The 135,164-nt window shown below is 38.4% G+C and overlaps 5 protein-coding genes across 8 annotated transcripts; 4 read left to right on the top strand and 1 right to left on the bottom strand.

Moving 5' to 3' along the window:
• The first annotated feature begins 1,221 nt into the window (after positions 1 to 1,221).
• On the top strand, positions 1,222 to 32,650 carry LOC145782139 (uncharacterized). Of its 3 annotated transcripts, XM_082593906.1 has the most exons (12): positions 1,222 to 1,431; positions 20,853 to 20,990; positions 21,566 to 21,757; positions 22,116 to 22,325; positions 23,031 to 23,157; positions 26,302 to 28,468; positions 28,805 to 29,401; positions 30,031 to 30,155; positions 30,451 to 30,590; positions 30,700 to 30,869; positions 31,344 to 31,487; positions 31,658 to 32,650. In XM_082593906.1, exons 1-11 carry the CDS (start codon positions 1,310 to 1,312, stop codon positions 31,481 to 31,483), a joined length of 4,128 nt encoding a protein of 1,375 aa, XP_082450032.1. In that variant the 5' UTR covers positions 1,222 to 1,309; the 3' UTR covers positions 31,484 to 31,487; positions 31,658 to 32,650. The 3 variants fall into 3 exon arrangements, with proteins under 3 accessions (XP_082450032.1, XP_082450024.1, XP_082450038.1); XM_082593898.1 differs by having other exon boundaries at positions 26,302 to 29,401; XM_082593912.1 differs by lacking the exon at positions 28,805 to 29,401.
• A 10,076-nt stretch (positions 32,651 to 42,726) lies between these two features.
• LOC145782160 (protein Hook homolog 3-like) lies at positions 42,727 to 64,969 on the top strand. The gene is made up of 22 exons (XM_082593926.1): positions 42,727 to 42,858; positions 43,222 to 43,307; positions 44,017 to 44,089; positions 47,295 to 47,345; positions 50,540 to 50,672; positions 51,013 to 51,077; positions 51,914 to 52,069; positions 52,656 to 52,819; positions 53,011 to 53,121; positions 53,817 to 53,934; positions 54,226 to 54,339; positions 54,904 to 55,014; positions 55,275 to 55,429; positions 55,632 to 55,772; positions 56,087 to 56,174; positions 58,269 to 58,303; positions 58,661 to 58,743; positions 58,964 to 59,042; positions 59,437 to 59,566; positions 60,109 to 60,180; positions 60,468 to 60,592; positions 63,391 to 64,969. Exons 1-22 carry the CDS (start codon positions 42,820 to 42,822, stop codon positions 63,452 to 63,454), a joined length of 2,193 nt encoding a protein of 730 aa, XP_082450052.1. The 5' UTR covers positions 42,727 to 42,819; the 3' UTR covers positions 63,455 to 64,969.
• Positions 64,970 to 72,586: 7,617 nt separating this feature from the next.
• LOC145779686 (uncharacterized) lies at positions 72,587 to 79,474 on the top strand. The gene is made up of 7 exons (XM_082591326.1): positions 72,587 to 72,660; positions 73,414 to 73,624; positions 76,433 to 76,649; positions 76,885 to 76,991; positions 77,421 to 77,465; positions 77,741 to 77,886; positions 78,289 to 79,474. The coding sequence occupies exons 2-7, from the start codon at positions 73,492 to 73,494 to the stop codon at positions 78,640 to 78,642; spliced, it is 1,002 nt and encodes a 333-aa protein (XP_082447452.1). The 5' UTR covers positions 72,587 to 72,660; positions 73,414 to 73,491; the 3' UTR covers positions 78,643 to 79,474.
• Positions 79,475 to 90,173: 10,699 nt separating this feature from the next.
• LOC145782205 (uncharacterized) lies at positions 90,174 to 114,026 on the top strand. 2 transcript variants are annotated; one of them, XM_082593979.1, is made up of 29 exons: positions 90,174 to 90,257; positions 93,812 to 94,005; positions 95,681 to 95,948; positions 96,540 to 96,687; positions 96,968 to 97,029; positions 97,402 to 97,626; positions 98,059 to 98,237; positions 98,481 to 98,706; positions 99,257 to 99,550; positions 102,151 to 102,242; positions 102,705 to 103,331; positions 103,928 to 103,964; positions 104,112 to 104,201; positions 104,435 to 104,511; positions 105,275 to 105,374; positions 105,877 to 105,958; positions 106,134 to 106,211; positions 106,905 to 106,996; positions 107,660 to 107,768; positions 108,825 to 108,937; positions 109,251 to 109,417; positions 109,589 to 109,689; positions 111,225 to 111,336; positions 111,598 to 111,667; positions 111,753 to 111,932; positions 112,348 to 112,472; positions 112,973 to 113,062; positions 113,199 to 113,265; positions 113,745 to 114,026. In XM_082593979.1, exons 2-29 carry the CDS (start codon positions 93,835 to 93,837, stop codon positions 113,783 to 113,785), a joined length of 4,023 nt encoding a protein of 1,340 aa, XP_082450105.1. In that variant the 5' UTR covers positions 90,174 to 90,257; positions 93,812 to 93,834; the 3' UTR covers positions 113,786 to 114,026. The 2 variants fall into 2 exon arrangements, with proteins under 2 accessions (XP_082450105.1, XP_082450113.1); XM_082593987.1 differs by lacking the exon at positions 90,174 to 90,257 and adding an exon at positions 93,639 to 93,671.
• Positions 114,027 to 114,257: 231 nt separating this feature from the next.
• LOC145781648 (protein JTB-like) lies at positions 114,258 to 119,690 on the bottom strand. The gene is made up of 3 exons (XM_082593325.1): positions 119,556 to 119,690; positions 118,865 to 118,991; positions 114,258 to 114,650 (listed from the first exon to the last, which is right to left on the bottom strand). The coding sequence occupies exons 1-3, from the start codon at positions 119,641 to 119,643 to the stop codon at positions 114,491 to 114,493; spliced, it is 375 nt and encodes a 124-aa protein (XP_082449451.1). The 5' UTR covers positions 119,644 to 119,690; the 3' UTR covers positions 114,258 to 114,490.
• Between the last annotated feature and the right edge of the window lie 15,474 nt (positions 119,691 to 135,164).

Consider the following 135,164-nt stretch of genomic DNA (forward strand, 5'->3'; position numbering starts at 1 on the left):
AGGCCTTCCTACTATGAGAGAGAGAGAGAGATATTGTTTATTTGCCTTTCTAATACGACTTGATATAAAGAAACACAATTACATACAAATCAAAATATGGCAATAGAAAGGTCTGGCAGCACTGAACAACCTTGCGGTTAACCAGTCAAGGTGCTGCCTGTCATCAGTCATCTTACATTGCAGCATCAGACATTATAACTGTATCAATAAAATATAATGATGGATGGAACAGTAGCTTCGAAATCGAATTGTATATATAAGGTTTTGTAGAATATTGAATCAAGACCAGCTGGGAAAACATGAGCATATAATGAATCATATCGTTTAAGAACACAAATACGAGGTTACATGAGATAAAATAATTTAACTGAACGATTTTAACGATTTAATAAGAACTTAACAAGGTAATTTTATAAAGTTTTTTAAACAAAGCTAGGTGTTTGCTTTTAATACATTCATCCAATTCACTCCACAATTTAGTACCCCGATGTGTCAGAAGATTGTGTGCCACGGATTTGTTTATTTGTGGAAGAAAATACTTCATTTTATTTAGTTGTCGAGTGTTGTGCGAGTGAATATTATCAAGTTTTATAAAACGATCTTGCAATACAGGCGGTAGATTATTATTGGAAACTTTATGCATAAATTTTGCAATTTCGAGTTTGTAAATATCTTCACGTTGTAAAATATTCAATATGTGCTGTGTGCTGTGATAAGGTGGGAACACCGCATAAGGATATTGAAATTTTTTTTTATGAAAGGCTATACAAGACTAAGCAAACCTTCATTAAACACATAAAATCATGTAACCATGAAAAGAATTGATGTGAAACTTCAGTTCAATTTTAACTAAAATTTGTGGCTCTAGTTTGTACAGAAATCTAGATTTTAATGGATGAATTTAGTCAAATACAAACTGTGAGCCTTTGTCGAGTAATTAATGCACAAAAAGCGATCAAAACAAGGTATATGCATATTTGGATCTTTATTTGATCTTATCGGTGGCATGACAAAACAAGAAATGACAATAAAACAAATAGGCTAATAACTATAAACATTTTTGGCAACACTTCAAAGTTTTTTCGATCATGTTTTTTGTCTACAACGACCTTAACATCCCAGTTTAGAGAACAGATGGTTCATTGGTTTAAGGATTCATGGGTTTCACTTTAAAACAACAATTCCAAATCAATTTGTGTTGTTTATTATTTCAGCTGAGAATATATTAGTTTTTTGAGAAGTCATTACCACACCATATCATGAAATAGCTGAATTTAATAAATACAGTAGTATAACTTGTGAGTTTACGATGGATAACCTAGAGAATATTCTCGACACTGGAGGTCGATATCTTTCTCCGGCCGATCGTCAATTTGTGACAACATTATTATCAGAATTAGAGCAGTTTCAGTATCAAGCTTCAAAAGACAGGTAACTTAAAAATAGAAAAATGTTTTCAAAAATATTAATCTTAAAATATTGGCTAGACTTGATGATTTTATTTTATTGTTAAATTTATTTATTTTATTTTTTATCCATGATAAACATGATATTATCTGAGTTAGGCTAGTCAAAGTTATGTTGTTGTTTTTTGTTGATTCAGAGCACAATAATTTCCTTTTTATAAGTATAAGGTTATATACGGTACTTTACATGTTTAATTGGGTTTTAGTGAACTAAGCATTATAGAGTTTGAATTAGGATTTTAATGACAGCCAGCGCTATGATTTAATTGGACTTTTAAAAGCTAAATCTAAATATACTTTTTTGACTGCCAATCCCCTGCATGGATTTTTGCTAAAAATGTTTTTATATTTCAAATTCTGTTTGTAAAACATAGAAGTAAAATTTGAAAATTCAAAATCAAGTTGTCTGCACTACTTGTAATCTCTATTAGGTTACCAACTGACTATTTTAGATGTGTTTGTGTTCAATATCTCAATTACTTCACTCTGTTGAAAAAACATTGTTTATCTGTGGTGCAGTGCATTATTTGTTGTACAAATCAACAAACCATTGTGGTGCTGATTTGGCATTATCATAATCTTGGTTATAGTGCATGGCGATGTCAGGGTTTTAGATGTTTTACTTGCATTATTATGCGATTTCAACTCTTTTGAAAATTTGATTTGCATGTTTAAGAGTTTGGTTTACACATAAGGTTGTACCTCATAAAGATACCAATCTAAAAACTAACCCAAAGCAAATAAAAGACAAGATTGCAGTCAGATAGTAAGATTGTGTACCAAAGTACCACATTGGCGCAGCCCAAGCCGGCACTCAAATAGTTTAATTGTTAGTTGAAAGTGTTTTATGTGTCATTCCATTGTTTCCAAGTGGCTAATATTTCCTTGTGTAGCGGGAAAGTATGCCACATCCTAAATACAAGTCTGCATTGTACAGTACAAAGTTGTTTGGCTTACATTATTGACTTGGATTTCTTTCATTGTTATTGTCACCTTAGATTGTTTATTTGTATTCTTCGTGAAGTATGGCATTGTTGTACTTGAGGATGTGAGTTTGATCTGTGGCATTTGATGACATTAAAGAACAAACAGCAATTGAAGTTTTTAGGGTCGCAGCCTCTTATTGTATTTTTTTGTTTGTTTGTTGACATTTTAACAGTACATTGGTTGATTCTGTTTTCTAGAGCAGCATTGTTAGTGTATAATGGTTTTGATTCGATCGAAGTGTTTGTGTATTTTTGTAGTTAAAAATCACTTTGCTATTGGCTTGGAAATTGCTTGGCAGTTTTGCAATCACTTTGTAGAAGCATAGAAGTGTAATATCCTGGTGTGAACGCTGGTTGCAGGCATTGCACAATTAGCAAGATTAATCTTTTTGGTTGTTGGTTGATTAATCATGTTTAACTACGCCGCCAAGGGTTTTCACAAGCAAATCTTGACGTTGGTGATAGCGTTCCACAGCACAGTTGTCCTTGCTCTGCCTACTTGAGTCTTCATATGTTGTCAATTTATTTTTTCAAGCTAATGGTTGATGAAAGATGACGCAATTGTGTCTGGTCGTTTTCATTCTTGCCTGCATGCTGTATTCCTGCGGGTGCCCAACAAACGACAGTGGGTCTAACAGCATTGCTTTGTGCAGTAATTACCAATTCGCTTTTGCCCGAGGGAATGCACACTTTATTATCACCAGCAATTTCCCTTCGTAGCGTGATTTGACATTTATCAATTTTGACAGTGCATAATTGTGACGATATTACATGAACAATTAGAACATGGATGTGCCACCTACGTTCTACGCTCCTACGGTCTAACATATTAATACGAATATGTATCGCTTTATTGCTTTTTCAAGGACAATGGGGTTTTATCTCCTTGTGAAATTGGTAGTTTAGTCGTTTTGTCTTCTACTTGGGCTATTCCAGCTCGCAAAATCCGCTCCTTTAGCGTTGAATCAATGCTTAAAAAACTTAAAAAGAACAGATTTCGTTCAACACAATATTAATTATATATAATACCTTAAAAATGGACACCAATACCACAGCTGGCCGTCCTTTTTTCATTGATTCAATCCCAGCAGACATTTAGTCAATGCAAAAAAGACACAATTAGGATCAGGCATACCTGTTTATTTTAAAGAAAAATCACCATGAGCATTCAATGACTTGTTGAATTGGTTTTTCACATGAATATGATTGAAAATTGAGATTAGTTTGAGCTACTGCAAATTCATGTCGACATTTTCTAGGTTTAAGTGTCGCGGTAAACATATCCGCGTCTGAATCGGCTTAAATGCTTATTTTAAGACGTAACACAGGATGTATATAGCAGTGCGTATTATAACTGACAGGTTATGAACCACCAGCGATCTAAAAGCATATTTTAGATACGATAACACTGTTCTGAAAGCGATATGCCAATGCAGGAAAGTTTGTCTTTCGATGTATATACATGGTGTTGTCTATCACCGTGAACAAATACATAGAGTAATTGACTATAGTTTTAATAGACTTCTGCAAAGTTTTATCCACGACCACGAGTAGGCTACTTACTGACATCGTTAATTTTTGGCTTGTTACCAAACGAAATTAATCCAAGAATTTTCTATATATTTGTTTCAAATAGTTTCCGCTTATTTAACGCATAAGACAAAAAACTTTTTTAAGTTTCAGTAGATGGATGCCAATTTTCTTTTTTTGTAACCTATTGTGAATTCTTGATAAACGTCCCTTGAAGATCATCGAATGAAATGACGCTTGTTGTAGATGCGTATGTTGATGACTAACAGGCTAAGTTCAAACGCCACCGGTCGGCTTTGTCATCTTTTATTCAGCTGCTAAAATCGATTGCGCGCATTAGGTCACCATCAGTAACGCTTCTTCTTACGATTATACTATCCTGCCGGTGTGGGGTATTTCAATATTCACTTTTTGTTTTACATTCTTGGTTAGTTCGTCATTTTTCCGAAGGAAAAAGCTGCGGATTACCTAATACCGCAAGAAATGTAACTGTCCGAAAGACGAATCTGGCACCTTTCAAGCCATGCAAAAACGTGTTACGCAACTAATCTCTTTGAACGCGGAGGGATTCCATACCGTTAGGCGATTTGAATTTCACTCATTTTTTTGTTTGTAAAACAATTATTAACGCGCGGATCTCGATCCTGTAACGAAAGGAGGTCGAGGGCTCGGATTGTTTGATTCTGATTTGACCTGAAAAATAACTTCAACCCGATAAGGCGTCTTCTCCAACAATGAGCTACATTGTTGGTTGTGGATTGCTTGTGGGAAAAAAGGTGGTTTGTTTATTGTCAAACGATCCAAGTGCAATAGTCTGAGCCCAACCTTCATATCAGTCATTTTTCACATAGACTCAACGTCTTCGTGAGTTATATCAATGTTAAAATCACAAGTTTACTTGCTAGGAGCCCTTTTTGCACCTATCTCACAGTCACGTTTCAGTTCTATTATTCTTAGCAAACAATCGGCTGTGAAACCACATCAGCGCGCACAGTGTTCATTCTAATGAATCAGCAATATCGCACTTTACATTCACCTCACGATTGTGCGGTTGTCGTTTTTCTGTATTTTTGAAATTAGTTAAATCTTATCGTATCACAAGTTTCAAACACGTAATGCTGCCAACGGGATATCTCTTTTAATGTCACATTCCATCATTACTTCCGCCATTGTTGTGACGGTATTCGCAGGTCGGTTGTTCGACTTCGACCACAGTGTATTTGTATTGAGGGCGGTGGCATCGTTGCAGGACAAAGAAACCATTCTCCTGTGATTTTCCACGAACACCCGTCGTTCATGATTCAAAAAGTCAAACTATCCACAACGCTAGAACCCCACGGTGCTTCAGTGTAATCCCAGACATGACGAAGAACTAACGATAAAAAGTACTTTTGTTTGTTGGGATGTTTTAAGGCATTTTTCAGGCAAGGTTTGACTGTGTGCTTTTAAACGTTCTTCATATCGATTAATGTTATTAAACTTTCACTCATAAACAAACAGCGAGATTATGCTGATGAGACGCAGCACAAAACAAAGTCTATAAAAAATTATAGGTTTGTGGGAGAAACACATTTAACAAGATTGCAAGAACCTTTGTGGTTGCCAACTCATTTAGCCATTGTTAATTGCATCTTTAAGCTTCTTTTTCAACTTTTAAATTTACTCGAAAGGTAGATTCTTCCAATTAGCAAACCCGTCCTTTTTGCGTTGATTCAATGCCTGTCGTCATGGAAAGCAAGCATTTTGTTAGCTGTTTCAAGTCTTGTCGCGGTCGGGTGAACAGAAGAAACAAACGTCTAAGAAAAATGTGTACAACTTTCCCTTTTACTCGTATATTGAACGTCAATCAATATCACATACAAGTAAGCATCTATGACTTGTTGTCCAAGGCATCCCACACTACGATATTTCTGAAACGCTGCTGCCAAACTAATCTGATTGAAACATTCAGGCGATCAATATCTTTTTTCAATATAGAAGTACCAGGATTCCAGCTGCATGAGACCTCTGTTTAATGCATATCAGCAGTTACCGAATTTAATGTTACGAAATACTTTCACTTTCACTGACCATCAACCCCAGCCAACAAGTTAGTTCTTGTACATTATTTCAACGTCTGCAGACTTTGAGTTGATATAAAAAACGGATTTTGATAGCTGTAGCCCGATCCACTCCAACAATCGTGTTATATCTAACCGAGTGGATGTGATCTTGTGTGGTTCGGCAACATGCTTGTTATTTATCACTTTTTCTTTATCTGATATCCCGTTTCATTTAATTGTTTCACTGGTTGGCTGCTTTAAGGCTGTCTGGAATTTGCTTTATTTGACAATAATTCAACCAGAAAATTAGCTTTTGTGCACAGCATCATGCTTTCCTTGACACTTTTATGCTTTCTTTTTCCTTAACAGCATTATGCTTTCCTTAACACGTGCGAAAAAATGTTCAGCATTATACTGCACAGTTTTCCACAGTGAATTATTGTGCATGTTGGTAGCCTACAACCGTTTCAATGCAAAACACGACCCAAGTGGTGATGTAGTATAGTCAATTCGTTCCGAGTTAAATTTGCAGTTTCGTTCAAGTTTGCTAGTAGTGTAGGTCGTGTATCTAGGGACATTTCTTTCCATCTTATGAAAGAATAGTAAATTTCCGATATAATTCCTTCACATTCCTCCCAAATAAGAACCAGGGTGTGACAAGCCTAATTATCTACAGCCGCTATAGAAAGGTTCTTAAAATCTAAAGTAGCCTACTGATTTCGGAATGGCCCGTTTCGGTGAGTCCGATTCGGTGAGTCTGATCCCTTAACGGGGGATTTTTTCAATTTTTTTTTTAATTATCGGGTACCGTAGCCTAATTATCATTGCCGTTTTAGGGTTAGGGGTTTGGGGTTAGTGTTAGGGGTTAGAGGTTAGAAACTCACTGAATCAGACTCACCGAATCGGACTCACCGAATCGGACTCACCGAATAGTAGCAGACCCACTGATTTAGACTACAGGGAAAATTCTGAAATATTTCGATTTCATTGAGGTAAATAAAATTTCCCGTCAAACTTTCACTATGGATTTTTTCCTTCGATTAAAATCTCCATACTTTTGTGGCCGGATGCCTTGTACAAACAGTTTGTCATTTTATTTGCTGAAATTTTGTTTGTATCCCAGCCAGCAAATGACCCTTTTTCCACATTGATTTAGCATCGGCAGAGGTTGAATCATTGCAAAAAGGGCTGTTTTGCCAACCGATATTTCATAGGTGATTGCCTTCTCTGTTCTTTAATATGCTAAATTTCCGGTACTCTCAAAACACTTGATATCACCACAAGATTAAACAACCCAGGCAGCAAATCAATCGTTTTTACATCGACTCAATGTCTGCAGGCTTTGACTAAAACGACTGATTTGTTGTCTGGAAAAAGACTTAGCTTGATCATGGTAGGCTACTCTATTAACACCAAGAGGGTTGCATCTCGTTTGTACAACGTTATAAGCACTTTTAACGAGTCTTCGCTGTTTACACCAACACACCGTCATTGCTTGACAAAGTGCATTCGTTTTAAACTTTGTCGAAAAATTAAGTTTGTATCTCTAAATCAACTAATTTATCAAGGGATAAAAATGCAATCACTTTTTACATACCGTATTCCGTTTGTTTCATTGGATATTCAAAGTTAAGTTTAAATGCGTTTGGATAAGTTGCACCAATCATCTAGCTATTCCAGTTGTTCCTTGTTTAATTAGTCAGACTTGAAGCATAGTCTATGCTGGAGGCTTCCTGCTTTTTGAGTTTACATGTTCCAAAGTGCATAAACATTTAACGTGCTACGATGTTGAATTATTGCGTTAATTTCCAGGCTGTTTTCAAATAGAAGTTCTGTGGTTTTGGTTGTTCGTTTAGTGCAGCGGTTTAGAAAAAACACGTGCCTGGTGCTTTTGAAAACAAATTGATAGAAATTTGGTTTGTTGTGGTTGGAGATTGCTGAAAGGCCAAGTGAAATTTCCGTCTTTTAAAAAAAAACATTTGAAGCTGATCGATAACAAGAGCTGTCTGGATACAAGTTGCCGTCCACAAAAATTTGCTAACATTTCAAACATACCAATCGATACTATTGTTAATCAAAGGGTGTTTGTTTAGTACTATTTTGTATGTAAACTCATTCAAGTTTATGTTACAAAGGTTCACTGCAGCGCTTCTCAGCAATGAGTTTGACCCAAATGGCTTACCCAAACGTGCATCACGAGAACTTTACGAAAGGGTCTACACCTAAACGGTTATATCGATGACAGCAGATACATCTGAAGTGGCGATACTTGGCTACTTGCTCTTGTGGCACATACTTTCAAAAGTTCATCGGCAATCGCATTGTTTCAAAAGGGTCTGCTACTATTCGGCTAGTCCGATTCGGCGAGTGCCCTATTCCGCGCGACCCCTTTTCGGCGAGTTCCCTATTGGGCGATTTTTTGATTTTTTTTTTTTAAATTATCGGGTACCGTAGCCTAATTATCATTGCCGCTTTTACATCGTTTTAACGTCGCTAAACATTGAAATAAGACACTCACCCTTACCTCTAACCCCAACCCCTAAAACGGCAATGATAATTAGGCTACGGTACCCGATAATTTAAAAAAAAAAATCAAAAAATCACCGAATAGGTAACTCGACGAAAAGGGCTCTCGCCGAATAGGGCACTCGCCGAATCGGACTAGCCGAATTGGACTCGCCGAAACGGGCCATTCCAGTTTCAAAGCGTCGAATTGTCTCAGGCATATCATGTTGTTCATTCGTTATTTTGTCAATTTCAGTTTTTACTTTAGTAGTATTTCATTAATTCATCAAATTATCAGGTTGCTTTGTGGAATTACCTATTCTATGTTTTGATGTAAAACCCCGATTTTAAAAACTTATCCGAAAGGAATGGTGTTGTTGAATAAACTAAATGTCCACTATTTTGTATTGTTTCAATGTGCCTATACTCAAGTGTATGTTTGTGACCGAAACTCTTGCAAATATGTGTTTTAAACAATTTTAGGTCATGTTAGAAAAAGTTTTGGTACCTTGGCACTTCAGTGTAGTCAGGGAAAATAGCAAAGCTCCAGTGTTGCAAAAGATAAAGTTTCGTGCCTCGGCCACGAGTCTCAAAGCTGGGTCTACTTTTTATTTTGCCCATCATATAAAGACTAAGCAATCGAAATAACACGTAAGGACTAATAAGTCAAAGCTTTTGTCTGCATGAAAACAGTGAAATTTTCTTACGAAAATAGAAATAATATCTTCGCTGACACTCATGTGGCTTGCAGCAATATGGCTGATGGTACTGAGTAAAATTATTGATTTCATGTGTGTCGCAAGCGCGTGTTGTTGCGTTGGTAATTGGATGGAGTTTTTATTCACTTGTGACAATTTGCATTAAATGGGACCTCTGTAAAAGAAAACGGAACTTTCTGATCATTTCTTATTGCCCGCATTCACAACATGCACGTGTAAAGGTGAGGCACTTATTTCTCATAGATTAAACGTTTGACGATGTTGAAGTAAAAAACGCTGCGGTATTTGTCCAATGTTATCCAACTTACATCTTGCTATTTGATTAAAGAAAACCAAATACTGATTGAGTCAAACTTTCAAAAATCAACATCAAATGGAATTAATCAGTATTGGTCTGGTGGTTGCTGGGTTACGCGTTGGCTTTGGCTTTTTAAAGGTCGTGTATACAGAATGTCAGCTTATTGTAAAAAGTTTTATTACGCTGTCTTTCATATTCAGTTTATTTGCATCAGTAAAAATCTTGCAGCGACTTTATGCACACGTGAGCGGTTTAACGTCTATTTTTGTGAATAGAAGCACTTTATTACAAAGAAGCATTTACTTATTTACTGATGTAGTAAATCACACGGAAATAAAATGATCTTTTTTAACAGTCAAAATATAGGACAATGCCTTTAAGTTCTAAAGATATTCCAAAACGTCACATTAAATCAACCGTAAACCTGTTTTAGCTTGTAACCTCCTTAGAACAGGTTTGATTTTTTTCAGTCAACATTGATTTCTTTGGCATCATGGTTTAATGGCGTCGTTAATCTCAAAAAAATGGTAAAAACTGTCGGCGAAGACACGACAAAGCTGTACAAACATTTACTAAAACAGATAAATTGTTTTTATTATTTGCATTTGTCCAGGTTTCGAAGCAGTGTGAAAGCGACAGTGTGTCCCAAGAATTTTCTTACTATTTTTCCGTACTGGTAGAACCATGGCGAAGGGCCATAAGAACGTATATTGATGTTGAATTGTTATATAAGTCTTAAGCAATTAAATTTGCCTACAGAGTGAACTTCACAGAAAACGTCAAAAAATGAACTCAGTTTTATCGCTGCCAATACACAAACGTCATGTGAAGAATATTTATTTAGCTGTATCGTTATTAATTGGATAACACTTTTGTCTTAATCAAATTCAATATTAGTATTTATCTTGAAGTGCGTCCAAGCTACTTTAGCATTTTTTAGAATAAGACATAAATGTATATAATACTGCGAAAGTGTTTCAGCAATTTAAGTCGCTTCCCAATTAGTGATAGTTACATGTTTGCACCAAACGATGGAAAAATGACAGCATTTGCTGGTTGGGTTGATTCTTGTATCTCAAACCTTTAGGGCTAGGCCATGTACTGCCGTGTGCTTACTGCTTATGCTCTTTTGGTCACCAAACTTCTCTGAATGAAGAGCATTGTATGATTTAAACTTTAATTCAATTTTTTTGATGTAATGAATTTGTGATTCATTGGTGTCCATGATGCTATGCATGTTATCTCGTATGCAGGTGTTGAAGCAACGTAAAAAGTACGAGATTTGTTATCTGAGATAAATGGTACAACTTCGAGATTTAAACATTTTGCGGAAATAGAATGCTCTATTCACACCTTTTCTTTCATTAACCCTATCTGGCCCAGATTGTTCGTTTTTGCATCAGTTAATGTCAGATGGCTTGATAACTACGCATGAAGACATGAGTGCCTATCCAAGTTGAAAGTTATTTTGGTATTTGTGACATCGCTCACGTTTAAAGCATTGTTTTTGATATTGTAAGCCGCTGAAAATTTCTTATTCATCAAACCCAGTTGAGAGTTTTTAGTCAATTTACAACGATCCTTACAACAGGGATGTCCAACTTTTTATTATAGTGGGCCGCATTGTCACTTGAAGTAATTCAATGGGCCACTGAACCTATTAAATTTCAATAAAAATGGATACACAAAAAACAATTAAAAATCACTAATTCCATCTGTGAAAATAAGAACAAATAACACATATATACATAGAAAGAAACCGAACTTTACTTTTATAAAATATTTTCACTTCTATATAATACTCATACTTCTATAATGATGTGTAATATAAGATGAAGTAAAGTATTTTTAAATGTTAGTATTTTTCAATTTTTAGCAGTTTTGCTAAAAAATACTACTTGGAGTGAAAATGACTAGCGGGCCGCAGGTTGGACAATGGACATCTCTGCTTTACAGCATAAAAATGTTTTGCCGTCTTGCCACGACTGTCTGCTTAGTTTTTCTGCAAAAATGAGTTATTTCAATATGAGTAAATAGTTCGTATATGGCACCATGCAGGATAAATAGCATTAAGTCTCCAATCACTGTTTTCGCGATATGTTTGTCAACAACACAATCTTAGCATGAGGTGGTGGTTATCTTTTGTTGTAAGAGTTAAAAAGTTATAGTTTTGCTGTTTGAGATTTAAATTTGTCTTTGCAGAGACTGGCACCCGTATGCAATTTCTCGTTACAGAGTGCAACACAGGCGACGGTACCTCCATACTGGCGGAATACTGTGCAGATTTGTCATTCGCCTTCATAAAGCTCACATAGAAGTAGCGTTTTATGGCTTCAAAAGCATAGTGACAAATCGGCCCTTGGGCCATTTGCTTGTACAAATGAGAAAAACAGTAGAGGGCACAGGTTTCAGTGAAAACGAATTAGATAAATAACGTCTATTTTCATGGAAGTCAACTTGCTTGCGGCTATTGTGACGCCGGTCCATCCTGTCATGATCCACGTTCACTCATCGACGGAAAATACTCGAGTTAGAATTCCTCGTTTTAACGCTTGTGTGAACGAAGTAGAATAAATGTAATCCCTCTTATACGTTTAGTTGTGTAATTTCTTTGCAGGGCGAAGTTGAGTTTCGGTTGTGCGAATGACGATTCATGTCAAGCATGCTGATGACGCAACTTTTGTCACGTTTTTGTAATGACGTCTGGTCCTAACAAATAAACAATAAACGAAAGTCTCTTGCTATAAACTGTTGCGTAAATGTCTAGGCTTCGTTAAACAGATGATAGGAAATTTGCAGTTTATCGGCTGAGTACAAATACAAACTGAAGTTCTTGTAAACTTATTGTTTTGTGTCACTTCTCCACAAACTTTCATTCTTACGTTGCTGCAACAATCGGACAAAGTTAAAGAAAGATAGTTTGGTTGTCTGGATTGGTCTTGTCCTGTAATCTGATCTACCACTTGACCGCCAGCTTCTTAGTGGTAATGCGATAACGTCGCATCTTATGTTTCGCTGCACAGTGCACATCTGTAATTGTAGTTACGTTTCCGCATCACGTACAAGGGGAGCAACGCAGATTTTGACACTATTAACCTTTTCCGCATTAACATTATCCATCATTCTCAACTGTACTTGAATCTTCTTACTGTATGACGTTCAAGTGATCCTTCAATAAGCATAAGTTACTGCCAATCGTACAAAAGTAGCTGCAAGGAAAATCGTTAGACTGTATTTTGTTTTCGCGGATCATGGCAGATATACCTTTCAACACCACCATGTGTGGCCTACTGGCCTTTTGACAGAAATCCTTAATCCGCTAAATTCTTTCAGATAGGTTCGGTTTTCATTATGTAATGCAATTGAGGATATGGTACAAAAATAACTATTTGAAACATTATAACATTTTTCACAGATACTACTCAACAATTCAACAGGGCTGTCTGACTACATCAATTTACTTTTGCGTTAGCACTTACAACTGCTTTGCTCTTTGCTCAATTGCCTATTCTGCTTTCAAAAGAATGGGATACTTAGCCTACATGCGATCACCATGTTAAATGATGACGGCAAATGGGCCCCATAGAATATAGGAACTATTTATCATAACATAAACGAAAATAGTCATCGACACTGTATGAAATAAGACTTTCTATACTTCATCTTAAAACAAGCCATTGAAAAAAAGTTAAATTTTGGTTAAAATTTAGTCAGTTTTATGCTCAGTTTCTTTAAACGGGACAACATTGCCTGAAATTTGTGAATTAAAATCTGACCACAATATGGCCTTCATGTTTTATTGGGTTTGTTAGAGAAACCCAATAAATCACGAAGATCATGTTGTGGTCAGACTGCAACTCACAAACTTTGGACAAAGTTGTCCTCCCGGGCAAAGGTATGCCATTTTACGGTTCTTACACTACTGATCACTTCCTCTGGACTTTATTCGACCAGGAAATTGTTGAGCACCTTATTTTGGTGAATTTTGGGCAGTGTTAAAAGGTTCAACCCCCAAGTCCCCCAACGTACCTTGTTTATCAAACGAGGTCACACGTTTGCAAGCAAAGGGGCCAAACCGCATTTTTGCAGCCTTCGTGATACTAAATGCGATCAAATATTTGATTTTGGATTTTCATTTCTAAGAATGAGTTAACATTTGTGAAGGTCACAAGCTGTAAGCGCGTGTATCAGCCGCAGAATGACTTTCGCTTGCTATCGTCCTTTTAAATAACCACCACTTATGCTTGCTTAAGAGTACAGAATTAATGGTTTTACGACTTACGAACTTAAGTGCCAATTTTGATAAACTTTTCTCAAATATTCTTGATCATAGAAAAAGTTAAAATATATGTTTGTTTAAAGGTGGTATCACGGTCGTTTTTCTGCGAAACTTGTTTGACTGCTTATTCGTGCTTTTTCTTATTTTTAAAAACAAAACTAATGATCAGTTACGTATCTTTGACGAGTTAAAGTAAGTATTGCTCATTGCTTCCTTGTCGTATCCGGGCTTATTCGAGCTGGGTAAAGATTTGATTTTAGTGGACAAGAATGCAAGGAAATCGATCTTTGTGTTTACCTTCAAAGGCAAGTTTTCAAGCGTCTTGCCAAGACATAACTGCGTGCTCTTGATGAGTGTGAAACAACTCGCATCTTTTCGTGTGTCGTACAGGCTTTTAACCACGCAACCGCGTTGCTCAATGTTAATAGTCAGTAGCGTTGACAGGGGGTAGTTTGGATGCAGGCCTGGATGATTTTAGGGGACCGTAATTTTTCCAAGGGGCCCAGAAACTTGAAGACACCACCACGTAGCGGATTCTTTAGATGCAGTACGTTTTTCTGTGAACTGATTTGATTTAGAGTCCGAGCATCTCATTGGTACCGGGCCCAAATTATCCTCTCAACCGTCCTGTTAATAAATATTAATACTGTATATTCATTTAGAATTTATTTTCTTTGTTGATAAAAGGAGCATATTTTCAGTTTTCAATTAGAAGGCTCAGCATTTTTTGATAGCCTTACGAGAGGACGTCTTTCTAATTTGTTGGATCCACGTCTAGACTTTATTTTCCAATACCGATAAATCTTTTTCGTTGCCTGCTGCACTGCTTTACACGAAATGCAGTGTTATTCTGAGCGTCAACGTTTAGTAGACGTAAAAGTTCCTTTTAGTTACGCTGTTTACCTGTGAGCTGTGAATGCCACGTATCATGTAAAGTTTCTGTTTTGACAGCCATTAAACTGCTTTGCAGAATGCTGTGAAACGAATGCATAAGATCATAAGATGCCGTGCTGGGTGTTTTAGGATTAGGTCAAGTCATTGAGGTGGTCGTTTGTTTGCTAACGCTGTTGGACCATGGTAAAAAGTTCGCAGTATTGTGCACCAAGAAGTTTACGACCACAATCGATTTTTGTTCAACGTTCATCGCAGTATTATGAACAAATCCTACAAATGACGAGGCTAATAAGAAAACAAATTTTATTTTTTATTGCGTGTTGACCCATGCCACATCAACGTGTAAAAGTCTCTTTGCTGAACGAATCTCATTGGATAGCCTAAGGCTTTACAAGCGAATTACAAGCTGACCATTTGCTTGGTTCATGTTATTACCTTGTTATGTGGGCATAGAGCTTGCAATTTTAATACTTTACATTTTATTTACATTCAAGCAAATGCGCATCTCTTTTTTCGTCAATTTGATGTTTATGGACGATGGAATGATCAGCTATATTCAAGAATATTGGCTGAAAGTCAAACGTTAATATTAATGTATTTTAAGCTTTAATTGGTACTCCGCGAGGCTTATCAGTGTAATCTTGAATTTATTTGTAAAATCGTTTTGATAAAAGTCTGACCAGGAATTTGCCATCACCCATGGAATTTCCAAGTTTGCTGCCAGTAAAACACAACGATTTATTTTCACTCGCTTGTCTCACTTTGATGCCGATAACTCAATACCATCAATTACTAGCATTCTAACTTTTTTGTTTGTTGAAAGCATCAATTTGCACCCTTTCTTTGGTGACTAATCTCACCTTTCAAATAAATCCAACGTTTGCAGATATTAAATTAATGTTTTAAGAGTACTGGTTATGTCAACGGCTTGTACAGTACTTGTGGAAGGTAAATGACATTGCTTCGTTTAATACACAGCTTTCAAACCTTCTTTCACAAACAGATAATACCATACACAGTATTGTAAAAAGATTTCTCTTCCAAACTTATAAACTTTCTGATGTCAAACAGTGCACTGCTTCCCCATCATCATAATTTAATTGACATTCAATTGCCCTTTCTACTGCCATCTGAGTTTGGGATCAGAATTTTCGTCACCGCCTCACCGTCACCCTGTGTCTTGAAATTTCAAAATTAAACCCAAATGCCACAGACATGAATATTTAGCCCTAAACCCAGAACTGTGCGGAGTTGGATGAAAAACTCGCCGAATCGGACTCGGCCGAATCAGACTCGGCCGAATCAGACTCGCCGAAACGGGCCATTCTGCCATTATTCATATCATTTTCTACACACTTTAAAACGGGAAAAAACTCAAAAGTTTCAGTTGACCGACGTGCGCTCGGACAGTTATCCTAAACGTTTTGTTGCCGGACCGCTTGGTTCAGTACTTGATTGGTTGGTTTTGAATCTTTATCCTCGGACTGACAAAGCCTTGATTGGTTATTCCTGGCAAGGATGGATCCAAGGGGGGGTGCGCAGTGCGCACCCCCCAAAAAATTTCAAACTGCTATTATTTTAATAAACTAACGGTATAAGATCTACTAGTATTACTTTATATTTTGATTGGCAGAGCGAGGTTTTCCTATTGTTGAAGTGTTTTTGCCGTTTCTCAAGCGCACACCCCGAGAGTCGGGCGCGTAGACCACTGAGCTATTGGGGCGGACAAAATACCTTTCCTGCTCTAGTTTACGTATCAGTTCTTACGCTTGATCAGCCAAGCATAAAGTACCTGTACAATTGTGATTGATTGATATAACAGGTTCCAACCACCCCAGCAACATTTGTATTTCGTAGATGACTCAACCTTGCAATCTATGACCCCAAATTAATGTCTTTGTCGCTTTTACATTAATAAATAGCTAAATTTTTGAGAGTACAAACACCAAGCGCAGTTGAAAATGAAAATTTGCTGTAATTTTCATTGCACTCAAAACCTTGTCTGGTTTTGAATTTGTGGTCGGCTTCCTAATTCTTGCTAACATCTACAACGATTTTCAGTCTCGGTAGATTTGGCACAAATTGAGTTTGCAACGATTTCGGCGTCTGCTGCTTGCTCATAGAAGAAATGTTGACTTAGTGCTGTCGCACATCCATCAGGGTTGCATATGCGTAATATGGTTCAGATGTTAGATAACTATCTCATTGCAAAGTACTTTTTACGTAACGTATCGTGTTTTGACTTTAAAGTATACACAAACTGCGTGAAAGAGTAAAATTCCTGCCAGAACAGCAATCAACTGGTTTTTACCTGAATTTGCAATATCTGGTGGCTGGTGCGATGTGTTGTAGATAGAAGCTGTACAGTGTATGGCTATGCGGTGTTTAGTTGCTTACTTTTTCATTATAAATTATTAACGAGTTTGCATATTCACTTAAAAGGCCGAAATCTTTTGCATTGTTGGACCGCTATTGAATGTTGTTTTCATGTACATTGTTTCGATAGGCCTGAACTGAACATTTTGAAGACTATGGGATACGACACCTTCAGCATATTCGCCATCGCTTATGCTTGTCGACTATAAAGTTGTTAGCACTTTAATATGTCTTGAATTATTCAACAATCTTTGTATCTCTCAAATTAACTTCAGTCATGCAGTGCATTCTCGAACTGTGATTGGTGGGAACGCTTCCGTATGGGGACATACTTGACTAGTTTTGTCGATTGAACTCTACACTCGACTTATGAACGTAACAATAAACGAAATTTAATTGCCAAAGTCAAATTCCATCAGGAAGATATTTGGTTATTCTTGAGAGAAAAAAATCACAATCTTGACTTGCTGCTTCGTATGAATCTCACAAGCATCACCGGGATTTATGGTTTGTTGCTTATTTCCATTATTTTTTGCAATAAATCAATATCTTTGCTCTGCATCTGCGCCGATGTTCTTTTAATTTGATTATTTTGAGGGCAGAAGAGAGATTGTGGCCTTACCGACAGCGCTGTTTGTCAGCGGACAAGTTTTATTGCCGTATTCTACTATTCTTGCTTATTTTATACCTTATTATTCAGCAATTGACGGTCCATTGTGGTTCAGCTGCACTTGGAGTATCTGCAGTTCTGCACTTGCGCAGTCAGTGGCAGACATGACCTACAAATGCATTGTATTGTTCTTTTCGCATCGTCATCGACGTGATAACGACAGATGTAGTATGTAGACGTTGAATGAATGTAAAAAAGGTCAATTTTACTTACTTGGTACGTCAAACGTGTCTACAAATGACATTTTGTTTCTGGCAAACCCATTGGGAACAAGGAAAGTGTATTTTTTTTCTTTTCCAATTTAAGTCTTGAGCGCAAAATGAAGTTTACACATGAGATTAGTAATCGTGGAAAATTGTTTTGGCATTTACGTTTTGTCTTGACTTGAAGTATATTCCTTTCCAAGGGTTGTCAACATTTCAAACGTTAATTCGACAAGTCGGTTTGTCATCTTTTATTGAGCTACCTCCAAGAATTAGTTGTATTTGTTGCGGCGTTAGCATTTAACGTATTTGGCAAGTCGGAAGTAGTCCAAACAAAACATTCCATATGACAAACCAAATTTAAAAAGATTTTTTCGTGTTTGTTCCTGCAGGTTTTGAACAACCCTCAAGACAGGAATCCAATTCGCATATTAAGCCGTTTTTTTATTGAATTATTCTCCCGAGACGACGTGTGTAGTATTGTGATGGGCCACGAGGTCGTCCATCGACCAAAAATTTATCACCTTCGTTCTCGTTGCCTTCATGTCACGACTTATTGATTGGATTCCGACACCTTTCTGTCGACGGCTTTTTGTTACCAATGTTGCTATTTCTAATTATTTCGATCACTTCAACGTCCAGCTACATCAATTGCACGAGCTGAAATGCGCTACTCGAAGTTGGCTGCATCGGCTCATCGGATGCTAACCTGAACATTCAGAATCGTTGATCTCATGGAAGCATGGTGGGATTTGTAACGCTTTCAATTGATTAAAATGTTACTGCGGGATATAGATCGGTTTGCTTCGATTTTTGCACAATGTCGTCAGCAGTGAGGTCCCTACGCAGATTTTCAAACTAGGCGCTACTTCAAATGTAAGAGCGCTTGCCATTGAACTAGTTTCCAACTGCGCCCAACGCACTGTTTGTCGCCAGGCTTTTTATCCCGTTGGTCTAAAGCACACTGAACTTGGGTTGGTGGCCGCATTCCAATCTTTGTATTTTTGTGCGTGTTTTATTTTTTCAACATCTCGCTACGTTCAAATTACGTGAAAATAACAACTTGTACCAGGAGGGTGTGTTGTCTGCAAACCACCAACAGTCCGTTACTGGAAGATCATAGTTGTTCGATTACGCCGAAACAACGATTTTTTTTCTTTTTTTATCTCATCTTCAACTACAACATCAACTTCACCCTTCAGCGTGTCTGCATCGTCGTGATAAGAGGCTGTGGATATCGGCAATGTTACAAAGCTAAATTCGGCACAATGCTCACCATACGCAATGCAAACACAATCGGCACATGCTTTTTCAATCCCAGCGCGCAAGAATGACTTACACAAGTTTCCCTACTTTGATTAGGTAATGCGATTAAGAAGTACAGTCGTGTGACGTCATCAATTGTATTAGGAACGATTGCACATGGAATTACGCTGCAGGCAAGGCATTGCTTGTTCGCTGAAAGTTTTCCTTTTTCTTTCAACCGCCAAAGGAGTAAACGCCCAGACACCAAAATTCGTTGTTTTTACATGAATTCTCATGAATCAATGTAAAAATGACAGATTTTTGTTGTCAGGGCGATTTTCAAAAAGTGCAGTGTTGAAAGCATCAAATGAACAGTGTGATGTGATGGAATCTTGTGCTTGTAATATACTTGATAAAGGTTTGGGTCTTCGGCCACTGTGTTCGATCAGTTGTAATTGTAACGTTTAATCATCTCTACGCCGGACAGCACAGCTGTTGTTGACATCATTTTTATGTTGGGCTTGCCTTGAATTAACGTAAGAGTGATCATTAGAATCATTATCTATTTCAATTTGATGATTACTCGAGAATTTATTTAACGCATGTGACATTGGTTTGGTCGTTCCAACACTAATGGCCCTTTAGCTCCTGCCACTGTAATGATGACGTTGTTGACATGCTATGGCCGTGATCCTTTGTCATGTGCCATTTTAAAGTCTCAAGAAACTTTTTAAAGTGCGCTCTTGTTGGTCGGAGAAGTTATTTGTACTGCTCTTGAAAGTTGTTATCTGTATTGTGTAATTTTTTTCGATGTCTGAGTTTCTGAAGAGCCAAAGAAACTCAATGATCAGTTATGGCAAGCAATGTTTTCAATTGAATCAGACCAACCACTTCTGAGTTAAGTCTTGCACTGTTGTTAGTTACACTTAGAACAATGCCATATCGTCTGCAGACGTTGCATCAATGCAAAAAATGACCGACTTATTAGTTGGGGTTTGATCACTTGCACAATGCAGAGACCGTTGAATTTATTGTAGGAAAATTGACTGGTCAAGTTCGGGTCATTGTAATTTTGAAATACGTGTTTATTGACTTACTCTTTCCTCTAGCTTTTCACCTGTGCTGGTTTATTTTTACGAGTGTGAACAAAAATTTTTAACGTTTGGTTATTTCTTTTGTTTATTAAAACTGTTTTTTTTTTCGTTTCCTAACAGGATATTTTCATCATTTCATCAGTTGCAACTTTTATTAACATAATTTCTATTTTATTTATCATGAAGAATAGTGCAGTTTACCCTTTGCAGTTCGTCACGTGTCCACGCATTGCGTACAAACGTGTATCGTGTTTTGTCGCTTCTGTCTCTTCTAGATTTTGCAATGCCATAGTTTCATTGTAATTTTTGTGATTGTCAGAAATGAAACCAAGTTCGATTAATATTGATCATCATAATTAGAAACAGCACTTTTAAAAATAAGTCATCATTCTTTGAAAGAATGTTTGTTTTCGAAATCTTACGCTTTATATTTCACCAGAATTTCTTCATTTTCAACAGTTTTATCAAATAAATTCAAAAAAGATTTCATTCACCTTTTCTCTCTTCAAACACAACGGTCAGACTAACACAGTTCATGGTTTCAGGGCGTTGATGTTCCACCCCTTAGGAGGGTTTCAACGTTATCTCATTCATAAAGTGACTCAAGTCTTTCCTAAACTGACAAGCTTCAGCATTGGCGATGAGAAGAGCCGGAGAACAGTCGTTTGCTTCAAAGGCAAAGCGTGAGTGAAGTTTTCCATCTTAACTGTCCCAATTAGCCTACCTTGTCATCGAAAGTTTCAAAAGCTGTAGGAATATATATTTAGTTATTTGCAATAGATTGAGTTTCGCTTTTAGCAGCATGATTGTTGTTTATTTCACAAATCATGTAGATACAAACGACCTGTCTAAACTAAATGCTAGCGAGCATCGGGCTAAAACAGGTCGTTTATATCTGCATTTGTGAAGATTTATTTATTTGTTTGCATCCGATCTGGGTGGGTGGAACTCCAGGTTAACCTCTCATCAAACACAGCGAAACATCTTGTGAGATCAAATATTGACCCGTTTCTATCACTGCTTAATTTGTATTATAAATTAATTTTTCTTTGTCTGCATATATTAAGTATCATACGGTATCTCTCTCTTTCCACTTTACTTCAAAGAAGCCTGGTCATCATTCCGAAATATCAGGATCGAACAGTTGTCTGCAGTGACTCCTCCACTTCTCTCTGCCGTATGGTATAATCAGGTTCACTGGCGTGTATATTTGTGGTATATACTTTTGCATTGTGTTGACGGTAAACAATTCTTCCAGAAAATCCCAGCAGCAGGAGCTACAAGGAGCATCTGGGAAGCCCAATCCACGTAATGAATATGTAAACGCTCCTCAACGAGGTCGAGAAGATGAGACGACTCGACGATCAACTCCGTTGTCGAGAAGTCGAGATTCATCAAGGAATAGGAAGAAACATGATCCAGAAACTCCTCCGAGCAAACCAGCTGCGCGGTGAGGACAGCACAAGCTTTTTTCTTCCCTGAAAACCTGTTAATGTTGAATGCGCGGCCAAGTGTTGAATGCACCTGCTGCAGTCCAAAGGACGTCGGCTCGACTCTGTTGAGATCACGCGGCTGTATTCTGAAGACACTTACTGACATGCTTTGAGATGGACAGGAACGTTAGCTTTCTTTCCAATCCCATCAATTTAAGTTGCCAACAACTGCCATCTTTTTGCTGTCTTTCACTGGTACAACGACCTGCTAATCTTACTTTTTTGCAATCTTCTATTAAATAAATGTACTCTCCTTTCTCTGAATCAAGTCCTTCCTTTGCAGAAAATAATTTCTACAACATAATTTATTTGCAGAAATTACGCTGAATCAAGTTCACATCTACCCAAACCCTTACGAGCAAAGAAAACAGCAACAAAGCGGGACCAGATGAAGAGATCGCGCTCCCTCCAGTCCTCTCCTGTCCGCGATCTGGATCTCACTGATGAGGATAGAGGGAGAAAAAGAAATCATCATGATAAACGGGCTCCTAGAAGTTCAAGTCTAAAACCTCCAAGCAGAAGAAGGTTAGTATCGAGATATCTCACAATGTCTGCTTCATTTTGCATTGTTTACTGATTGTACTCAACCAATTGTGATATACAAAAATGTTCTCAAAAACCTGTTATGTCTCTTTAATCATGGAAACAATGATATGTTTCAACTGAATTGAAACAGTTGATGAGTGTGCTTTCGAATCACGATATAAATTTCTTAGCAAAAAGGCGCAGATTCTATTTATTTGAAGAGAGCGATATATAGAAGTCAGGATAGAGATTAGAGATGCATGTTAATCGAATCATGTTGATGGTTTCAAAATCGAATTTACGTTATTTTTTTTATGCTCCAAAGCAGCCTACTTGTAGCTTGCTCTTCAATAGGAATATATTTCAATGATCAATGCTCATAATGCTGTGGTCTTGTGAATTGAATAACTCGGTGTACTCTTGGTAAAGTCGAGATTGCCTAGAAACAAGGGGATGCGAAACTACCCGCAAGAAATCGCATGTCTTGAATAGTTTTGTTGTCCGTAGCGCTCCTGATTTTGCTCGGTTAACCCATAAAACAATACTTAAAGTTGGCAGCAGAAGAGTTTGCGAGTTGAGTGTCTTTGAGTGGATATGACATCAATCCCACAAAAGTGGTCAGTGTTCAATGTTCATTTCTGCTACTGTGTTGTACCATGGTTGTACTAATGTACTGTTATGCTCAAGATCATGTCATTCTCACAGGGAACGAACTCAGTCTCCGAATCTTTCCGAAGATGACGTACAACCTCGACGAGGTGGAAACATACGTCCGAATGTTTCCGATGCAAGTCTTCACAAACGTGGCCAAGGGCTGAGAATGGAAGGAAGGGTAAGCCTACTGTACTTAATTTAAAATATACTGGTATCAACCTCTCACAGTGTTGTTTCATCGCAAACACCTTCATTTTCACGTTTCTTACTCTAAAGAAAATTGCGTTATGCTTTATCAAGGAAATTTCCTTTTTGCACTCGACAAAAAATCTCCTCCCTACGAAACCAGTCTGTTCTTACATCGATTCAACGTCTGCAGAATTGATGCAAAAAATACCTAATTTTGCCTATAAAGTCAACAGAGTCCGACTTAGTATGATTGCCCAGATTGCAATTTGTCAATTTCCAAAACAATAGTCGTTTTGGATCGAAACGTTGATCATTTTTCTTCGTTAATCGATAAAATGATTTTTTACTTACCATAGCTAAACGTTTCGGAAAAATCTGTATATTACACTTGCTGTGTTGAAAGCTTTGCAAGCAGTGCTGACAGCTGTGTGTTATGTAAAAATTAAAATTTGCTTGCGAATGCAAGCCATCAATGTCATTTTTAGCTGAGTGAAGGTACCGTAAAATTTTTAAGCTATTTATCAAATGTTCCGCTTTTTGTAATCTACATTCAGCTGCTACAAGTAACCAACAAACAAATTGGACCGCGTTCTGTTTGTGCAAAAGATTAGAAATTTTCAACCTCGAAATGTTTTGACACGTCTCGTCAGTTTAGTAAGCGAAAAAACTTCTTCTAAATCCTTATCTTCAGTTTTCCGAGACCATAAAACAATCAAACAAGTTTCATCGTTTAGCCTCAGGTGACATAGAATTTTAAAAACAAGAATCGGTTCGAATTATCTCCAGGATCGCTTGCGTCTGTAGCGGCTGATATGTATGGTTTGAAAATAAACTTGCAAAACTGTTATGATTAGCGATTTTATCGAAGTCCTTCACAACATTTTTTTGACTTGAGAACAGCTTCTTATGATTTAGTCTTGGTCCATCCCTAAGCTTTTCACCTGCGCCATGTCACGTACCTCTTGTCTAGGTTTACAAGTTTACATATTTTCAGTGAGATAGTTTCTCTTGTGAAATGAGAAAAGTTACATGTAGTCACTTTTCTAAAGCTCGAAACTGAGAAGTAGCTACCAGTATCAACAAATCTGTTTCATCTTGCAACTTTATTTGTTAAATAGAAAAATTATAATATCTATTTTATTCAACATGTCTTTAGTCAACATACCGCAAATGGCACACTGTCTATTCTTAGTTAATACTTATTTGTCGGTACATTTCTATCAGCTGCAATAATTACACTGGTCAGCATAATTTTTCTTGCATGGAGGTTTTCAATGAATTTAGGGTAATTTGGGGGCGCCGAATCCGAATCTGGTGTTAGATTTTGCTCATCACATCATGTTTATGAGATATGAAAACTTTTTTTTAATTCACATTTTTTACATATTTAAGTTCACATTTTTTACATATTTAAGTTGTAAAATTTATTTTGAGTTTAAGCACCCATATATGGAATAATGTTTGCAATGGGAGGCAGCTAATCCTTAAAGAATGCTTTTCCAAAACTACTTTTGTGATTGCATCCTTTTTGGTCATTACAGTATTGACTGCAGTATACAAACACTAAATAAATGAAACATATTTGAAAAAGTACAATTTGGAGAATTTACTCATTACAAAGGCACCACTGAAAAGCTGATTTTTTTTTAATTAAGTGTTTTTCTGACAGAATTGAATTTCCGGATTTAAACTAAACAAATGCAAGAAAAGTAATACTGGCACTTTAAAACGATTTGTATAGTCCTGTAAAAATCCAAAGTATATCTTGGTACAAACAAAGGCAGTCACGTATCAAAAGTTTTCTTTTAGTAGCTGATCTCTTATGAACTGCATAGGGACATCTATCATCAAATCCCAGCAGTAATCTTCCATCATGTTGCTGTTCCATCGACCTTGGTAACGTTCTTCCTTCACTTTGATCTCGCCCTGCTCCTCATTTATGTCGCCAAGGTTCTCTGGAAACTCTCTCAGGCGGCTGTGCAAAAAGTGAACTTCAATGCTCATCCTACTCCCAAGTACGCGCAGGCTAGTGAGAATCTTCTGAACCATTTCTCTGTAATTGTCAGCTTTTTTATTCCAAGGAAGTTATGAACTACATCAGCAAATGCATTCCAAGCTCGAGCCTCTGCCCTCTATGGTGGCCATGGTAGTCACTAAGTGCTAGTTCTTGAGCAACAATCTATTCTGAAGCCTATCAAATATCCCTGCTTTTTTTCTTATAGCTAAGGCCGGGAAATTTTGAGCATATGTAGCCAAAACAGTACAGAACGATCCAGTGCTTTGACAAACTGCTTCGTTAGTCCAAGTTTGATGTGCAATGGCGGGCGGTAGTGTGATCATTTTTCGATCAACCAACGTGTTGTTTATGATATTCTTATCTCCATGTTTTATCGTACTTCTAGGTGAACATTCTTTTCTACCCAATGTTCTTCGTTGGCTCAACTATCCCAGTAGCATAAAAAGCAAGGATACTTGGTGTGACCGTGATGTAATAGAAAATTCAATATTTTAAGATTCATGCTGATCAACCACTGGTGATTGCAGTATGTCAATCTTTCTAACACAACCTTGATGTTGACAAAATGTCTTTCAAGTAGACAGAGTGTCCTATAAGTATGGATCCATACAATTGTTCCTATTATGGAGCGAGGCTTCTTTTCAAGCTATCAATAAAAAGTCTCGTCACTTGAATGATATGCAAGTAAACCGTTAGAAAGAAGGGCCCCTCAACATCTGTGCAGTAAACAAGTTAGCCGTGTGAGTGGAAGTACCTTTTCAATTTGGCCTCTCTGTCCCGATAAATGAAGCGCATGTACCAATATTGAGAAGATGTTTCTCCTGTAGCCTGGAAGCCTTTGAAGCTGCTTTTGTGCGTGATTGTGTGGTGTCAAACTCGTAAGTGAATGAGCAGTTTTTACATAACTCATCAATATGGAACATGCATATTGCAAGAAAATGTGATGTGAATGTGATAGAGGAAATCTGAGCTCAGATTCGGATTCAGTACCCCAAAATTACTCTAAATTAGTTTTTAAAGTCCATGCAAGAAAATACATTTTTTGTTGTTGACCAGTGTTATATTATTTGTTGCTAACTTATAAGTTTATTGTTAAGTTGTTTTTCGTGTTGCTAGGTGATGAATGGAGACATTGAAGATCCTTATTCGTGTGGAGACACAGAAAGTGATGTTGGGAGGGTGGATGCTGATGCCATTTATAAAGAGAAGAAAAGACACCGACAGCAGACAACTCCTCATGAAAAGCGCCATACGTCTCCTCCGCATGATGATAGTTCCAGCAGCAGTGAGACTTCTTCATCTGAGGAGAGCGATTCTGATTATCAACCGAAACGGAAATCGCACGAGAAACATCGGAAGCAAGATTATGAGAGTGATTCTGATGACGAGATCAAAGTCGCGTTTCATCACAGCGATGATGACAAAGCTTCATCTGATGATGAGGAAGAGGATTACAACTCGGAAGCAACGGATGACCATCCTCCTTCATACTCTTCAGTAAAACGAACGGCCTCATTAAAAAAAGCTGAGAGGAATCTTAATCGCATCAAGCGTGCTGAGCCTCAACGTTCCAAACCTTCACCGGAACGTGAAAGCTCTAGTGGTGAAAGTAGTCAAGGAAAACATCGTTCTAAACGTTTGTCCTCCTCAACAAGACCGAGCAAGGAATACGATCCTCCAAAGCGATCAGCCACACTTCCAAAATCCATGAAGGAACCCGGCAAGAAGATGTCGACCGCAAAACGATCCCATACACTCAAAACATCCGGGAGCAACACACCAGCGCGTTCCAAGACACAAGCCACTCCGTCGGAGTACGTCGACATGAAGCCAGTCAAGACGAAAGAAAAACCACTACGAAGTGCATCGTCTTCAACTAAGGATAGAAACAAATCGAAAACTTCCCATCCTAAGCATGCAGCGAATGCAACTGAAGTTGATGGACCAAAGCGGCCTAAAGAGACCAAGGACTCGATTGATGATTTGGTTAATGGATCTAATGCAGAGATATACATCCCACTTCCCGATAAACCTGCAAAAGCTCCAAAGTCTGAAGAAAAACGCTCTAAGTCAAAACCGTCGACAAAAAAGCACTCAACACACTCCACTAAATCTGCCCCTGTATCACCGACAAAGTCAGTTTCTTCTCCGGCAGTGCGATGCGATGGAGCTGCGCAAACCGATGTCACTGGAACTTTGTCAAAAAGAAAAAAGCCTGAAAAAGACGTACCAGCCGACCAATCACAGCAGGCCAAGTCAGCTGTTGATTTTATCGCAGCAATGATGCAGTCTCTTGGGGCTCAGTCGTTGGGTGCTCAGCAACAGCAACAACAAAGTAATCCATCTTACCCCCCTTTTAACTCCAACAACATTAATGCATTCCATCAGTTCATGCAGAATAACCCCCCAAATACCCAAACTTCTTTTCCTCCTTTGCCACCTCATCTTGTTCATCAGTTATACATGTCATGGTTGGGAGCTTACTATGCTGGAGCTACTGGGACTTGGCCCCCGCCTGCCCCTCCAGCATTTATGTTACCCCCCACATCAAATCCTTCATCGGGAAGCCAGATGCCCCCATTTGATATATCTTCTTTTGTAAATCCTGCAAACCAACCGAATTACTCGAGGTTTGAAGGACAAGAGGCTCATCACCCTTCAGATAGGAAAGATGATCGAGATCAGTATTTTGATAACTATTATCCTTCGTCTACTCAACCTGGTAATTTCTCCAGTAACTATAATGATGGGGAGTCTACTAAATATCCTTATCCTTCCCATTCTGAACAAAGCCGTGATATTGGGGAGACATCGCAAAACTACAATAACTACGAAAATCCTGCGTTCGGTGATTCCCATCAGTCTAATCCTGAACCACCTCGTGGTCAGAACAATTTTTCAAACTCATGCCATGAAAACGGACATCGTAGCTCTTCCATTGTTCTCACAGACACGGACACATCATCCGTGGTGAGCAAGAAAAGCGAGGTGGCAGTGACATCCAATCCTAAAGGAGGCGTTATGGTTTACATGCGAAGCCAATCGAACAGTCGGACCAACAGCACTGGTGGGATGTACGACAGTCGTGACAGTCTTAATGTCAGTGACGCTCCTCGTTCTATTGCCAGTACTCCACTTACAAGTGATCGAGGAAGTCTTCCATCCCTTACAATCGGAGAAAACCGGAAGAAGAGTTCACGAGCAAAGAAAGGCTCTGAAAAGAACAAAGCAACATCAACTAAAGCAAAAAACGAGGGAAGCTCCAGGAAGGCGGCAAGGGCAGGTGAGCGTGTGGCGCATGATAATACCAATCCGGATTACAGCCATTCCACTAATCATCCAAATCATCGCTCTTCTGACGATGTTACATTGCATGCCGATACTGCCTTGCTGGAGCTAAGTCCGCGTGACCCTTCTACTTCCAAACCAGTTAAAGTTTCTGCAAAGCCCGAGAAATCTAACTCGGGAAGTACTGCGAGTCGTGGAAGCTCACACAGCCTTGACACAAGTACAACGTCAAGGGATGGAGTTCCAAATGTTTCACAAGAAGAAATTATTCTTTCGCTACGCCGTGCTCCGCTGGCAACGATAGAAGATGATGCAGATGAATTTTTTTCAGAATCGCAAGCATCAAGTATCTTATCTCTCAACATCACTGGAGATGGAAAAGAGCCTGCGAAATCAGTTGATGAACCCCCAAAGCCCGTTTCTACATCTGTTCTTTCAGGACATGATGGAGCAATCCCTTCCGATCCACAACTCTCTGAAGGTTCCTCAAATGGTCGTGATAATGGTTCCTCAAGTGATTCTTCTGACTCGAGTATAATGCTTGAGATGCATGCCATCACTCCTGTGGAGTCAGATGCAAGCGAGAAAGAGGAGAGTGATGTTGACAATGCTGATGAAGAGTTTCCTTCACCACCACCTGAAGATCACATAGTGGCTGATACATCTCTTTCAATAACAAACCCTAATGAGAAAGCATCCTCCTCCAAACCCGCACAACCAGACTCTCCATCACCTCATGAAATCTCCCCTCCTCCCTCCTATCCCCCTCCTTCTTATTCTCCTCCTCACTTTGAAGTTCCTCTCATTGATCACTCAGATGGTGATGAATCTCACACTTCTTCTGAAGACGAAAAAGCCAAACCTAATGAGGAAACGGATGTTGCTCACAATGGAGCTGGACCCTCTGATGGCTCTTCTATATCTGAGGGTGAATCTTTTTTCTCTTACGCTGTTCAGCACTTTTTTATGCAAAGTTGATGTTTTCATTGTTGACTCGACGCCACCTGTCAGAGCATCAACATACAAATGTGGACTTTATTTTTTTTTCTTTTCAACTGCAATCTAACGTGCAGTTTGTTTCGTCATTGTTTGCTCGTTTTTTGGTTTCCCAATGAAAAAGTGTCAAGCTTGATACACACCAAAGTAGCAGTTTCATTGTGCTGCACTGCGTTTCAAATCGAGAAAATGCAGTTAAAACTCTTGCATGGTCATTGGTCAATCATTGCTGACGCATTTACGTGGTTTTGAGTTGGCTGCTTCATTGAATTTCTAGCATTGTTTTTCAGCACTGTGACATCCTATAATGAAAATCCTTGATGCAGCATTAATTAATCATTAAAAACTAAAACTGTATTGTACTTTTTTTTTGGAACATTTCAAACATAAAAATTAAGTTTAAATTTCTCTGAATTAAAAAAAGACAAATCCAAACGCATTATTGCTTCTGCTGTAATTGCGAAACAGAAAATTCCCATTACTCAATTACTCATACTCTTCTGATTTCTATTGAGGCTACAAATCACTTTGTGATGTAACCGCTTACTTTCTATGACGCAGGGTCGAATGATGATAATCCCAGTGACAGCAGCTACGATGCTGACACCAGTAAGGATGACTCATCGCAAGGCAAGGTGCTGCGCAACAATCTCGTCCAAGAAATCGACGGTGACTTTGTAGTCCAGGTACGTCACAACAAAATGACGACGCCGTACGACTGTAGAGAGCGAACTAGATTGAAATACTGGGAATGTTTGCATAGAAGTTGGGTCTGTTGATTGAAAATCATCCGACGAGTTGAGTCTCCTAGTCTACTACTTACCGTCACCATTTTTATGATGCGACGTCTCGAATAATAATTTTTATGTAAGAAAATCAAATCAAGATATAAGATCCACCTTGTTTTAATGAAGTAATTTTTGTTATGAACTTTCATGGTGTTTGGGCTTTCACACGGCGACGTTTGTAATTATCTGACAGGCACCCCAGTTCGACTATTACAACTCCCTCCCATCAACCGACGAATGGAAAGACGAAAAATACAAGAGATTTGTTGAAATCTACAAAGTGCCGCCTAAGATGTCCGACATCGACATTACGCAATATCTCACCAAATACAGGTTGGTCCTGCTGCACCCTGAGGTTGCTGCACAATTCTTGTCAATTTGTGCTACTTTTCTACTACTTTTATAGAAACAATCGTTTAAAAATTACCGACTCACCTCTCAGGGGATTGCGCTTGTCTCGCGTGGACTCCACCCATGCCTTGAGCATTCTACCGACGCAAGAAGGCGCAGCGGAGCTACTGAAGGAAGCCTTTCCAGTGTTTAACACCCGACCCTTGAGCGAGGCCACTCAGCCAACTAAGAGCAAAGCGAAGTCGAAGCTGGAAGACGATGGTAAGGTTATATGACATCAGCATCACGTGATTTGAAATTTTGACAGCACCTAAACCGATGTTAGTTGCACTGTAGACTTGTAGTTCGAAACGAAACCTCACAATCTCACCCATTTATTTTTAAGAGAATACTTGACGAATAATTTAGATTTTGCTTGTTGTAGAAATTATGCAGAGTAAGCGCGTTTTTAGTTTAACCAAGTTGTAAGAAAGAGAAAGACGTAAACAGGTTTTTCTTGATTACAAAAAATACCAACAGTTAGACCTACTCGGCCATTCTTCAGGAAATCGCTTTTAGAATGCGGGTGATGCCGAATCTATTTAACAAAGCTAAAAAATTTACTGTTCGGTCGTTCTGGTCGATAAAACTCTCAACAAGTCGTCAATTTAGCATCACTGAGCGTTTAAATCACCATCAATATTTGAGGTATTATCCATTAAAAATGGAATATTGAGCTTGTGTGTATCCTTTCAGCTTTTGAAGCTGTCCGAGCAACCAGGCCCAAGACCGACCCCGCTGTAGCGAAACGAATGATTGCTGCCTCGTTGGGGGGAAAGAAGAAAGGCCCAACTGAAGATAAGCGCCCAAATGGGGCGGCTAGAACCAACAATTAATGAGGTAATGCAAAGATGGCGGTCGACTTTCTTTTGAACGGTTTCATTGTTTAGGGTTTTTAAAAATTTATGCGTTGTAACTAGGTGGCAAATATTTGCTTTGTTGAAGTTTAAACTGAATCTTGAATCATGTCTGATGCTTATTTCATTGCAACATTTATTCCTTTTTTTTAGCTCAAGCCTTGACATTCTTTTCGAACAAATTGTGGAAAAATGACACGAACAAAAGATAAAGTCTCTTTGTCGCTGGCCTTGCTGTGACGTCCTTTTTTCTGGCATCGAACAAAGGCATCACCAAGCTTTATTATTGCGTCATATCGCGTGAGCGGTACTTGTAATTTTCCTTGTATTAATATGACATGGTACGCTTTTGCTTTTGTGTTTAATAATTACGGTTGCTGTAGTTATGGTGCTTTTGCTTTCAGTTATTTGTACATCGTTTATTTTCGCGACAACGTTGCAAAATACTTGCTTATTTTATATTTTACCCATAACTGGTGGCTTAGAATGAAATTCTTTTGGCGCTAGCTTGATGACGTCATATAATCTGCTCGTTGCTGCAGACGACTTGTTAATTTTGTAAATTGTGTCATGCGATGATGATGATGATAATAGCCAATCCTGCTGTCTTGGCACCAGATTTCCCGAATTTCCGCGTATTTCACTCATGATTTTGAACAGCAAAGGCAACGCTTAGTTAATCCTGAACAAAAATCATCAATTATTTTGTCACTCTCAGCTTTTCAATGCGTTCTCGGCAGTCCCCAAAACTAGCTTTCTTGCATTGGCTCATTGTCTAGTTCCATGTGATGCTTTAAATCGATGAAAGGCACTAATTTTGCCAACATGATGTTGCTTTGGATTGTGCTCACTAAGCATTTACTGTATTTCGCGTAGGCATTTGATTTTCTACAGTATTTTGAAATGGCAAAAGTTTCGCGTTAGTACTTAAATGTTAAAAATTATGTAATGTAATTTTTTTTCAATCCACTTAAAACCAAGTTTTCACTTTCACTTTGTACATAAGGTGCTGCACAGCATTACGTCACGCTGATTTGCGATGTGACGTCACATTGATCTGATAGATGACGTCATGACAGATGAGATGACGTACTAGATCGAAAGTCGACTCGCTGTGGTCTTATAAATAAACCAAATTACATTTGCCTTTCGTGTGTTTCTTTGGCTCAAAATGCTTCGTAGGTACAAACTTGACTGGAAAATTTGGTACCCCATGCTTTTTTGTAGGAAAGCGTTGGGACAGAGCTTCCCAATCTTTTTTGATGCGTTTCTCCTTTCGTTGATTTTGGAACTTTTATCCTTCTTCCATTATGTTGGGAAGAATGGCTGAAGTAGTGAAGCGTTGTTTTTAGGATTGTAGGCCGAACATCCGTCCTAATCCCTCGCTGTAGTTGCGTCGTTACATTTTTTAGTTCAGTTTGTTTTTATTTCTAATCATCTGAGAGAAAGAGAGAGAGAAAACTTTTATTGAAAACTAATGTCTGTTGTGAGAATAGTGTGGTACAACTCACAGTTGGGCTGCACCGGGGAGTAGTAAAGAGCGTTGGCTCCACTCAAAAGCGCTGTTTTGCGTGGGGAGTAGGCCTCACTGCGTCATGACAAGGCTTTGCTTGAAGATGGACACGAAACCAGGAGCAGATCACACAATTTGTTTTAGGGAGAGTGGCGACTTTAGCAACGTATAGTGATGTGTGGTTCTATATTAATCTAGTCTTGCAAATGGAGTAACTTATACAAAAATAAAGTTAATTTTCTGTGGTCACCCCCCTCTCTCCTTGAACGCCATTGCACGAGACTGCCTTCCTGTCTACGCAACCAACATTAGTTGACCCCCACGTAAACAGTTGCATGAAACATAACTAGTATTTTTTCACATGGATGTAAGGAAAAACACTTTTATTGACAAATTGGACAAGCTTCTTGAAATGTCGTTGTGTATTATCAGCTTGTTTGTATTTGTAGAGACTCGTGTCAATGGGGAACTCACATTTGATGTAGGCTATTTGTCTTAGAAAGGCCACATTTCCAAAAGAACTGAACTTTGCCCGTTGTGTCCGTCAAGTAGGCTGTTCAGAGCAAATACTGGTGACACCAGTGAGGAATACCATCACGGCTCCATTTACGTTCCTTGCATGGACTCTTTAATCTAGTCTCTGAAAAGCCGCTTCTCAGAGACGAACATGCCGGCGTTCATGTCATACCGACTGCATCCAACGCAGATGGAGAAAATTGACCGTTCAGACTACAAAGCCCTGGTCCAAACCATACACCAATTCTACAACTTTGACAATTTTCAGCAGGCCGCCATGTCGTGGTAGGATAAAAGGAAAATTTTCTCAGTCCGAAGACCAGGAAGAATTGGAATTTGTGGACTTGGTGAAAAACATGGAACTTTTTCCAGCTGTACGTCAAGCGATGATAACATTACTGACCCTCCCCGCCACTACTTGTACGGTAGAAAGATCATTCAGCACAATGAGGCGGGTCAAAACATGGCTCAGATCAACCATGTCTGACGACAGGCTATCCGGGCTGTGTATGATGAGTGTCCACAGAAGCCGAATAAACTCGGACAAAAATTCGTTCGTCCAAAAAGTCATCGAAAAATTCGCCAAAGTCCCACGTCGACTTCACTTTTTATTCAAGAACTGATTAACTAAACTGGTGGCTGATTGTTCTTTTCTGTATGATTCAATGTTACGAACAGCTTTATTGAATTCACGAAATACGAGATGATTTTATCTGAAACTGTGAATTATCCTTTTTCAGGTTTATGTGTGATAAAGCCAGTGCCCGCACTAGTAATGTGGTTCTGAGAGTACAGGAGCTCAAGTTGTCGAATTTTGCGATTACGGGTATTTCGTAGGTATCTTCGTAAATTAATAGAGGAAGTGGGATACTCCCGAAGAAGGGTGATGATCACAATCGGAGAGCTTGACCAGCCAGTCATCACTCGTATCCCCTTCACCTCTCCACCCCCTTTTCGGAAAATTTCCTATTTTTGCATGTTCTCGCTTTTTCATTTTTTATCCAATTTTCCAGGGGGATTCAGCTGACCCCATTTGCCCCTATGTGCGGACACCCTTGCTCGTAGGGCCTACGGCATGTAAACTTTGTAGCAAGTGTTCATAAAAGTAAATCGTAGGCTCGTAGCAGTAGGCTAAGGTTGGTTTGGTTTTTGAATCTTTATCCTCGGACTGACAAAGCCTTGATTGGTTGTTCCTGGTAGCTTCGCATACTTGTAAAGGCTCAGCAGACTCTTTACACAGGGCCGGTTACCGAGATTGGCAGAGTGAAGTTTTCCGATTGTTGAAGTGTTGTTGCCGGGGAATTATTCCATTCACTAGGTGCCGCTGAATGGAGAGCAGTCCTGAAAGTGTGTTGCTCAAGCACACACCCCGAGAGTCGAACTTACGCCGCGTGATCTTGAGCCGGGAGCGTAACTACTGAGCTAACGGGGCGGACGATTATGTTAGCCATCGTTCATTGTTGCGCTTGTTAATTCAATGCTGTTTTCCGTCCTCTTATAATTTTCGATTGATGCCGTTTATTAATCAACTAATCAGCGTAAGCATGTTCCATGGTCAGTAGGCCTACTGTGCATCACCGCGTTGTACAGCAAACCCTATAGAATTCCCGAGGGAATTCTACAGTCTTATTTGTTAGTTTTGAGAAAACTGTGCTTGGTTTAAAATGATTGTTCTTTTTACGAAATCCGGGGACATAGTGAGTGACGGAATCTTATTTCATAGAAGAAGAGCATCTTATTTCCTGGTAGTTTGCAGTCTACAATATCGTTTTTGTCTCATCTTCAGTGTGAGTCAACAGTGACATCGCAGCATGTGTAGTCTACATTAACGTTGCTTTAGTAGCCTAATAAATAAAAACTTCTGCATGTTATCTCATTTCCTAGCCTTATGGTTTTAGTGCCTCATGTCAACTTCAGCATTGTGCTTCTATTAAGGTTATGAAGCTAGTTTGTGCACATTAGAGAGTAATTTTTGATATAGTATTTTTCCACTTTGAGCCTTTCAATTGCATGCAACTAAAACGAGTTTCGCATCCCGGAGTCTAGATATCTCTTTGTCAATATAGCCAATATTAAAAAAAAAAAAAAAAAAAAACTAACAAAATTTACTGTTTGCGATTGATGGTAAATTGTTGCCAATCATTCAGCTGATTTAAAAGAAAGTCATTCACAACTTTATGGATATGGCAGTTGACTTACTTTGATGTTTAATTGGTGCCCCTTGGTAATTTTGTTGCACGCTTTTTATAAAAATTGTATTCCATAAAGGTTTCATCAATTTCTTTCGGGAAGTGAAAACAAAAAGATGCTGACTCTATGAATGTTACAGTCGTTTGCCCTGTCTATTGGGGAATCTAGTTTTTTATGGTGCTATAAAGTATTCATATAATTTTTAATTGTACCTTACTATTCTCGCAAAAGTCGCGATAAAAGTTTCTCTCTCTCAGCAACCTTAAAGCACTTATAGCTCCATAGAAAGTAAAAATTAAAAAAAAAATGCAAAGCTGCATATGCTTGAAAGGTTGCTGATCTTTTTTTTTTTATTTGTAATCCTATATAAATCAGTTTGTATCTAGTGTGGATCTTTTTCTTGCATCATGTACCAATCTGACAGATGACTCCTTTTGTCACAATTTCTTTCGAAAAAGTTTTATTTTTTTGGCAACGCTTTCTTTGTATCCCAAAATTTTCGACTTTTTTTAAGACAATTTCGTAACTTGTTATTTTCTGGTTTCTCAACTCCTTCTTAGCTTGTCTGCAGTGTAGGAGTTTACTTGATATCTTGCTATTCTGAATTTAGATAATATTGAAAGGATAATTATTTGGGGTGCAATGTTTTGTAACTTTTTAGAATTGTGGAATAACTTATTGGCATGTGATGACTACGTAGTTTATTACAAGGTTGGGAGCGTTAGGCAAGTCTATGCTATCACATAAATTGATTCCGGATGGAATAACCAGAAGACTATGGCATTGCGAAATGTATCAAGTTTTTTAAATATAAGTAGGCGCTTGTGACATAAGTTTTTCAACTTTGCTGAGAGCTATGGTTAATTGGTTGGTACGAAACCATACCGTACTTTATAGGCAGTGGCTGTTTGACCGGCGCCTGTTTTTAAATCTGAAACATTATTTGACCGGTCATAACGTCACTATATAGGCATTTTTTTCTCTTTCAAAGCAAAAGACGAGAAGAGTGCCTATATAAGTTCTAAATTTAACACCCATGTTCAACTGATTCTGTGGCGCGTAGGATAAGTATCGGGCTGGTGCTCCAGAGGGAATGAGTTCGATACTACGCGGAAGCTTTTTTTTTTTTAATTTTTAACTAAATTTTGACCCGAAGTGACTCAATCGTTAGGCTGCTGCATTTTTGTGGTCAATTTTTAATTTGAGTAGCCTACAGCCCAATTTTTTATGTCTTAAAGTATGAGTAATAAAGTTGGAGTTTTTTAATTTTCTTGAATTTAAGAATTTCTCTGGATAATTTTCCGTTCGTCATAAGAGGATGTGACCGTGTTTGCCGAACAACGCAAAACTGTAATGCGTCGTTTGGCAAACACGGTCACATCTTCTTATGACGAACAGAAAATTACCCAGAGAAATTCTTAAATTCCAGAAAACTAAAAACTCTAACTTTATTACTCATAGTTGAAAAGACATAAAAAGGGCTGTAGGCTACTCAAATTAAAAATTAACCACAAAAATGCAGCAGCCTAACGATTGAGTCAATTCGGGTCAAAATTAAATTAAAAATAAAAGAACGCTTCCGCGTAGTATCGAACTCATTCCCTCTGGAGCACCAGCTCGATACATATCCTATGCGCCACCGAATCAGTTGTTTTTTGTTTGTTGTATCCGGGCTTACACCCGGTGGTTGAAGATTTAGATTAAGTGGACGGGAAGGCAAGGAAGCCAATCTTCGTGTCCACCTTCAGGCTTGCCTTTAAGTGTCCTGCCAAAGACACAGCCGCATGCTCTTGAGCGGTGTCGAACCGGCGCCCTTTCGATTGCCGTTTCAGGGCTCTCACCACTTGGCTATGCAGCCGATCAAATCAGTTGAACATGTTGTTGAATTTAGAACTTATATAGGCATATAGGCAACTTATATTCTCGTCTTTTGCTTTGAAAGAGAAAAAAAAATGCCTATATAGTGACGTCATGACCGGTCAAATAGTGTTTTAGATTCAAAGACCGGCGCCGGTCAAATAGCCACTGCCTACTATACATGGTACGGTACCTACCGTAGTTATAGCTGCTGAGGTATGGTCCGCTTGTCACTTGAACATGAAATTTGCTTTCAACGGCTTTTTATCAAATAAAAAGAGCTGGGTTAATAGCCTCATAACTGGTTATTTTTTGTGTCAAATTATGTAGCCGTCGTCAAGAATCCATATGAGCTCAGTTTGGCACAACTTGTAAGCCCTTTTATGCACACTTAGTTCAAAATTAAAGCAGCTGGTTAATGTATTTTTTTACTTCCTGTCAATTTTTGCACCATATTTTTAAGTGTACTATTTGTTAAGTGGTGGTGTCATAATGACTACCGGTACTCAGAGGTGGGCACCCGCTACTTTTAAAGTACCCGCTACTGCTACTTGGACCAAAATAGCATGCGCTACCCGCTACCAATTTACAAAAGTAGCGCACTACCGCTGCTCGGACCAAAGTAGCGCGCGCTACCGCTACTTCTTCCGCTACTTTTGTCTAAAATGACAGTAGGAAACACTCTTCAAGCCCCGAGTGACGCAAAAGTGACCTTGAAAACGAATGTTATCATTCGTTTACACTGTCATTTTAACGTCTTTATAGAAAACACATTCTAAGGGAAATTTATTGTTACGCATCTTTCAAAAACACGAGCATGTCAAAATGAGATTCACTAAGTCCTGCCCGCTTTGGCTTTAAGCACATCTTTTCCAACAGAGAAGAGTTTCTCCACCACAGCACTGGAAGGAATGGGGGTGTTGTATTTAATGAACAGATGTTTTAACTCGGTATTCGAAAAGCTCAAGGACTTGCTTCTGTCCGAAAAAAAAGGCGTCCACAATTGCTGTTTCCTTCTGCACTGACGTTTCATGGGATGGCTCCAATACAGCAAAAAATTCATCCTCGGAGTTGTGACTGGTGTTGATGTCACTCTTCTCGGTATCAACCTGGCTTAATGTCTCGCGCAACAGTCGAAATACATCTGTCTTGACTCTTACTCGCAGTGCGTCAGCATCATCCGTGGAAACGTAGGCTAGTGCATATATATATAGTAGCCATGACGTCTTGAAGGAGGGATGACGACATGATGCCGTAACGCATTTCATTTCGTTTCTTCACCTCTTCAAGGACTTTCGCTCTCAACTCCTCACAGGTCACAAGATCACTGATCTCGTCAACTTCTTTGTGCAAATTGTAATGGTTGGAAGCAAGACTCCGTAGTACGCTTTGGACTTGCTGATCACACGGAGATATTCGCCGAAGAAGTTGACTTCAGCTAGAAATAAATGAGCTGTTTAGAAATAAGATAAACTATGTTGTAACTTCTAAGTTTTAAGCAAAACAAAATTACCCTGTAATGATTTCTTTTAACAAAAACCATCGTGTAAGAAAATTTTATCAGCAACAAATATCTTAGCTAATCATTTGTCAAAAGTTTTACTTTAACCAATGCGATAAAACCTTATTTTTGGACATCTTAGCATAGGTGATGACTGATGAGGCAATGCTCACTGCATGTAGTCTATACGGTATTCTATAAACCATATATATACAACTTTATTTCGGCTATTATTAAAATTAAAATGAACATTATCGATTTCATACCTTGATCGCAGGATCTCAGCTCCACACCAGAAAACGAGATTCCCAAAAGATCAAAACTTTGCAACTAAACCAATTATATAGGCTATATAATATGAGTCTGCTACTATTCGGTGAGTCCGATTCGGTGAGTCCGATTCGGTGAGTCTGATTCAGTGAGTTCTTAACCACTAACCCTTAACCTTAAAACGGCAATGATAATTAGGCTACGGTACCCGATAATTTTAAAAAAAAAATGAAAAAATCCCCCGTTAAGGGATCGGACTCACCGAAACGGCCATTCCGATATAATATAACTGCTTGACCACGCCAGCGTTGCGAAAAAAACGAGTATTTTTTCACTTTAAATTAAAGTAGCGGGAGTGCAACTGATAAAAAGTAGCCTCCCGCTACCGCTACTTTGGAAAAAAATGGCGCCGCTACTCCAACTAAAAAGTAGCGCCGCTACCGCTACTTTTACCGAAAAAGTAGCGCCGCTACAAAAGTAGCGCGCTACTGCCCACCTCTGCCGGTACTGTAGCACCAACTTAAACCTTTATTTCATTTTAAAATTTTTTGACCGGTGTCAATTCCAACTACTATGGTTGGTATAAATGGTTTGGGAAACGTCTTGTAGTACAAAGAGTTTTTTTTTACTTGCATCAGTTTAATCGTACATATACGGTAGTAGTTAAAAACCAAATTGATCTAGAATTCAGTCACATGCAACTATTTATTGCCATATTGCATTTATTGTTGATAATTCCTGATCATGCTTATGATTGTAGGCTACAATTATAGGAGCTGGTGTACAACTCTCCGCCCTGGTAAAAAATACCATGACATCATAGACAGGAATCAACCAAACATATAGGGTGAAAGTACTTTATGTTTACTTTACTGTTCACACACTTCAACCCATTTGTCTTGGTCGATTCCTGTCTATGATGTCATGGTATCTTTTACCAGAGCGAAGACTTGTACACCGGCCCCGTTAACAGGCCTCTAAGCTCCCAGCGGGCATTGTGACAATGGCCTCTGAAACTACTGTGGCCATGCTTGGTTGCTGGCTTCGACAAGCCAACATTTCTCTACTCTGGATGTGTAACCTTTTTCGCTTCACTCGCATTTGCAACCTTTTTTACAAACAAGGTGAAGTCTCACACGCCGACAAGAAATATTGCTTATAAATGTTTTTCATAAAGTCTGGGTAATTGGGCATCAACCTATAAAAACTTAAAGACTAGCTCTACACCAACTTGGGAAGCAGTGTATTTAAATATAACTGCAAGTATGTTTCGGGCTGCCTTTGTTTACATTGTTCTTACCTGAGTGAACACAAAAACACGTTAACAGATTTTTTATTTTTGCTGGTGGGTACGAGAATTTGGTCACCAGGAAGAAGCTTTGGTAGGCCAAGCTTGGTCGCCGGAAAAATAAAGGAGATTAGAGACCTGCGGTAATATACCTTTCCTGCAACTTTTCAATTTGCTTTTGATTGCTGGACAAGTGGACATATTGACCAATTCTTTAACATAGCTGGAGTGAAACATTTTAACTTTTTCACATGGTTTATAAATCATTTTGATTATTTGTGTTGTTTGTTTTCAGCTTACCTGAAGATGATCTTGAAGATTAAAAATTAAAACGTTTTTTCAGCTGTATAAGGTTGAACTGACTTGTGTGAAAAATAAACTTATTTTTGATGTTTAATTGTAACTTTTTTGAATGAAGATTATTTTTAATGCTTTTTTCATTTGTAAGAAACAAGTTTCATTATTTAAGTTATAAAACTGTATTACAAATACAATTAAAAAAATTATTCTGGTAAATTTTTGTCTGAGCTGCAAAGGGGTTTTCCAAATGCAATTGCATGGAATGCACAACTGTTTGCTATAGTTCATGGTCATTGGTCAGAGATGGGCGTGATCTTGATCTTGAAGATCACTTTTTTTGGTGATCTTGATCTAAGATCACTTTTTTTTTGTGTGATCTTGATCTTGAAGAACAATAAGATCAAGATCACTTTAAAATTGAAGTTTACTTACTAGAAAAAGGCATTTTTTTAGAACTCATACTGTACAAAGTAGTTAGTGGCAACTACTAACAATAAGCCACTGTTAATATGATATGTGTCCAACAAAAGACGATTTAAAGTTCATCTAATCTGGTCAGTGTTGCCATTTCAAATTGAAAAAAGTTTTCTGTGTTGGTCATAATAAAGAAGTCAACTTCCGTATATGGTACTTTATGTTGACTTATAATAAAAATGATTTAACTTTGTTCACAATTTCCATGTGTGAATTTTAAAGAAATGTTTGCTTTCTTTGACTCAATTTTAGATGTTTCAAAAGTCTAGATTGGCGGTGTTAAAAAATCTGGACTCTAGCCGACTTTGGTCATGTAAAGTGGTTTATTGCAGCAAATCAACCAGACCAAGACTTGTTTAGGGTCTGAGTATGAAGCGGTTTATCTGACCGCAAATCTCTGAACTTTTTTGATAGCAGACAACAGTATCAAGGTTGCCAGATGGGTAAATGGTGCAATAAACATTGACATAATACAGTGAAACTTAAAACTACTTAGTTACACGTATAAAACCTCCCACACGGACCAGACAAAAATTTGGTAAAAAATGATGCAGTTCAAAATTTATTTTCATTTATTTATTATAAACAAAAAGTATAAAACTAATTGCAAATTTTGTGACTTTTTTAGTACTACTGTAATTACGGAATGGCCTGTTTTGGTGAGTCCGATTCGGTGAGTCCGATTTGGTGAGTCCGATCCCTTAACGGGGGATTTTTTCAATTTTTTTTTTTAATTATCGGGTACCGTAACCTAATTATCATTGCGTTTAAGGGTTAGGGGTTTGAGGTTAGGGTTAGAGGTTAAGAACTCACCGAATCGAACTCACCGAATCGGACTCACCGAATAGTAGCAGACCCCTGTAATTAACCTCGGCCTTAGGTGTGACGTTGCAATTTTACGCAAACTACGTCAACAATTAATAGACCTAATAGCAACAGTCACTAACTGATTACAATTCTTAGGCCAGCGATCGAGTAGTTAAAAGTAAAAGTTAGCAATACTAACTATATACCTTTACCCAGGTTGCTTATAGTAATTATTTTATGCAACATCATTGATCAAAAACTTGATTCTTTTTTCAAGTACCGTACACAAAAAGTGATCTTGATCTTCAAGATCACGATCTTGATCTTCAAGATCACATAGTTTGGTGATCTTGATCTTCAAGATCACATAGTTTGGTGATCTTGATCTTCAAGATCACCTATTCTTTGTGACCTTGATCTTGATCTTCAAGATCACCAATACTGGTGATCTTGCCCATCTCTGTTCATGGTATGCTTTTATTTTAGGGTTTGCAAGTAATCTGATAAATTGAATAGGATATAAGTTTCCAGGTTTGAATTTTGGACAATTGTTACCAAAATATAGTTTTAGTACAGTATCAAACAATTCATCGTAAGAGATGGAATCAGCACAACTGTGCAACTCCCTGGTGATATGGGTAAGATCTTTTTTTTATTACAGGTTTAATGTTGAATATGTGGATCTAACACCATGTTCAGTTGTTCACCTAAAATTTTGTTTTTAGATGTATAAATGAGTTTTTATTTTTTGGTAACCATCTCTTAGCACTTCACTGTGGAATTACAACTTAAGACTGAATTTAGCATATTATCTGAAAATATAGTTGGATGTCAGTCGATGTTGGATTAAAGTGTGATACTTATTTGTTATGAAACAAAGTCAAATTGTGCTATGTTTTCCTTCATCCATTTACACTTAGCTGAGTACAAATTTTTTTTTGCAAGACAGAAACAATAGGCCATTTTAAAGTAATTAACAAAGTTTGTTTTGTGTACTGTAGATGTCCGGTTTTGACATTCCCTCTCCACACAAACATGTGCATGATTTAATCGATGGAACTGCTATGGCCCAAGTTCTCAATCAATTGTAAGTTTGTTTTTTTTACAAACAACACATTTTTTGTAAAGTTGCAACCCGCACAGCAATATCTGTAATGTTTTCAACGTCTGCCGCGTGCAGATGTTGAATCAATGTAAAAATGATGGATTTTGTTGTCTGGGAAGTGATTAAACTTTGCAAGTGAATGCATATTGTTGTAGACGGAACTTTGCAGGTGAATATATAGCATTGCAAGTTGAATACACTTGCAATGTAAAATTGCAAGTGTATTTTGCAGTCCACTTCACTACAGATAGAAAACAGTAAAATGCTGTTGTCGTTATTGAAAAGCTGCTTCTTGATGAAGATTTCAAAAGAATGAATGGAAATGCAACAATTTCAATAAGGTGTAGATGGCAAGCCAAGGCGTTGCTTAGTAGCAAATTCATGTAATAGGCCTAGTTAGAGACACAGTTGCGATTTTGTATTTATGTGAGTTGCTTTTCATGCAATTGTGACAAAATATCTCAGCATTGATTAAGAAATAAGGTGCAATGTATGATATCCTTCAATTACAACGTACTTCTATTATTTTGTGTATAGGTTTTCTATGGTAACAGGTTATGAGTGACTTGTTGTTTTCACACACATTTGTTTCTCACAGAGGAAATTTTCTGTAGATTTCTAATTATTTTTAATCGCATTTTCACTATTTCTGTTGCTGGATTTCTTGTGATTGTCCTGTTTACTTTTTCAGAGATAGTGAATATTTTAGTGAAGCTTGGCTCTCAAGAGTAAAACCTGGTGTTGGTGACAACCATCGTTTAAAGGTAAACTTAACCAATATTGTTCAACCTTCTTTGTGTTATGGAATTATTTTTGTACAGCATTTGAATAATCTTGCAGATCATATAAGCAGACATGATACATAAATGCAATGAATATTAGACTGCAAGTATGATCTGCTAGTAGTAGTCCAGTTTTAATCCAGTGATGTCCCTGTTACCAAGGGTGGCCGGATTCACCTCCAAGTGCCGCAATCGCCTTCACACCCTGCCTCCATATCGATCTGTCTAACGCGTCCTCTCTTGTCAAGCCCACCTTGCTGCTTTCCTCCTCAACTTGCCTTTTCCTCGTTTTCATGGGTCTTCCTTGTTTTCTACGACCCTCCACTTGTAACTCCAGCGCTCTTCTCAAAACATCATCTTCATCCTTCTCAAAACATGCACATACTACCTCACTCCATTCGCTTTCGCCAACTTATCAACATTCTCATTCAATCCAAGCAAGTTCATAAGTTTTTCGGTATTCCTTTTGTCCATCAGCTTCACACCACTCATTGCTTTGCTAGTAATGTTACTAAATGTGATGCAATTGTTCAGCTTAAATTTTTGAAACTATCTTACAATGCCTACTCCCTGAGAGACACATGGTCAAAATTATAATGGAACATTAGGTTACTTGACAAGGAATATATCATATGTGATTGAAACGATAGAATATCAACTATATATATTAGGGTGGCTCTTATTTGGCAAAAAATGAAAAAAAATTGAATTTTGTGTGGGACACCCTTTTAAAAGGTGAGGTTGTAAGAAAAAATACCACCTGTAAAAAATTTTTGAATTTCAAATTGATTTAGAGGTGGCCCTCCCCCCCTAAAGTTTTGCGCCCTCCTCCAAAATACAAAACCTGCATATCTCAAAAACTGCTTGAGCTAGAGATACGGTTTTTGTGTCAAAAGATGCAGAAAGCATGATTTCCTATCTGCTTTCTGAACAGTGATTGCGTCTATCTTGAGTAGAAAAGCAGTTATTTAGAAAAAACCTGTTTTCGGTATTCTAGCACAAAACAGTGCTAAACAAGTATTGTGGCCCAACCTATTCAATTAACAAAGTTCATAAACTAACCTGTAAAACTGGTAAAGCAATAAACGAAATAAGTATTCTTTAACTTTTATGCATTCATGCATAGCTAAAATAACCGTTTTTTATCATATTCCTTGGAGAAACTCCTGAGCGTGGAATCCGCTTTCCAGCTTCAGGTGCTATGCATCGCACTTGTTGGATGGCGAAGGCGATTTATGCAAAAAGCTTGATTTGCATTCATGGTATCTGTCCGAAGAAATGGTTGGACTAGCCTTGTTTGACTCTTGATTGTCTGTGGAAAGTAAAAAGCTAATGGTGGCAACCATGTTAGATGAAACAGGAGAACGTCCACCAAGGAGACCAAGCATCAAAGTAGATGCGTTTCTTAGCAATAAGGGTCTAGAACAGTATTACACCTCTAATTCAAAATGGCTTCTTCAGCTGTTGGGTGAAGATGAAGCAATAATTATACTTTCAAAGGATCTTGCTCATTGGACTGAAGATGGTGCATTTATTCAAGCTTTACACATGGCGAAGGGACTTTCAGTAGTGAATGACAGAGCAGAGAGAGGAGTTGCTCTAAGTCTAATCCAGGATTTTAACAAAATCTTAACTGAAGATGAGCCACAACTTCAGTTTCTTTTGCAAGTTGTTACTGAACACAGGAAACTGTTTCCAAATTCCAACAAGAACAATATTGTCGATTCTTCTTCGTTTAAACCTTCTTTGTTACTCCAGGGGTCAAGGGCTCTGTCTTTTACCACTCTTGGGCAGTGGCGATGCGGTTTAGATGCTTGAGCAAGTGTCGAGCAGCAATCCTTTGATTCGTCCATTTATCCATTGATTCGTCATCCAGTTCAAGCAGACCACGCACCCCATTTGGCGCAGTTACAGATGGTGTGGTCTGTGGTTTGTTCCTCTTTGCCACACTCACAGATTGCGGATGGAGCCATCCCCCATTTGTGCATGTTGGAGCGGAATAGTCTGACTCCTGTAGGCTAGCCCAGTACGCAGGCGGTTGAGCCGCACCCAGGCCTTCCTTGGCAAATTATGCATTCCGGTTGGATGGGGGCTGGTGTCGGAGATACAACTTTAGAGTCTTGAGGAGTTCTTCTTCCACTCTGAGCTCCATTTGTTGTCCTCCCAGGTAGTCGCGCTGATGGATTGGTCTTCAGCGGTTTTCATCAGGAGTTGTGCATCACATACAAATGGGTGTCTCGATTTCAGTTGCCGAGGATGCTCGATTGCTCGCTCATAGACTCATAGAGACTTGAGTGGAGCAAGTGGTTGGGGTTCGTAGTGCGGCGAGAAAGAGACAGGATGGCTTCTTCGCGACGAAACTCAGTTGGTTGGTTGCCTGCAAGGACAGGGAAATTGTCCGATGGTGTAGGTCGCAGACATCCTGTCACGATACGCAAGGCAATATGTAAAATATTGTCGATAATATCGCTTCTTCCAGTACTGACCAGAATTACATTTTGAAATGAATATTGTTACCAGTGTTCCCTCTAAGGTGCAAAAATTAAGACAAAAAAACGAAATTTTGTAGACGGTTTCGTGGTCACAAAAAAGGTTGTAAAATCAAGATTTGGTCAAATGCGTTTTTTCTAAATAACTGCTTTTCTACTCAAGGTAGATGCATTCAATGTTCAGAAAGCAGATAGAAAACCATGTTTTCTGCATCTTTTAACACAAAAACTGTATCTCTAGCTGAAGTGGTTTTCGAGATATGCAGATTTGGTATTTTGAGGGAGGGCACAGAACTTTAGGGGGGGAGGGCCACCTCTAAATCAACTTCAAATTTAAAAAAAATTTGCAAGAGTTATTTTTTCTGACAACCTCACCACTTGAAAGGGTGTCCCAAGCAAAATTCAAAAACTCAATTTTAAGAGCCACCCTAATATATATATACATTATTGTGTAATGTCTGTTGTTAAGTTGTGCTTTTTTATCTCTAGTTTTGCGCTAGCACAATTTCTAATTTTTCTATATACTAATTCTTCCAAAATTTTATCATATTTGATATAATTTTGAGTGTACACATCATTTGAAAGAAACTGAAGATAGATAGTATTCAAGACTATGTGACCTGCCTGTCTTGGCAAGATCGTTTAGTTGCTAAACTGGCCTAGGCCATTAAACAACAATTATATGTTTTCTTTTACAGACAAACAACTTAAAAAAGGTTTTAAATCAAATTCTTGATTATTTTCGTGAGGTAAGTATTAAGCATACGTGGTATTGTGAAATCTGCTTGTTTGTAAAGGCCAGCTTCAGCCTTTTTGTTTATGATAATAGTTTTAACCGGAATGGCCCGTTTCGGCTAGTCCGATTGGGCTAGTCCGATTTGGCTAGTCCGATTCGGCTATTACCCTATTCGGCTACAGCCCGATTCGGCTAGTCCGATTCGGCTAGTCCGATTTGGCTAGTCTGATTGGGCTAGTTCCCTATTTGGCTACGGTCTTTATCAGTTAGTTCCCTATTCGGCAATTTTTTGAAAATCCAACGATAATCCTTCTGTAATCCAACAAAATCTTTCTGTAAATCCAAGCCGTCTGTTTATTTAGAGAATTTTGTATTTTATTCCACAATAGGCTATCGTTTCTTTTGCATTCTTGCATTTTATCCAGAGTTTACCTTTGAGTGCCTTCCCAGACGGCAAAATCAGTCATTTTTGTTGTCTTGGTTCGTTCAAAATATGTGTTTTACATCAAAACAACATTTTTCATGATTAACAATAGAGGTTAATCATGAGATAAACAGAAGTGTTTTGTTAGTTGTTAGAGTGCGTTATTGTTCAAAATCATAGGCGCCTAACTATTTTTTTGGCCGTGGGAGCGAAAGCGTGTTTCATCAGCAGCAACGTAAATTCAGCAAATGTCAATTATTATAAACAAAACTCGACCACTTCGGTTAAGCAAACACATGACATGCGTCTGCGTTAGCTAGCGGTTGATGGACTGCGACTCTTTAAGCTAAGCACAACATAAAGTTTAGCAACGAACTAGATTTATTAGCATGAAACAAGAGACGAAAAGGTTTACTAAAAGGTACACTGTAAATGGAATGACAATGTTTTGAAAATGGAATGCAAATACTAACTTGATCATACGCTTGAAAATATACCTGTGGAAAGTAAAATCATTCATGTTTACATCAATTCAGCAGCACGTCACCTTGAATAAATTTAAAAGCTGGTGACATCCGTAAGCAGCCCTTGAAAAATAGTTACGGAGAGACGTTTGATTAAGTTTTCGACTTGACATTGCTCCGTTTTAACTAAAATATCGCAACTTATGACTGACCGCTGTAAAACGCCCGTTTTCGCGTTGCAGATGAAACAAATGATGCGCATATTCCGCCTTTGATCCGGTTTCTATGGCAACGGTCGTGTGTGCGCCATTCAGTTTGCGTGGGTCCGTTACTGCGTTGATTATGCGGCGTGTGCGCAATGCGGTTTGTACCAGCCCTTGTTGCGTTGGTTAGTGGTTACCTCGGGTCGAGACTTCAAGTTCATTTTCACAGCGAGCGATTCACTGGGCACCGCGCAATTCACTGCAGTGCAGAGGTTTCGACTTTCGAAAGCTACATCAAGTCTGTTTGCAAGCTCATAAAGCTAAACGCACGCTCCGTCTACGTAGCAAATTATGTTTTTTTTTGGGGTGCATTCAACATCTGATGACATTGAATCGACACAAAATGGTAGATTTTTGCTATATCCCAGGCAGCAAAATCAATCATATTTACATTGATTCAACGTCTGCAGACGTTAAATCAATGTAAAAATGATTGATTTTGTTGTCTGGTGTGGGATTGTAGCATCACTACTCGTTCTAGTGATTATTTATTGCGAAGCTGTTGCGGTTTGCATTCAAAAAATGTTTTCCTGTTGCCGATCGCTAGTTCATCTATTGTTTTATGTATCAATACAGCATAAAAAGTTGCCCCCACGCAGAAATATGCGTGGGGGCCAGGCCCCCACGGCTTAGGCGCCTATGTTCAAAATACATGTAAAAACTTACATACGAGTTATTAATTAGGGAGATAGCATGAATTTGATGCTCTAAAACAAAGGTTTTCCAGAAATTCGTTATTGCTTTGTGACAAGCATTTCTATGGTAAACAACTTTACCTCGCTTCCCACTTTTTTCTCCGCTATTTTCTATTAAATACCGGCGCGTAGTCTTGCTCCTCCGTCAAGGGGTGGTAATTACGCAATTCATTATGACGCAACCGAAGGCTTTAATTTATCACATGGCTCTCCCAGACAGTAAAATCCGCCATTTTTACATTGATTTAACGTCTGCAGACGTTGAATCAATGTAAAAATGACTGATTTTGCCGTCTGGGAAGGCACTCAAAGGTAAACACTGGATAAAATGCAAGAATGCAAAAGAAACGATAGCATATTGTGGAATAAAATACAAAATTATCTGAATAAACAGAAGGCGTCATCGGATTTACAGAAGGATTTTGTTGGATTACAGAAGGACATGGCCACCTCGAGATGCGGCCTGATTTGTCACATTTTGCAGATTTTGATTACAGCTACTGCTAGTGCTTGACTGACTTTTTTTGAGATGTTTTTACTTTTTGCGGTTTCCTAATGACATAAAACTTTTTTGTTGCCTTGGGGAAGCAGTAGCAAATGAGAAAAAGTAAGTTGAAAAACGCAAAATCAGACTGTTATTGAAAATTAACAGTCTGACTAAAATCTTCGAAATCAAATTTTCTTTGTTTTTCAACATGTGAGGATGTTAAAACCTATCGTGTCATCTGGGGAAAACAGTAAAGAAGGCGTAAAAATCTAATTTTTAGAAAAATTTATTTAAACGTTTGCCCAAAGTTAGAAAAACCTGGAAATTTCTGCAAAATGTGACAGATCAGGCCGTATCTTTAGGTGGCCATGAGAAGGATTATCGTTGGATTTTCAAAAAATTGCCGAATAGGGAACTAACTGATAAAGACTGTAGCCAAATAGGGAACTAGCCCAATCAGACTAGCCGAATAGGGTAATAGCCAAATCGGACTAGCCGAATCGGACTAGCCCAATCGGACTAGCCGAATAGTAGCAGACCCAGTTTTAACAGTATCAGACATCAGCAACGACCTATTGCCAAAATCAACTTGGAGTTCATGACGTTTTAAACACAAAACACCCAAAATATACTGTACTTAGAATAGCGTCTAAATGGGCGGCACCAGAGAGGTAGAACCTACTTATTTCGGCATTACGTTGTGGGTGTCTACCTAGACTAGATGGTGTCTAATTCTAAGTGGTGCTCTGCCAATTTGGTTTCAAGGCCAACTTTTTCAAACTCTTTTCAATGCTTAATGTAATTACTGTTGCAAAAGTAGCACCCTGGTAAATTTGTCTTTTGTCTTCATTTACCAACCAGTTTTGTCTCACAGGTCTGTGGCAATACAATTGTTGGTTATGACATGCCAGATGTTTCCCTCATCAGTGAGGTAGCTGACCAGTACCAACTCGGCCGTCTTCTGCAGCTTATGCTTGGCGTGGCAGTCAATTGCCCGGGCAAGCAACGTATGTACACTTCTCAGTGTTTGCTTGGACGTTTGCTACAATATTTCTTTGCTTTGGTAAAATGTATTTGTAAGAATTCCAGTAGGGTGTTTTTTACTATAACTTGAGGCACAGACTTAATAACTGCATTGAATGCTTTTTTACTGGATACGATCACACACATCAAATAACCGTTTGTTTCATCTAGTTTATTTGTTTTTTTAAGGCATTTCATTTAATTGTGTTGGCTTTAGAAACCATACAATTGATAACTTCTTTAAGTAAGCGTCACACTAGATTGTGTCAAAATATTGTGGGATTAATGTCAAGTAAGTTTTAATACCTTAATCTCAAACCGCAGGTTACATTGAAGATATCATGAAACTAGATGAAAATGTACAACATGTTGTCATGACAGCCATTCAGGTAGACTGGGATTCTTCATCTCTATAAATTAGTTATAGAACTTGATGAAACAACACGATATTCAGATAGTTTGTTTTCTACAAGTAAATGTAAACTCATAAAATATCTACAACTTTTTTTTAGAGAAACGCACAATGGAATTATTTCAGCCCAAAATAGTGCAAGTCGTGCATTATTATTTTGTTATAGCTTTGATTAGTTACTTATAATACATGTCATAAACCCTTCAAATTCGGAAAGTTTTAAGTATTATGTAGTTTTGCATACAGTCCGTGATATTATCAAGATTGTTTTCACTTTCGTTAAAGCTTGGTATTGACTGTCTGCAGATAAGATAAAAATTGCATCTCTTCATTCAAACACCGAAATATATTTGCGGTAATCATCAATACTTTGCCATTGCTCACCAGAATGGTGGTTAGTTAATTAATTAGTTAATGAATTGTGGAAGGTTTCAATAGAACTGAAAATTGCAACAACAAAAAACATGCTAACTAACTAGCAAAATCGTCCGTCAAATGCTAAATCCATGTAAAAAAACGAATTTTACTTGCAAGTAAACCGTTGTGGTTAACTAATACTCTTCGACCTTCGTTGACCAATGAACTAGTTTTTTAACAATAAGAGTTATTAAGATTTGAAGCACTTTTCTAGGCTACATGTTTGAGAGCTTGAGCGGATGCGTTTAATCTGTGGTTAAGTAACCGTTTGTCAAATCTTTCATGATTTGATAGGCTTATTCATTTTCATCGTTTTATGCAGTACGAAAAACTTTTTCTAAATTCTTTCACTCAAAACTCTTGGCAGCCCTAGACTTTATTGACTCTCCTTTACAGGAGTTGATGCAACATTACCAGCCGTGCTCAGAAGAAGCATCAACCACAGACGACGCGGAAGCTGCGCAACAGGTGAAGGTTCTAGAAGGGAAGCTATCCGACGCCATATCTGACAAAGAAGAGATGGCACAACGCTGCCATGAGCTCGACATGCAGGTTAGTCTAAACCGATGGTTTTCAACCGTTTTTACACCGCGACTTCCTCAGAGCAATTGATGTAGTCTCGTGACGTTGTAGTCTCTCGTGAAAACGTTTAGTAGTTATCAAAGACAATGAATTAAAAGTTGAATTTATAGATACAAAGCAATTTGGATGAAGTTTTGTATTAATAGTACGTGTGTTTTCGTTCTTGGTTTTCTAATGCATCATGAACACTAATGGAATGAATATTTTTTTATAATCTTTAATGTTTCTTCTTCAGCTTACTTCTTGCTCCGGGGAACTGTTTACTCTCAAGTGCGATTTTGCTCTTCTTTACGATAAGGTTTTCTATTTTATCTTTGACATCCATCTCTGCATCTTCTTTTCATCTACATCTTCCTTCAGTCTACACCGCACGATCCCATGGTTTTTTTCAACAAACTGGTTGAGCCACCACTTTCACTAGTTTTTATTTATTCATAGTTCATTCCTTTTGTTTTCAATTGGCTTCTGATCTTGAATCTGATCTGAAAACAATTAAAGCACAAGATTTACTCATTTTCTCTAAACTGTCACTTTGTTGTAATCTATGTTCCGCTAGGTGGCAATGCTGCACGAGGAGAAAGCCAACATCCAGCAGGAGAACACACAGCTCCACGAGAGATTAAACCAAACGGAGAACTTGGAAGACCCTACTTCCCCCGCTTCCGTTCGTCATTCCCAGATGCTCAACCAGATAGAAGCTTTGCAAGAAGAAACTTACAGGTCTCTGGCTTGACTTACGCCTGTTTAGTCGACATCGCAACTTCAAATGTAATGTATCGCAACTTCAAAAACAAATCACTGAATTACCTCATACATTGACTTTCGCTAAATTAGTAGCATGACAGTTGTTTATTTTACCAGTGTAGCACTGGCAACACTGTTTCAAATCACTGACAAGTTTGTCCATACAGACTTGAAGCATCTCGCGACGACTTCAAGCTTCGATGCGAAATCGTTGAAAGAGATTTAATTGATTCTCAAAACAAGATCGAAGAGTTGTCTGAGCTGGCCGAGGAGTCAAGGTGACTAACCCAACTATCAAAACCTGATCTTTCTACATTGATTTAACGTCTTCAGACTTTGAGTCAATTTAAGAACAGATTTTGCTAGATGGAAAGTGTATTTGGTAAGATGTTTTTAATTCTGTAGCATTAACATCATTTGATGTCAGTGTATGCACTATTCCACATTAAGTCAACGTATGCAGACGTTCAATTAATGCAAAGGACTGGTTTTCTTGCTGGAATAACGCATCACTTTCTTGCGATTGATCTTTAGTCAGTTCCCAATCACAAGGCAAAGGATAATCCACTTATATAACGTCCGCCCCGATAGCTCAATTGGTTAGCGCGTCACTTCTGGAACGAAGAAACTTCAAGATCAAGCGGCGTTGGTTCGACTCTCGGGGTGTGCGCTTGAGCAACGCACGTTAAGGACTGCTCTCCATTCAGCGGCATCTAATGGATGGAATAGTTCCCCGGCAACAAGACTTCAACAATCGGAAACTTCACTCTGTCAATCTCGGTGACCGGGCCTGCGTCAGTGATTCAAAGCCTCTACAAGTATGCGAAACTGCCAGGATTAAGCTCTGCAAGAAGCTTTCCCAGTCCGAGGATAAAGATTCAATCAATCATTTAGTGGTACATTGTGTAATGTGTATTTTGGCTGATTTAACGTTGCAAAGCGTTATTGAACCAAAAACCATGCTACTCGACAGGTTACTGAAGGACGAAATCGACTATCTTCGCTCTGCCTCCGACAAAGCCTCGAAGCTAGAGGCGACCTTGGAAACGTACAAAACAAAATTAAAGGAACTCGGAGACCTACGTGGCCAGGTGAGTGGACATTTTTACTCCTCAATCTTCAAGTGCCAACCAAGGTAGCTGAGTTTGTCTTCTTTTTTTTTTCACTCAACGTCTGAGAACGTTGTCAGTGGCCTGCAAACGTTGAAAAAATGGAACAGAACGGATTTTGTTACCTGGAGAGTAGTAGCCTATTCCAGCATCAAAATCCGTCATTTTTACATTGATTCAACGTCAGCAGACGTTGAATCAATGTAAAAATAACGGATTTTGATGTCAGCTGCGATGTATTTCATACAGTTAATATCCCCCGTGTCACTCCAGGTTAAACTTCTCGAAGACAAGAACACATCGTTCATGGAACGAACTGTTGATTTGGAAGACGAGCTGAAGAAAGCCAACGCAGCCCGATCACAACTGGACGGCTACAAAAGACAGGTCCGCAATTATCAAACGCAACCTAACCAGCAAATGTGTTTTTTTTTTATTAATACAACGTGAAAATGATCAAAATGTCTGTAATGATATTTGTTGATATACCCTTTAGTTTGAAAGAAGATCCGACAGCTGCTGCTCAAAGATATTTTGTTGATCTACAAAAACGTAGCTTACTGTAGGTTGTTAACCTTTTATGACCCATTCAATTTAAGCTCAAGCCGAACTGATTAAACATTCCATAAGATTTTGTTGCTGGCTTTTTAAAGGCTAGTTTTGTAGAAATATCACTGTTCTGGGTTTGGTACAGTCTGTTTTACCCTTGCAGTTTTTTTCAGTGCAATCAAAGCTGCAGCGTTTATCGTAAAGTGCCGACTAGCTCCTAAGGTCAATTTTTTTTTCTCTGTTTCTACACATGAAACCGATTTATTTTGTGAGATCTTTTAACCTTAACGGAATTCTTTTCATTTTAATTAAAGTTGTCTTCGGTTGATGCTTTATCTTATAAACGAATTGATTTCTCCCTGTTAAGTCATTATGACATGACATTACTTTACCATGGGCCAGGTAATTGATCTCCACAAAAAACTGTCGGAAGAAACTCGACGAGCAGACAAAGGTGAATTCGAGCTCAAAACAAAAACGGAAAAGATGAAGGGTTTCGAGGCTGAGATGCAAGTACGTGGGGTCTTAGTTGATCCGATGCTTCTTTTCTATGTCACAGTAGGAGTACGTTCAACAAAGTATACGTCACAATGCGAATTTCTCTAGAGTTAAATTCAACGAGATTTACAAGTACACAAGCACTGCAATAATTACTTACAGGCAGATACGTTTCTATAGATTATTTTTACACATTTCCTTGCATACATTTTTACGTTTGTGTTTTTCACGATCTCGGTTACGAGTTCAATGTTAGTGACACCACTTCCTCACAGAGATTGTTGACTGAGCGGGATTCGTTGAAAGAAACTAATGAGGAATTGCAACTGAACGCTCATCCTGGCTCCCAGGGATTCATGAGCGAGCAGTTGCTTGCTGGCTCCGATCCAGGACATCCGGATGCCTTATCTTTATCACCACTTGAGATGAAGTGAGTATTTGAGATTTTGATGACCAGGGATTTCATATCACCATGGAAGATCGCATTTCTTTGTTCCATGGTGTAGAATGAATGTGGTAGTTACTCGTTTTGGTGCATCCTCTTTAAAATTTATCTGCGTGCCGATGAGTGGATGCATTTCAAACTGATCACAAGCTACGATTTCATCTTCTGATCTCTCCTACTCTTGCAGAGAGAAGCTTATTCGTCTTCAGCACGAGAACAAGATGCTAAAGGTCCAGCAAGGTGCTCTAGGAGACGAGAAGATCGTGTCCTTGTCTGCCGATCTTGATCTGGCTAATTCAAGGATCAACGAATTGGAAACTGAAAATAGGTAGGTGGTTTTTTTGCGTTATGGGTTAGATTTGTTGTCGCAAAATGCGTGGAGTTAGTTTGAAAGAATAGACTCCTGTGTCCTCCTTTTGATTTTCTCTTAATTGGAAATCACTACAGTAGATCTTCCTCCAGTAATCTGTCATCTTCATTAAATACTTTCACATCACCCACACCAAGTTTGCTGCGAGCTTAAATATAATCCAGTATCTTCATCCATAATCGACTCGTGTAATATTTCGTCGGACGATTTCGTTACAAAGTTAACCCTGTTCACGACACTTCATCAACGCTAACAAATGTGTTCCATGCCAGACTAAGTGGGCGACGTGTCATGGAACTCGATACCCAAGTCAAGGAACTGCAAGAGGAGTTACAAGTGAAAGGAGCTAATTCGGAAGATGTATGTTGAATATTGGTGGTTGATTGCCTGCTATTTGTATTATTTGTTCTCCCTGGATGACATGGACATCAAAATTTTGGATTATGCATGTTGCGAGATTGCATACTTCGTTTTCAGTTACTTTAACAGCATCTTACTTGCATGACAGATATTTTTTGTTTTGTAAAATTAATGTAACTTTTTTATATTTTGGCTTTTTTCTTTGAAGTAACTTGTGATGCATGCATAAGGTGTTCCAAAAATCTTGTTTTCATATAATCACAAAAACTACCGGCGTGTGGAAAAACTACTTTAAAAAATTTGTGTCATGTCTTTGTCTTCAAGGAGAAATAGCATTCACTTTTATAGTAAGGTGTCACTGATGTGGAGTAGAGTCAAGTGATCTTGCAAACGCAAACTCAGTAGTAGCAAGTGCGGCTTGCCGAGTTGTTGGGGAACAATGCCAACAAAATTATGTTCGTTCAAATCGCGACAAGCAAAAAGAGACTTTGATAAGATGATGATAGGGAAAAGCAATTTCAATGCTTACTTGCTGGCTTGACCTATTCTTCTTTCAGAATTGGTACTGCATTTCGAATTGTTTTGATGTTTTGAACAGTACCTCGTCAAATCATCCAGCTTCACGCTTCAATGGCACCACGCTTTAACTCTTCTCTCTGCTTCTACTAGCAACCTAACATGTTATTTACTCAAATGCTTTATTTCGTATAGTTACAGTTTGTAGCTATACGCCAATTTTACATGATGGCTATGATGGCTATCCCTCGTCTTCGAAGATGATGGCCTTCGCAATAAAATAATGTCTTGCGAAGACGCCTGTGCGTGAATTGATTAGCGTGGACTTGCTGGCGCACACTCAACAAGCACACGTAAACTTGACAAGGCCATCAGCTTTATCAATTTTACATGATTAAGTCACTAACAATGTTTTGGAACACCTTTTATATATGCTTAACTGCTGTCCAGCTAAAATGGTTTTAAAGGCAATATTTTAATACACGTCTTAAAAACTTGAAACTTTGGTTTCTCACCCAGACAACAAAGTCCTTCATTTTTACATTGATTTGACGTCTACAGACGTCAAATCAATGGAAAATGACAGATGCTGCTGTCTGGGAAGTTTGGACCAGACTATTTGAAAAATCCTGGTCTTGCCTGCAATTGCATGAAATTAACCCATAACCCATTTTTATTTTGCATGTTCTTCACGCAGACTCATGTAAGTATAATGTCGTTCTCATTTTTACTCCCCACCAATGATTATGAGCATAACAACATCCTTCCCTTGCTGAAAGATTGAACTAAAATATCGTATTGAGCCACCAATGCTTCTGTCACCAGGAAAGCGCTTTTCCCCTACCGAGCGACACATCGTCCAGTATGAACCTGTGCTGGTCATTGGCTTGCCTACGTCACTTGTGCTCCAGGAATATGGTTTTATTTTTGTTGCAGCATGTGGATGGCATTCTGCTTGCTTTTATATTCTTTTCGTTGAATTATTTCAGCTCCCTGCTGGCAGAATTGCTTGTTTTTGCATTGATTCAATGTCCGCAGACATTGAATCAATGCAAAAGGACTCATTCTGCAAGCAGGGCATTAGGGCATGGTGTGCGATAATGTCCCAGACAGCAAATCAACCATTTTTTGCACTGGTTCAACATTTGCAGACGTTGAATCAATATAAAAACGGTCGGTTTGTTGTCTGGGACGCTGTTGGCTTGTTCTGTTGCACACACCGCCCTTCTGTCGTTCGAAACTAATGAGCTCGATATAAATTAATTGCTGCTAAAAATTAAATTTCTCGCTGCAAGATGCACAACTGCGGCTTATGGGCACACTGTTAAATGACATGATCACCACGTAATGCCCAACTGGTTTTTCAAACTTCCCAGTGAAAGCAAATCTTGTTCTTTGCAACTCTTTTTATGGTATTACAAGGTCAAGACTTCTGTGTATAGCTTTTCCCATCCATCAAATCAGTCCTTTTTATATTGATGTAACGTCTGACAACGATTATACAATGTAAAAAAAGCTGATTTGCTGGGTCGATAGTTGTACTTTAACTTCAAAGGCTTAAATACGCTGTCTCTACAGAACCAAGCACTGAGGGAGAAGCTGAAAGAGCATCTGTGAGTATAATGTCGCAGTCTTTAGACTTAAATTTGTTGAAACTTTCATTTCCCGAAGAAAGTTCTTTTCTAGCTCTGACACATTCCATGCGCCGTTTGAAGTACTTGCGGTGGTAGTTTTTCGTTTCACGTAAAGTTCTTAAATGGGATTTGTTTGGAAAGAGCTTTTAAGCGTCATAGTAACTTGGCCACACCTTAATCTAAATTACCTTCACAAAATATTACACAGTAAAATACTGCGATGCTGTATTTTTTGTTAAAAATTTCAACTGTTAGGTTTCTATATTCAAATATTTGTGACCTTATTGATCTTGGCTTGGTCATTGATTAAGTTTATTTACCGATCAACAATCGTAGAGTGAAACTGCACAGCACGAATGAAGAACTCCAGTCGAAGAAATCTTACATCGAGTCTGTTGAACCACAGATTGCTCATGGAAGTGAGTGGCTGTGTGCGTAGAACTATCGTTGAGTTGACTTTGCTTTAACGTTATTTTTCAAGCTAACAAATGTTGTCATCGTTTGGAAAACTTTTGTTATGATTTGACGCTAACTTTTCGTGCATCAACGTTGGTTATTGATTTTCCATTGACATACAAAAGCGTAGACAGTGCTGTACGGGCAACATCAGCGATCAACCTGTATGTTTCTCGTATGCAGACAAACAGGTCAATGAAATGAAAGAGATGCTGAAGAGGAAAGAGTCTGACATGAAAGCCATGGAAGACAGATACAAGAGGTATCCTCTTTAACGCGTCAATGAACATGTCAAACGTTTTTATAAGAAATTTTTGCTGGCAGAAGCCTTGTTCAGGAATGATGTGACTTGTAGTCTTTATGTTTTTGTTCAAAAATTCATGATGTTTTTGTTCAAAAATTATTGCTTATCAAGATATCTTTGAAAAAATACCATACGACTAAATAAAATATCATTCGATTAATTTAAATCATCTGAAGCAGTTGGCATTGTTGTCATTTCGCATATTTTACTGTAAAGCAATGACTTCGGCTTGTTTTCGCTAAATTGTATTAATCCTCATAGCAGTTGATATTTGACTTTGATTGAACTTTGTTGAAACTTCATGTGCCATCCAGGCACACCCTGGTCATTGAACTGATGCAAACTTCCACAGATATCTGGAGAAGGCGAAGAGCGTCATCCGGACTCTCGATCCCAACAAGAACCAGCAGAGCACTGCTCCACAACTCCACAAGCTCAAGTCGGAAATTATGGAAAAAGATAAAATGATCAAACAAATGGAGGTAATTCAAAGAGTAAACCACCTCGCTTTTCGTTACTTTCAAACTTTAATGTTGCCATAACAACGCAACTTCCAAATCTAATTCAGAAAAGTGACGTTTTTTAGCAAGGTACTCTTAATATCTTTTCTAAACTCCTAATCTTTGTTGTAGACTTTGAATTTACTCAAATTTTGTAAAAAAAATTAACCCCTCACTGGTAGGGTGCTATTTACCTCATAATTATGGAAAAAAGATGGATACGAAAGTCTCATCAGTTTTGTTCGTCGTATCCAGGCTTACACCTGGTGGTTGAAGATTTAGATTAAGTAGACGGGAAGGCAAGGAAGCCAATCTTCATGTCTACCTTCAGGCATGTCTTTAAGTGTCTTACCAAAGACACAGCCGCATGCTGAGCAGTGTCGAACCGGCGCCTTTTCGATTGCCGTTCCAGCGCTCTCACCACTCGGCTATGCAGCCGACAGTCTCATCAGTAAGATTTGGTTGTGTAACTTTTGAACCTGAGACGTCAACAGGCTTTTGTTTGTTTCTTTATGACCTCACAGAAAGACCAAGACCGCAACAAAAGCATTCGAGAGCAAGAAGAGAAATTGGTGGTCAACGCCTGGTACAATATGGTCAGTTGTTTTACGATACAATTAAGTGTTCTTTCAGTAGAAGTGCCTTTGCTGCTGCTACTGAATGCAACTGATCAATCAGCAAAAGTTTTCAAAGCTCAATGTCTTTTCAAAACCGCTGCACACAGCTCAATTGCTACTTGTCAAACAACAACATGAAACCGATTCTAGAAGACACTGAACCTTTATTTCAAATTGTACAACATCAAGCTTTTGCTGGTTTGGGCAACAACCTTGCATTGTCTTCCGCTCACCAACCCTTTGTAACATGTTCGTATGATCCCCAGGGTATGCAGTTGCACAGGAAGGCAGTGGACGAGCGGTTGTCCCACACCAGCCCCGGTCAGTCCTTCTTGGCCAGACAACGTCAAGTGTCGTCCGCCCGCCGGTCCCACCCTGGCTCTGTGCAAAGGTAAGGGCGACTCATAACAATTCCATCGTTTTTTTTATCGACATATTATCACTTGATGTTAGTTCGATGTGAAGCTTTTGGAGTTGCTCACTTGAAGCATTTTGAAGCTTGAAGCAAGTTTGTCTCATTTGCTTGGTGTAAACGTCATACCGCACTTCATTGTTTAATGTTTACTTTAGTTTAAACATTCTCTTTTTTTTCTTTTTGTCACTATTCCAGCTAGCAAATCAGCCTTTTTACATTGATTCAACGTCTGCAGACGTTGAATTAATGTAAAAACGACGGATTTTGCTGTCCGGGTTGCTAGCTGGTACAACATTCAACATCTAAAAACTTCACGCAAGTAGAGCCTCACTTTGTTGGATATCCTAGTGGCGGCCTTGGCACTTTTGTTTCGTTTGCAGCTTTTGTTTTAACCTTGATTTGACTATGCCAGACATTGAAGTGCAAATAAAGTGTTTAAAAGCTGCATGAAGTGCACCTCCCATTTCCTGCACATGTTTCACCAACCCGTATCATTATGTTTACATTTTTGTTCATGCACCACACTGTACTGACCTATCACAACTGGCATTATCGGTAGCTTGGTTTATCGTTGTCAGAGAGCTCACCCAGTTTGCAAAGCCCGTCTTTTTTATACTGATTTAACCTCTGCAGATCCAAAATCAATAGGAGTCAATTACGCGTCTGCAGACATTAAATCAATGTAAAATGGGTGGATTTTACTAGCTGGGAATTGCCTTTAATCTTTAGGCACCTCTGGTTTAGTTTCAGCTTACCTATCCACTATCCAGTGTTAACATTTTTGTTGTTTTATTGTTTTTTTGACGTCTGTAACTTGCAAGCCTTGTTTGCACGTAGCGTTGTGATTGGTAGACAGACTGGCAAGTGAAGGTACGTTGTTATCACGGTGGAATGTGGGTGGTTGGTGGTAGTGAATTTATCATTATTTCAACAGTACTCGACAACCTTGGCCCCGGTTAAATCGCATAAGATTCGCTACTCAGCTAACAGAAGTCGCCTAACGTCCCACACGTTAGAACGATGTAAAAAGGCAACTTTTGCTACCTGGGCAGCACCTATTCTTTATTGGTTGCTGTTGCAAGCCGAATAATTTGAGGATATGAGTCGTAAAGATCGGGGGTCTGACAGCGATAATGGGAGTCTGACTGACCTTGACAGGCCGAAGATTGGAGGTCTGACACGCTCTTGTCCTTTATAAAATCTTGTCCGACCGTCAAACGCATTTCGATTACCTTGTTGCCCAAAATTCATCAGAATAATAGTTTTAATAGTCAAGGACACCGTAGTGATTCCGGCACAATTTTTCTAAGCGCATTTTTTCAACTAATATAAAAGGGAAAATTGATATCTCTTCTTTTTGTCAGTCGTAGATTTTTTAAGGGGTCATTAAGGGTCAATGACCTGAAGTTACCTTTTGTTGTTCATATTCATTGTCGAGTAATTGGTGAAATAACGCATCGAAAAATTTAGCGGTATATTAACAAGAGAATCTTGACCATTCTAACGTAGATGTATTGATATGGTTACACCTTCACTAACCACGGTACCGGCGACTAAAGACCTTTCCCAGCTAACGTATAGTTTTATCTTCCGGTCAAATGATACGGGAATTGCGTTGGTTATTTCATCCCTTTACTTTGGTATTTAACTGCTTTATATTTTGCGAACCTGACTAGCATTATAGTCCAGCTGCATGTGGTTTATCAAGTCGGGTAAAGTGACTCGCAAAGCCGCACCTTGCATTGCAGCCAGCAAAATACGTCCTTTTTACATTGATTCAACGTCTACGGACTTAGAATTAATGTGAAAAGAACGGACCCAGACAGCAAATGAACTGTTTTTTACATTGATTCAACGTCTGCAGACGTATGTTGGCTGTCTGGGGATTTTACTAGCTGGGATACCATGTGTGGTAATATCTAATAAGAAACCTGGCTAAGGAGCAATTTCAAAACTAACGGAAAAGCAAATATTTTCTGGTTTATTTGTCAACGAGATTCGTCATCTTATGTTTGAATTTTGATTTTAAGTCTGTACATCACAATCACGCAAAGCTTACATTTTGGTTCAAACTAGTTGTTTGATTCTGTGACTGCATCAACCTTTCTAGTTTGATTGTTTGTTCATTTAAGTTGGAATGATTTTGCACTAACCCACATTTACTTTTCATTTTTGCATGATGTCATCAGTTATCTGACGGCCACGTAGTCACTAGGTGGGAGGATTGAGCATGATGTTTCCATGGCAACGAAGATTTTGTGGATAGCATGTATCTGGTTTTACAAGTTGAAGATTTTAAAACTATCAACTTTCGACCTTACTCACAAAGTTTATCATTTGTGGGTTGGCCTGTCGTCATCCATCTACGTAGTGATGACGTCATTTGTGAAATTTGTATTCGTAAGCATTTGTATCAATATCAGCAGCTTCTTGCAATAGCATGAAGCGGTCGTTATTCAACTCATCTGTAAAATGTTTCCAAATGTAGAACTTTTATCAAAATTGACCTTGCTGATGAGACCATCGTTCGGTCGATCTATTGACCAAATGACTGGTCGAATTGACTATATGTGCAATTGTGCATAGCAAAATAAAAATAATGTTTAAATAAAAGATAGAGTACAGTATTGTGTAAAATTTTGAGACAGTTTCCAAAGTCACCTATATTCAGCTTGCAAAGGTTGCCAGTGATCACCGATCTTCTTGTTCAATATTTTGCTGATGCTTTTAACTGAGCTTTTGCATGTTTGACTATTTTGTTGTCATGATGATAGGAAAGAAAACGAAGTCCAACGCCATCGAGTGTCTGAAACCCTTGCTTCCTGGACGTACATGTGATGTCATTGTTACGTCATTCTAACATGTGATACCTGTGTTCATCATCCACACTCATGTCGTGTCATGGTACAGTATCTTCACCGGTAATATGTGACTCATGAACCCGTGACGTCACGGCCACGGTACTGACCGTTTGTGAATCGCAAATTTTGTTTTCTTTCCATATTTTATAGAAACTTCTATTATTTTTTGTTTCGTTTTAGAAAATTGCTATTTAAAAAATGTCGCTGCTGTTATTTTATGACGTCATATGACTGCGGGAATTATGACGTCGAAATGCTTTTCTGTTTCGCGTTTGCCGTTTGTACAAGCAGGGATCACTTAGCTTGCTGAGTGCAAACTGTACGTAGGCAACATGACAACTGCAAATAGTTTTGCACCTCAAGTTTCTTTTGGCGTCTGTTCTGGATTCTATTTTCTGGTTCATAATTTTATAATTTTGATTGATTAACATTACCTTTAATGCAATAGATTGAGTTTCGCTTTAGCAGCATAATCGTTGCTTACTTCACAATGTAGATATTAACGACTTGTTTTAGCCTGATGCTGCGAGTTCGCTGTGGTAATAGCGAATTACACCAACACTCTAGCTTTCGGAACACGGTTCCGAAAGCTAGTATGCTATGTCATGTACTATGACTCGTCATAGCACAAGCGCATGACGAGGGAACTGTGTTCTGAAAGCTAGTGCAATTCGCTATTTCCACAGCGAACTCGCAGCATCAGGCTAAAACAGGTCGTTAATATCTACATTGTGAAATTACCTTTAATTTCGCGAAACAATTTTTTCGAATTTGGACTTGTAATTTAAAGTTAAAACTTGAGGTGCATTATTGAAGGAATTTTGTTTGTACACATGCTTTATCTACGGAAATGAAGCATTGCATGACGTTATGTTAGCATTGCGTTGTGACGTAATGTTCAACGTCATATGTTTTGTGTAAAAAAGATAGTTTTTGCTTAATCGTGTATTTATGACGTCATCGACATGCATGCGTGCGTGTGTGTACTTGAGTGCATGTTCGGTGTGTGCAATATTGCCAAGCCGGTAAATCATTTTTTAATGTCTGCCAACGTTGAATCAACATAAAAGTTGATTTGCTGGCTATGTTGTTATTTTTTATGGTTGAGTCGTGTATTAATGACACAAGCATTCCTACGTCACAGGATAGCAACCGTCCCTAGCAACGTGACGTGGTGGTGATAAAAGAAAAACATCCAAGTTCGGAAAACTTGTTGCAATTTTTTTTGTGTCAGCGATCTTGTTTAAAGTTATTAATATCCAGCCTTTTTCCCGATGTGGCGGTCGGCCTTTAAATATCCTATATTTTCCCTCTCTTGCTTTCAATTTTACGCGATTGTATGCATTCTAACGTATGTATGACGTAATTTTTAACTAAAACAAACAAAGATGTTCGATTGATTTAGTGCCTTATACGTCATCAGACAATAATTTGTTTACCGATTTACTGATCAAGTGAATCCACTCAGCGGTTGATTATTCTCACACAGCAAATCCGTCGCTTTTTACCTTGATTCAACGTTGAATCAAGGTAAAAAGCGACGGATTTGCTGTCTGGTTACCGTCGGGGTTCATCGGTTCGACGTCATCACTTCACAAGATTTTGATGTTGGCGCCAATAGCTAAGCCAATCCTTACTTACCAAAGCTCTATCGGTATCGCTGCTCTAACAATAGTGGAAGAATATTTGTGTTCTTTTTATTGTCCTTTAATGTTATTTGTGTTTGGTGTTATCAAAACGTTTACTAACTTACCGCTTGGCAACTCTGTTTTAATAACGTGCAACAAATTCCAGTTATAGTTATAATTATCATTCAATTAGTTTCCCTGCCCAGACGGCTACTGCCGTATAACAATCGGTTGACTGCAACACACAGAATTTTAGACTCACTTTAAGATCACTTTTAAGTTGATAGAAATAGATTTTTTGCTAGATGGCTACTTACACTGTGTGAGACGCGTTTTGCTGATCGTAATGGTGAAATCCCTAAAGCGCTTACCCCATCATAAAATAGTTAAGCTTGCCCTCATAAACGCTGTAGCCTAATGTTGTGTTGGGGAAAGAAGCCAGTTTATTCAAAACGTCGATGACAAACCTCATTGTACTTTTCTCACAAATGTGTGTGGATCTTATCTAAACTTTTGCTTTATGCAAAGAGTTTTAAGAAACGTTTTTTTCATCTTCCCTGATCAACAGTTTGACCGGTTACCTTCTGAACACAAACAACACAACAGACAGCAAAATCCGTCATTTTAAAAGAGAAAGCTTTTATTTCGTCTGTTGTGAGAATAGTAGCCTGCGGTGCAAGTATAAATAATACGAAAAAAATAGCACCATAAAAACTAAATTCCAGAACTGACAGGAAGCAGCGAAAGGCTAATCAGTAATCATTCATCGAGTCAGCAATGTAAAACTGACATATTTTATTGTCTGGGAACTCGTCGCAGCTTCTCGTGTCAAAAATTCCATTCTTATATTTGTGTCAATTTAACGCTTGCAAACATCAAACCGATGTTGCAATGGAAGATTGCAACTAACACATAGATTGCACCCAAGGCAGCAAAATCTGTCATTTTTACATTGATTCAACGTCTGCAGAGCAAATGGAAATCTGCTAATGTAAAATGACGGATTTTGCTGGGATGGTACCATCCATGTGTTGCAAGGTCATAGATATCTGCGTTTATACAACACCTAACATTTGTTGCATTGATTTATATACTGTCTTTGTATTGATAAACGTCTGGGAATGTTTCAACTTGCAAAGCGTGGAGTATCCCACATGGCAAGTGCTTTACTCCACAAATTGCATACTATAGGCTATATCACTATTTTTAGCGTTGCGTACGACGACGAACGTGCGTTCAAGTCTTGGAATTTGAAGAAATATGTTGTTGAATATAAACGAATCGTATTTTTTGTTTTTCTTTACTTTGAAGTTTTAGAAGTAGTGTCAGCTTGATTATTATCACTTAGCTTACTAACGAGAAAAGTTGCTTTGCTTACCAACGAGAAAAGTTGCTTTTTTACATTTTTTCAACGGCGGTTGATGCAATGTGTGCAGTGGTGTTAGTGGCTTTGCAACGTTTCCTGGCGTCTGAAAAAGGATGGGGTGAGTCTAAGCATTTTTTAAAGAACAGTTTTATGGTCAGCCGTAACGGCTAGAAAATTCGTCGGTACGGGCTACTACGCAGTGTTGTACGTTGACGCCGTCAATTTGACGCTATGCTACAGTATTAGCCTGCACTGACAAGTAATCGTGTGAAAACATTGCTTCAGCAACACGTGTTAAAAAGTAAAATATCTATTTTATAGAAAACGGATAGGAGTCGGTTATGGTGGAAATACAGGTTAATAAACGTACGGTAATGGCTGAAATTAACCAAATACTGTATATAAAGTAGGTGGTAGTGACAGACACTGAACTGAGACCACAAGAGAGAGAAAACTTTTATTTCGTCTGTTGTGAGAATAGGACGGTAGCCTACAAGTAACAATACGAGAAAAAAATAGCACTATAAAAACTAAATTTTAGAACGGCTAATCGAGTCAGCTGCTTCGCTGGCAAGCACTTGGCATCGGGTCATTTCACTAATTTAAGAGGAGGCTGGTCACAGCGGTAAACCATAATCTCTTCGTGGGAAAATTGTAACATAAAGTTCCCGGATCCGTTTGTCTGCATGTAGTGACCGAAAAAGAAACACTCCTCGAAACGTCTATTCAAAAAGTGTATTCCTGTAAAATTAGCCCGCGGCTATCGAAAATTAGATGCAACGCCGTACACCACTAAAACTTGTCACTACAGAACAGATTACTTGGATAAAAGACGGAGAATTTGTCCAGCTAGCAAGCACTAAATAAACCAGTTAAATGTGCGACCAACAAACAACAAGAATGAATCAGAAAAATTTGTGATAACTCAAAGGCACGTCAGCAGTTCGTGTGACGCAATATTTCATGTTTAAACAGGTTTCAAATTTAAACAGGTTTGACACAGGTCTTACGAACGATGGTGCAATTTTGGCTCATGTTTTAGGAATTTCCATGACGTAAGATTCAGTAGACTTGAACGGTTTTTATATGACGTTTGATTAGGTGAACAATTGTCTGGAACAGAGGCCTATGGGCTGCTTTCTTTGTTGCTTGAAACACAGATGGTATAAGTTATGGTGGGTTAATGTTTACAACTTTGCCTGGTACATATGATACCCTAGATTTAAAAAAATGTAAAAAAGCTTTAACTTTTATAGAGTGACACTAGACAAAACACAGTTTTATAATTGGCTTCATTGCCCCCTATCTTTGTCGTGCGATAGCCAAGACTGTTGTAAATGTGGTTTCGGCCCGGTACCAATGAGATCCTCGAGTTCCAAATTAAAAACGCTATAGGCCATCCAACGAATACGAAGTAGTTTCCTCAAGTTCCCGGGTCCGAAATATCTCCCTGTCAACGCTACTGCCGATACCGTATCTGTAAAGCTAGGGTGCTAAACCAGGGATATCTAGAGAAGGGGATACGAAGGCTTTTATTACGTCTGACAATAGAAGGGCTTCTATTTATCTTAAATAATCTCTGTTTATGGTAAAATGTCAATTGGCACATATAGTAATTTAATAAACTTTGTTATGACAACCTGCATTGCACTATTACCACCAGGCCTATGGATATTCAATAAATGCTCATAATCACTTGCTAATTCAACTACCCGTATACTTGCTTTACACCTAGCCAACTGCAAAGGTTTTGTCAAAAAAAAACCCAGCTAACTGGTAACCTTTCAACTGTCTTTTCAAACAAGTATTCTTTAAATATGTTCTACATAACGCTTGTGTAGCTGAGTCACTGAGTGTACCAGCTGCACTACAAAACTTTCTGCAATTTAAAAAAGAACCGCAAGTTTCACGCGCTACAAACTACCGCCCTTCTAGTGTCATGAGAATCAGCAATCGCTGTGAGCCTTCGTATCCCCTTCTTTAGATATCCCTGTGCTAGACCTATAAACCAAGAAGAGCCAAAACCAAACAACGATGATTCAAATGAGTCTTGCGCTTACAACAGCTTTCTATTCAGCAACACCTTATGTGTAGGACAATTTGCAGACAAGATTTCAATAAGTGTCAACTTCAGTGACTTCACTCCGCCAATCTTGGTGACCGAACCTGCGTCAGTGATTCAAAGCTTCTACAAGTATGCGAAACTGCCAAACTTAAGTTCTGCAAGAAGCTTTCCCAGTCCGAGGATAAAGATTCAATCAATCAGTGACGGCGTGTATCAAAGTTTCAAAGGGTAGTCCTACACGTGAAACTGCTAATAAGGCTATTCCCAAGGTGCTTTCTTTGCCTAAGAATATGTTCTCACAAGTCACAATCCATCAACAGCAGCTGGTTGATTGGTTGCTCTGACAGGGTGGTCCAGGGGGTACTTTTGGATTCAAGCGGACCGGGAACTTAAATATACCACTGCATATGTTTTGGATACAGTTGGATATAATGCGTTTTTCTTAGAGATGTCTTGATTTGAGGTCTGAGGATCTCATTGGTTCCAGGCCCAAATTATCCTCTCAACGGCCCTGTCCACCAATGAAGGAGAAAGTTAAAATGACCGCAAAACCCCCAAAAAATAACACGCTCTGTGTAGTACCATTCTAAACCAAACATGTTCAGCCGAAACCAAACTCGAATATAATTATTACGGGGATAGATTTACTGAAGCCAGATAAACAAACTAGAAAATTAATGTCCAAATTTTGATCCAAAAACACTTGGGAAAAGCAAAGTGTTGTCTTTAAGTCTTCACCAAAAAGGTAAACGAAAGTAAAAACTTAAAGAGCCTATGTTTTAATAAACTGTTATCAAATAGGCGATAGGCCGTCTCATATTCTTGCTTATTCTATCCTACATGTGCGCAGTCCTTTTTGTGGCGATTTTGTTTTTACCATCTGAAATGGGCATTTTAATTTTGCAGTATTGAGCTTGAATTGGTAGCAGTGGTTAATGGACTAAAAAGATGCATTTTAAGATATGTAGCCTATTGTAATGTTGTTTTTAAGACTTCTAAACATTTTCTTATCTTTTTTATAAGATAACACATCTGGTGACGCTCTCAGTGCGTCAGTTGCTTGCAGACAAGAAAAAATTGGTTCTGTTTTATTGGCCGATTAGTAGGAAGGATTGCAAGTTTTGCGAAAATGCTTTGTTTTTAAACAGGTATTAAAATTTAAAACATAAAAACTATGTGTTTAAAGCAGGGATATCTAGAGAAGGGGATACGAAGGCTCGAAGCGATTGCCTTATTCTCGACAGTTCGACACTACCAGGGCGGCAGGTTGTAGTGCTTTAAACATGTGTTTCTTTTTAAAATCATAGAAAGTTTTGTTGTGCAGCTGGTACAATGAGCTACAGAAGACAGTTAGCAAATGTTACGTAGCGCATAGTTAAACAATACTTGTTTACAAAGACAGTTGAAAAGTTACCAGTAAGCTGTTTTTTTAACAAAGCCTGATGCGGTAGGCTGGATGTAAAGCAAGTATATGGGTAGTTGAATTAACAAGCAACCACGAGCATGCAGTGAATACCCAGGCCTGATATGTTTCTCGGCAGCCGATTTGTAGCAAGAATTGACAGCGATAGACACCGTGTTTCGCCCATGAGGCTGGGCTCGTCAGTATCGCACCACTAGTGTTAAACTGTTTTATTTGCATCAACAGCGCACGGGTACAAATAATTGACACGGCGAGAGAGCACAAACAAACATAGCCAGGTCGAAGACTTTAGAAAACCGGCCTGCCACACCCCGCGGCGGCGGGGAGCGGCGTGATTTAGGGGTGACGATGCACCCGGAGGGGTAAGTCCACCAGCTTAGGTCGCGGGGGCCAGGCTGGGGAGTCGAGGTACCTGTGGAGGGAGAGTGTGGATCGAAAACGTTACATGACCCGTCCGCAAATTTAGAATGGCGGAGCGGGCCAGGGAGACAGGCTCTTTCTGCATTGCCCAGAAAGATGGCCTGCGACGGGCCGGGCGACCCGTCGCGTGTGGACGCTGGAACCGGCAGTAATTGACCGCCGGGCGGCGCCCACGTCTCCCTCACGCGACCTCGGCGCAGGTACTTGACTCTTATACCCGGTCTGCCAGTAGACAGAGCGGATAAAATTGGGGTCTCACACGGCGCTGGTTCGACTCTCGGGGTGTGCGTTTGAGCAACGCATTTCAGGACTGCTCTCCATTCAGCGGCACCTAGTGAATGGAATAATTTCTCGGCAACAAGACTTCAACAATCGGAAAACTTCACTCTGCCAATCTCGGTAACCGGCCCTGCGTCAAGTGCCTCTACAAGTATGCGAACAAGTACCAGGAATAACCTATCAAGGCTTTGTCAGTCCGAGGATAAAGATTCAAAACCAAACCAAACCAACTATTTAAGGATAATTTGGTTCTCGTGGCAAACAAAATTCAAATAAAAATGTGGAGCAGAGGCTCGATTAATCAATAGAAACAAAAAATATAGGTGGGATTGTAATACATACTCACTGGAGAAGAGTAAGCTTTGATTCGGCGAGCACGGATGTGCACTGGCCAGACGTTGACGCAGGTTCGCCCAGCTGGGTCGGGGAGGCTAGCGATTGAAACTAGAGGCACTGATAGGCTACATTACCAGGAAAAAGTAGAAAATTGGGGTGGAAATTTTGAGGCTGCATCGAGTTGATCAGGGGATCGTGTTGATCAATGCGTTGAAAGCAGAGCGAGGTTGATCCGAGCGGGCAAGAACAGCGTTACAAGGCGAAGGCAGCGTAAGATAATTCGAAACAATTGATTGATTAATACATAGAGATATAGTGATGATTGAAGTTACTTAATTGCTGTTAAACCATGTACATTAGACATTTTATTCCTTTCCTTTGTTCATTTTTGAATGCTTGGGTTTGATGAGACTGGAGCGTTATAAAAAAAGATGACACTGGTTTATAGACATATGATGATATATATTCGACCACCGCTTTACCAGTCAGTTTAACTCTTATCTTTGTGGAAACAAAGAAAGAGCCAACAAACCCAGGCCTGATGTTAATAGCGCAATGCAAGTTATCATAATAAGATTTATTAAACTACTATCGGTGCCAATTGTCATTTTATGATAAACACAGATTATTTACGATAAACAAAAGCCCTTCTATTGTCAGACGTAATAAAAGCCTTCGTATACCCTTCTTTAGATATCCCTGGTTTAAAGGCCTACACATATTGGCCATAGCGCAGCACTGCAAATAGTAGGCCTAATGCTGAAGACGCTTTTTTAAAGTTTGCAGATTTGAGACTTAACAAAAAACAGCTGTTTGTTGAAACGACGTTATATTGTGTTTCAACAAATCAACACTGTTGAATTACTGTCAGCCGCGTCGGTAAGTGGTGAGAAACACTCAAAAGAACGTTGGTTCAATGCGCATTCAGGGGTAGCCTACGTGGCTGTGAATGGTGACACAGTCAATCACATGTCTGAAAGTTTGCACGAATATTGATTTCTTTTGCTTCTTGTCAGCATTTCGAATCGTTAACCACCATCAGGGACACAGGTGTAAAGGTTTTAGCTACTCCAGAAATCAAAAGTGTGATTCACCTTTACTTTTCATTCGCAGAGGGAACATTTTTTCTTCACCTTAGGAAAGCCTCTTAAAGAGTGAATTTAGAAGAGACTATTGTGGCTTTGAATCACAGACGTAAGCTGAGTAGGTCAATTTGTTTCTTACGTAGTAATACTGGCACTGAGTGGAGAACTGCACAAGCACTGATGTTGAAAGATCTCTGAATAGTCCTGCCGTTTTTGCGACTGAGACAAGTTGTCAATTATCAGGCAATCAACATGTTAATCCCGAAGGCAATTTCACGGCTTGTAAACGCTTTGACCGACGTGATTTTCCCCATTCTCTCTCGGTGGCAAGCTATGCTAACGTCCACCATTGTCTGTCGCAACAGAGCACAGTTCTGATCGCGTTTGAAATGAATAAATCATGAGATCATTTCTAGTGCCCTGTTTATATTGACAGAAGGTGTACGAAACGACTGAGGAGTTTTGCATAGGCAAAGGCTCTGTTACGCAAAGTCTATTCTTAGCTGTGACGTAACTGCCGTTATTCAACAAATGAAGATACGAGATTGTAGCAAAAAGTCGTGATTTTGGAAGACAGAAAAGTTAGTAGAAAACTTCTTTTTGTGGTTTTATATTATTATTGTTCAACAACAATATCAGATCTAGGCCATTCTTTAATACCATAAATTGAGGTCATACTACCTTTGGAAGTAAATTGCAGGCTTACATTTACAGGAGGTCTATTGTAATCTACAAGCCTCGTTTTGACTTTTGATGTAGGCATTAGCCTATAGGTAACATTTATCATAAAAATTTGAAATCAAATTGCATCCACTTGCTTTTCAAACGCATTTTATTTATCCCCTCATCAAATCAGACGTGAAACACCAAGAGCATTGAATGGGTTGGTTATACCTGATTTTTCATATGATTTCCTTTGCGCACGTTTTAGCGATGTAATCAAGCGAGCTATGCACAAGCATTCCAAATGCACCAATCCAATCCTTTGCTTTTGGAAGATTAAAAACTAATTAATCAATGACATTGACATCAGTTGAACCTCAGAGCAAGTTCTTCTCAGATCAGATTTCGTTTGTTTACAGTCAGTAATTTTAGTCTAGGTCTACTAGTTTGTTTTTGATAACTTATGTCTTACAGGTTACAGGCGCATATTTTGGTTCAGCTTAATAAGCTTTTTTTATTCATATTTTCCAAAATAACGCTTACAAGAACAAGCGATACAATGAATTCAAAACATAAAGTTAAAGAAAATTCTAGATTATGATTTTTTAAAGGTAAATTTGAAAAAAAACATGTTGTTGATATGCTTACAATCCACGTATAATTTCTTGCAGACAGTCGATTTAGTTATAAGATCATCTTTTGAGAAACTTTCTGCCAGAAGCTGCAAAAAGGTTAGTTCGACAAAAGCCATGTTAAAAAACAGGGACACCGCATCCAACCCTTATCGTGTGCCCCCTCAACCAACTGCCGGATGGGTGAAAATTTGCATTGTCAGCTTGTTTCTGTTTGTTCTAGCTCTGATGGGATCAGTTGTATTTCTAGGTAAGTGAATGTTTTAATCGCGTTATTATCTAACTTTGTCAAAATAAACAATGGAAAGTCACAAAGTTGATTCCTCTTATCCCTGGAGTGGCTATAGTAGGATATGAGGCTTGATGTTGAATTTTGAACGCTAACTGAATGCATTAAAATATTGTTAATCAAATACAACTATAGCAATTTAATTACAAACAATTTTAAACAAAGATTTACACTTATTAAAGATTATTTTAATTGAAAAAAGTAGTGTTTTGTTTGCATCAAAAGTTTTCATTGTATTTTATTAAGAATTTTATGAACTGGGCTACTATTCATTGCTGTTGATTGCTATATAGGCAATATAGCCTAGTAGTTTAAGCTACCAGTATTTGAAAATTTTAGAAAATCACCAATTTTTTTTTTTTTAAGGGTCTTGGATTACTTTTTTTAGGTCAATTCTGTTTTCACAAGATATCTGCAACTGCATTTATGAGTTTTCCAACTCTTCATATCAGGCTGCATCGCACAAACATTTTAATTTCACTGATAAAATTTTAAAGTAGCTGAAGTCCCTTGGCATAACAATCTTGACTATTAAAAAAAGCTCACATTATTTTTAAATTTAGGATCAATATTGTGTGTTTTTAACTATAAAACGTATTACGGTATTCTATAGCTCTAGAATTTTTTTTTTCAAAAACACAGGTTTTGATGGCCAGTGGTCTGACCACGTAGTATATTTATGCCAGATGTGCAAAGACACAAGAAATTAGTTTTGTTGTATAACTTTTTGACTTAAATCTTTACTTAACCAAATTTGCTTCGATGCGTTTCAAAATAACACAACATTGCTTCTACTGTGGTATTGATCCACAGCTGCGTCCTTTCAAACCGACCGAGTATCGATTGCGTGCATCAAGGTCTTCTTCCTCTACTTTGCATCGCAATTAAGCGATCAGATTTTGAAGTCATTGATTTTTGTGGTCATACATTATTTTGTGTAACACTTTGTGATTACTTTTTTGCTTTTATTTTCTGAGTAATGGCAGGTTTGTTAAGCCTTCCTGACACAGTTGTACACAAAGAAAAAAAAGCTTTTCATAAGTTGTAAAGTGTCCGTAGTAAGCTTTGCTACATCAATGGTAATGTTTGGAGCTTGGTTTTGCTGCCAAGAGCTTCTACTCCTGTTTCATGTTTGCAAACTTACCAACCCATGTATTTTTGGAAAAAAATGAACAACTAAGACTTCCCAGACAATAAAATAGCCTTTTTTACGTTAATTTAACGTTTGTTGACGTTTCGTTATGGTTTCGACTGCACAAAGAAATGAAATCGCTTGAACATCGAAACGAATCGAAATGAAAATAAAAGATTTTTCACTAGAAATAGTTTTGCTTCTAACAACTCCAATATTATACAGTTGGTAGGTGACCAAGGCAAATTGAAACGTGACAACGTAAATGCAACCAATGTGTGCTTTTGCATAATTATAAATTATTTTAAAAGCATTAATGGGTCTAATAACGACACAATTGTTATGTTATTATTTTGAATCGTTATTTCCTGGCATTGAATCGGTTAGATGTGAAATGAAGCTTGAACTTGTTTTAGATCGTGTAGATATGAAAAGTTTCGATTGGCATGAAAAGGTGCAAAGCTGCAAGTCTCAAGACGAGACTCAAGCTTTCGATATTGTTGGTCACAGGGGTGGAGTTAAGACATCTTTGCATCGCGTCTATCAATAATTCATCATATTTCATCTATAATACATCAGACTTTTCTGTCTGGTTAGCAAGTCGTCCTAGCTGACGTCTGTCGAGCATTAGTAGACGTAAAAACAATGTCGATTTTGCCTGAACATTCAGTTTTAGTGTTTAGTTTTTCTTTATTTTGCATTATCCCACCCAGTCAAAAATTTCCATTTCAAAATGTATTCCTTATGATTTTATTGTGATGTCACGCAAAACCAGATTGGCGCCATACGGAAAGCATGTTAATATGAGTAATTAGCGAGTGCGGAAAGACAAACATTTCTTCTCTGTAATAATCAAACCAATGGAGACATTCTGCTTTGTATTTATGTCTGATCAGAAAAAAATCTAATGACAAGATAAACTTGAAACTGGTTCTAACCTGATCGATCTGGTACGCACCGTTGGGAACGAATCTCAATGCGAAATGTTTCTGATAATGATCAACACTTCCTTCGTTTGCGTCAGAAAGAGTTTGATGACTTTTTCTTTTATCGACTCGCAGTTAAACTTTATCTTCAATTAAACCTGTTGTTTTCAAATAACCTATCTGTGTAATGGGCGTAAACATAAATAACTTGTGGTGGTGAAAGAGTTGACAGTCGGCGTTTCAGGATCTAACGACGACAATGAATGTCAATGAGTTTAAGTTTTGCTATGGTGTCACGGAGGCAATTTATCTCAAAGTAAAGCAGTTGTTGTTGTGGAAAGATTATTGTTGGGACGCTCGAAATGGCGTCGATTCGAAACCACCCCATAACTGATGTTCCATCGGATTGTTTCCGCTGATTCGTCTTTTGCTATTATTCTTTCTTAACTTTTCTTGAGTTATCCAGTACAATAGACGTCTTTGGAAAATCAAAGAGTTTTTTGGCCAACCACATGTGTGCAAAGTAATTTTATTTTATTTGCCATGTTGTTGTGAACATAGTAGCATAGCCTACATTTTGATATTGGCCTGGCTACATTTTTTTCTTTATCAAAACTTCAGTTAAAAAACTGAGAATTGATTTACAATATCAATACTTGGCATAGAGTTGGATATGTCCAGCATTATTCAGCAGCCTATACTATTGTTTAGTGATTCAACAACAACAGTGTTCATGTGCCATACCTATCACTCCTGAAGATGGAAAAGGTAAGCAAGTAAAAGAAGAGATGTCCGATGATAGCGCGCCACAAGATCAACCTCCGCGGCAAGATGAGGAAGTGCAAAAATATTTTAGAAGATTTGACAATCTGTATTCTGAAGTGCAGGACATAAGCATCCACGTTGACCAATTGGATGACATGTACAGGTTTGTTTAGAACATTATTGTATGCATGTTAACACAATTAAAAGACAAAATGGCCTTGTTGTGACAATTAAATTTAGAAAACAAATATTGTGCATCTACAGCACATATAGGGCTGCAAAGATTTAAATGAGTGTTGGTGAGCCTATAGTGTGTAAGAAACAGTGTTATGAAATTTTTGGACATTTTTGAGCACCGTTGCTTTTAAAAAATCCTGAAAATACAAAACTTTATTAAGGTCACGTGATCAAGATCAACCAACCGGAAGCTCTACCTCACAGGGTTTGTCTCCATCAGAAGTCGCCCTGCTTCAAAAAGTTCCAAAAATTGAATCATACGCTCGAGGTGCATCAATGAAAGCTTTACTTGAAAAAGAAAATATCAAGAAAAAAAAATCCACTGCAGCTTAAAAATAAAACAACGTTACAAATCGCTTTACTGTTTTGTCTGCGTAGTCTAGTGGCGGGATAAAAGTATTTGATTTTTCCCATATGAATAACCTATTTGCTGAAAGCCGACCATATGCGTGCAGCTGTGCGAAGGATGCGTTTCATCATATAACATTTTTAGGCTGCAATTATTGAATATATTTGACGAATTTTACAGAATTACTAACCATCTCTTCTCCAATTACTTTAAATATTGACATATTTAAGCTATGACATTGCTCCCTACACGTTTACTGTTAATTTTATGACGAATATAGCCTACTTGCTGCTATTAACTGTTTTCTTTTACATCGCTCATCATAATTACTTTATTCCAATATTGCAGGTTTAGAAACAAAACTGATGGAACACATTGGCACTGAACAGCGAGGTAAGATATAATGAGTTCATGGAGTATAAATACACTAGACTAGGAAACAAACTTGGCCCACTAGTTGCTTTAATGGCCTAACCATGCATGCATTTTCTCTGGTGGGAAAAAAATGACTCTAAACTTTATATTACAAATAAATTTCTAGTAAAATTGATAGTGTAGCGTAGGTTTAATAGTCATTCTGTAGGCTTATTTGTCAGCTTAATAGGCTTTATCGGGTAATGTTGGGCAATAGAAAAAAATAGTGATTTTTAAAGATTTTTTTTTCTCAGTTTGTCCACCGGGACACTTTAGATACGGAATGTACTGTTACGTCATTGGAGAAGCTTCTTTGAGTCAGAGCAAAGCTCAAAAATGGTGCACAGATGACTATGGACCACAAGCAAGCTTGGCTATTGTCAAGGACAAATTGACTCATGTATGGACGTAAAATAGCCTAATGTATTTTAAAGAGTCGTGAGAGTTTTATTTTGTTTAATGGAAAGTAAAATAGCTCGAAACGAACTTTCTCTGGTGGAAGTAACATTTTTTACCAGGAAACTTAATCTGATATGAAATGAAGACACTTAGACACGTCATCGAACAAACAAATACAAGTAATTGAGAAATTATAAATTGGTTTAATAATACCCAGGCTTGAGAATCATGAACAAAACACAACATGACGGCATCAATCAAAAGTAAGATGACAAAATGTCGTAGGTTAATTCACTTATGGGGAGTAGGCCTACAAAGATGTTACAGATGAACAAGCTGACACAACGTAGGTTAATAGTCCTAGTTGGTTGTTCATACCTTGCTGCAAATATTTTCTTTTTAGGATTTCATCGCCAGCAAGCTGACAAATCGAATTCTTTCGTTTTGGATAGGCATCCAGCGACAACGTGGCCCGTCTGCGTTAACCTCAGAAACACCTGATTCTCAAATGGCGCCATCGTCAGTACGAAGCGTGCAGTTCGAGTATTTTGACGGCACTCGCGTTCAGAAAAATGTGTGGCAGATGTGGCGTCCTCGCACGTCATCCGTAGGCGATGACGCCGGATTGAATCGTGGTGAAAATAAAAACTGTGTGGCCATGACTTTTGACCAATACACGAACCAGTGGAGATGGGTAGAGAGATCGTGCTCTGAAGCAGATGGCTATGTTTGCCAATATTTCATTTTGACTCCGTAAATAAAGCAGCTTCTTCCCAGTGAACTTAAGTTGCACGCTTTGCACAGTGTCTGTGGAATCCATGAACGCAATTGCTTGACAGACACACAAACGCTCCAGTATCAAAGCTTGGTGAAATTTTGTCGGGTGCATTGAGAATTAAATGATTGAAAATATCCGTTTGAATAATAATCTTACTGGTTTTGTCAAATATTCAAACAAATTTATAGATCTATTACCTGCCGACTTATTTAGCCTAGGCTATTCTAAGTAAGTTATTATTTTGTTTATTCAAAAAGCTTAATTTTTAAAACATTAGTTCTTTTATTTTGATGAAGTTGCTGTACTCTTGCAAAGTAGCCTACTGCAAGTGCAACGTAGTTTTCTGGCACGCAACGCTATGAAGGAATCTGAATTTTTTAAAGACTAACTTTGAACTCAGTAGCTCTGTTGGCATGACTGAATTGAAGCGTAACTACAGCTATGTACGCTTCCCTTCAATTTTCTATGCTTTTCATAAATGTTAACTGTATTGATTTACTGTTGTAGGCTACCAAGCTTTAACAATCCTATGTTATGAGGAAAAATGTTTTGAGGACCTACTGTGTATTTTTAAAAGAGCTGAAGCTACTTTTTTTTATCGCTGTAGCGTAACCTACTGTAGCTTATTTTAGTTTGAACCTATTTAGTTGAGTTTGTTTTCATTTCCGACCATCATAGCGAACAATACAACCATGCTAAGCATACCAAAGTAACTTATCGTAACTTTTGCATGAAATTTTGCTGAAATAATTTCATAAATTCATTCTCGCATTACTTTTGTAAATAATTTTCCATATTTTGTGTCGTTTTGCTGTTACAATAAAACGAAATTTTATGGAACGTTTAGAAGTTTTCAAAGCATGTTAGTTTCATTGCAGAAATAGTTTAGGCTATTCTTAAACAGAGAAGATGTCATTTTTTAAGTAACAGCTTTTTGCTTTCAATAACGACTTACATTTCATTTACCCCTTGTCAGTTTTCAAAGATAAATTTCACCATTACAAGGCAGTTTCAGATTCAAATTTGGCCATTTTTTTTTTATCTAGGCCTGAGTTATATTTATTTATTTCTTAAAGTTAAAGTCCAAGACTCTTAAGTAGGCTGCTATTGCGCACTCTACATCAACCTTCCTGTGTTTAGCCATCATGTGTACAATGATCAAATGAACTAGGGGAGACTCGGGTAAGTTGGCCCAGCAAAATGAAAATTTGAATTTGTGAGCTGATAACAAAACATATGTTAAAGCGAATGCTATTGAAGAGTAGAGAATTCATCACTCTAAAAGTGGACATATTCTTGCATCAAACAAACATTCTTAGGTATATAATTTTTCAAGTTTTCCGAAAAAAATAAAATGGACCATCTTGCCTTCATGTGCGGGTAATTTGGCCCACCATGGAAGGTAAGTTGGCCACGTGGGAAACATGTCCATCTACGGTATATTAAACAGTGGAAAAGTTCTCTTTCTCCCCAATTTGATTTTCTTTCTAATTATTTCTTGGTTTTATAGAGGCATACATACCGTACATAAATTATTCTATGTATGCATTCATGTATGGTTTATAATAAAATCTACTATTAGGCTATAATGCTGTATTTTACCTCAGTAAACTTTTTTTACATGAGTAGCCTACACCAAATAAGCTTTCGAAAATAACAAAGGTTGTATCAAACATCATGTAGTTGGAACGGCATGCCTTTATTCCTAACGATCTGGTCACCTTAACGATACTGATAGGTGGGACCTTGTTTGCAATAGGCTACAAACCCCATTTTTGCATGGGTACCAATATCGGAACATTTTTTAATGTATCTCCGAAACGAGGTACGTTTTAGACCGTCGCTTGAGAAGTGGTTGATACACATTTCCGCGATTGGTTTTCTTGATTAGGCTACTTAGCCTACTATTATTACCATATGGGTTAGGAATAATTTGTGGCATAAAAACGATGTTAGGAAGTGTATTATTGTTATTGATCGCTTAATGCTGATGTAAAGCCGCGATTTACTTACTTTGGATACTTGATGATAGGCTACTTCAATCTTGCAAAAATAAGTCATCGTATTAATTAGTCAATTATTATCATTCTATGTAATACCTCATGAAGGCAAGTTGGCCATGGTGGCCAACGTACCCACCCACGAAATGGGCCAACTTCCCTGCATGGCAACCACATTGCAAAAACTAAAATTTATGTCAAACTATCGAGCTTCTAACAACGGTTTCACAGTCAAAGTGAGCCTTAATAACCACTCTAGCGCTGCACTCACTAAATAATAACCTTTCTTATATAGTAAGAAAAAAATCACTCGACATCTAAAAAATTCTAAAATCCAAAAATTTCAAAAATCATAATTTTTCATACAAAAATCGTGCTCACATGTTTATACTGCTTGCTAGAGCCTCCCAACCTGGTGATAAGATAGTTTCAACAGCACTTTCTCAGTATGCGTACGATACGTAACAATAACTATTTTAGTTAAAAAATTATTTAGAGTGGGCCAACTTGCCTACTGGGCCAACTTACCTGAGTCTCCCCTACAGGGCGGTACTTGCTTTTGGAAATTTCCAGCAGAGGAAACTGAGGCAAATGCTATAGGCACTCTTTGGGAAGATTGTCTCACCAACGATGCAATCCTTGATCGCGCTAGGTTGCCCAGTTTAGGAGCCACCACATTGCAACACCACCTTCGCTGGACAGGACATTTCATGCAAATGGACCCAACGAGGCTCCCTCGAATAATGCTTTATGGTGAGCTAGAGACAAAGAAAAGACCCCCCGGAAGACCAAAAATAAGATGCAAAGATCAGCTGAAAGTCTTCCTCAACCATGCAAACAGTGTTTTGGATTCATGGGAACAACTTGCTAGTGACAGATCACTCTGGAGAAAAAGAACTAGGGAAGGCATGGAAATTTTCGAAAAAAATAGGATTCAAAAAGCCCAAGAAAAACGAAACATTAGAAAAGAAAAGCTAAAACTACCACGCCCCCACCCTCCATACAATGTGCCTTTTGTCTACGTATTAGACTGGGCCTCCAAAGCCAAATTCGATTTGAAGACAAGCCAATGCTCGGACACGAGCTGGAGCCGACGGTACAATAATCAAATGAACTACAGGGCGGTACTTGCTTGCACATTAGCTTACTACTAAATCAATTAGGCTATAGTAAAACTGCAAAAGTCAAGCAGCGCAGGTTCGAATCTCGGAGTGTGCACTTGAGTGACGCATTTCAAAGCTTGCTCTCCATTCAGCGGCACCTGGCAAATATCATTGTAGCAAACCACTCCAAAGCAATAGCTATGGCTAGTAGCAATAGTATTCAAATTCTGATTAACAGTTTCGAATTATTTCAAATAAATCTGATGTAGAATTGACGACACAACGAATACTGCAGTCATATATATGGTCTTTAATTGCACTGTGTTTATTGATATCTGCCAAATTAAGGTGTTCCTTTGCTTAAAATAATTCAAAACTGCCAATGAGAATTTGAAACCAAAATTCACAAGGCACTTCAAATAAAACAACGCAACCCTCAGCTCAACAAGCAGCTATTCGCTGGAGGGGAATCTCTCCTACCGAATTTATATTATGATTACGTTTGATTCGAGTTGATTGTCTTTTATCGCCGCTCGCTATCTTGTCTTGTGATTACACCTATACGTATCAACAAAATGTTAACACCTTTGGTATCTATTCTTCAGTAATACGTTGTACTTAGCTCAGTGCATATTGCAGTTATTTCAGTATTTCTTATTACTACCAATATTTACAGTTATGTCAGTCACCTGTTTATGATATTGTAAAATTAATTCTCTCTCAAAGCTAAACCACCATTATACCTAATAGCCTATTTGCAAGATCGAATAGCGGTGCGACCGTGCGAGTTGTCTGATGTAGAAGTAGAAGGTTGGATTAATGTAGAAGGTTGGATTAATGCCAACAAATTGACCATTAATGCCTCTAAATCCAATCTATTTGTAATTCCTCCTAAAAAAGGCTACAATAAATTTGATGAATTCCATGTTTTCTATAAGGCTGTTGAGCTAGAAACCGTCGACCACGCTAAGTATCTTGGAATAATAATTACTTGATAAACAGCTTGATAAACGAACTACACACTGATGCTCTTAGATCTAACTTGCTAGATCTGTTGGTATTTTGTCGAAACTTAAACACTTTCTTCCTTTCAATGCTAGACTGCAGTTATATTATTCGCTCATACACCCACATATTATGAATGGAATAGCCATTTGGGGCTCTACATACAAAGCATAGGCTATATCGAGAAACTACAAAAGTTGCAAAACAAAGCAATAAAAATAGTTGCTGGAGGGTTGTGGTCAGAACACGTTACGCCATACTTCAAGCAGGTAAAAGTTCTAAAAATAAAAGACATTTACAAACTAAAGATTGCTAAATTAATGTTTAAATATAACCATAATTCTTTACCTTGTACTTTTTCGAATTACTTCAAAAAACATCAAACGTTCATAATCGCTCAACTAGATGTTCAATCAAAAATCATAATTACTTTGTTCCTCTGTATGCTACTACAAGACTTCAACGAAGCATCAAGTATAGTGGAGTAAAAATATGGAACTCAATCCCACTAGACATTAAAAAAAAATCTTTTGACTCATTTCAAAAACTTAAAAAAAACTATCTAATTGCAGAATATTAAAGTTGAATGCAGTGTAATTTACTAATGTGGACTGATACTCTTTAAGCTTTTAATCGTTGCCTATCAACAGTCAACACCTACTGTAATATTGGAACTTCAAATTTTGTCATATCATGGATGCAAGTTTGTTTCTGTCTTGACTCTTTGTTGTAAGTGTAGATATTTTAGTGTAATGTTTATTAAATGTTTATCATCGACTTGACTGAGGATGGCTGCTTGACTCGAAGACCGTCATGGTCACTTCGCAGCTTCCCGTTGTGATTTACTTACTTCAAAGATGCAGTGTACATTTGTTATTTTTCTTTGTTTCAATTGTGTTCGTTAAGCGTACTGCATCATTTAATGATTTTACTGTTATAATATTGCACAACAAAATAAACCAATCAATCAGTCCATCAATGTTACACCCAATCTTCACTGAGATGGTTCTATTGGAATTGTCTTCTCGCATGCCACCATCAAACTGAATGAGTTGTTCTATGTTCGAAAAACGCGCAATTGTCTTGTCGAAGCACTCAATCGTCAGGTTGCGACGAGTGGCGGTTTTTCTCTGGGGAAAATAACCGTGACTTTACGAACACAAAAACATAAATAAAAAACAGTTACAGCAAAGTGTGGACATCATAGTCTCACTCTCATACATTACGGATTTACGATATACGAAATTTCATATGAGGTGCACAGCTGGTTAACAAATTAAACAAGGTATGAATAAAATGAAAATGATATTTATCGGTTTGTTGACAACCCTCTTTTCCAGAATTCATTTACAAGGTGGTATGTCTATAAGCATTATATCACGACTAAATAGAAAAAATTATAATTAAGAAATATTCCAGAAAGGTCTAACAGAACCTTTCTTAAGTTACAGTACGATCAAAGTTCTTTTGAATAGCTCATTTAATAAATGCGATATTTCTAAACTACTAAGCTATTCTATCCAATAAAATAACGTGTAAAACTGACGCAAAGAAATGTTTGCGTATTCCTGAGCTATATTTATTTTTTATTTTTTTATTTGTGTATTTGCATCAGGCACTAAAGAGACAGGCCCATATTCATAAACACAACACAAGTCACAAAACACACACGGTTACATATACAAGCAAAACTTATGCGTACATAGTCACGTTATAGTGAGACGCATAGTCAGAAGAAGCATAACATTCTGAGGTAAAAACTGCAACTAACCACTTGTTAGATGAGACCTGACAGCGGTTGACAAAATTAAATATACGATTTCGGAATAGGGCATGAAACGTAGGAATATGATGGTACGTCTGAATACTACTAATGCTAACACGCCTCGGTAATTTATGCAATGTTCGAAATGCATTATTGTAAGCCACACGTGCGGGGGAGAGTCGCTAATCCTCCTCCGTTGGTCGACGCGTTGCCTTACATGCGAGAGTGGGAGCTCCCGATGTTGGGGTTGCTCAGCGAAGGCAAGTCGACCCTTGTGTTCTATCAGAAACAACTTAGGTTTGTGGTACGTAACGAAGTACAGCAAAATCCCGAAAACGGATTTAGCTGCTTCGTGCCACATAACACCCCACCAGTGTCTGAGGGCTGGGTTGGCCCGAGACACGCAAAGGTAGAGTGCCCTGCGTTGTTCTGAACGTCGGGGGTCACCAGTGCAGGGGAGGGTCGCTACTCCTCACACCCGTTGGTCGACGTTGCCTTACATGCGAGAGTGGGAGCTTCCGATGTTGGGGTTTGCTCAGCGAAGGCAAGTCGACCCTTGTGTTGATGAACTGTTTTATTTCGATCAACGACGCACGAGTACAAAATAATTGACACGGCGAGAAGAACACAATAAACATAGCCAGGTCAGAGACTTTAAAGAACCGGCCTGCCACGCCCCGTGGAGGCGGGGAGCGGCGTGATTATGGGGTGGCGATGCACCCGGAAGGGAAGTCCACCAGCTTAGGTCGCGGGGGCCAGGCTGGGGAGTCTAGGTACCTGTGGAAGGAAAGTGTGGATCGAGAATTTTGTGCGACTCGTCCGCAAAAGTTAGAATGGCGGAACGGGCCAGGGAGACGGGCTTTGCTTTCTGCAAACGCAAAAAGGTCAGCTCACGACGGGCCGGGCGACAGAAGTTTTATAAAGCCAGGCAGCGCCCACGTCTCCATCACGTGACCGTAACACAGGTACGTTTAACTCCTATACCCGGTCTGCCCGTAGGCAGACCGGATAAACTTTGGGGTCTCCTACGAGGAAGAGATGCTTAGCTACAAGGACGATTTGAATACTCGTGGGAGACGAAAATTATATAAAATCTGGAGCAAAGGCTCAATTAATTGGTGTAAAAAAAAAAAGATGGTAAGTGGGAATATATTGTATGCTTTACCTACCGAAAAAGTGTTGACGTTGAACCAACGAGCACGGATGTGCACTGGCCAGACGTTGAGGCAGGTTCGCCCAGATGGGTCGGGGGGACTAGCGATCGAAGCGTAGATATGACTAGGCTACGTTACCAGGAAAAATATAGAATAGTGGGATGAAACTTTGGAGGTTGCATCGAGTTGATCAGGAAATCATGTTTATCGATGAGTTAAAAGCAACGCGAGGTTGATCCGAGCGGGAAAGAGCAGCGTATCGGGAGAAGGTAGTGTGTGATAGTCTAAAATATTGAAATATGAAAATACAGATCCAGTGTTGTTAATGATATTACGTCATTGATAGATGATATGAGTCCATTCACGATATGCAATATATACTTAATTCATATGTTGCTATTTTATTTTATTGATGATGATTGTATTCTTCATTGAGCTGCAGCATGCTGATGAAACAACAATTGTTTACAGGTAAATTGATAATGAAACAATGGATTTAACATACTATGACGTCACACAATTACTGGCGGGTTTTGAGGTTTGCTGTCTTGCGCGCTCGGATGCTTACTGCAGAGCTTCTGTTGTTGGGGAATTGAGCTTCTGATCGCTGGAATCGTCTTTTCTATGACGTAGCCCCTCCACGAGTGAGCCCGGCGTTCCAAGCTTTCCAGACACGGAGGGAACCTTCGATTGAGAGGGAGGCCACTTTTCTAGCCACCTCTGCTACCCCACGAGCAGGAACACCCAAGGCCGCCAAAGCCCGAGAGCTCAACGGAGCATAGCTCCCGAGGGAGCCTACGACGAACGGAAGTGACAGGACGTCCCTGCAAGGGCGCTTCCTGTCTTCCAATATGTTTACACATTGTTTACGCCGTACTTGTCGTGTTTCCTGTCGGCGGCTTTTCGAAGGGAATCCGCGCCGTAATCGAACGGGCAAGTGACGTCACATACAACCGTGACACCGTCAGGGCGTTGGTACGTAACGAAATACAGCAAAATCCCGAAAACGGATTTAGCTGCTTCGTGCCACATAACACCCCACCAGTGTCTGAGGGCTGGGTTGGCCCGAGACACGCAAAGGTAGAGTGCCCTGCGTTGTTCTGAACGTCGGGGTTCACCAGTGCGGGGGAGGGTCGCTAATCCTCCTCCGTTGGTCGACGTTGCCTTACATGCGAGATTTTTTTTTTTTTTTTTTTTTCGCGCAACGCTCAGAGTTCAAGATGGATACCACTACATCTTGCAGGTTTACAAATTGTCCATATGGAATGGATTTGTTTCCTGTCTCATCATTGGTGCGTCCGCTCCGGGAGCCGTCCACACACCCAAACACTCAGCAGGCACACCATACTTACATGGAAGATACCTACCAGGGAGGCGAGGGACTCACTACGACCGAAGGGACCCACCGCGGTAGATGGTAATCTGTGGATGTAAATGTTTGGTTAGTGGCTGCCTCAAGCTGATCTGCCTGTCTCAACTTTCCTCTTGCTGATCTTGGAGCAGTCTAGGAGATGGCGGGTCAAGCTCAAGAACTAGCGCATTTTGGTAGAGAGTTAATTTTGATTTTATTTGAAATTGTTTGTGTGTGTGTATCTTCTTGTTGCCCGCTTCAAGAAGGGCACCTGTTTGGAGAAAACGGGCCACCGCAGTCTGACACCTCATTTGGCGGAGATGCCAGAGAGGAGCGGCCAGAGGGAGGGTAGCTTTCGCTGACCCCAGAGTCGTCTTGGAATGGGCCGCTGCAATCCTGTCATCCCAGAGCGAGTGGGACAACGGAGAGGGACGGTTAAAGATCTCCCGCTGCAATCACTCTTCCGGCATCAGGCCGTTGTAGATGAGTGAGAGGGACGGGTCAAAGGTGGGTTGTTACGCCCTTGGCTGTCTAAGCTTCTTCAAAGATGATCTACGACCGTACTGTGCTAGTGAGATCCACCGCTGCAATCAGTCATCCCTACCACCGAGGACGACTGAGAGGGCGGTTACATGCGAGAGTGGGAGCTCCCGATGTTGGAGTTGCTCAGCGAAGGCAAGTCGACCCTTGTGTTCTATCAGAAACAACTTAGGTTTGTGGTACGTAACGAAGTACAGCAAAATCCCGAAAACGGATTTAGCTGCTTCGTGCCACACACGCAATTTATTCATACTTGAGGATAAGTATCTGGCCCACAGTTGACTGGAGTACATAGGTAAACAATACGTGCGAAATAGTACATTCATTACAGCGGAAAAGCAGTTAGAAAAGCGTGAACGGAGCATGTTCGCTGTGCAATATATAGCTCTAACTTGGCGCTTAATAATCATGGTAAATCAACAAATAATGCAATGTTGTGCTATTTAAACTCAAAACTAGAAAAAAGTCCTTTTTCTGATGTTGAAATAGAAACGTTATAGTTACATCAGTAAGTCGTTTGTTAACGTAGATGCTAAATAATCCATGATGAACAGATCTGGCACAGACAGTACGCTCACAAGTTCACAAGCAAGCAAAACTTATTCAAAACTGAAACAACGTAAAACAACATTATGGCAATATGCACAAGCACAAGCATTATGCCAATATGCACAATACTTCACAAGCAAGCAAAACTTATTTAAAACTGAAACGACGTAAAACAACATTATGCCAACATGTAGCCTACATGGCTTTCGTTTACAATAATCTCCCCGACAATAATCCACCAATTTGAAAGAATCCGATAAGACAGATTATTTTTGATGCCGTGAAGGTTAAAAATAGTACAATTCTAAGAATATTGTCGCCAGTTTATGATTAAAAGGCGCATAGATTCCCCTTTAGTCTGAAAAGTGTCAAATGTAAGATAGTTAATAAACTTGTTCCTTTTCCTGGCATTGGAGAGAATGCAGACAAGGGAAAAATATAAATGTTTTTTCTGTAATCCAATCAGACCACCAAGTTTACAAATAGGGAAGGTTTGAGTTCGCTTGCTCAATTTTATATTCACAAAAGTGATATTACAATATAAATGTTTACTAGGTTTCCCGTGAGGCACATCAGTATCACATCACTAAAATTCTTGCCACACAGCTACATTGGTATTGGTATCAAAACATAAATAGTCCACTGACTGTGTACGATACCATATTATTAAAAAATGTTATTTCGCTATCAATACATCGTCAATCTTCAAGGCTAAATGTAAAATCGGGTAAACTGATAAAGTTTTAAGAGCAAAGTAGGCCTGCATATGCTGATATGAATCAGTCAACTACTTTTCTTGGTTAAGTAGGCTAGCTACACTATACGCAAGGCCAGAAAGATGTTTGATTGATGAAACTGCAGGGGTTTAAAGTTTTTATCGTTGATTTAAATGTTTATTAACCCCTTGATGACAGCAGAACCGCTGCTGTCATCAAGGGGTTAATAAACATTTAATAAACTTTCAGAAAAAGGAAAAAGCAAACAGTTACGGTAGGCTACGTAATTTAAAATTGGCAAATTCCTACAATGTTTACGAATTAGGTTGAACTCCTGCTAGTGAGATTCTATTACAGAGGTGAACTGCGGGTATACTGAATAAGATTGAAAGCAATAAATGGCCATTTTAACAGCCTCACTTGAGAAAGCTGCGGGTGGTAGGTTATTTGAGTAAAAAATGATCCATCAAAATTATCCCGGTGCACAACAAGTGAGTTTTCTTAAGAAACGCAACTAGCCTATTTATTCTCACTGTTGGGTTCAGTGAGTTTTTAAGAAACGTAAATGTTATGTGAGAATTACATTTTGTAGAGAGCTAAAAACAATGGAAATGCATTCGGGTCCCTACAAAACTATCCCTTGAAAATATTTAAACAAAATATTTTTGAATAAAACATAGGAACACCTGAACGCTTCATTGAATTCTCAGTTACCCTGGAAATTTGAGATGCAAAGTCAGGAAGTTCTGGTAGTTTCTTTTTTGATTTGTTAGGTTTGGTTGTCTTGTGCTCTGTTGTTTGGTTCAGTATTTAGTTTGTCATTTTGTCGGTGTCATAATTTAAATATTTTTGAAAAATTGCATAACAATTTTTGTGTTTGTTTTCTCTAAGCCTATCGTTAAAACCTAGCCTACAACAGAATGCATCTTTTTATCCTAACTGCAAAAATAGGTTATTCATTTATTGTTGTTTAACATTTGAGACTGTTGGACTAAACTGCAACTGAGAGCAGGATAATATTGCTTTTCACTAAATTAAGTGAACTTTGGCCTGCGTTATGGGGTTTTGGGTGGAGTACAGTGTGTCGCAACCGTGGCCTCGTTCTTTGAACACAAGGTTCTTCTGCCCTGGCTGAGGTCCTTGAGTTGTAGGTTTTATATCAGACTTTCCTTGTCTTCGCTTCTGGTTTAAGAATCTTTTCCGGAAGCACGGGAGCATTAATTAATCCAGTGCTGAGGGCTTGGTTTGGGTATGTTAGGGCAATGTACAATTGTCCATTGCAGTATGCCTACACATCGCATCTACAAGAGCGGATGAGCCAAGTCTTCTCCAGGTATTTAGCCCATACCTGGGACCCTGACAGGTACTACTGCTCTGGGCCAGATCATACCTGGGAGTCATGAGAATAAAGGTAATTCCACATTCCCCAAAGCACCACCTACTCAAAGTGGTGTCTCCTCACCGGTTGCAGTTTTATGTCAGCTCCTGATTAGTTTTTTTGGAGCTGGTGTACCACTGTACCAAGCCGCATGGTTTGAAGTGTGTAAACAGTAAAGCAAAGAAAAAGTAGTTTCACCCTATATGTTGTCGATTCCTGTCTATGACATCATGATATTGTTTACCAGGACGGAGATTTGTACACCAGCTGTTTTTTCATGTGTAATTCTCTTGGAAACTAAGTTAATGTCAGATGGTATATACTGTAGCCTATTGATTGAGATGTATCTATTATAGAGATCATGTCAACTAAAATATTGTGAAGTGCGTTAATCAGGCTAGCAAAAAATATGGTGGTTGAAAACTCAAACTGACAAGCAAAATGTGTTGGCAGAAGGCAAGATGTGCTCAATGGAAAATAATATTGCGTCAAATTGTCTGATAGTGAGAAGTACCCTGCAGTAATAGAGCCACAGTGAATAGCATCACATCAAGTTGGTCATGTCAACATATCAAGTACAAATACATCTAGCTTTAATCAAACTTTAAGAAAGTGGCTATTTTTACAACAAGATCCCCACTAGGCTGGCGCAAAATCTCGAAAAAAAATTTTTTTTCTTTTAAACTTTTCGTCAGTTTGGAATATTGTTCCTTTTGGTAAATGTATCTCCTACACCAAATTTCACAAAAAAATATTAACGTTTGACCCTGGTTCACCTGGTTTGAATTTTTTCAAAATATCGAATTTTTGCTTATCCCCGAAACTGCTCACCCGCTATCTTCTAATGCACTCTAGCATCTTAATGGACACAATAAGAGGCAGTAACACACACTTGTAGCAAGCAAAGTGGTTTAATTAGCAACTCCATGAACACTGACACCTGTATTACTCTCAAAATATCGAATTCTACCACATTTCAGACATGATTTTCTTTGTGCACCCTTCACCGTAGTAAATATATACTGCTTTTAGTTTCTTGAATCATTTGACGATGTTTATCGATTTTCACAGGCCAACAAAACTTTTTTTTATATAAAGGCAGTCATTTTAAGGTCATTTTAAGGTATTTCGAGGCCCCTTATTCTGAAAATGCACTAAGTTTTCTCGAATTGGCTCTAGTTTTTGAGTTACAGCAAAAATATTTTTTTCTTAATTTTGTGGCCCTATAGATTTAACGTCGTGTCGTTTACTACATAGACAAAACTGGAAGTAATCCCAGGCACATTTCTGAGTGGTATAAACGCTATTTGGAACCAATCACGTTGATTACAACCCAAACAAACAGCTATTTAACGTTTACTGGCCTAGTAACAATCAAAATATGATGTGAAGTAAGCCTGAGGATACAAGATGTAGAATATATAACTTTCGTTTTGCATTAATATATTTGCTGACTTCAACAGTATCAGACTTACTAAGTAAGCTACTAAGTACAAACAAAATGCATTCATTGTTTTGCTAACAAACTAGACAAATAAGCAAAACAAAGCTATCGATGAACAAACGCAACTCTTTATTATGATTGGCCTACTGAGCAACACCCCATCAAGGTAGGCTATGAAGGCCATTTATATAATTACAAAATACATAGTTATGTTATTCAGTAAGGTAGCTGCTTAGAATTTTATCCTTGCTGCGGAAGAACGTAATCTTGGCCTTGGAGTCAAGAATGCCATGTTGATCGAGATGAGGAGCCAAGATTCCAGCTACCACTTTTGATAACTAAATCTTTAATTACTACAGTAGGTGGTAGAAATGGTTTTGAGAAAAAAACTTGACCTTGCTCCAAAACACTACTGAAGGTATTGAGGTTACTCTCAGTCATGCCCGTTTTCCTATTGTTTCAAGCAAATCACCACTTGAAATTAGAGAGGGCAAACAAAAAACAGAAATAGCAACGTCCATGCAATGACTGCCTTGCACACTCCATGTAAACATAATGTTCCAACTTCCTTCGAACATCCTCACCGTGCAGAAGTATCAATTTTCATGGTGATGCCACGGCTTTCTTTATGCTATGGCACTCTGAACTTCTTAGCCTTGAGCCCAGAAACGGGTTTGCGTGCAATGTTTGCATACTTTATAGGAGGAACCCAGGACTTATCTTGATCACCCAGCTTCATGTCAAAGTAATAATAATGCTTGTTTTTATATAGCGCTGTATCTATCGCAGAATGCGTTGCTCCACTGCGTTGCCTCATGCAGCAAAATATATCTGGGTTGTTTGTACAGCATCCTACTTGTCAAAGGCATGTTTTATTAGCCTATATGCCATTTATTTAGCCTATAGACCAGAAAAAAACTTCTTGCAGCAAAGACTTGGCCTTAGCAAAGGCTTTAGAATAAAATTTCATTTGTATAGTATCCATTTCTGTAGGCCTACCTATTCAATATAAAGCTGCATTCATAAACACATGACTTTCGGGATATTTTTCTTGTGATGTAGGCCTACTGATTCACAACTGTTTTTATTGAATATTTATGTCTCCCTTACGTTAAACACAATTCATTTCAACCTTTGCTTGGGTTTTGAACTTTCGTGCAATATGAACCAATTGAACTAGACAAGTGGAACTATGACATCATAATGGTAAACAGGGCTGAAAATAAGTGATTTGTAAATTGAGAGCTTTTGAGAAACGATTTCAAAAATATTTTCATTGTCGAATATCTCGAAAACTAGAGCCAATTCGAAAAAACTAAGTGCATTTTCGGAATCAGGTGCCCTGAAATACTCTATAATGACTCTCATCTTTTGTGCCAAATTTTTTTTGTTGGTCTGTGTTATAAATTCACTGACTGCGAAAAGGCTGTAAAATCAACTAAAATCACACTAAAAGCACGCACTATTAGTGACTCTCAGACTTGGAGTAGGGTGAAGATGTTCCATGTGGAAGTTAACAGAGGAAGTGACGTCAAAATCACGTGGTCAAATTTTGACAAATCCCCTCTTCAGATATTGCTAAACCACATCGAAATTTACTAATTTTTCAGAAAAATTCAGAATTTCTCCTTGGGTGAACCAGGGTCAAAGGTCAAAACCCAACAAAAATTTTTGGTTTACAAATATCAGTGAGCAAAATGGAACATTATTCCAAACTGACAAAAAATTTAAAGAACATCAAGGAAAATGAGCCACCCTAATCCCCACACAAATGCATGATTTTTGTGATAGGGCCCAAAAAAATACGTGTTTTTAATTCTTCTAATTTGAAAAGCAAAAAGCATCTCTACAGTTTGTTTTTCTATGCAAGATATCATGAATTTACAACTTTTATTTCAGTTTGTTGGTATTTTTGAACATCACCATGAAAATAATACAATTAGTACATGCCAAGATACTAGAGGTCCAGAAAAAAGGTGGAAGCAACAACATGTGGACAATAGGTGTGCTTGAAACTGAAATAGGTTAATATGTATAAGTAAAACAATTTGACAGGCTTGCAATACCTCACTATATACATACAAGTCACCTGTCATATGCACATAAACTGTTCACCGATTTGTAAATATGTTTCATTTTACAGCAGCATGTGTTGAATGAGTTTCAATGATGTATTCTGCTGTGTCGCATTTGCCAACCATCACATTTGTTAAGTCGAAGAAGAGAAAAGTGCCATCATTTGAATTGCCACCAGATACCAATAATAATTTGAAAGTTTCACCAATTCTTGTTGATTTTGATCGACTGCTGAAAGGAAGTAATAAAGTTGACAAACAGGTAAGAAACCTCATGAATTAGAGATGAATACCGTAGTACCGTGTACTATTCATCATTTTCAATATCGGTACTTGTACCATGTACCTTACTGTTGAAAAATTCTGTGAAACTGAGTTGTTGGTTTCGTAACAAATAGAGAATTTAAAATCGTGATGTCAAAATGAAACTAATTTCATATCATATTTTAAATTAAGATACTGTTACAGCTTGTGGTAGGATAGTAAACTACTCAATTGCTACCGTAACTAAAACTACTTGACAGTTGTTTTGTGTTTGTTGATTTCATAAAACTTTTCTTCATTGTGCAATTTTTATGTCTGATATATTGAGATAAAATGTCCCACAAATGCTTAGAATCACAGTTGACCCTCCGTATTCGTGGGGATAGGATTGATCCCAAACGTAAATAATGTGAAATTATGAATACAGTAGTTGAATGAAAAATACCTGTACTTTTTAACTGCTTATTTTGGTTTTAAAAACACTCCCAATACTAAAAATTAACATCTTGAACACTTCAAATACACTTTAGACTAATTTAAAAACGTTTTGTTTTTAAATGCAAGTTGGTTTTGAATCTTAATACTCGGACTGACAAAGCCTTTGTTATTCCTGATAGTTTTGCATACTAGTAGACGCTTTTGACGCAGGTTTGGTTACTGAGGTTGACAGAGTGAAGTTTCTGATTGTTGAAATGTTTGTTTCCATTCCATTCATTAGATGCCGCTGAATGGAGAGCAGTTCTAAAATGCGTTGCTCAAGCACACACCCCGAGAGTCGAACCAGCGCCTCTTGATCTTGAGTGCGTAACCATTAAGCTAACGGGGGTGCCTGAATTTTATTGTTTATTAATGTACTGTATGCACTCTAACACATTGCACAAGCATAAAATGTTTTTAAATTAGTTCTGATTGTAATACTACAATTTAACTTTAATGCAAATTATTGAAACCTCAGATAGTGAAAGGCAACTCTATTGTCAGTTTAAGCATATCATGTCCATGTGGCTGCATCTAGACAAGTAACTTAGCAGATCATGTCTTTGTGGCATCATTAAATGAAACACTTAAGTAGTTATATGACAAAGTGTATGAACACCTAAATCTCACAACATCAAAGTTAAAATGTCAATCTAACATACGCCTATTGCCTAATGTTGTGCAATAATGCTCAAATGTTGTGAAACCTAACGTGGATGATATCGCTTTTTTACAAGAATTTTGAAAATTTTAATTCATTGCAGTATCACAGGTTAACTGGTAAGCTGCAAGTAAAGCCTATTGTTGTTTTTCTGAGGTTTTGTTTTGCACCCATGGCGACTACATACAGTACACTGTGATTCACACGTATGCAAAATAACATGCAGAGCTGGAAGCAAGTAAAGGAACATGTAGTCAGCCACTTTCAATTGTTTTGGCATGTTTTTGAGTGTCTTACCAATGACACAACCACATGCTCTGGAGCGGTATCGAACCGTCGTTTCAAACATCGCCTTTTCATCGCTCGGCCATCCACCCAGTTGAAGATGTGATATGAGTTGAAGCAAGCTGCCTTATAATATGTAACTCACCTGTGAAACTATGCAGGGAAACGTGAAACATCTGCCTTTTCAAGAAATGTGTTGATTTTGTTACCACATTGGTCACATGATTAATCAGTTTTTTGTTTATTTCAGATAATTCCTGAAATCCCCAACATTGATGTTCTTCATGCTGTAGCTACTCTGTACGGGGTTTCACTGTCTGAGGTCACTGATGACATCATCTATCCGACATTATGTGACAAATGGTCAAAGACACTTCTTTTGATTCGTGATAAGGACGAAGCTAGGGAGAGACTACTGAAGAGAGCTACAACATTACAGCAACCGTTGAAGAGAGAAGATGAACAGCCAAACGAAAAGGCTCCGTCAAATGGCTTGCTTCAAGAGAAAAATAAAGCTTGTATGTTCAAGTAGCAGATATACGGTAGTCTCCGCTTCTTTAACCCCATGATTAATAGACTCTCCTACTAATTAAGCCCAATTTGGTCCGGTCTGGAATTACTCCCGTTCATATGAGTGGCAGAAATTCGTCCCCGCTTAATAGGTTCACCCGTTTAATAAACTTAAAAGCGTCCGGTCCGAGGTAGGCTTAATAAGCGAAGACTCTTGTGTATAAAATCGTGGTTCCACAAACGTGTTGGAAGCTAAACTCTAATTTTGAACAAAACATTTCTAAACAAAATGAAAACATTTTAACACGTTTAAACATTCTTTAAACCATGAGATCTGTTTTTTTTTTTCATTTTCAGCTCCACAGTCTCAGAAGATTTTTTTGTTTTATAAACTGTGTACGAATAGCATTGTTTGGTTTTCGCGACGTAGAAAAGAGAGAGTGACAAGCTAAAACCAGTACAAACGACATCGGTATCTGTTTTTATCAAAACCTTTGAAGTCTGGAGCTTAGTTTACTCAAGAAAAAAGACGTAATTATAATGGTTAAGTGACAAGGATCAATATTGATTGTGTTTATTGCTGATTTGTGACTTTTTAGTAAAAGATGCCGAGGAGGATGAAAGATTTGTGAACATCTTCAGTGATGGTGAATCTAGCGATGAAGAAGATGACGATGAAGAAGAAGATGATGATTTTATGGCTGGATTGAATGATTTTCTTCGACGTGTGGACGAGAGAAAAGAACTGTAAGTTGAAACTTCGGAATTTGTACTGCTAACACCTAAGACTGTTCTTTTCCTGCTGTAGGCCATCAATTTGCAATTTGGTTCGAATTTGCTTTTTACAGTGACGACGATGACGCCGCTGCGGCCACTAAAGAATACAAACTGATCAAGATGTTTGTATTAACTTTTTAGCATCATGACACGAGTTAATATTAGCAGCAGAACCTTCTTTTGAAAGTTATCTGTCGGACCATTTTTGGGTTGTTGTGGTCTGATCATATTGAGATGCATATTGTTGCAGATGGCGAATCTACGCCGAGGAATTGAAAGATGTCTCTACAGACCAGCCGCCACCATTACTTGGTGAGTTTATGATTAGTCGCAAGAAAACACTTTTTGTCATTCTTCAATTACTTTATTTGTCTCCATTCATTTATCTTCGTCTTCCCAGCCAGAAAATTGGTCTTTTTACATCAGTTTAACGTCTACAGATGTTGTACCATTTTAAACTCGACAAAGTTTGCGAATTTGGTTTTCAGAATGTCATCTATTGTCAGTCTTCTTATCATTCTTTACCTACGTGATATGCCTTTACCCAGACAGAAAAATTCGTCATTTTACGTTTATTCAACGTCGGCAGACGTTCAATGTAAAAATGAGGGGTTTTGCTGTGTGGGTAATCACTCATTTTTTTCTTGTTAGAATGTCAGCTATACTTAATACTTATGCTTCCAGGAATCGAACATCGCTTGATAGCTTGTGTCACCTTCGAACGCTCGTACCAGCCGAGTAACGAGAAAGTGCTGCAGCTTTCTCTTATTGCGGTACGTAGAAAGTTCAGAGGTCACGGGATAGGCAAGTTCATGATCAAGCAATTGTTCGACCCGTCAATCACCGGAGGCAGTGACGTCATCGTAGTGAATGCGGACAACAACGCGATTGATTTTTTCGAAAAACAAGGTATGCTCGGGCTGGTAGCCGTGGTAAGCTTTGAAATAGTTTTGGTAGACCGTGTCAATGAGCTGATAATGTCCACAGATTATCCTTTTCTGAGAGACATTTTTGGAAATTCAGTCTGCCAAACCAACTGATGTTGACGATGCCTGGATGACTCAAACATGAAATCGTTCTAAAAATATGTTCACAAAATTAAAAAAAATATATATTCCCGCAAAAAAAGTTTACAAATATATAATCAGATGATGTTGTTACAAATGCACACAACTGATCCAGTAGTTACTTGGCTCCTATTTTCACTCATCAGAAAGATGCCAGGGTAACTTTTTAACGCCATGTTTTTATTCATTCTGTCTCTATAATTAGTCTACTGTTGCGTTTGAATACATTTTTTCAACATTGTGGTAACGTTACGTTTTTGCTGTTTCATGAAAGGTTTCACAGATGACGCAATACTTAACAGCAGGTGGGCACATATAGGCGATGTGTGGTTCAATTCAAAGCGAATGTGCTATCTTCCTGCTTACCAGCGTCACCCAGACGAAGAAGATTCTCCGTTCGACCTCCGACAGATGGAGCTCGAACTTGCTTTGTGGAAGGAGCGCAGCTTGCATGTACGTTGAGACTGAGAAGCTGGCTTTTGTGAATTGAGCTTAGCAGAGGTTGTGGTCGCCAATTAAGGTAACTGGCGGCCCGCGGTTAGATATAAAATAGTTTTGGATAAAAATCAGCTTGAGTGTGGTTTTATTTTGCAACAATGATCCGATCAACGGCAATTGAATGTCTCTAACATACAGTAGTTCATTCAGCAGACATAACCGTTTAAAAAAAAATTTTTTTCAACTTTTTTGACGCAGGCGTACCAGTCACATGCGTCACTCACCCAACGCATGCGACGCGAGATTCTAACGTTGCACGCACGCGTCAGCTTGCAGGATGAGACGATCGCGCAGTTGAGGAAGGAACTGGATGCTCGGGAAGATGCGGATTTAAATGCAAAGCAAGACCGGATGAGAAGTAGAATTGTGCATTTAAGAGACGCCATCGATGGTTTTGAAGAGAATTGCTCTTTTGTGGCTGGAGGTATACCTCTTTTGCTTGATGTGTGTTGTATCCCTATTCGGTTGCTGTTGCAGGAAGATTGCTTTCCTTGTTTTCCGGTTCACTTTTTCTCCATCTTCACCAACAAGACGCAAGTCTGGACATAGTTGAATAAAGTTTAGAAGTTTTTATCGGATGTAGTTGTTTGAAAGGTCGTATTTAACCATGAAACTTGTTGTTTTCTTCCCTTGCAGAGTTTCATATGTAGGCATTATCGAAATTCAATTGGCTTTGGTTTAGTTGGTCAAACGTGCTCATTAATTGCAAACGCTCAAATGTATAAAGCATGATTATCACAATTTTAGGGAGACAATTCTTGCAATGAAATTATATAATAATAAATTTAAAATGGATACTGTATTTGTTCAAAAGCTTGTAACTCAAATACAACTATGCCTACGGTATATTTTGTTTCACCTGCAAGTATCGTAAGGCGTATCTTATTGTACTGGTTATGAAAAATCTGTGATGTCGCTTGCACTGAGAAAACAACACGTCATTATTTTGTAAAATTAAACTTGTGTGTTTTCAGCTTCGGATGTGACATCATCATCCGCACAAGACGTCACTTCCTGTTCGACCACACAAAAGGAAACTGATGCCAGTTCATTATCCACTCATCATAAAGACGATGACATCATCTTTAGTTCGTCCAATCAACAAGAAGTTGACGTCACCAGTACAGTGCCGAATCAAAACGACGTTGTTGCGTCATCAAATTTTCCCGATGAACTCGTTGATGACGTTATAACTACACTGACAAATGAAAAAGACGTCACTTCGAGCGTAAAGAGCAAAGAGGACGACAAAGACGCAGTAATTGCAGGTATGTGCAAGTTTGGCTTGAATGCAGCCACACCCGTAGATTCTATGAATGAATACTCGATGTCACTTTCCTACAGATTGCTTTTGTTTCTTCCTTACTCTACAGTCTACATAGTATGCCCAACCACACAATTGCTTCTTGTGACACCTTAGCAGTCTCTAAGGTAGATTTGGACCGTTTGTTGTAATATCAAGTTGGGAAGCAAATTATATTGTGAAACGAAATATTCCCCAAAATTTTAAGCCCGAGCGTTGATGGTTGGTCATTTCACTTAACGGTCAGTGATTGATTCCTTCATTCATTTTTTGTCCAGAAACCAATAGCGATGAAAAAAAGCGAACAACTGAAGTCGACCAAGCAGAACAACGGTCGACCAATGGGAGTGCTCGACGCAACGATGACGTTGTCGTTTTGACATCCCAGAGAGTGTCTTTTCGCGAAGAGTTGAAGCTGCTGGAACTTCGCGAAATAAAACATTGTTTCGTCACCAGCATGAACGCTGCCAACGAAACCTTCAGCGGCACTGATTATGACGTCATCAACGTGTCGGATGTGACGTTAGCGGAGTTGCCGCTTGGCATTGCAAAACGTTTCGAGGAGGCCGTCAAGTCGTCGCACAAGCCCGATATAGTGGCGAACTTGTATTTTTGCGGGCCTTTGCTGGCTGACAGGGATGATTCGAAATTTGATCGGATAATGCGTCGGGGATTTAGTGCAAATGATTTTGCGTCCAGCGATTACGGCCGTGGACTCCACTTCAGTCGCCACGCGCGTTGTGCGGCCCGTTTTTCCCCGGATGGCCAGGTCATCGTTGCCAAAGTATGTTTGGGCCGTACCCAAACCGTGACGGCGTTAGAGCCGGGGAGAAAGTGTGCCCCAAAGGGATACGACTCGATACTGACGCAAGGGCGACTTGTGGACAGCATCACGCGACACTGGAGTGTGGGACACAGCGAATACGTCGTGTTTAAACACGACCAAGCAATACCAGTCGCCTTGATACGATACCAGTTGATGACGTCCTAATGACGTTTGTCATTGTGATGTTGGTTAACGTTGTCTCAACGACAGTCACTGAGTTAAAGCTAAGAGCAAGACTTTTCACCAAACAATTCGATCTTGTACGGTTCTACAACACACTTCAGCGGTAACCTTGTCAATGTCATATCAACGTTAAATAACGATAAATCATCGTAAAACCGGCAATGTTCGTCAGCCCATAGTTTATCGTGAAAACAATTAAGAAACACCACAGCGTTGATCTTGCTGTATAATTCCAAATCTGGTTGTCTTTTTATTCAACAAGTTGACAAAACCCGTCTGTTGATTCGACGTCTGCAGATGCTGAATCAATCTAAAATATTTGCATTAAAACTATTTTTGGTGTGAACAAGGTGAAATGACTTCCCAGATCAGCAGCGTATCAAGATCGCTTAGCTATCCGTTCAATGGTCACGGAACTTGCAGGGGAAAAAGGATTCTTCTGTCCACTGTACTTGCAACTATAGGATTGGCAATCGTCTAGTTCGCAAAGGCTTCCATAACTACAGTACAAGGCGGCTTTAGCTGATCGTTTGTTACTTGTCATTGCATAAGTTATTAGGCCTATTGTTGTTTAGAATGTAATCAGTTTTTTTGACTGTGATTTGTAAAGTTTTGTAGTGTGTTCCGCTAAAATGAGTATTTATGCAGTGTTGTCGATTGTCTTATAATTCTCGTTTACGTTCCAAGAAAATGGCACTTTTTAAATTTCATGAACGTGTTTGCCACCAAATTTTGCCTTTTCATATTTATAGGCCTACAACATTAAATGATACTAAGTTAATGAAGTTATGCTTCGATACTTGGTCTCGACTCGCTATTTGCTTGTGAAGCTCGACTCGCTATTGTTATTAGGCTATCCAGTATGCGTCGAACATAACGTTCTAGCTCGAATTTCGATAGACATGACTAGTGAGATCGAGTGCCGAACAGGGGCGGATCCTGCAAGTAGCCTGGGGGGAGATTGACCCCACCTCTATTTTGATACTGACTAGTCACATTTGATTTTGAAAGATCATTTTTCATCCAACAGAATGTAAAGCATGCGTACAATGATGATGCATTCGCATGTTTATTATGTTACTAGATTTTTATTCACCGACGTTGTGTTGTCCTTTATCTTTATGGTCGATGCATGGTCACCGGTGTCAATTCTGAAATATTAAAGTTAAGTTTTTACCAATAATATTAGTCAAGCAACGTATTTGCATATATGTTGCATACTATTGGTGATGCTGTGACGTCAATGTGTTTCACTTGTTAAACTATTCTGTTTAAGTCACGAGCACGTCTTGACATTAGCGTTTTGTCGCTTCTACCTTCAGAGCTTTGGTATGTTATGGAACGTATTGCTTTTGCACTGCTAATCAAAAGTAAAAACTCACTGAACATATTGACAACTTATTTATGAGTCATTATAAACTGTGCTTTTATTTTTTTACATATTTTTTTTTGCAAGATTTTTATAGCATGCCCAAAAAGTTGTTAAGGCAATTTAATTTTTTTATAAAATGTCATTGTTTTAGCTAGAATATTTTTTAACCTTACATGCGTTTCAGGTCAATTTCGCGTAGATATTATGCCTTTAATTGTTGAATTGCCTGATGATTTGCCACAAGATGGCGACATCGATCCACCAGTTGATGATGAAGTAAGTTGAGTGTTAGGATAACTTAGCCAACAAATCAGTCTTTTTTGCATTGATACAACGTCTGCACAGGTTGAATAAATGTAATTTTTTTTGGTTAGGTACTATTCAATAAAACTAATGTATTGTTTTCGGTCAAATTGTGAAGTGTTTTTACCATATTTTGCAAGTGTCTACGATTAATGGGTGTCTCTTTATCTTGATTTTTCTGGGTCGTAAAATATTTAATTTTGAAATAAAAGTCACAAAATCTTTGAACATTTAATTTTATTGTTGAAGTTAAGATTGATTTTTTTGTTATTGAAAACACTATTCTCTATTTAAAAAATTGAATTGATCATTTCTATCAAAACGTGACATCAAAGCACTTTAAGTCTAAAAACACTTAAACTTAAAAATGTTGTTATGATCATCAGTGTTGCCATATGGTTTCCCGCCGTTATAATTTTCTAACTTTCATTTTAGGAACAAATTATGAACGTTCCAGTCGGTGTTATTGGGGAGACCGGTGACAATGCAGAGGTGGATGAAAGCGTCGATGGAAAATCTGTTGCAAAAACAGATGAAATTGCAAAATCAGAGCTGGAAATGAGAAGCGATTTGACTTCGGAGAGTGAACCTAACATTGAAGTTTCTTCGAATGAAGAATTACAAAGAAGTGCATCTGAAGATGTTAAGTCAGAAATAAGCTCTAACAATTCCGAAGAACTGAATGTGCAAATCAATGCTAGCTCAGAGCTAAAAATGAGAACCGACGTCCTTTCAGAGGCCGATGCTGAAGTCTCTGTGTGTGAAGAATTACACAGAAATGAAGCTGAAGATGTAGATTCACAAAATACCTCTGAAAAATCTGAAGAATTGAATCCGCCTTCCAATGTCGGCGCAGGGAGAAAAACATCCGATCCAGAGCTCGAAATGAACGTTGAAGGAATTTCCAATCCAGAAGTAACCGAAGACTGTGTTAATCTGCAAGGCATGTCGATGGATGACGTCGTCGATTCTAACAAGCGCGATAACGATGACGTCATGTCAGATGTGACGTCAACAACGACGGATACAATGTCGACGATGGACACGATGTCAACGATAGACGTAAGCATTTTCCCTCCAGCTGAGTGTAGGATGTTGTTGTTTTAACGTTAAGCTATTGTGCTGTTCAAATATCACGTAACACCATTTTTTGGCTTTTCTGCACTCCTATGTGACGTAGCTATGACGCCAATCTGATGAACGTCATATGACGGCTCTGACAACCCCAAAAGACGTCGCATGATACTTACACAATTTTTAATGTTAAGTTATAAATGATAGTTGGATGCTAAAGGGATAAAGGTTGTTCGGTCGATCGTGCGTAGAATCTCACTGAATTTGTTGCGTCCAAAATTGCTTTTGTGTGTCGACGCTTTCATTTTCTGGTTCAGTGTTGTCTGTAATCATCAGAGATTATTATTCCATTCTCCTCAAAGCGGTTTCTGACAAAAACAAGTTAGCAACAAATTATGATTGAAAACAAATTTCACTCCCATTGTTTTCTTACTGTATCTTTGTGGGTAACAAAGCGTGCGCTACATCCCAGTGAAGGTCATCAGTAGTAGTAGTAGTCCGATGGCCGATTAATTAGTAGTACTGGCCGATAATTAATTAGTAACGCGCGTAGCTTTTGTTCAATCGTTTTGTTTTCTTTTTAGGAAAAACAAGACTTTGAAAATTGTCGAGAGGATCTCAGTAAGTGACAAGTAGCTCGTACAAGTTTGAAGTGTTCATCATCGTCTCAACGTAGTGGTTTCACTCTGAGCTATCGAATCTCGAACACAATTTTGACAGGAAATGTATTGTGTTGCGTGACGTAGTTTAAATTCTCATCACTTTCAGTTCCTCGATCGAGCATTGACATGGAAAAGCTGGAAAGTTTGTATCCAGGCTGGAAGTTAGCTACCAACGACATGGAGAAGCGGAAGATAGGTGGGTGGGGTTGTTTTGTTGAATGAAGACTAACTTTTTTCCAACATAGGTTTAAAAGATTCGGTTTGTGACAAAGCCATGACTTAACAATGACAAAATCAATTTTGATTAAAGTTATGACAAAAATTGTCAGTACAATAGGCTATTGACCTGTTCAATTCTGCGATGTTAAATGCCACAATGATGTCTCATTTTGCTATGAAAGTTTATTCATTAGACACTTGTCCGTGCAGGTGATGCCAGAAAGGATGCAAAAGCCCAGACACTAGATGAGGTCGCCGATGAAATGAACGCTCGAGTCAAGCTAGCTGTGAGTGGTACACTTGTTCGATGGTCATTGACTGTCGAATTGTGGTAGAAGTTTATACTGACCAAAAACATACGAAACCAGATATCGCCACATGGGATAGCGATGTTTTTGCTGAAAGTTTGTTTGAATTTTTTTCTCTCTTCGGACTTCCATCATAACTTGGTCAAAAAGTTTTCATTGACCTGAATTAATTCAAACTAATGGATATTGCCAGCTGCAACTACTAGAAATAGCAAAACAAACTTAACGTCGTTTGATCTAAACTAGTTGTTACGTCATCTAAAACTTTAACACGAACCACCGCTGTGACTGTAACCTCTTTGGTAACGTGCTGATTGCTATGACATGTTGTTAACTGTATTTTCTTCATAAGCTTCTTAGGAATGGTGTATCTAAAAAATACTAAATTTTAATCATAAATAAGGATCACTGCAACATGGTTCGATATACATGTGTAACAGTTGTTTCATTTTTTGCAAGCTGATTAAAAAAACATCGTTGTTTATACTTGTTCATCATCATATTGGACTCATGTTGCCAACTTTCTCGTGGTGAGTCCCGGTATTTCACGCTTGTGAAGCGAATACCAACAACCAGATACCGTAACTCACAAGGCACTAGGGGCGGTAAAAGGATAAACCTTCGGTCCAACGAGAGAAACTCTCAAACGTAAGAAGAAGATAATATATTTACGTACCAAGCTGTACCACGTATCGTATATGTTGCATTGAGATATTGAAAAGTTGTTTTCACTATCTTACAGGCCCACAATGCCCCTGATTCAAACCAAAAAGCTTCCCAATCGTACACTCACCAAGTGGCAGAAGATAGGAAGCGTCAACCTCAATCACTAACACCGAAAGGTACTGACTGATACTTCCTCGAACTAATTACGATGTGGAGTGTTTCTCTCAATTTAATTTCACTGAGCAATGATTTGCTGTGACGTCACATTATTTTTATCCCGTAACGAGAACTGATACTTCCTCGAACTAATTACGATGTGGACTGTGGAGTGTTTCTCTCAATTTAATTTCACTGAGCAATGATTTGCTGTGACGTCACATTATTTTTATCCCGTAACGAGAATTGCTCTTGGAGAGCTTACATGTCTTATTACTGTTGGAACTTTCACTTCAGCCTATTTTTATGTTTTATCGAACCAGGTCGACATTTTTTTTTGAAAAATTGTGTCAACCATGTTGTAGTTGAGAAAGTTTGAATGTTATAATTTTTAGTGGCGCTTTGTTTCGAATGCAATTCAAACACAAGAAGATACATCCACATTTCCTGGCTTTCACTTTCAACGCTTTTACTTTCTGTCCATTCATTAATTGTTTTTTTTTTAATGTTTGCATTTGACAGAGCCACCCACCGTGTACATGGAGATGGTTCCGCCCAAGGACAAAGAACTCACTGAACCACAAGTTGCGAAAAAAGCCGCCGAGTAAGATAGTGAAGTCTAGAAGCTAATACTCCACTTAAAAGAAGCAGCGTTTGTTGCCTTAAAATAGTTTCTTTTTCATGTGGTTAATTTCTGTTTTACAAGTCTGTTTAAGTAAAATCATCAAACTTGCCTGGCTTAACCTATGCGAATTGGTGAATAACTTTTTCATTTTCAGACTTACAGTTGCTAAGGAAACGATAGAAGAGAGAAAAAGGAGGGAACGAGAAGAGAAGGAAATGGAAAAGTATCCGAGGTAAAGAAAACGGCATCACAGTAATGTTGATTCACTTCACGATGTCTTTTCTAATATAATACTCAATAGCGTTCAAGCATATGCTTGGCATAGCAGCACTGGACGAAGCTATGCCCTCTTCCGGATTTCCAAAACCAGTCCTTTGAAAAATCCGAGTCGGACGAAATAAGATTAAGTTTTAGATGATGCTATAACGTACTTCAGTTTTGTTTTACTTCTGTTGGTGCCAGCATCCTTTTATTCTATTCCTATCTTTTCTTCATACCCTTCTTATGCAGCTAGACGCAACAATATTATTTAAATGCCGAAGGATAGTTATTTTTCGTGAAAAAAAGCTTTGCAGTAGAGTGTTTGGTGCAATGTCTGCAAGAAAGTAACATTTTAAAACGCAAACATGTGAGTTGATGGTTTTACTTTGATTTACTTCATCAATGATCTCAGATCCATGAAACAACAGTGGCCTACGAGTTGCAACCGACATTTTTCAGTTTTTTTAAATGATTTGTTTCATAAAAGAGCAGTTCGTTTCATTCCTTCACATTTTCTCTGACTGTAGGTTCAGAATGGCAAAACTGTCCAACATGATGAAGGAAGAAGGCGAATGATCCTCACAGGCGTGGAGATCTTCTGGTGTAACGTTACTTGTGATATTGCAGCATCTTTTCTGCTCATTGTATATTTTCTAATCTTCAGAATGACAAAAGAATCGTTGAAAAAAATATGCAAGGAACAGAAGCTTTACTCGACCCCATACCTCAACGACAATCTGTATCTTCATTATAAAGGTTTGTTGCCACTTTGTATGCCTGGAGAATCAGTGTGTAAGCAGGAGAATAAGCGCTGACAAGAAGAAAGCAGACAGAAGGAGTAAACTTTTGTTTTCATTTTTAATACATTAACTTCAACATTCGGAAACGTCACTCCGTCAATGTCGGTGACCGGGCTTGCGTCAGTGATTCAAAGCCTCTACAAGTAGGCTATGCGAAACTGCCAGGATTAAATTCTGCAAGAAGCTTTCCCAGTCCGAGGATAAAGATTCAATTTTTACTCTACGATTCAATCAATTTACTCTACATTTTTTCAATTGTCTTTTTATCACATTGAAATGTTAATCATCGTCTCACCCAACCTATCCATGTTGTTATTCGGTGTATCTGATACAAATTTTGAGCGTTAGCGTCATTGAGAGTGTCAGTGTGACGTGATTCTCTGGATGTCTTTTCTAGCATCGCAGCAATTGTACCTTTGGAGAGTTGCAAAACTAACCATTTTTACTCGAGGTTTTTCTTACAATTCACGCAAATCTTGACACGTGCCTCCCTAGACAGCAAGATCCGTAATTTTTACATTGATTCAGCATCTGCAGACGTTGAATCTTGTAAAAATGACGGATTTTGCTGTATGGGTAGTGCTTGGCTGATAGTTTTGACAACTTATTATGGAGACAGGTTGGTGGAGAATAGAGAACCTGGACGAGTACACAGGACTCAGGTGCATTTGGTTGGAGGTGAACGGGCTGAGAAAGATCGAAAACCTTGAGAAACTAACATTGTTGAGGTGAATTACATTGTTTCAACGTTTATGTCGACTAAGTTGTGAAGATTTCTCGGCTTCAAGCCCATCAAAAAAGGTACCCGGTCAATTGGTCGAAAGACATTTGGTCGACAGTCATTTGGTCGACAGACATTTGGTCGACAGGACGTTTGGTCGACAGACAATTGGTCGACAAGACATTTGGTCGACAGGACATTTGGTCGACAGACATTTGGTCGACAGGACATTTGGTCGACAGACATTTGGTCGACAGGACGTTTGGTCGACAGACATTTGGTCGACAGGACATTTGGTCGACAAGACATTTGGTCGACAGGACATTTGGTCGAAAGAACGATTCATTTTAGGCTTAACTAACCCTAACCTAACCCTAACCTAACCCTAACCCAAATGTCCTGTCGACCAAATGTCTTGTCGACCAAATGTCTGTCGACCAAATGTCTTGTCGACCAAATGTCTGTCGACCAAATGTCTTGTCGACCAAATGTCTTGTCGACCAAATGTCCTGTCGACCAAATGTCTGTCGACCAATTGTCTGTCGACCAAACGTCCTGTCGACCAAATGTCTGTCGACCAATTGACTGTCGACCAAATGTCTTTCGACCAATCGACCGGCCACCTCAAAAAATAGGTGGTTATGTCTTGACAGAACGTTTTTAAAGTTGAACACAAAAGGCTAACTTCCTGGTCTTTCCGTACACTTAAACTCAATCTTCATTTAACGTGCAGATGTAACCAAGGATATGATAGAAAACATTCATCACAGTACAATGGTATAACGTAGTCGGATTTACATTTACTTAAGCTGCTATTGATACCAGCTTTTCTGTTGTGGCCTATCGTTGTATTATTGGCAATTTGAAGGTTTAATTGCATTTGGCAAGATGATTACAAAGATCCTGTGAAGGGACAGCTTGTAACTTTCCGGGGTGTGAACAACGGTCCAATTTCAAATAAAAATCACTCAAAGAGATTTCTTTTAACACAACGGATGATTGTTTGAATACATGTCTTTATTATGAATACATGTCTTCAACTTTATTTCAACAACTCCCACAGATGTTTGTACCTGCAGCAGAACTTGATTGACAAGATCGAAAATCTGGAAGCGCTGGAAGATCTTCGTGTTCTTAACCTCTCGAACAATCAGCTAACAAAGATAGAGAACTTGTGTGAGTTGCGTGTTCCATACACAAGTGAAGCAGTAGATACAGCTATTTTCAGCGCATGGAAAGCAGGCGAAATCACATTTTTGTGTCTGCTTTTTGTTGCTTCAACGGCAGGGAAACATTTTTATGCTTATGCATAAACCTAAAAGAGTAGGCCTAAAGTTTTTATTCTGTTGTAATGCACCGTTGCATCTTTTTTTTCTTTCACCTACACGAGTAAAAATAAACTTTCTCTGAAATGCAGCATGTTGGTTCTTTGGCTAAGCGAAAAAAAACTTAAAGGTCGCACTGTTATAAACTTAGTCAACTATTTCAGCTTGCTTGACAAAGCTGGAGAGTTTGCAACTGGCGCACAATCACATATCAACCCTTGAAGGATTGCAACACCTCGTCGAGTGCAAGGCAGTGTCGGTGTTGGATTTATCCCACAACCACATTGAAGATCCACAGGTCATTGACATCATGGAAGCCATGCCAAGCCTGGTGGGTTGTGTAGAATCACTGATCCAGTCGTCGCCGTGTTATTTTTATGTTTATTGAGTGTCGTTAGTTATTGCTATAATTTTAAACTGATCGTAATTTGTGTCGAGTGAATTCTTTCGTAGTTTTTTTATGAGCATGAAATCATTGTGCGTGATTTTCTTTTAATTGCAGCGGGTGTTGAACTTAATGGGTAACCCAGTGATCAAGAAAATTCGATTCTATCGCAAAAAAGTTACAGTCCGGTTGAAAGAGCTAACCTACCTTGATGACAGGTGAGTCTTTATAGAGGCGGCTTAAAGAAGCTGTAAAATGCGCCGTGTTTTCAACTGTGGACAAATGCGTGCTGCAGAGTCAAACAGTATTGTTTTGTAAAGTCTTAATACGTATTTGTAATATCTTACAAATAAATAAGCAATCCTTTTGTTGCCGCCTATTCGGTCTATATAAGTGATTTTCAACCTTTTTTCTTTCGTGGCCCATTTTCGTTGCACAAAAATTCTTATGGCCCATTAATTGTTTTCTGCAAGAAAAAGCTGCAAAATAGATTTAAAACAAAAAAAACAGCAGAAAATGTTCCAAAACAGGTTATACCGTGCATCAATGAGATGCGTGCTCCTGAACGTTATTGACCAACTTGTAGTTACAGTGGTTCTCAACATTAATGCCGTATTCCTTCTTTGAAAGACACAACTATTGTCAATTTCTCGCCACAATAATTCACAAAAAAATACTAAAAACAGATCTGCAGAAGTTTCAGTAGGCTACCGCTTTCAGTTAGGCTATGACTTGATGGTAATCACAAAGCGGTCTATTACATCATAAAGTGTTGTAAAAACTCAACGTTGATCTAATCTAAAACTATGTGCTCAGTCAAATAAATTAACCATTTCAATAGATTATTTAGATAAATTGATATTTGATTTACATTTCTTCCCAATTCCTTTCAACATGATTATTCTTCCCTTCAAGTTAAAAATTTCTCCTTACGGAGCCAAGTGGCTCCCTATAGGAACCACATTGTTGTAGTTGCTTAAAATCAACGTTCGTATATTATGCAACAGACGGCATTGATTAAATCACGCCACCAAAATTATTTTTTCAATAATTAGAATGGAAATTACCATTCTGCAGCAAATTAGAGCAGCACCATTCATTGTTGCTGCAATCAAAACAACTAAACAAAACACACAAGTGTAAAATTAACTATAGTAACACAAATGAAACTAAATTTTTCACTAACTCTGGCAAATTTTTAAATAGGTCTGTGGCCCACTTAAAAATCTTTCCATGACCTACTAATGAGCCATGGCCCACAGGTTGAGAACCGCTGGTCTATATGCGATGTGCGATGGCAAACTGGTATTCTTGTTACTGGTCACGAGATTCTCTGTCTTCGGACAGAGAAAGCTTCTTTGAGAGCTTAATCCTGGCAGTTTTGTATACTCGTAGAGGCTTTGAACCACTGACGCAGTCCCTGTCACCGAGATTGGCAGAGTGAAGTTTGCACTTGTATAAAGTTGTCTATGAATTATTCCATCCACTTGATGGAGAGCAATACTTAAAATGCGTTGCTCAAGCGCACACCACGAGAGCCGAACCAGCGCTGCTTGATCGCAATTTCTTCGTGCACAAAATGTAGAGCTTTTAACCAGTCTGAGCTATTGGGGCGGTCTCTTGCCCACATTACGAATACTTATCCACGGTGTAGTATGTTTGCAGTTAACATTTCATCAACAACTATTCCAATTCGGATCAAACAAATTAATTAGTTATTTTGAAAACGTTTCCATGTCCTTCAAATGTTTAGACCTGTGTTTCCACGTGATCGCGCATGCGCAGAAGCCTGGCATCGTGGTGGACACGACGCGGAGAAGGCAGAACGACAACTTTGGGTGAACAAGGAGCGCGCTAAGATACAGGTTCGTAAATAACTTTTACAATGAGGCAAAAATTTTCGAGGATTGCCTGAAAGATATGATGTAATTCTTTCACATGCATTTAATTGCATGTTCAAAAATATCAAAGCAGGATGTTTTTTATCATCTGACCATTGCAATAAGAGGAGCTGACCTGATCACTGTATGTGTCTTTCTCTCCTTCTAGTTGTTTGCAACTGCAATTCACAATGTAATGTTGCATGGGCAATGGAAATAAAACGTTTATTATTTGATAAATTACAGGCAAGTGTCGATTACCTCCACAACATTAGGAAGGAAGCAGAATCAAAACGGGAGAAAGACGACGTCACGCGTGAGTGATTGTGACGTCAAAACATTCGGGCTTGTTTGTTGTGTGTTTCTTGTCTGTATGATCCAATTGTTATGTTTTCATGCAGTGGAATCAACAGTGACTCCTGTTCCAATGTTCGATGACAAGTTGTCGGGGGAAGGCGATGAGGTCGAGAAAGATGTCAAAGAAAACGTTGACGCGATTGATGAAGTCACTTCTCTGAATGACCCGACATCGGATAACGCCACGTCTAGATCGATGGGACCATCCGAAGAAAACTTTACGGGTGAAGATTGATTTTGATTTTTTTCTTTTTCCCTTGGCTTGTAATTTCTATCTGTAGAGGTAGATTCTGATGTCATTTTGCAGCAACAGGTAAGAAATATACTCCTTTGTCATTGCTTTTACATTGCCAGACAACACCCAGAGAAAGGCGATATAAAACCTAAATGGCGCCTGTTATCTTTGATAAGTTGCTGCTAGATTTAAATAAATTAATGACATTTTGTTATGGACTCCTGTTGCTTTCTAATCCTCGCACATTATTGACTACTTGCTGAACTCCTAGGTCATAAAGAGAGTTGTCTAAAGGAGTAGCATACACGAATGATAATTGTTTAAATGAAGGTAGTTCAGGCACCACTGTGTAACTTACTACACCTGAGCAGTCACTGACCGCTGTATTATAATTTATCCTTCAGATGAGGAAGATATTGAAACTATTAAACTTCCAAAGCCAGAAGTGACCTTTGACCTCGATGACCTTCCTGATCTAGAGGATGTTGACGTCACCGAATGCGAAGGCTTCGACGCAGGAGAGTCGTTGGTGGGTTAGGGTTTGTGATGGGAATTCCTGTATAGATTTTTGAATTTGTTTTCTCAACAAAGTCTAGCAAATGAGATTGGAAAACCTTCACAAAATTAAACAACCTGATGTTGTACTGCTTCTTTTTGGCAACACGAAAATATGCGTGACCAAGTCAAGCAAAATCAGATTAAGATTAATCAACATACCGATGGTTGGTTAATAGTTATGCTTGTGGGTCTCAATCGAAAATTTTGTTACTTTGAAAAATCAAATAACACATCGATACATCTCTCAAAGGGGAGTTTGACTTCCGATACTTAGTCTTGGGGCCCGGTCATCTAATTAGACATCATTAAACGTCGGGTTATAAATTTACTCCATATCTTGAGTAAATACCATCGACTATTGTGTTTACTGTAAATGCGCGAATCGACTTCCTCCGATAGTATTTGGACCCGCATCTGGGTGTAAATGTGTAGAACGAAACATGTTAAAACTGACTCTTTTCCACTTTTCAGCCTGTCTATCGACCAAAAATAGAAGTTCTTCAAGACAATTATGTTCAAGAAACTCATCGCATTTCTATTGAAGATATCACGGATAAGCAGGTAGGCGATTCCTTTACAAAAATCGCACTGTTCCCCTTCACATCTTTAGTTTCATTTGAGGTTCTTGTGCTGCTTTTTCAATCGAGAGTTTTAAAAACAACTTCACGATCAAAGTATTAACGTGATTGACTTTCAGGAAAGCCCCGCCCCAGACACCAAACAATCACAAGCGAAAGGCGATTCTGTTAAACAATCAGTTCAAGGTAACATTTTTCCGTAAACTAGACAGAGTATTTTGAAGTAGTGGACTATCCAGCTTATTCGAAATTGGCAAAGATCGATCATGTACTTATTCCCAGGATTGGTCGCTAAATCTTGTTTTTTAGCGATTGCTAAATGCTCTCATCGTTAGAGACGGTTCAAATAATCAAATACCATACGATGCCATTTACTTGCATATCAATCTCTCAGGTCTGTCGCCTGATTTTTATCGGTTCTTATACTGCCATCTTAAATGCTTTGCTGCACTTTCAGCAAGAGTTTTAGACTGCCTACTCGACGTAACAATACGGTATGCTAAACCTGAGACAACTTACGCAGTTTGAGATAAGCAAAGAGATGTTCGAGCATGACTGAAACAACAACTATGTTTGGACTTACCTTTTCGATTTGTTAAAAAATACGATAAAATTCGGTGAAACGTGCGCGCCTGTTCTATCATGACGTCACTCTACTTTTGCAGATTCCAACTCAAACGACGATTTTGAGTATGAGCTGGATTGATGACGTTGAAAAGATGTTTTTGTTACATCACTGTGCGAGATAAACATTGCAACGCTGGTATTGTCATGACCGTTGATGGAAAACACGAGATTGTTATCAGCTACTTGTCGCGAAATTGATTTGTTTTTTAACGTGTTTTAAAATATAAATATTTTTATATTCTTTGCTGCTTTTAAGTTTGTTTTGTAGTGATGTAGCCTACTGGCATCGTTAGTGAAATTTTGGACAATAAACATTTTTAAATAAACTGAGTATTCAATTCCGGTCGAAGGTTCAATTAAACGCAAGGGGATGTCCATAAAAGACCTTGGAAAATTGCAAAATATGACCCTCCCCCTCTAGCCGCAATTTGCAACCCACCTCTCCCTGACTGCGGACATCTTTTATGGAAAGCCCCCAACGCAACACGACTGTCACCCGGTTGAACTTGATATCCTTAACACTCGGTTACATATTTTTTTAGCCTGGCACATTGAAGTATTAGGCTAACCTTTAAAACCACGAGGCAATCTTCATAGAAAATCTAATTTAATACCCAGATGGGATTATAACAAAATTCGCAAAACTGAGTTTCTTCAATGCTTCTACCCAGAACCGTCCATGGAGAATCTTTGTCCCGTCTCTGCAGTTCGTCGTCGCATTCACATTTCTGACGCTGGGAATAATTCCTCTGATATCATTCGCATGGTGACGCCTCATGTAGCGCTACAAGGCGGATATTTGACGTTGGATCCGCTCTACGTTCTCACGGTCAAGTTTGCGCATGCGTAGCATAACAACTGCACCAGCCACGATGCTAGTAACAATCATGGCGGCTTCAAACTTCCAGAAGTTGGCCACTTCCTGGTCCATTGCTTCGATGCAACTGCAACAAAGCGTCGATGAAATCAAGGTCAAATACAAGCAATGCATATGTGACAAGGTATTGTGCCACAAGCTATCAGTCTGATCAAAGAAACAGCACAAGTAACTCGTAGTATGGAGATATATGTCGTACCACTACCAAGTGAACTAACTACACGTCTATGTGGCAAAAGGCATATTTCCAAAACATTTTTAATTGGAACAGCGCAGAAACAAGAGAAAAGTATTGAAATTTTTTTCATCAGCATTGCTTAGCTTTGGCCCTAGTTTAACATACAAGCTCAGTTATGGAAATCGTATACAAGTTTATCACCGACACAAAAAAACTTTTTCTATTCAACTGCTTGATCCACGCAATGTCTGAAGGAGTTGTTTGCTAAGCATGAACAGATTTTGTCTTTAAATTGTTAAAAACTGCATAATATGAAGAAATAGAACTGATTATTTCATGATCTAAGCCAGGGGTGTGCAAATGTGGCCCACGAGCTTAAACTTTTGGCCCGCGGAAAGGTCCGGATTTTAAATAATGTGTGGCCCGCTAGACGATTTTCATTTATGTTTCAAGTTTGCATCATTTAGTAAACATTAATTTTTGTTTAGCAACCGGACAAGTTCAATCGGTGTGATATTAGGCTGGCTAGGCGTGAGGTAGCTGCTTAGTCATTTATTGCGGACATATTTGTCATGATAAAGTGAACAATATATATTTCTAGTGAACGCAAGTACGGGCACTTGACAGTGCAGTGGTATTGTTCCTTTTAAGAACAGTCTTCGAAATTAGCATATAGCAATTTTTACTTCGGCAAAAACGTTGCCGAGGCCAAACGGCAAAAGTTGAAATTGCCTCGGCAACTGCTCTGAACGTTTACTACGAAAAGATTGTACCAAAACATGTAAACCGAGAAGCGAAAAATATACTAGAGTAGTCTATCACGACCGCACTGTTTGATTTGTTGTGATGTAATATTATAATATCAAAAGTAGCGATAAAGTGAGCAACGCGATACGCATGCTGTTACCGTAATTCACGTTAAATAACTCACGGGAGGGAGGGAAGTAAGTTGATTTTGGGTTGATTCAACGTTCGCGTCAGCACAAGTGAATTTAATTTTCCCGGCGGGTTATATTGCGTAACAACAATGCCTAATAAGAAATTTACGTTTGTTTTACATTAATTCGACATCTAGCGACGTTGAATTATCATAAAATAACGTTAATTGCTCAACCAGGTACCGGTAACAAATTAATAGCTCCCTGCGAGAAGATTGCCTCGATTTACGTATAAGCTAACATAATTTCGGCACAATAAGGATACTGCGAGCAACACAAGGTCTGTTTGACAAGGAACTAGTCAGAATCGGTATCCTCAGATGCTGTATCAGCTAGACGAGATAACGGAAAACGAGGCGCAATAAGGAGTAGATGCTTACAATAATTTGACGTCTACTGGCGTTAAATCAATGCAAATAGGGTGATATTTCTATAAAAGATTCAATTCCCCCAGCTGGGCAGTGGGCACGTGTCTAAGCGCCGGCGAAGTAGGAAGTAACCCAAATAAAACATCCAGCAATAGTAAGATTGAATCAACATCCTAGTCTGGTGTAGTCTAAGCAACTTAGTTTTTTTTTGTAATCTTGTGGTTCTTACAAGCGCTCGTGTGGCTTCGGCATTTTTATTGCCGACGCTAATGCGCCATTCATGCATCTGCATGGGCAATCACCTCGGCAATTGCCGACGCTAATTTCGAAGACTGTGCTGATGGTATGTTACCGCACAAGGCTACTTCACTATAGTCTATGTGGAACACAGTTGTGGCCCGCGAACCAAATTAGTATTTGGCCCAGCAGTGCTGCAAGTTTGTACACCCCTGGTCTAAGCTGTAGCATATATATAATGTTAAAGAATTTAACACAATCAATGAAGTGTTGGAAAACCAGGTAGGCTATGCCAGTAAATTTGTAACTTAATGTTTCTTACATGGCCAAAATACAATGCAATACAATACAAAGAGTTTTTATTCCATAAGCAATTGACCGAAAATGTATTCAAAATCAGACATGACTAACCCAGAGATATGACCTGATATAGTTACACTCTGCAGGCTTTTACTGATTTTGCCAACTTTTAGTAACTGAATGAAACTTTAGGAAAATATCATTTTAACGCATTTTTTACTGTCTTTTCCAGGTGCCAAATTGAATATATAGAATATAGATATTTACTTTACCAGGTTTTGAAAAACAAAGTCAATTAGGGGTCCACGTCTTTTAGGCGCTGACAGTTAGGCGCTGGTCTAATAGGCGCGCACACTGTGGCGTCTGGATATTTAGGTGCGGAGCACTGTGGCGCCCGTTCATTTAGGTGCTATTCCTAGTAAAGTCTGTAGATTGTATCAGCTTGGCAGGTAGGGGCGTAGGGCAATGCTTTTCACACAAAATATTATATTGAACAGGAAAATATATTGTTTTGTTAATGCGTGTGCGTTGTTGGTCATGGCTTCAGTGAGTGAAGTTGCCTAAACTGGCAATGCTTTTTCACGCAAAATGTTATATTACACAGAAAAATATATGGGTGAAGCTGCTTGAACCGGAAATGCTTTTCACACAAAATGTTATATTGAACAGAAAAATATGTTATGGCTTCCGTAAGCGAAGCTGCTTAAACCGGCAATGATTTTCACATAAAATGTTATATTGAACAGAAAAATATGTTGTTTTTTTTAATGCGCGTGTTCAGCATTTATTTGTAGTTAGTCCAGGTTTGCGCCGGCGAAAGCTTTATCAATAAATTATTCAAGTTTCCGAAAATGTATGAGATTGAGTTCACTTTTAGTTAAGTCAAATAATAACTAAACATCAGTAAAAAATGTACCGTAGGCTGTACTCAAGCGGGCGGTAGGCTTGAGTGAAGAGTAACTTAGTTTTCCGTCAAAACCCGGACTAGGTTTAATAACGAGCGAAGTCTCACCATTATGCTTGCAACTTGTAGCCAAGGTGTAGCCTATATGCCCTGTAGAAATGTATTCATGTGAACAGTAGTAGAGCGTCTTACGCGTTCTCGTCACATGGCCAATCCATCCCGAACAGAAGTAATTTATATTTAATCTAAATTACCAGACATTTTTCACACAAAACTGTTGTATTTACGCGGTAAAAACATGTCATGTGATCGACGTAGACGCACAATCTTGACATCAAATGAAAGCACACATCTTCAGCTATCCGAAGATGCAAAGCTTTGCAACAAAATTTAAAACATTCTATGTACAACTAGCAACTCCAAACGGTATTTTTTCTAATTTCTAAAAAAATTAAAAATTGGCAGAAAAGTGTACTTCATTATAATTTAACTGCACCGCCAAAACTGCACCGCCATAAACTGCAAACCCATAACTGCCAAAACTGCAAAGCCAAAACTGCACCGCCATAATTGCACCGCCAAAATATTTTTTTTAATTAGCCAAAAAAGGACAGGCAAAGACTATGGATCTGCCATCATTTACATTATTTTTTTGCTTGAAATAGGCTACCTTTTAACCTTGGACGTAGGGATACTTCCTTGGTCATCATGGCAAAAATCCCAAGACGTGTGTATACGTCCGTGGTCGCGAAAGAGTTAACTAAAAATGAACTCAATAATGTTCGGAAGCTTCAATAATTTATTGATAAAGCTTTCACCAACGCAAACCTGGACTAACAACAAATAAAACAATAATAAATCAATAAAACAACAATATATTTTTCTGTTCAATGTAACATTTTGTGTGAAAAGCATTGCCGGTTTTAGCAGCTTCACTCACTGAAGCGATGATATAATTTTCTGGCAAGCTGCCAAGCTGATACAATCTACAGACTTTACTAGGAATAGCACCTAAATGAACGGGCGCCACAGTGCTTCGCACCTAAATATCCAGACGCCACAGTGTGCGCGCCTATTAGACCAGCGCCTAACTGTCAGCGCCTAAAAGACTTGCTCCCTCAATTAGATTCGGAAAGTTTCAGTCAGACAGTAAAGTTTTTTAAACTTACTTTTTCTTATCTTTTACTGCTTCAGCAAGACATCAAAAACTTTTTATGTTATAACGAGTCAGCAAAAAGCACAAAAATATTACAAAATTTTAGTCAGACAGAGCAGTACCAATATTAAATTTTCTGCAAAATGTGACAAATTAGGCCACTCCTCCAGGTAGCTATGAATCAGAAATTATCACCGTACCTTTTCAAGATAATGCCGGATGTTTCACACTTCAACGTTTCGACATATCCTGTTTTCTTGCATTCCTTCCCAGCAGACACCTCCTTGTGATCACATGCATGACATTTCACCACAATCGTGCACGTGTCTGCATGGAATGTAAAAAATAAGAGTTAGCAACTTAGCATAAATCATGGCATTCTGTGCATAAAATTTAGTCTATCACAATACGAACTATGGTTGACATCACAGTCAAAATCATCAACCAATTTTGGTTATACAATCTATGAATTAATCCTTATGTTGAGGGTGTGGCGGCTGTGACCTGTCTGGCAATAGCGAAGTCTTCCTCTCCATACCTCGCAGTTCGATGGGTCGGCAAGGCAGAGTCCATGCTCAGGACTACAAGGTCATTTTAATGAGTTCTTGCCATGAAAGTTTTGGTCTACATTGACCCCACTCTGCTGCAATGTTGACGCATCTGACCTGCAAGATCCAGCTATTGCAGCTACAACGCTACCGTACATTTGTACCCCACATTTGCTCTATTACAATAGTCCATTCCAACAACTATGGTGATGTTTTTTTCATATTAATTGTCAGAGCCAATCATGCAACAACAGCATTAATGACATTTATTGTGATATCACTTTTTATAACAAAAACACTTTCTTAGAGATATCGTATTATTTTAACATATTTGGGAACATACCTTGGTCAGCGACTCCTGACTTGTCAGCTTTTCCATTTTCAATCACATAACCAAGAACAAGCAAAATAACAAAATACGCAATTTTCATATTTAATGATTTAAGCGGTGAAACGATATAAGAAATGACACAATCTGAAAACTACACCATACAGTGACATAAATTTCATCTTTCATTGAAAAAATAGTATGAGTTTCAACTAAATTATTTGTTTTTCACTTGCTTACTAGAGAAAAGTAAAGAATTTGACAATACTACAGATTTGGCAGCTGCAATTAAGAGATTTCACACCTCAGCATATGTAGGCCTACAATTGGAAGACGCATAGTGTCATGTACAGTGACATCAGTGTCGGCAACATCACCGGATTAAAACTAGACTACTACTACAGTTGTACACTAATAAACATCAATATAATATAATAATAATAATATAATAAACTAATGAACATCAACACTAATAAACATCAAATTTACATTAGATTCATTCAAGATAATTCGCAACTGTCAATCAGAGTTTGAAACTAAAATTCATGAGGCACTCCAAATAAAGCAGCACAACCCCAGGCTCAACAAACAATTATTCGCTAGAGGGGCATCTTTTTTGTTGAATTTGTATTAGCTTACGTTTATTTTATGTTATGTTGTCCGCTCACTATCTTGTCTCATGACCACACTCCCGCATAATTATGACAGATTGCTACCACCTTTTGTGTTTGTTCGTCAGTTGTTGCTTGTACGCAGGTCAGTGCAGTTTTTTACAACACCTCCGAATATGCTTCCCCCACTTGGTGCCGCAGCATACACACTTCTAAAATTGACACTGCCCTCAACACCACCACGAGAATAATCACCGGTTGCCTGCTTCCAACTCCCACTGACGGTACTATCAGGCATCGCCCCAGGTAGACTTCGCAGGGAAAACCACGTACGTAGTCTGGTCCTACAAGCTATGTCAAGGGATGACCACCTCCTCAACCAGATTGTTCTAAACTCGCACTCCCAAAAGCCCCAGCGCTTGAAATCTCGACGCCCGTTCTCCCGACATGCTGCAGCTATGTGCAAATCGAACTTCCACACTTCCGAAGTTTGGAACCGTGGATGGAGAGAAGTTGTGAAACCAACCCAATTCACAGTCCTTCCCAATACCAACACCCCACCTGGAGCAGAACTACCCCGGAAGGAATGGGTGAAGCTCAATCGCCTGCGGACTGGAGTGGGCCGTTTTAGCAGCAACATGTTCCAGTGGGGCCTCGCCGATTCACCATCTTGTGCATGTGGTTCAGATTTTCAAACTGCACACCACGTTATCTATCAATGTCCTGTATACCGACCACAAGATAGACAATAGACATGTGGACCCAACAACGCTCGATGAATACACAATCCATTGGCTGCTGCGCCTGGATGCAACAACATGATCTGTGGCGGCCTCAAACGCAAGAAGTGCAGTTTTATTGAATTTCAGTCATTTATTATTAACATTTCACAAATAATTGTTTTGTTTCTAAGATGAATTAAGATATTTTCCTAAAGAGGGCAGAAAGTTTTGCCAAAAACGTTTGAAATTATGTATCTATTTCATTTCTGTATTAATTTTGAATTATGCAATTCAATGTTATTAAGTTGTTATCGATTGTCTGTCTATGGTTTTTAAAAAGTACCTCTCTACCAAAGCTATAATAAAAGAGAAGCATATAATAATTTTTTAAGTTATCCCATATATGCTTCTTGCATAGTTGCACAGTGTAAAATCTGTTGAACATTGATCTATATCCCTACTAAAGCATAAATAGGCTTCCTTGAGAGTAGACACACTGCAATGCCCTAGATTTAAAATGTTCTACAGCTGTCTGCCAGGATAGCTCAGTTGGTTAGCGTGTGCCTTCATAACTGAAGTTTTAAGATCAAGAGGCACTGGCTTGACTCTCGGGGTGAGCACTTGAGCAACACATAGGACTGTTCTCCATTCAGCGAGACTTAATACAATCTAATGGCAATTACATTTTTATTCAACTCTTTATGGTAGACGTATAAATGAAAAAGGTTGAAAAAAACTCACTTGCAAGTACACTGGTCAAAATTTTGGAGGGACACCATGCAGTGCTGCCAACTAACAGTTTAATTTAAGGCCTAATTAGTACTATTTCGGCTTTGCACTAGATCATTTAATTAAGCAATACAAAGTTAGGAAGTGGCTATTTTTACATACTTTTTGCCATGGTTACAATCAGGTGTTGCCAGAATTAGGATTTTGATCTTTGCCCAGGACTAAAAAAAATTTCCAAAATACAAGTTTTTGTTTTTAACAGCTTTAAACTTTTCTTAAATTAGGGCAGAATTCCTGGTGCTCTTCCACAAGACGCCCTGTTGGTCAACCAGACAAAATGATGACGTCACACATTGGAACGGACTATTATGAAGGAGGAAGTGCGGGGTGGAAATGGAACGAAATACACCAGAAGGAAATTGTCTCCCATTCATTCATTTCTTGTTCAATTTCAACAAATTTGCTATTGTTGGAAAGCACAAGCATAGATCTAACCAACTAAATTAGTACCAAGTCCCAAAATACTACTAGCTCCATCTGGTGGCCACCTAAACTTGACCAAATTCAAACCATCACCAAAACTTCATTTTAAATGATAAACAATCTAAATCAAATCTAATTAAAAGAACATGTTACTGTTTGTTGAAGTGCTAACTTTCATTGTTATATCTTATTCAATATGCGCGCAATCGTGGCCACCTAAACTTGACCAAATTCAAACCATTATCAAAAGTTTATTTGGAATGATCAGAACATTAAACGACAGCCAATTAAAAGAACATGTTACTGTTTATTGAAGTGCTAACTTTCATTGTTATATCTTATTCAATATGCGCGCAATCGTTGTTCGAAGACAGCCCCCCAACGAAGCTTTTGCCCAATGCATTTCAATGGCGAATCGATCGTCTTCCAGTTCACGCCCTGCATGTTCACGATAATTAATTGTCTCCCATTTATTCATTTCTTGCTCAATTTCAACAGATTTGCTATCGTTGAAAAGCACAAGCATAGATCTAACCAACTAAATTAATACCAAGTCCCAAAATACTACTAGCTCCATCTGGTGGCCACCTAAACTTGACCAAATTCAAACCATCACCAAAACTTCATTTTAAATGATAAACAATCTAAATCAAATCCAATTAAAAGAACATGTTACTGTTTATTGAAGTGCTAACTTTCATTGTTATATCTTATTCAATATGCGCGCAATCGTTGTTCGAAGACAGCCCCCTAACGAAGCTTTTGCCCAATGCATTTCAATGGCGAATCGATCGTCTTCCAGTTCACGCCCTGCGTGATCACGATAATTAATTGTCTCCCATTTATTCATTTCTAGCTCAATTTTAACAGATTTGCTATCGTTAAAAAGCACAAGCATAGATTTAACCAACTAAATTAATACCAAGTCCCAAAATACTACTAGCTCCATCTGGTGGCCACCTAAACTTGACCAAATTCAAACCATTATCAAAAGTTTATTTGGAACGATAAGAACATTAAACGACAGCCAATTAAAAGAACATGTTACTGTTTATTGAAGTGCTAACTTTCATTGTTATATCTTATTCAATATGCGCGCAATCGTTGTTCGAAGACAGCCCCCCAACGAAGCTTTTGCCCAATGCATTTCAATGGCGAATCGATCGTCTTCCAGTTCACGCCCTGCATGTTCACGATAATTAATTGTCTCCCATTTATTCATTTCTTGCTCAATTTCAACAGATTTGCTATCGTTGAAAAGCACAAGCATAGATCTAACCAACTAAATTAATACCAAGTCCCAAAATACTACTAGCTCCATCTGGTGGCCACCTAAACTTGACCAAATTCAAACCATCACCAAAACTTCATTTTAAATGATAAACAATCTAAATCAAATCCAATTAAAAGAACATGTTACTGTTTATTGAAGTGCTAACTTTCATTGTTATATCTTATTCAATATGCGCGCAATCGTTGTTCGAAGACAGCCCCCCAACGAAGCTTTTGCCCAATGCATTTCAATGGCGAATCGATCGTCTTCCAGTTCACGCCCTGCATGTTCACGATAATTAATTGTCTCCCATTTATTCATTTCTTGCTCAATTTCAACAGATTTGCTATCGTTGAAAAGCACAAGCATAGATCTAACCAACTAAATTAATACCAAGTCCCAAAATACTACTAGCTCCATCTGGTGGCCACCTAAACTTGACCAAATTCAAACCATCACCAAAACTTCATTTTAAATGATAAACAATCTAAATCAAATCCAATTAAAAGAACATGTTACTGTTTATTGAAGTGGTAACTTTCATTGTTATATCTTATTCAATATGCGCGCAATCGTTGTTCGAAGACAGCCCCCTAACGAAGCTTTTGCCCAATGCATTTCAATGGCGAATCGATCGTCTTCCAGTTCACGCCCTGCGTGATCACGATAATTAATTGTCTCCCATTTATTCATTTCTAGCTCAATTTTAACAGATTTGCTATCGTTAAAAAGCACAAGCATAGATTTAACCAACTAAATTAATACCAAGTCCCAAAATACTACTAGCTCCATCTGGTGGCCACCTAAACTTGACCAAATTCAAACCATTATCAAAAGTTTATTTGGAACGATAAGAACATTAAACGACAGCCAATTAAAAGAACATGTTACTGTTTATTGAAGTGCTAACTTTCATTGTTATATCTTATTCAATATGCGCGCAATCGTTGTTCGAAGACAGCCCCCCAACGAAGCTTTTGCCCAATGCATTTCAATGGCGAATCGATCGTCTTCCAGTTCACGCCCTGCATGTTCACGATAATTAATTGTCTCCCATTTATTCATTTCTTGCTCAATTTCAACAGATTTGCTATCGTTGAAAAGCACAAGCATAGATCTAACCAACTAAATTAATACCAAGTCCCAAAATACTACTAGCTCCATCTGGTGGCCACCTAAACTTGACCAAATTCAAACCATCACCAAAACTTCATTTTAAATGATAAACAATCTAAATCAAATCCAATTAAAAGAACATGTTACTGTTTATTGAAGTGCTAACTTTCATTGTTATATCTTATTCAATATGCGCGCAATCGTTGTTCGAAGACAGCCCCCTAACGAAGCTTTTGCCCAATGCATTTCAATGGCGAATCGATCGTCTTCCAGTTCACGCCCTGCGTGATCACGATAATTAATTGTCTCCCATTTATTCATTTCTAGCTCAATTTTAACAGATTTGCTATCGTTGAAAAGCACAAGCATAGATTTAACCAACTAAATTAATACCAAGTCCCAAAATACTACTAGCTCCATCTGGTGGCCACCTAAACTTGACCAAATTCAAACCATTATCAAAAGTTTATTTGGAACGATAAGAACATTAAACGACAGCCAATTAAAAGAACATGTTACTGTTTATTGAAGTGCTAACTTTCATTGTTATATCTTATTCAATATGCGCGCAATCGTTGTTCGAAGACAGCCCCCCAACGAAGCTTTTGCCCAATGCATTTCAATGGCGAATCGATCGTCTTCCAGTTCACGCCCTGCATGTTCACGATAATTAATTGTCTCCCATTTATTCATTTCTAGCTCAATTTCAACAGATTTGCTATCGTTGAAAAGCACAAGCATAGATCTAACCAACTAAATTAATACCAAGTCCCAAAATACTACTAGCTCCATCTGGTGGCCACCTAAACTTGACCAAATTCAAACCATCACCAAAACTTCATTTTAAATGATAAACAATCTAAATCAAATCCAATTAAAAGAACATGTTACTGTTTATTAAAGTGGTAACTTTCATTGTTATATCTCATTCAATATGCGCGCAATCGTTGTTCGAAGACAGCTCCCCAACGAAGCTTTTGCCCAATGCATTTCAATGGCGAATCGATCGTCTTCCAGTTCACGCCCTGCATGTTCACGATAATTAATTGTCTCCCATTTATTCATTTCTAGCTCAATTTCAACAGATTTGCTATCGTTGAAAAGAACAAGCATAGATCTAACCAACTAAATTAATACCAAGTCCCAAAATACTACTAGCTCCATCTGGTGGCTACCTAAACTTGACCAAATTCAAACCATTATCAAAAGTTTATTTGCAATGATAAAAACATTAAACGACAACCAATTAAAAGAACTTGTTACTGTTTATTGAAGGGCTAACTTTCATTTTGACACCTTATTTAATATATGAGCAATCGTTGTTCGAAGACAGCCCCCCAACGAAGCTTTTGCCCAATGCATTTCAATGGCGAATCGATCCTCTTCCAGTTCACGCCCTGCATGTTCACGATAATTAATTGTCTCCCATTTATTCATTTCTTGCTCAATTTCAACAGATTTGCTATCGTTGAAAAGAACAAGCATAGATCTAACCAACTAAATTAATACCAAGTCCCAAAATACTACTAGCTCCATCTGGTGGCCACCTAAACTTGACCAAATTCAAACCATTATCAAAAGTTTATTTGGAACGATAAGAACATTAAACGACAGCCAATTAAAAGAACATGTTACTGTTTATTGAAGTGCTAACTTTCATTGTTATATCTTATTCAATATGCGCGCAATCGTTGTTCGAAGACAGCCCCCCAACGAAGCTTTTGCCCAATGCATTTCAATGGCGAATCGATCGTCTTCCAGTTCACGCCCTGCATGTTCACGATAATTAATTGTCTCCCATTTATTCATTTCTTGCTCAATTTCAACAGATTTGCTATCGTTGAAAAGCACAAGCATAGATCTAACCAACTAAATTAATACCAAGTCCCAAAATACTACTAGCTCCATCTGGTGGCCACCTAAACTTGACCAAATTCAAACCATCACCAAAACTTCATTTTAAATGATAAACAATCTAAATCAAATCCAATTAAAAGAACATGTTACTGTTTATTAAAGTGGTAACTTTCATTGTTATATCTCATTCAATATGCGCGCAATCGTTGTTCGAAGACAGCTCCCCAACGAAGCTTTTGCCCAATGCATTTCAATGGCGAATCGATCGTCTTCCAGTTCACGCCCTGCATGTTCACGATAATTAATTGTCTCCCATTTATTCATTTCTAGCTCAATTTCAACAGATTTGCTATCGTTGAAAAGAACAAGCATAGATCTAACCAACTAAATTAATACCAAGTCCCAAAATACTACTAGCTCCATCTGGTGGCTACCTAAACTTGACCAAATTCAAACCATTATCAAAAGTTTATTTGCAATGATAAAAACATTAAACGACAACCAATTAAAAGAACTTGTTACTGTTTATTGAAGGGCTAACTTTCATTTTGACACCTTATTTAATATATGAGCAATCGTTGTTCGAAGACAGCCCCCCAACGAAGCTTTTGCCCAATGCATTTCAATGGCGAATCGATCCTCTTCCAGTTCACGCCCTGCATGTTCACGATAATTAATTGTCTCCCATTTATTCATTTCTTGCTCAATTTCAACAGATTTGCTATCGTTGAAAAGCACAAGCATAGATCTAACCAACTAAATTAATACCAAGTCCCAAAATACTACTAGCTTCATCTGGTGGCCACCTAAACTTGACCAAATTCAAACCATTATCAAAAGTTTATTTGCAATGATAAAAACATTAAACGACAAACAATTAAAAGAACATGTTACTGTTTATTGAAGTGATAACTTTCATTTTTATACCTTATTTAATATATGAGCAATCGTTGTTCGAAGACAGCCCCCCAACGAAGCTTTTGCCCAATGCATTTCAATGGCGAATCGATCCTCTTCCAGTTCACGCCCTGCGTGATCAATGGTGAATCGATCGTCTTCCAGTTCACGCCCTGCATGTTCACGATAATTAATTGTCTCCCATTTATTCATTTCTAGCTCAATTTCAACAGATTTGCTATCGTTGAAAAGCACAAGCAGGGATCTAACCAACTAAGTTATAACCAAGTCCCAAAATACTACTAGCTCCATCTGGTGGCCACCTAAACTTGACCAAATTCAAACCATTATCAAAAGTTTATTTGGAATGATAAGAACATTAAACGACAGCCAATTAAAAGAACATGTTACTGTTTATTGAAGTGCTAACTTTCATTGTTATATCTTATTCAATATGCGCGCAATCGTTGTTCGAAGACAGCCCCCCAACGAAGCTTTTGCCCAATGCATTTCAATGGCGAATCGATCCTCTTCCAGTTCAAGCCCTGCATGTTCACGATAATTAATTGTCTCCCATTCATTCATTTCTTGCTCAATTTCAACAGATTTGCTATCGTTGAAAAGCACAAGCATAGATCTAACCAACTAAGTTAATACCAAGTCCCAAAATGCTAATAGCTCCATCTAGTGGCCACCTAAACTTGACCACATGCAAACCATCACCAAAACTTCATTTTAAATGATAAACAATTTAAATTAAATCCAATTAAAAGAACATGTTACTGTTTATTGAAGTGCTAACTTTCATTTTTGTATCTTATTCAATATGCGCGCAATCGTTGTTCGAAGACAGCCCCCCAACGAAGCTTTTGCCCAATGCATTTCAATGGCGAATCGATCGTCTTCCAGTTCACGCCCTGCATGTTCACGATAATTAATTGCCTCCCATTTATTCATTTTTTGCTCAATTTCAACAGATTTGCTATCGTTAAAAAGCACAAGCATAGATCTAACCAACTAAATTAATACCAAGTCCCAAAATACTACTAGCTCTATCTGGTGGCCACCTAAACTTGACCAAATTCAAACCATTATCAAAAGTTTATTTGGAAGGATAGGAACATTAAACGACAGCCATTTAAAAGAACATGTTACTGTTTATTGAAGTGCTAACTTTCATTTTTGTATCTTATTCAATATGCGCGCAATCGTTGTTCGAAGACAGCCCCCCAACGAAGCTTTTGCCCAATGCATTTCAATAGCGAATCGATCCTCTTCCAGTTCACGCCCTGCATGTTCACGATAATTAATTGTCTCCCATTTATTCATTTTTTGCTCAATTTCAACAGATTTGCTATCGTTAAAAAGCACAAGCATAGATCTAACCAACTAAATTAATACCAAGTCCCAAAATACTACTAGCTCCATCTGGTGGCCACCTAAACTTGACCAAATTCAAACCATTATCAAAAGTTTATTTGCAATGATAAAAACATTAAACGACAACCAATTAAAAGAACTTGTTACTGTTTATTGAAGGGCTAACTTTCATTTTGACACCTTATTTAATATATGAGCAATCGTTGTTCGAAGACAGCCCCCCAACGAAGCTTTTGCCCAATGCATTTCAATCGCGAATCGATCCTCTTCCAGTTCACGCCCTGCGTAATCACGATGATTAATTGTCTCCCATTTATTCATTTCTTGCTCAATTTCAACAGATTTGCTATCATTGAAAAGCACAAGCATAGATCTAACCAACTAAATTAATACCAAGTTCCAAAATTTTACTAGCTCCATCTGGTGGCCACCTAAACTTGACCACATGCAAACCCTCCCTAAAACTTCATTTTAAATGATAAACAATCTAAATCAAATCCAATTAAAAGAACATGTTACTGTTTATTGAAGTGCTAACTTTCATTTTTGTATCTTATTCAATATGCGCGCAATCGTTGTTCGAAGACAGCCCCCCAACGAAGCTTTTGCACAATGCATTTCAATTACGAATCGATCGTCTTTCTGGATTCACATTGCGTGATCGCGATAATTAATTGTGTCCCATTTATATTGAAAAAATGCTAAAGTCATAGAAAGTATTAGGATCAGGCACACAAATAGCCTAGTTGGTGGTGTGATGGCTTGTCCGAATCAAGTAATGTAACAAACACTGATCAATAGGAAAGCGATGTGTGCTCTAGAGCGGTGTAGAACTTTGATCCTTTGGGAGGTCGTGGAAGAATTCTTGTCACTCGGCCCTCAGTCGACATCTATTGGAAAAGCTCGGTTGAGGAAGCAAGTGATGTCAGCTCCAAGTGCAGGAGCCAGAAAATTGTTCCTATTTGGATGGAGAAACCTCTGCAAATAATAAAAAGCAACAACAACCAGCGAGACAGTGGGTGCGGATACTTATGTTTTGTTCAATGCTTAGCCAAGAAATTTTTTCGCAACACATAGGCTAAGCCTAATAAACCTAGGCTTAAATATGGATCAAAGGTAAGTAACGAAACCGTAATGAAATGACTTGGGCTTGCATTCTCGTGTTCTTTCATTACCACACGAAGTCTTTTTCCCAAAGGCATCCGTGTGTGTAAACAAAATGATTCATAGGTCCAAACCTTAAACGTTAACACACAAAAATCATGTTACAAACGTAAGTTAAAAAAATTATTTTGTTTCATGTGACATTGCACTTTTTTTAGCCTAGTTTGTTTGTTATAGAATAAATATCACAAAGTAGGCTATGTGGGCAGCAACTCTTTTTTATCATTAGGTAGCCCTGAAAAGGGCTGTTTTTTTTTTTTTTGGCAAATGGACGATGTGGCGGCTACAGTAAGGGGTAGGACTCCCTTATGGCGCGGAGAACTTCCGGAAAATGTCGTCCCCGTGGAAACTGATGTCGCCACATAAATTCATCAAGATACCCAGGTATCATGGGCCTTGTGGTGCCACCCATTCTTTTAAATTTCCGTTTACAATTCAGCCACAGGTTTTCAATGTGGTTCGTATGAACCCCTGTGGCCGAAACATAATGATGGTGATGGTTGACCGTTTGGTGGCGATATCCAAGATCTAAAAAATACGAAAGCAACTTTAAATAAATTTCAGCCTAAAATGCTTGCTGCAACGGTTTCCAAATAGAAATAACAAAAACATGTTAAATTGTTAAATTTATTTTTAATGGATGCATAATTGTTTTGGCATGAGCCATCGTGCTTTTTGAAAAGGAGCTGTGCAGTTAAGTGGCGAGGTCAGTTGATTTTTTTTTCTGCTCCCAAAGTAACTTTAAATGGTTAATTGTTGTTAACAGTTTCTACACTATGAATAAGTTGTATCAAGTGGGACCTGGCATGACAGTTTAAGCCAAATGGTTGGGTCTGATGCTATCACAACAGAAAAGTACACATTGTACTGTGATATGTCTTCAGACAAGCTAAACACAAACTGGTGGTTGAATGACCAATGGGACTGTGCAAGCAATCACTTTTGGGACATATTCCTACGTTATTTTAAGGCTGAAAGAAATTTTTTTCACTTAAAAAGTATTTTTCACTAGGGATGTAGATAAGAGCTACTGCTTTATTTTGTACAATCTTGAAAAGCCTTATTACACTACACTTTGCTATAGATCATGGCAAAAGTATATACCTTTTTAGATTTCAATTCATTGAACCTTTAAAGTGTCTTATTTTATCATGTCTGAAAAGAAAAGCGGGTCTATTTATTGATGAAAACCAAGAAAACAAGTTCTGCTTCTTTTCTCTTGAGTCTCTTTCATTCCATCATACCCTTGACAATCAATTGATGTATCTAGAAAAGTGTCTCCTGGGACATAACCCCTTGTCCCATTGATCATGTATGTAAGCAACCTATGGGACAGTTGTCTGACACTTTTTAATGATGAAAAAAAAACAATAAAGAATATTAGCCTACAGTCATCACTGTTTTGATTTCATGTTAAGAAACAATGACTAAACTTTGCAATAAAATTGCTTTAGTTCATGATTTGCTTTAAAATAACGTTTTTTTAGAAATAATGTCATATTCGTCCCATAGGTGCCACATCTCCCCTACACATTTTTACTCTCAGTACACCTAGTCTACACAAATGTTTAATCTACATGCATTTTATGTACTTCATCCAATCCATTTAATGTTTAACATAATCTACGTTAAGTGTTTACATGTTAGTGTAGCCTATGTCATTTTAAAATAGAACTACAAGAAACACTCACTAGACAAGTTAGAGTATGCACCCCATTCATCGGAATGAATCTCTGTTCCTGGTGCGATGTGGCGTAGAATTTCTGCCTCCAGTGTAGCCCTGTCCCGCCGCGGTACCATTACAATGAAGCATTCTCTAATAGCACAATTTTACTAGGGATATCTACAGGCATTGAGGTGCAAAAGAACGTGCCCTAAGGAGGGTAGGTTAAATAAAAGTGTTGTCAAATATTCCTTCAAATCCCAAGCCCAAGTGATATTGCTCACCTGCTCGAACGTAGTTGACTAGGCGTAGGCCTAGTTGTAGGGGGTAAACATGCACATAATATATAACTTACTTTGTTGTGGTGTCAATCCCGCCGAAGATCCACTGCTGTGGCACTGGGCGCCCTTGTGAATTTCCTGGTTTTCGTCTGGCCACCAAGGACTCATCGATAGCGACGATGTGGCCAGGTCCACCGATTTGATGCTGATTCCTCAACAAATCCTCCGAACAGACCTGTACGTTATCAACAAATGGCAAATATTCGTGTTCATCAATAGTGATGGTGTGGCATGAAGCCACATAGTAGCCTATGCTTTTCGTACAAGCACGAATGTTTGTAGTTCCAAAACCGTTTGTGTTTGAATGTTTTGCTTGGAGACCCAGGGCCTATGAGAGGGGGATACTGAGGGTACGGCGTACCCTTGAGGGCCCAGGCCTGTGATTGTTGGGAGGCCCAAAATTGTGATTTTATACTTTACGCGAAAACATGATGGTTAAAACCACCCTAAACGACTAAATTCAAGCATAAAAGTTGTTATCATTTAGTCCTGGGGGGCCCGTAATGTAGCAAAAAGGCCCGGAGAAGTAATTGAGTGCATTGCGCGCAAATTAGGGGCCCAAAGTGGTGATTTAATGCTTTACGTGCAAAAATGTTCCATTTTAAAGCACCCAAAATTAAATCGTAAAAGTTGGTTTTTCTCCTGTTCGGTTAGGACATAGGGAAGCAAAAGCAGGGTTGAGAAAAACTCGGGCTTTTCTTAAAAAGCTCGGGTGTTTTTGGGCTTTTTTGTGTTTTTTTAAAATTATTTGAAAAAGGTAGTTTCACGCTTATTTCACTTCAAAATGAATTTAGAAGTTGGAGCAAGAGCCGAAGTGAATACTTTCGGAGCAGGAACGGAACCGAGTCAAAAAAAAGTAACTTCGTTCACCTCTGCTAGGCATGTGGTGAATACAAAAGTTAATGAAGAAAGCTTATTGGTCAGACGATTAATTTGATGATGTTTTGACAAGATGTTACGTTTGAGCCTTGGTAGAGAGCTTGACTTGTTGTACCGCAGATACATATAACACTCAGTAACGTTAGTGGATTTAACATTTTTTATTAAACACACAAAAAAACAAGAAAAAACTACTAAATCCAACGTTTTCGACACCAAATCATAGTGTCCTCATCAGGACTAATTATAGGCTACATCTAAGAGAAATAAATGAATGAATTTGAAAATTTTGCATTAAAGCTGTAAGCTACAAGCGACACCTCTCAACAGCACCGGCATCAACAACTGACACACGAATTCAATGCAGGATAGCTTACGCAATTGGCGAGGAATAATTGGCGAGGAACAGATCACATGATAGGCTATGTACAACACAAAACACTAAATAATAGTTTTATTGCAGCCTGATGCTATTATTGCGCACAGATGACCAATTTTGCAGTAAAATGTTGTATGGTGTGTAATACGCCTAAGCAAAATCACGCGCTTTGCCAAAGACAAAGGGGGCCCGGAATGACTCTTCGTACCCCTACAGAAAATTTCTTTCAGAGGCCCTGTGGAGACCTCAGTGCAACTATTAAAAAACACGAAGATTTAATTTTTCTACAACAATCGACTACGGTACATTATTGTGTACTAAAGTGATTGCTGCAAAGATTTTTCACTTTTCCAGGATTCTTTGCGATTTCGAAAATCTTTTATGAATATCTTTGCGAACCCCGTGAAATGACCTTTGCGACCCCCAGGTTGAGAAACGCTGCTTTACACACAGGGGCACCGGAACGATGACATGAAAAGAAAAACTGTTGATATCAACAGAAAGATTAATCAAGCTGTTTACCTTGTTCGATCTTTAACAACGATCATGCTGCTAAAAGCGAAACTCAATCTATTGCAAGTTGCTTTACCATCAAAATGTGTTTTTAAAATTAGATGTTCTCTCAATTTCCCCACACAAAAAAGCAAACCTAGAATTGGTCCTACAACGAGCATTGAAATGCATTGGGCAAAAGCTTCGTTGGGGGGCTGTCTACGAACAACGATTGCGCGCATATTAAATAAGGTATAAAAATGAAAGTTAGCCCTTCAATAAACAGTAACATGTTCTTTTAATTGGCTGTCGTTTAATGTTTCTATCATTGCAAATAAACTTTTGATAATGGTTTGAATTTGGTCAAGTTTAGGTGGCCACCAGATGGAGCTAGTAGTATTTTGGGACTTAGTATTAATTTAGTTGGTTAGATCTATTCTTGTGCTTTTCAACGATAGCAAATCTGTTGAAATTGAGCAAGAAATGAATAAGTGGGAGACAATTAATTATCGTGAACACGCAGGGCGTGAACTGGAAGAGGATCGATTCGCGATTGAAATGCATTGGGCAAAATCTTCGTTGGGGGGCTGTCTTCGAACAACGATTGCGCGCATATTAAATAAGATATAACAATGAAAGTTAGCACTTCAATCAACAGTAACATGTTCTTTTAATTGGATTTAATTTAGATTGTTTATCATTTAAAATGAAGTTTTGGTGATGGTTTGAATTTGGTCAAGTTTAGGTGGCCACCAGATGGAGCTAGTAGTATTTTGGGACTTGGTATTAATTTAGTTGGTTAGATCTATGCTTGTGCTTTTCAACGATAGCAAATCTGTTGAAATTGAGCAAGAAATGAATAAATGGGAGACAATTAATTATCGTGAACATGCAGGGCGTGAACTGGAAGACGATCGATTCGCCATTGAAATGCATTGGGCAAAAGCTTCGTTGGGGGGCTGTCTTCGAACAACGATTGCGCGCATATTAAATAAGATATAACAATGAAAGTTAGCCCTTCAATAAACAGTAACATGTTCTTTTAATTGGATTTAATTTAGATTGTTTATCATTTAAAATGAAGTTTTGGTGATGGTTTGCATGTGGTCAAGTTTAGGTGGCCACTAGATGGAGCTATTAGCATTTTGGGACTTGGTATTAACTTAGTTGGTTAGATCTATGCTTGTGCTTTTCAACGATAGCAAATCTGTTGAAATTGAGCAAGAAATGAATGAATGGGAGACAATTAATTATCGTGAACATGCAGGGCTTGAACTGGAAGACGATCGATTCGCTATTGATCACGCAGGGCGTGAACTGGAAGACGAACGATTCGCCATTGAAATGCATTGGGCAAAAGCTTCGTTGGGGGACTGTCTTCGAACAACGATTGCTCATATATTAATTAAGGTATAAAAATGAAAGTTAGCACTTCAATAAACAGTAACATGTTCTTTTAATTGGTTGTCGTTTAATGTTTTTATCATTGCAAATAAACTTTTGATAATGGTTTGATTTTGGTCAAGTTTAGGTGGCCACCAGATGGAGCTAGTAGTATTTTGGGACTTGGTTATAACTTAGTTGGTTAGATCCCTGCTTGTGCTTTTCAACGATAGTAAATCTGTTGAAATTGAGCTA

This window comes from Aplidium turbinatum, chromosome 1 (assembly GCF_918807975.1).
Source record: "Aplidium turbinatum chromosome 1, kaAplTurb1.1, whole genome shotgun sequence".
In the NCBI taxonomy this organism is placed as follows: Eukaryota; Metazoa; Chordata; class Ascidiacea; order Aplousobranchia; family Polyclinidae; genus Aplidium; species Aplidium turbinatum.

Excerpts from the sequence above, each read along its gene's own strand:
- LOC145781648 (XM_082593325.1), bottom strand. The coding sequence starts at position 119,643 with ATGAAAATTGCGTATTTTGTTATTTTGCTTGTTCTTGGTTATGTGATT. Across the intron at positions 118,992-119,555 it reads GTCAGGAGTCGCTGACCAAG|ACACGTGCACGATTGTGGTG; the intron begins GTATGTTCCCAA and ends CATTCCATGCAG. Across the intron at positions 114,651-118,864 it reads TCCGGCATTATCTTGAAAAG|TTGCATCGAAGCAATGGACC; the intron begins GTACGGTGATAA and ends GCTTTGTTGCAG.
- LOC145782160 (XM_082593926.1), top strand. The coding sequence starts at position 42,820 with ATGGAATCAGCACAACTGTGCAACTCCCTGGTGATATGG. Across the intron at positions 50,673-51,012 it reads CAATTGCCCGGGCAAGCAAC|GTTACATTGAAGATATCATG; the intron begins GTATGTACACTT and ends CTCAAACCGCAG. Across the intron at positions 53,935-54,225 it reads TCGGAGACCTACGTGGCCAG|GTTAAACTTCTCGAAGACAA; the intron begins GTGAGTGGACAT and ends GTGTCACTCCAG.
- LOC145782139 (XM_082593898.1), top strand. The coding sequence starts at position 1,310 with ATGGATAACCTAGAGAATATTCTCGACACTGGAGGTCGATATCTTTCT. Across the intron at positions 1,432-20,852 it reads TATCAAGCTTCAAAAGACAG|GGCGTTGATGTTCCACCCCT; the intron begins GTAACTTAAAAA and ends TCATGGTTTCAG. Across the intron at positions 29,402-30,030 it reads TGGCTCTTCTATATCTGAGG|GGTCGAATGATGATAATCCC; the intron begins GTGAATCTTTTT and ends TCTATGACGCAG.
- LOC145782205 (XM_082593979.1), top strand. The coding sequence starts at position 93,835 with ATGATGTATTCTGCTGTGTCGCATTTGCCAACCATCACATTTGTTAAG. Across the intron at positions 103,965-104,111 it reads AAATTGTCGAGAGGATCTCA|TTCCTCGATCGAGCATTGAC; the intron begins GTAAGTGACAAG and ends CATCACTTTCAG. Across the intron at positions 112,473-112,972 it reads TCGACGCAGGAGAGTCGTTG|CCTGTCTATCGACCAAAAAT; the intron begins GTGGGTTAGGGT and ends TCCACTTTTCAG.
- LOC145779686 (XM_082591326.1), top strand. The coding sequence starts at position 73,492 with ATGTTAAAAAACAGGGACACCGCATCCAACCCTTATCGTGTGCCCCCT. Across the intron at positions 76,992-77,420 it reads AATTGAATCATACGCTCGAG|GTTTAGAAACAAAACTGATG; the intron begins GTGCATCAATGA and ends CCAATATTGCAG. Across the intron at positions 77,466-77,740 it reads CATTGGCACTGAACAGCGAG|TTTGTCCACCGGGACACTTT; the intron begins GTAAGATATAAT and ends TTTTTTTCTCAG.